At 42.4% G+C, this 144,179-nt stretch overlaps 4 protein-coding genes and 1 long non-coding RNA gene across 5 annotated transcripts; 1 reads left to right on the forward strand and 4 right to left on the reverse strand.

The window, feature by feature from the left end:
- Positions 1-23,911: 23,911 nt before the first annotated feature.
- On the reverse strand, positions 23,912-26,558 carry LOC120062816 (stromal cell-derived factor 2-like protein 1). The gene is made up of 3 exons (XM_039012890.1): positions 26,300-26,558; positions 24,793-24,989; positions 23,912-24,630 (listed from the first exon to the last, which is right to left on the reverse strand). The coding sequence occupies exons 1-3, from the start codon at positions 26,475-26,477 to the stop codon at positions 24,346-24,348; spliced, it is 660 nt and encodes a 219-aa protein (XP_038868818.1). The 5' UTR covers positions 26,478-26,558; the 3' UTR covers positions 23,912-24,345.
- Positions 26,559-38,716: 12,158 nt separating this feature from the next.
- Positions 38,717-45,322, reverse strand: LOC120063434 (ubiquitin-conjugating enzyme E2 L3-like). Its single transcript, XM_039013804.1, has 4 exons — positions 45,224-45,322; positions 43,555-43,650; positions 43,168-43,354; positions 38,717-40,706 (listed from the first exon to the last, which is right to left on the reverse strand). Exons 1-4 carry the CDS (start codon positions 45,248-45,250, stop codon positions 40,552-40,554), a joined length of 465 nt encoding a protein of 154 aa, XP_038869732.1. The 5' UTR covers positions 45,251-45,322; the 3' UTR covers positions 38,717-40,551.
- A 7,685-nt stretch (positions 45,323-53,007) lies between these two features.
- On the reverse strand, positions 53,008-81,354 carry LOC120062817 (neurofilament medium polypeptide-like). The gene is made up of 3 exons (XM_039012891.1): positions 81,295-81,354; positions 65,683-65,968; positions 53,008-53,995 (listed from the first exon to the last, which is right to left on the reverse strand). Exons 2-3 carry the CDS (start codon positions 65,954-65,956, stop codon positions 53,346-53,348), a joined length of 924 nt encoding a protein of 307 aa, XP_038868819.1. The 5' UTR covers positions 65,957-65,968; positions 81,295-81,354; the 3' UTR covers positions 53,008-53,345.
- A 2,080-nt stretch (positions 81,355-83,434) lies between these two features.
- LOC120062969 lies at positions 83,435-84,781 on the forward strand. The gene is made up of 3 exons (XR_005478445.1): positions 83,435-83,791; positions 84,070-84,161; positions 84,731-84,781. It is a non-coding gene; the product is annotated as an uncharacterized LOC120062969 (long non-coding RNA).
- An 11,643-nt stretch (positions 84,782-96,424) lies between these two features.
- Positions 96,425-112,837, reverse strand: LOC120062818 (DNA topoisomerase 1-like). The gene is made up of 3 exons (XM_039012892.1): positions 112,782-112,837; positions 102,651-102,936; positions 96,425-97,126 (listed from the first exon to the last, which is right to left on the reverse strand). The coding sequence occupies exons 2-3, from the start codon at positions 102,922-102,924 to the stop codon at positions 96,588-96,590; spliced, it is 813 nt and encodes a 270-aa protein (XP_038868820.1). The 5' UTR covers positions 102,925-102,936; positions 112,782-112,837; the 3' UTR covers positions 96,425-96,587.
- Between the last annotated feature and the right edge of the window lie 31,342 nt (positions 112,838-144,179).

Raw genomic sequence — 144,179 nt, forward strand, 5'->3', positions numbered from 1 at the left:
CGGAATGTGGTCTCTGCACTCTATATGTTTTCTCCACCCTCCGTTTCCTACTAATCTATATCGCGTATAGGCCTACCTTTTACGAGACTATAGAGAAACATCGTTTTTATTTAGGTAATTTCTGTTTCTTTCGCATGTATTTAGACATTATGGTTTAATGTACGATTTACTACATGTCTCTGAATGGTATTACATTGAAATAGAATCGCATGTATGTCGAGACCCATTGTTATATAATTAAGTGGACAATATATATTCATAAAAAAATGGGACTTAACTAACTCGCAACACACGTTATTGCAATTGAAGATAAATAGTTTGACTGAAGTGGAATGTTTGAATAGGTACTGCTTATCTCACTGTGTTTCCTTGTAGCATGTTGTAATTATGCTGCTCCATATCAATCTCTCTATATACATTTATTTTCACTATTTCGTTTTAGTTGCTTACTGTTTACATAGTTGTGTTTTGCTACTAGGTAGGCAAGTAATATCCCACCGGTTTGTGATGTAATTGTTGGGTCTGTTTATCGAATTAAACAAAGACCTTTAGGCCAATATAGGTTGGGCGACATATAGCCTTACCAGGTCTGAAAGAAAGTGTACATTAACACTGCTACAGTAGACTTCTAGTGTAAGCCTAAGAAACACTGTCAAAAATAGACTACGGTGCGTACGCCTAGCCACTATTCGTCCACTATTCGGGGAATTACTAAAAGAAACGGAATGGATTTAAATGTTGTTGTCCGGAGCCCTTTTACTGCTGTACTACTGTGAAATCAGATGAGCAGTGCAATATTAAAAGGGCATTGGCTGACCCCACCCCTAGCTTCCCAGCTCCTCTTGGATATGAGGAAGTTATCTCCACAATGGTATTCCTCAAAATCTTCTGTAGGCTTATCACATTGAAGAATTAGCCTAGCTATTGATTGATTTATTTTATTCAGTAAATTGTCTTTGAAGATGCACGTTTTTTTTGTACGTTATTATAAAGCCTATACAAAATTAATAAATGTTTACATTTAGGAATGTCACAGTGGAAAAGCTACTCGTAGTCATGTTTGTGATTAATTAACTATTTGTTTAGCTATTTGTTTTTGTGTTTAGGTTGAAACATGTAGGCCTAAACGCCTACAATGGTGTGCTATATCACAATTAGCTGTTTGAATTTATTTAGCCTCTGACGCCTATACACCGATGGAGATCACGATAAAAAGCAGTGGTTTGTTTAGAAACTCAAATTGTATTTTCACAACATTATTATTATTTTTTTATCCTAAAAAGGATGGTCTCACATAGGCCTGTAGTGATTGCAATATGGCCTCGTTTTTTTTTCATTTCATGCGAAACAGCTTTCCAACCTCGATATACGAATATAAGCTTCTTTACAGTTATTTTGGCTTTTACAGTCGTGCGTGTGCGTGTGTTCGTCATCCCCTGAGCGCGCAGAGGTCAGCTGCTTTGATGACGTTGCACTACTGTTCCATCGGCTGAAGCAGTGCAATAGTATTGTCATGGCATCCGGCCTCCGCCACTGCTTCCCATGCAATCGGATGCTATGGACTAAGGGGTATATATATATATATAAGCACGAGTGTGATTCCTCCCTCCCTGGCCTAGGCTAATGTTGCAGGCCTTCTGGCCCCTGCTCTGCGTCCGTGTATCGAAACCCATTCCACAAGCCAACCGTATGACATATATGTTTAAAGTTAAATGAATAATGTATAGGAAGTCATAAGGCTACACTCCATAATGGCATAGATCAAATAGGAGAAGGCTCATGCGATGCACTTTCATTCAACCAAACTTGCTTGTTATTTTTTACCCTGGTAGAAAGGGCCTCTATTGACCACGCCTCCGAAAAAAGAACATTTTGTTCACCAGTCAGAACTTCAGAGGTCGTCTTCGTTTGCATTGGAAACCACGTGTTCAGATTAAGTAACATCGGAACAATGCTTTGAAGTCAGTTTCCCAACTTTTCACACGTTTTGTGAAACGGTATAATGTACACATTGGTTTACTGCTACCCAACCCTTTGCGCCACGGTGTCACATTCTCGTCTAGCTGTAATTAATACGTTGTTGAAAATTGTATTTAGGTTTAGTTTAAATTAATTGTCAATTGTGAATGTTTATTATACAAAACATTATGCCAGAGTAGCAGGGCTGTCGCGTGTAGGCAGGCCTATATTGATCAAAAACATTGTGGTTAGGCTAAATTCATTTCATTTAGGCTAAATTCATCTCATTTAGGCTCAATTCATATCATTTAGGCTAAATTCATATCATTTAAATTTGTAGTGGGGTCACACTCTGTGCAAACTTATAAATGACAAGATAGCGTGTAGTAGGGCCCACGTCTTTATGTAGCCTATTCCTCAAATCATAATAACAAGTTAGAAGTCTATTTTATTAAATAGTGTTTTTTTAAAGGATGTTTGTATATTCAAAAAAATTCAACAATTTTTTTTGTTTGTATTTGTAATATTTTATCACTTTGCGGTGTAACTAAAATAAGAGTGCATAAAACCAAAATATGTGCAATTTAGCATTGTTAAAAACAAAGTGATTGTCGTTCTCACTAACAAACCTTGAAATCCCCTCTCAATTACAAGGATTAACCAGATTTGTAAAAGTGTTGATTATTACAAAAGATTATTCTCGCCCATTTCTACCATAGACCAATCTTCTAGAAATAAATACACGCCATAGCATAGATGTATTTGTTTGGGGAGGTAAGCATGTGATATGTTGGGTTATAATCCAATTATAACTGCGAGGATTTTTTTTGTGAACATGTCTTCTTCATTTGAAAGCATAATTTCACTCCTCGGCAGATTCTTTACTGAAAGACGTTACGGTGTGGGTGGGAACGGGGGTAAATGTCCTATTTGTGGCAGGTCTGGAGGGGGGCTCTTTTTAAGGAATGCAGAGGGGGGAGGGAGGTCAGGTCCCATTCTAAAGCCGGGAGATGGAAGGGGTGACGCTTTGAGATAAATGGCATCCTTGCTTATTGCATGGGCGCGTGTGTTCTATAGCTTAAATGTGCTATGCCTGCAAAGTCCTTTTTTTTATAGAGAGATTAAAATATTGTACAGCACATGTTCCCTCCCCGTGTCTGTTTAGTGTGCTACCTCGCTTATATGGCTTTTGTTTACAACATGGCGGATCGAGTAAAGACATGAAATGCCTAATAGGTTACGGTGTTTCAACTGTGGGTGAGTGGGCGAGAACCAAGAAGGCCCATTGGGATCCATTGCGACAATTGGACTGGCTACTTCATGTTGTTCCGAATTTGGGTGCAAAACAAGCACCTATTTAGCCCCGTACGTTAGTGTCAATCTACCTCTCGTCTGGCGCATTTCCAGACGTTATTTACCTCAGTGTTTTACCCAGAAGGCTTAGACTTTTCTGTTTCTATCTACGCAGGCCAGAACCCATGTCTCACTGGGCCATGGCTCCAGCGGACCTGCTCTCACTTGAGGCCAAAGCCAGGTCACTTTTCAGCCCGCATTAACATAACAATGGCTAAGTGTGAACTTTAACACCTTCTCACAAAGCAACTGTTTTGATTATGCAGAGGTTGCTTTTTCTGCTCTTCACAAGTCCTCACTGTCAGCCCTAGCTATGGAAACACAATGTCCCTAGTATAACATACTAGTATAACATATGGGTGTATAAACTATTGTAACTGGTGTTCATAGTAGAAAAACAGCTGAATTATGCGTGTTGATCAGTGCTTCTCCAAAATAACCCATCCAATTCAGCCTTTATTTAAAATTTAAAAAATCGTATTTACAATGACGCCTACCCCCGGCAAAAACCTGGATGACGCTGGGCCAATTGTGCGCCACCCTATGAGGCCGTGCCGGATGTGATATAGCCCTGGATTCGCACTGAGATGCAGTGCCTTAGACCACTGCGCCACTCGGGGAGCCTAAATGCATGCAGGCATTTTAGGAGACCGTCATATAGGTTACCGGTCAAACGTGAATGGATTGGATGAAATCGAGATTGTGTGAGGTGTATGGAGTGGATAAACATTTCTACAAGGCAGCCCTTTGGGGTGGGGGGTGGGGGAGACCATCATGTGTAAGCTTGTCAAATGCCTCTGCTGGCAGGCAAATACCAGAATGCATAGCTTAGTAGCTGGTTTGCATGGAGGACGAAGCAAAACGTATAGAGCTGTGGCCTCCTCTAGTAATAATTGCATATAGCCTAGGCTACGAGTGGCAAACTATATGTTATCGTGTAGTTATTCTTGTGATTGATAATTTTATCTTTAAGATTCTGCCTTATTGGCAATAGAACGAGGCTACATCTTGTTCTTGGATTTATAGGGCTATATTCCAAATGTTTTGTAATGACTTTTGGTCGTTTGAATGTGCAATTGTTTAATTTATTTTAATGTTTATAAATTATCATTATAATATGGAAAATAACAGTCGTAGTGCTACCATAGGCCTACGAAATATATTGCCAATAACACCATTCGATTGGGTTTTTCCAAACACGTTTTGAGTCGGCCTGTACAAGTTGTTTTAACAGTAGATTATTTGATCATACAACATACATAGTAACTGAGAGAGGGGATGTTTTGGGAACATTGCAAGCAGAGGCCCCTCAGAATTTCCAAGAAAAAAAAAACGGCGGAATTTCTAACATCTGTCTCCAAAGTTTCTGCATTAATGGGGGTCAGAGTTCACCGTTTCAGCCACTGAAAATAATAGTTGCTCCTTGGAAGCTGGTACTGCTTAAAATTACCCAAACGTTTCCTCATACTTGATAAATGGAAACAACGTGAGGCCTATAGATTTTAGCTCAGATGTCCCATTGAATATTAGGCAAGCTTACTTGATGGGTTTCAATGTAGCTTGGTAATTTCGTTAGGCTATCATATGGTTCAATGTGTAGGCTACATTTCACAACGAATCGAACCATATTGTAGCGTTCATTTTTTTTTGGGGGGGGGGGGGGGGGTTGTAGGCCATCCTTGTGGGGTCTATTCATAGTCTATCGAAAATATAAAGATGTTTTATTTTTTAAATAAGTTGTTACACTTGTTTGACGTAATAGCCTGCGCTCCAACATGGCAGTGCATCTCTCAGTGTAGATCTCTTAGTTAAAAGGCCAAAGCTGAAACAGCTCAATGTATGACTCATCTGCAGACAGTTCATATTCTAGACAGGGTTAAGCCTAATTGGTAGAGTGGTTATATCCAAGAACGAAATTCCAATTAATATTTTCACATCCTTTGCGTGCAGACATAATTCGACTATAGAGTCCAATCTACAGTATGTTTAGGCACCCCCCCCATCCGCTTTCACGTGCTCTCTTCTCTCTCCCCCATAACATGTGCACGAGCGTTCTTGTACGAGGAGGCCACGTAGGACTGGGAAATTGTAGGTGAAGGTTCAAATGAAAATACAGAAATGATTTTCACAGTGGATTCGATGTCTCCAAGGCTTGTAGCGAGAAATGGGCTACTGGGCAAGACTTTCAACATAGTGGGGGACGGAAGATGGGTTTGTGTTTTGGGCGAGAGTATTTTTTCCCCTTCATTCAGATCATTTGCAGGAGAGAACAGATCTAGGGGCACTAAAGATCTGCGTAACGTAATGATTGGCAATCGGTTCAGTGATTGATTTCGGCAATTAGTTATTGTCTTACAGATTGAAGACACCCGTGTACGTGTTCAGCGAGCGGTGGTTTGGTCTTCTCTCTAAATCTGGAAGGTGCTGGAAGGGAGAATGGGAAGAGTGCATGAGTTGGTAGAGTATTGTAATTGTCGTGTTGCTCAAGTGCGTTGTGCGTAAAGGAGAGAGGAGACAGAGAGCGATGCGTGAGGATCCAAAATCAGAGATACTATATGATAAGAAATGAACCCAACAAATGACTAAATTGGAAATTCTCAGTAAGGCACGTACTATATCAGTGCACGCCGCCAGGACTGCTGAGCAGAGTTTGGAATTCACACGACGTCAGTACTCGCCACGTGACGAGACAGCCGCTGGGAGACGTGCAGTCAAAATGGGACGTTCTTTACTTGGAAGTCTGCAGGTAGGCTATGTCCTCTCCACCTCGTTCTGTTTTATATGCAGTGTTGTCTGTCCCTCTTTCTCCATCTCCATCCTCGGTTGTCGTTGTTAATAAGATAAATGTGTACCACGATGTCTATACGTTGGGTTGCCTAGCAGCCGAGACCCTATCAATATTGCCTCTGCTTTTCTGACTAATAACGGAGTAGTGCAATATTGCTTATAGGGTCTTGACTCCGAGGGATGTCCTCTAAATGCCCATTCACCCGTTGTTGTTTACATATTGTATATGGCTGCGTAGAAAAGGAAGAAGAAGAAGAAGAATCTGTATCATTATATTTCCAGTTGTCACCATTGAATAGTTACTGTTAGATATTAACTACATGTTTACTGTGGTATTCTGATGGCCATTTTTGATTTGTGACATCATAATGTGTGTGTTATGCGTGATAAGAGGACAGCTATTAAAACGTTCTTTTGAATAGGTTGAAATATTAGGTAAACCATCAAACAATTCTACACTGCAAGCCAACTTATCTGTGTATACAAGCCCCTTTACAGTCGTTACATATTTTTTTTAGGAATTAAGTCCCATTGCACTTGTTGATGTTACATAGTTATTGGATAGTGTTGTTGCTTTGTAACAAACATGGGTTGCTATATATGCTAAACATAATAGAACTGGTACAAGTGCTTCAAGTCATGTCAATTCAAAGTCTATTCCACGTTGGTTCGTTGTTTCAACCAGTGTGTGCCCAGTGGAAAGTCATTCTCAGGCATCTTATAATGAAACTAAATGATTTACACAACAAAAAAAAACTATTTCCATGAAGTATTTTGATGTATTACATGTTCATTCGTGTTTTTTTTGTCACAGTCTATTACACTGTGAGTTGATTTAGCCTAACTTTTTAGTTTTGAGGCTAACTAATATGTTCAGTGTTCTTATGAACCTACATGTAGTGATCGAGGAGTAGCCAGTCTATGGCTTGACACATGCCTGATATTGACATTAGACCAGTCAAATGGATGGAGGACTGAAGTTACCTCCGTAGTGACACGTTTCATGTTTTAATGTGACATGCACAAGTACAGTGAAATGCTTTTCTTACAAACTCAAAACCCAACAATGTAATAACCAATAACAACGTAATACTAGAAAAACACATGAGAAATAAGAAGAAACATGAAGAACACAATAAGTAAGTAAGTATACAATATACAGGGTCAGTTAATACCATACTATATACAGGGTCAGTTCAATACCATACTATATACATGGTCAGTTAATACCATACTATATACAGGGTCAGTTAATACTATACTATTTACAGGGTCAGTTAATACCAGACTATATACATGGTCAGTTAATACCATACTATATACAGGGTCAGTTAATACTATACTATATACAGGGTCAGTTCAATACTATATACAGGGTCAGCTAATACCATACTATTTACAGGGTCAGCTAATACCATACTATTTACAGGGTCAGTTAATAACAGACTATATACAGGGTCAGTTAATACCAGACTATATACAGGGTCAGTTAATACCAGACAATATACAGGGTCAGTTAATACTATACTATATACAGGGTCAGTTAATACTATACTATATACAGGGTCAGTTAATACCATATTATATACAGGGTCAGTTAATACCATACTATATACAGGGTCAGTTCAATACTATACTATATACAGGGTCAGTTCTAGTACCATACTATATACAGGGTCAGTTCAATACCATACTATATACAGGGTCAGTTCAATACTATACTATATACAGGGTCAATTCAATACCATACTATATACAGGGTCAGTTCAATACTATACTATATACAGGGTCAGTTCAATACCATACTATATACAGGGTCAGTTAATACCATACTATATACAGGGTCAGTTAATACCATACTATATACAGGGTCAGTTAATACTATACTATATACAGGGTCAGTTCAATACCATACTATATACAGGGTCAGTTCTAGTACCATATGTACAATGTGCGGGGATACTGGAGTGATGGAGGTAGATATGTATAGTGATGGAGGTAGATATGTATAGGGGGAAGGGGACTAGGCATCAGGATATAAGATAAACAGAGTAGCAGCAGATTGTATGTGGGTGTGTGTAGAGTCAGTATACATGTATGTGCATATTATGTGTGAGTGAGCAGATGATGGAGTGAGAGTGTAGGGCACTGTGAGTGTGTGTGAGAGTGTGTAGGGCACTGTGAGTGTGTGTGAGAGTGTGTAGGGCACTGTGAGTGAGTGTGTAGGGCACTGTGAGTGAGTGTGTAGGCCACTGTGAGTGAGTGTGTAGGGCACTGTGAGTGTGTGTAGGGTACTGTGAGTGTGTGTGTGGGAGTGTGTAGGGTACTGTGAGTGTGTGTGTGGGAGTGTGTAGGGCACTGTGAGTGTGTGTGAGAGCGTGAATATGCATAAAGACAGTGTAAACATAAAAATGATTATCTTCTATGATTGTATGGATATGCATTGACATACAATCACACAGACCAATATAGTCCTTCAGGTCAGTCTGTTACCTTTGTGAGTCGTGTTTGATGATAATTGACTGTCTGTATTCATTGTGTATCATCTCCTATCATAATGTGGCTTTGTAAACAACATGAAATAATAATAATCCAGGTAGAATGTATTTAGGACAGAACTGGTTTAAGTCTGAAACGTTGTATTAGTGTTGGAGGAGGTTAATATCAAATTCAATGTCCTCCACCAATCTATGAATTGGAAAATGTACACTGTTTTCACCCAGACATGATGTTGAATTTATTTCCAAAACACACTTAAAACATATCTTATCAGTTGCATTAATATATTTCTATCCATTTATATTCCAACACTGAAACTTACGGGTATGTAACGGTATGTGTTTGTTCTAACTTCTAGCAATAGGTTTAAAGCAGGGGTGGGTAAGTTTAAAGCAGGGGTGGGTAAGTTTAAAGCAGGGGTGGGTAAGTTTAAAGCAGGGGTGGGTAAGTTTAAAGCAGGGGTGGGTAAGTTTAAAGCAGGGGTGGGTAAGTTTAAAGCAGGGGTGGGTAAGTTTAAAGCAGGGGTGGGTAAGTTTAAAGCAGGGGTGGGTAAGTTTAAAGCAGGGGTGGGTAAGTTTAAAGCAGGGGTGGGTAAGTTTAAAGCAGGGGTGGGCAGTTCCAGTCCTCGGAGGCCCGATTGGTGTCCCAGTTTTGCTCCAGCCCCAGCTAACACACCTGACTCCAATAATCACCTAATCAGGATCTTCAGTTAAGAATGACATTTGATTCGTCTAGCAGTAGGTCAAGTTAAGTGTGTGTGTGTGTGGGATGGTGGTTGACAACAGGTATTTTAACCTGTATAGTGTCTGCATGTCCCCTCAGGGCTTGGGGGGGGGGGGGGGGGGGGGGGGGCTGTAGGCCGCTCTCTGAAGCATCAACAGAGCCGGGGGATGGACAGACAGACAGATATACAGGAAGCTCTGCTCTGTGCCTGACACTCTTTCCCTGTTGCACTACTGTGGGAGCTGTAGCTAGCAGTGCAACAATGAAAGGGCATCGGTCAGCTGGGCCACTTCAACTTTATAGGAAGTATACAACTTTAACCCTATGAAGTACACAACTCAGGAAGAAACTTCTACCATAAGAAGTGCATATCTTAAACCCTAAAGAAGTGCACAACTTCAAGCTGAAGTGCATTAGCGCGTATCCTGTAGGAAGGGGATGGGAAAACAAGTGGCCTAGAAAACACTCCCTATAATGATACCCCAGATATTTGTAATAATTGTATATGAATGTGTGTGTAAATGTGATATGTCACTGGTATGTATTTATTAATAAATGTCAATGAGTAAAATGTTGTCTTGTTTTAGGTGTTTTCTTTGAATTTTGAAACAAATGTTTGAATAAAATTTGCTGAGTTTGTGTGTCTGTCAAGAAAGATAGCATTGCATGAATCATTATTTGAATACAAAAGTATTCCTATTAAAATCTAGCAAACCAAACACCCTTCTAGACAAAATTAGTGTCCCTGTTTGCCCCTATTTATGATTAAAACAAGTCAGAAAATACATGCATTTGTGAGTACATTATTATCATTCTAAAGAAACATGGTGGTGGTGTTTGGTTAGATTGGCATTTTATTGTTGTTGGGACATCACCAACAAGTCAATTTCTTTTTCATGTTAAAATACTCTGATGAAGCTTCAAGCATTGTTGGAAGCATCTAGATTAAACCTACCACGTGCTGGAGTTGTTCTTCCTTATATCATGTTTCCCGACCAAAACCTATTCTCAATTTATACTGTATTACACCCTGGCATTTAAGTCAATACTATAAAATAGTTTAAAGATAAACTATAGTGTTACCTCTTATACCGTTAAAGAGAAGTCTATACTTGTATTTGTTCCAACACTGAAGCTAAGGATACTGTATAGGGAAAGCGTGCCATAAGATAATAACTAGTAACCCTGCCTACATAGAAAAACACTTCTAAAGTAGCCCTCCTAGTAAGTGTTTCCATTAAAACGCAGCACAGGTTAATATAAAAAACAACACTTCCACTCATCGACTTTCTACTCAAAAGGTGGTGGTGGTAGGGTAGGCATGGTAGGCTAGTCCTTGGGTGGTCACACTTGCGCCCTTTACATTTCCTTTCCCCAGTCTCACGCTGCCGCGGCGCTGGGTAATGTGCGTTCCAATCAGACCCTGCCTGCCTGCCCTTAGCTCTTTTATACAAGAGCCCCTCCCCCTTCTTTCCTCTCCTCCCCCAAGTCACTACTCTGGCAGCTGTAGGGCTTCTGAACTGAAGGTGCGGCGGCGACAGTGGTGGCCCCTTTCCACACACACACACACACACACACACACACACACACACTCAAGCGGACAGCCATTATTGCAAGCATATGAGGCCGAAAGGAGAGTCAATGTTACCTTTTCTTGACCTATAAAGAATGGTCAGTTGATCAAATCAAATATTGGTGCAGACTTTACCGTGAAATGCTTACTTACAAGCTCTTTCCCAACAACGCAGAGTTAAAAAGTAAGAAAAGATGAGAAGAAAAGATGGAAATAGTAACACAATACAATAACAATAATGAGGCTATATACAAGGAGTACTGGTACCGAATCAATGTGCAGGGGTACGGGGTAGTTGCGGTAAATGAGGTACCTTGTACTCCTACACTTCGCCGTTGAAGAGTTGAAATGTAGTGTTCCCGCCACCTAATTCTGGGAAGAGAGAGCGCAACAAAACTGGTTAAGACTATCGTTCTCAGAAACTTTTTTTTACAGGTAGTAAAATTAGTCCTATGTGTGAATTAGACGCAGCCTCCATACGTGATGGAGGTATAGTGAACTCAATGGCCTCTCATATCAGCATAAAGACCATAGGCTACCGGTAATTGACATTTAGGAGGAGCGCTCACACTCCATGAAATGACATGCACGTACAGTAAGTAGTACATGATGCTTGATTCAGGCCGGTCTACAGTGTCAGAAGCCCCGAATCTACAATATAAATATACATGTATACATAGCCCATACATTTCGGGGGGGAAACTGGTTGAATCAACGTTGTTTCCACATAATTTCAACAAAAAAATGTAATGTGATGACATTGAATCCACGTGGAAAACTGATTGGATTTGAAAAAAAGTAATCTACACGAGGGAATTTTAGACTTTTTTTTCACCCAATTTGTAACCTAAATCCAATGACATGGTAAAATGTTTTGTTGATTTCACGTTGAATTCAGTAGTTGACAACTCAACAAATTGTAAATCTAAAAAATAGACGTTGAACTGACTGACGTCTGTGCCCAGTGGCTTGCCTACACGTTATATGTCTCCTGCTTCATGCTATAGCCTTTGGATCGACACTGGAGCCTACCGCATTGAGCAAGTTACAAAAACATGAATTATCTTTCACAATGTTTCCAATGACACTAATCACGTTTATGAAGTCGAATTAAAACGCATTTTCATATGCAAAATGCAATTTGCCTACGTTTTCAGGTAAAGGGTAACTATATGAGCTTTGGACATAGATCATTAAAATAATTAGGCTACAGTAAGCCTACAGCCACACATTTTCTAACATTGAAATAAGGGTTTTTATTGCAACAACAACAAAAAATGCTAATATTTGTTACAGATGTATGTCTGTCCACACATATCTAGTTCTTCACTGTGATGCCAGAAGGCTAGGAGATTATATTAGAAGTCAACCTACACACGAGATTTGCCTATTGAGCCGTTCGAGACCATTTTAAAAGTGCAATTAACATAATCCAATAGCCTTTCCTGGTGAGGTCCCGTGGTATCGTCCAAAACAATAAACAGTTGCCAACGTTTTAGGTGCTGTATGAATTATTCATATTGCCTGAGGTCGACGAGGTGTTCACGGTTCAGAGAGGCTTGTGTGTGTAGCCTTTAGCCCCGACAGGCAGTGACACTAGTAATGCAGACCATAGCCGATCGAATGATGGAACGGAACATCCTCACTGGTCCATGATGTGGCGACCACGAGTATTTTCCCTGGGGTTTGTCGCCACCTGGCGTTCTGAAAGCGCACACATTTGGAGAGACGCACGGTGAGCAAATCAATGTTATTTTTTGACTCAAATAGTAGTTTTACAGCCCCATCCAGAACGCACAGATAAAAAAAAAAAAAAAAAAAAACTATTTAAATGTATTTTATCATGTAGGATAAGACATCTTTCAAATTAGATGTTGGATGATTGGAGCATTGCAGTTTTGGATGATTGGAGCATTGCAGTTTTGGATGATTGGAGGATTGGAAATGCAGATGGTTGTCTTTCTCTTAAACTTCTCAATTCAGCTGCATGTGTGACATACAGAAAGTCATGCGGTTTAGGGAAATGTAGAATCTTTTTCGTTTCGAAAATAATAACTTGTCTGATGTACCCTCTTTTAAGACACTTACTATACAGGATTTCTAGGCATGTAAATTCGTTTGCAGTCAAAATGTTAAATTATTCAACAAAAAAGACTAACAAAAAAATATTTGATTTAATTTAGTCGTGCTATTACGCCTATATTTGAAGCTATAAAGCTATAAAACGCACGAGAGAATTATGAACAAAAAACAGTTTATTCTGAATCTTCTTAAAAACACTGATGCGTTTAAATGGGAATGTTTGTAATATCCTAATAACAATTGTTGTAAACGAAACCCATTCACTTTCATTTTCAAAACACTTTGGCTCATTGTCAATTAATGTCTTTGTCCAGTTTTCCAGTCTGCTGAACGGATTAATGTATAATTGCTTTAATAAAATTCATTTAAGTTTCACATTTCTGAGGGTTAGAATTATGTAATACAATAGGCTAATAGCTAATTTCTCTTAAACATTAAAACCTATTTGAGTGAGATCATGCAACTTCAAAATGTAGAATCTTAAAAAAAAAAATCTTTAAGACTAGGCTATACCGATGTGGTCTATTCAAGGAGCCTAGGAGGCGGGGTCTACTGTGGAGCCTAGGAGGTGGGGTCTACTGTTTAGCCTAGGAGGCGGGGTCTACTGTGGAGCCTAGGAGGTGGGGTCTACTGTATAGCCTAGAAGGCGGGGTCTACTGTGTTGCCTAGGAGGCGGGGTCTACTGTGTAGCCTAGGAGGCGGGGTCTACTGTGTTGCCTAGGAGGCGGGGTCTACTGTGTAGCCTAGGAGGCGGGGTCTACTGTGTAGCCTAGGAGGCGGGGTCTACTGTGTTGCCTAGGAGGCGGGGTCTACTGTGTAGCCTAGGAGGCGGGGTCTACTGTGTAGCCTAGGAGGCGGGGTCTACTGTGGAGCCTAGGAGGCGGGGTCTACTGTGGAGCCTAAGAGGCGGGGTCTACTGTGGAGCCTAGGAGGCGGGGTCTACCGTGGAACCTAGGAGGCGGGGTCTACCGTGGAGCCTAGGAGGCGGGGTCTACTGTGTAGCCTAAGAGGCGGGGTCTACCGTGGAGCCTAGGAGGTGGTGTCTACCGTGGAGCCTAGGAGGCGGAGTCTACTGTGGAGCCTAGGAGGCGGGGTCTACTGTGTAGCATAGGAGGCGGGGTCTACTGTGGAGCCTAGGAGGTGGGGTCTACCGTGGATCCTAGGAGGCGGAGTCTACTGTGGAGCCTAGGAGGCGGGGTCTACCGTGGAGCCTAGGAGGCGGAGTCTACCGTGGAGCCTAGGAGGCGGAGTCTACTGTGGAGCCTAGGAGGCGGAGTCTACTGTGGAGCCTAGGAGGTGGTGTCTACTGTGGAGCCTAGGAGGCGGAGTCTACTGTGGAGCCTAGGAGGCGGGGTCTACTGTGTAGCATAGGCGGCGGGGTCTACTGTGGAGCCTAGGAGGTGGGGTCTACCGTGGAGCCTAGGAGGCGGAGTCTACTGTGGAGCCTAGGAGGCGGGGTCTACCGTGGAGCCTAGGAGGCGGAGTCTACCGTGGAGCCTAGGAGGCGGAGTCTACTGTGGAGCCTAGGAGGCGGAGTCTACCGTGGAGCCTAGGAGGCGGTGTCTACCGTGGAGCCTAGGAGGCGGAGTCTACTGTGGAGCCTAGGAGGCGGAGTCTACTGTGGAGCCTAGGAGGCGGTGTCTACCGTGGAGCCTAGGAGGCGGAGTCTACTGTGGAGCCTAGGAGGCGGAGTCTACTGTGGAGCCTAGGAGGCGGGGTCTACTGTGTCCAGAGAGAGGAAGCATGGTGATGCCTTTACAGAGGACAGGGGTTGTGGTGGTGGTACTCTTGATGCTGCAGTAGTTTATGTGTCGGGGGGCTAGGGTCAGTTTGTTATATCTGGAGTACTTCTCCTGTCTTATCCGGTGTCCTGTGTGAATTTAAGTATGCTCTCTCTAATTCTCTCTTTCTCTCTTTCTTTCTCTCTCTCGGAGGACCTGAGCCCTAGGACCATGCCTCAGGACTACCTGGCATGATGACTCCTTGCTGTCCCCAGTCCACCTGGCCGTGCTGCTGCTCCAGTTTCAACTGTTCTGCCTGCGGCTATGGAACCCTAACCTGTTCACCGGACGTGCTACCTGTCCCAGACCTGCTGTTTTCAACTCTCTAGAGACTGCAGGAGCGGTAGAGATACTCTTAATGATCGGCTATGAAAAGCCAACTGACATTTACTCCTGAGGTGCTGACTTGCTGCACCCTCGACAACTACTGTGATTATTATTATTTGGCCATGCTGGTCATTTATGAACATTTGAACATCTTGGCCATGTTCTGTTATAATCTCCACCCGGCACAGCCAGAAGAGGACTGGCCACCCCTCATAGCCTGGTTCCTCTCTAGGTTTCTTCCTAGGTTTTGGCCTTTCTAGGGAGTTTTTCCTAGCCACCGTGCTTCTACACCTGCATTGCTTGCTGTTTGGGGTTTTAGGCTGGGTTTCTGTACAGCACTTTGAGATATCAGCTGATGTAAGAAGGGCTATATAAATAGATTTGATTTGATTTCCTCCTACAATCGCTGACAAAAGTTATAAAACCCCCATCCACCACCATCTATCTATAACCTGTCCTATCACAGAGGGACTTTTTCTGACTTACCCAAGTACTCCACCCAAATGTATTACATAATAAATCATGTATTTATGTTTTCATCTACGAGTGTTTTAGGTGTTTGCACTCTCTACCCCATTCATTAAAAATACATGTAATCATCTGTGCATTAAAATCCAAATCAAATCATATCAAATTTAATTTGTCACATGCGCCGAATACCGTGAAAAGCTTACTTACAAGCTCTTAACCAACAATGCAGTTCAAGAAACAGAGTTAATAAAATATTTACTAAATAAACTAAAGTTAAACATTTAATAAAAAGTAACACAATAAAATAACAATAACGAGGCTCTATACATGGGGGTACCAGTACAGAGTCAATGTGCGGGGGTACAGGTTAGTAGAGGTAATTTGTACATGTAGATAGGGGTAAAGTGACTATGCATAGATAATAAACAGAGAGTAGCAGCAGTGTAAAAACAAAGGGGGTGGAGGGGGGGTCAATGTAAATAGTGTGGGTGGCCATTTTATTAATTGTTCAGCATTCTTATGGCTTGGGGTCTAGAAGCTGTAAAGGAACCTTTTGGATCTAGACATGGCGCTCCGGTACCGCTTGCTGTGTGATAGCAGAGAGAACAGTCTATGACTTGGGTGACTGGAGTCTTTGACAAGTTTTTGGGCCTTCCTCTGACGCCGCCCGGTATATATGTCCTGGATGACAGGAACCTTGGCTCCAGTGATGTACTGGGCCGTACGCACTACCCTCTGTAGCGCCTTACGGTCGGATGACGAGCGGTTGCCACACCAGGCGGTGACGCAAACGGTCAGGATGCTCTCGATGGTGCAGCTGTAGAACTTTTTGAGGATCTGAGGACCCATGCCAAATCTTTTCAGTCTCCTGAGGGGGAATAGGCTTTGTCGTGCCCTCTTCACAATTGTCTTGGTGTGTTTGGACCTTGATAGTTTGTTGGTGATTTGGACACCAAGGAACTTGAAACTCTCGACGCGCTCCACTACAGCCCCGTCAATGTTAATGGTGGCCTGTTCGGCCCTTCCTTTTCCTGTGTTCCAGGATCAGCTCCTTTGTATTGCTCACATTGAGGGATAGGTTGTTATCCTGGCACCACACTGCCAGGTCTCTGACCTCCTCCCTATAGGCTGTCTCATCGCTGTCAGTGATCAGGCCTACCACTGTTGTGCCGTCAGCAAACTTTATGATGGTGTTGGAGTCGTGATTGTCCACACAGTTGTGGGTGAACAGGGAGTACAGGAGGGGACTAATGGCCCTCAGTGTTGAGGATCAGCGTGGCAGATGTGTTATTGCCTACCCTTATCACCTGGGGGTGGCCCGTCAGGAAGTCCAGGATCCAGTTGCAGAGGGAGGTGTTGAGTCCCAGGGTCCATGAATATCTCTGTGTTTATGTGTTTATCATATCTCCACCTCCACCTACATTGTGCTCTCTCTTTTTGGGTGTTCTCCAGGTCTATGCTCCTTTTCTCTCCTGGTTCTCCGATCCGTTTGGAGGGTCAACCCATGTTGCGACGCTGTCATATCACATATTACGAAGATCCCGGAGGGCATTTTTGTTGGACTGAGCAGCAAGGGAGAGCTAGGGCTTGGCGACAGCGTAGAGATCATCTCCACCCTTGTCTGCAGCCGCATAAACCTAGAAAAGTCCCTTAGAGGCTGTGTAAACATTGGTGACATCAGCGTGGAGCGGTTGTTGAACAGCGCAGTAGAGCTGAGAAGACAGTCAGTGAGATTACCAGACAGCGGCATCAATGCCATGCCGTTCCCAGCAATCGCGTTACCTACTATGGAACCTCCCAAGCAGACATGACACTTCAAGTTATTGCAGATACCCTGAGGGAAGCGCCAGATAACCCTCAGTCCGTAGTCCCAGAGGGTGGTGACATCCCCCTCAACGTCAGCAGTCAGCTCCACCAACCTGTCCAACTTCTGCTCCACTTTCCCATCTCCACCGACCAGCCCATCACCTGGGCGCTGAGAAGATGCCCCATTGGAGGAGCTCTTCACCTTCGGACCGAACAAAAGGCATAAATGTCACCGAGCTCTCAGCTCAGTGCTTCACGGATGGAGGGTTGCAATTGATCCACCGTGGAAACGGAATGTTTGGATTGGGATTGGTGGTTTCCAAGGTGATGGCAGTTGATGAGGGGGTGTATGCCTGCACTGGGAGGGAGTTGGACACCTGATCCGGCGGGGAGCTGGACGAGCATCATGGAGAAGACACACCACAATCCCCTACTCCTGCAGTCACACCCCAACCGTGTGTTTATGTGACACGACTACTACCAGCGTTGGAACCGATCATCGGCTACAGCCTGATTGGAGGTCCAGCGTTGGAACCGATCATCTGCTACAGCCTGATTGGAGGTCCAGCGTTGGAACCGATCATCTGCTACAGCCTGATTGGAGGTCCAGCGTTGGAACCGATCATCTGCTACAGCCTGATTGGAGGTCCAGCGTTGGAACCGATCATCTGCTACAGCCTGATTGGAGGTCCAGCGTTGGAACCGATCATCTGCTACAGCCTGATTGGAGGTTCAGCGTTGGAACCGATCATCTGCTACAGCCTGATTGGAGGTCCAGCGTTGGAACCGATCATCGGCTACAGCCTGATTGGAGGTCCAGCGTTGGAACCGATCATCGGCTACAGCCTGATTGGAGGTCCAGCGTTGGAACCGATCATCGGCTACAGCCTGATTGGAGGTCCAGCGTTGGAACCGATCATCGGCTACAGCCTGATTGGAGGTCCAGCGTTGGAACCGATCATCAGCTACAGCCTGATTGGAGGTCCAGCGTTGGAACCGATCATCGGCTACAGCCTGATTGGAGGTCCAGCGTTGGAACCGATCATCTGCTACAGCCTGATTGGAGGTCCAGCGTTGGAACCGATCATCTGCTACAGCCTGATTGGAGGTCCAGCGTTGGAACCGATCATCTGCTACAGCCTGATTGGAGGTCCAGCGTTGGAACCGATCATCGGCTACAGCCTGATTGGAGGTCCAGCGTTGGAACCGATCATCGGCTACAGCCTGATTGGAGGTCCAGCGTTGGAACCGATCATCTGCTACAGCCTGATTGGAGGTCCAGCGTTGGAACCGATCATCGGCTACAGCCTGATTGGAGGTCCAGCGTTGGAACCGATCATCTGCTACAGCCTGATTGGAGGGCTGCTCCTCTACTCTACTCTCTCTCTACTTCAGGAAGAGGTTTTCCCAGCCCTCATCCCAACCTCCGGGGAATCCCATTTACACCACTCTTCCGCCAGACGCTGCTGATACCTATGATAATGTTACAGCTGACCCAGACACAACAGTTACCAGAGAGAACCCCAGAGGAAGCTAGTAGCGCCACATATCAGTCTCTCAGTGCAGCAACCAGGAGCGAAGATTTTGTATTAATCTTTAGCTCTGCAGCCATCCGCCCACCACTCCCTCCACACTGATCCAGGATCAGCCCTGTGTATTGAGCCAGCAGAGACAACTCATATAGATAGATAGAGGACTCCATTGAGGGCTTCCACCATTTTAAATTAGTCAACTGGGTGGGGATTCTTATGAGATGGGAGCAATTAGCCAATGATCTGAGCATTGTCTCATCAAATCGGGTTGCCTGCCAATGGTTAGTAATTGGCTTTATGCTATATCACTACCATCTAGTGGCCACAATAAATGAATGACACACAAGATTTGGTTCAGGACTCCAACACTGTTGGAGGCGGTAAAACACCAATACTAGCTTTACACTTTTTCAAACACAAAATAAGAAGAAAGTTGACTCCTTTAAAACTTAGATAGCCTCAATGGTGCTGCAGAGTTATGGCGCCAGCGAGAGCATAGCAGCTTTGGTTGAGCTGTGTACCAAGAGAGAGCAGAAGGTTTTCGCCACGACTGTGTGTCGGCCACGACTGTGTGTCGGCCACTGCTCATTCTCTCAAAATGTTGGCGCCCAGAGAACACATGTTTCTGAAGTGAGCAGGACGATTATGAGATGGAGTTACGCTGGGGCCACAAGCAAAGTCAGGAGAAGAGGAATGTTGGGTAAGGGACACAGAAAGGTGGATTTCTGAGGAGAAATGGAGGGGAAAGAGGAAGAGGAGGTTGAAGTGAATGAGAAAGGCAGAAATTGGATTTGAATTGGTGGAAGAGGGCGATAAAAATGGAGATGGGGTGTTGGAGGAGATTGGTGTCAAGTGCAAACAGAGTGAGACCTGGAGGAGATTGGTGTCAAGTGCAAACAGAGTGAGACCTGGAGAAGATTGGTGTCAAGTGCAAACAGTGAGACCTGGAGGAGATTGGTGTCAAGTGCAAACAGTGAGACCTGGAGGAGATTGGTGTCAAGTGTAAACAGAGTGAGACCTGGAGGAGATTGGTGTCAAGTGTAAACAGAGTGAGGCCTGGAGGAGATTGGTGTCAAGTGCAAACAGAGTGAGACCTGGAGGAGATTGGTGTCAAGTGCAAACAGAGTGAGACCTGGAGAAGATTGGTGTCAAGTGCAAACAGTGAGACCTGGAGGAGATTGGTGTCAAGTGTAAACAGAGTGAGGCCTGGAGGAGATTGGTGTCAAGTGCAAACAGAGTGAGACCTGGAGAAGATTGGTGTCAAGTGCAAACAGTGAGACCTGGAGGAGATTGGTGTCAAGTGCAAACAGAGTGAGACCTGGAGGAGATTGGTGTCAAGTGTAAACAGAGTGAGACCTGGAGAAGATTGGTGTCAAGTGCAAACAGTGAGACCTGGAGGAGATTGGTGTCAAGTGTAAACAGAGTGAGACCTGGAGGAGATTGGTGTCAAGTGTAAACAGAGTGAGGCCTGGAGGAGATTGGTGTCAAGTGTAAACAGAGTGAGACCTGGAGGAGATTGGTGTCAAGTGTAAACAGAGTGAGACCTGGAGAAGATTGGTGTCAAGTGCAAACAGTGAGGCCTGGAGGAGATTGGTGTCAAGTGTAAACAGAGTGAGACCTGGAGGAGATTGGTGTCAAGTGTAAACAGAGTGAGACCTGGAGGAGATTGGTGTCAAGTGCAAACAGAGTGAGACCTGGAGAAGATTGGTGTCAAGTGCAAACAGTGAGACCTGGAGGAGATTGGTGTCAAGTGTAAACAGAGTGAGACCTGGAGGAGATTGGTGTCAAGTGTAAACAGAGTGAGACCTGGAGAAGATTGGTGTCAAGTGCAAACAGTGAGACCTGGAGGAGATTGGTGTCAAGTGTAAACAGAGTGAGACCTGGAGGAGATTGGTGTCAAGTGTAAACAGAGTGAGGCCTGGAGGAGATTGGTGTCAAGTGTAAACAGAGTGAGACCTGGAGGAGATTGGTGTCAAGTGTAAACAGAGTGAGACCTGGAGAAGATTGGTGTCAAGTGCAAACAGAGTGACACCTGGAGGAGATTGGTGTCAAGTGCAAACAGTGAGACCTGGAGGAGATTGGTGTCAAGTGTAAACAGAGTGAGACCTGGAGGAGATTGGTGTCAAGTGTAAACAGAGTGAGACCTGGAGGAGATTGGTGTCAAGTGCAAACAGAGTGAGACCTGGAGAAGATTGGTGTCAAGTGCAAACAGTGAGACCTGGAGGAGATTGGTGTCAAGTGTAAACAGAGTGAGACCTGGAGGAGATTGGTGTCAAGTGTAAACAGAGTGAGACCTGGAGAAGATTGGTGTCAAGTGCAAACAGTGAGACCTGGAGGAGATTGGTGTCAAGTGTAAACAGAGTGAGACCTGGAGGAGATTGGTGTCAAGTGTAAACAGAGTGAGGCCTGGAGGAGATTGGTGTCAAGTGCAAACAGAGTGAGACCTGGAGGAGATTGGTGTCAAGTGTAAACAGAGTGAGACCTGGAGAAGATTGGTGTCAAGTGCAAACAGTGAGACCTGGAGGAGATTGGTGTCAAGTGTAAACAGAGTGAGACCTGGAGGAGATTGGTGTCAAGTGTAAACAGAGTGAGGCCTGGAGGAGATTGGTGTCAAGTGCAAACAGAGTGAGACCTGGAGAAGATTGGTGTCAAGTGCAAACAGTGAGACCTGGAGGAGATTGGTGTCAAGTGTAAACAGAGTGAGACCTGGAGAAGATTGGTGTCAAGTGCAAACAGTGAGACCTGGAGGAGATTGGTGTCAAGTGCAAACAGAGTGAGACCTGGAGGAGATTGGTGTCAAGTGTAAACAGAGTGAGACCTGGAGAAGATTGGTGTCAAGTGCAAACAGTGAGACCTGGAGGAGATTGGTGTCAAGTGTAAACAGAGAGGCCTGGAGGAGATTGGTGTCAAGTGCAAACAGAGTGAGACCTGGAGGAGATTGGTGTCAAGTGTAAACAGTGAGACCTGGAGGAGATTGGTGTCAAGTGTAAACAGAGTGACACCCGGAGGAGATTGGTGTCAAGTGCAAACAGTGAGACCTGGAGGAGATTGGTGTCAAGTGCAAACAGAGTGAGACCTGGAGAAGATTGGTGTCAAGTGCAAACAGAGTGAGACCTGGAGAAGATTGGTGTCAAGTGCAAACAGAGTGAGACCTGGAGAAGATTGGTGTCAAGTGCAAACAGAGTGAGACCTGGAGGAGATTGGTGTCAAGTGCAAACAGTGAGACCTGGAGGAGATTGGTGTCAAGTGCAAACAGAGTGAGACCTGGAGGAGATTGGTGTCAAGTGCAAACAGTGAGACCTGGAGGAGATTGGTGTCAAGTGCAAACAGTGAGACCTGGAGGAGATTGGTGTCAAGTGCAAACAGTGAGACCTGGAGGAGATTGGTGTCAAGTGCAAACAGTGAGACCTGGAGGAGATTGGTGTCAAGTGCAAACAGAGTGAGACCTGGAGAAGATTGGTGTCAAGTGCAAACATGGTGCACTAACAGCATGGTGCGCTAACAGATAGGGTCAAAGTAGTGGAATGGGGTAGTGGGTTTTTATTGATTGTAGGGTTAGTTGGGTGTTTTTTAAATATTTCTTTATAGCCTCTGACCTGTTATTAAACGTGATACATAACCTGAATAGAGTATATGTCTTGTCTGTATCATTTCTTCTGAGTCCTAATGTAACCTGTTTATAAAAGCAGCTCCACTGACCACGTCATGCAGAATCAACAGCCGATCAGCTGATCACCGCACTCGGTCTTTGGAAAATAGTTTCTGTGAATTGGAGAAGACATCTGTTTCTCGAGTCCGTCTAATTTCTGGTTTTCAAGACAGTTATTGATTTACTAATGACTTGCAGCAGGTACACATTGAAATATTGCTTTCAAGTAACCCACCACTAGACAATACTGGACATTTCATTGTTTATGTATTTATCATTGAAGGAGCAACAGACAGCTACATATAACCCACACTAAAGTGCCTTTTCATACCTTAAGAGTTGAACCTGTATATTTACAGTATAAAATATCCACTTGGATGACACAACTGCAAATGGACGAGTACATTTTTTTTTTATCATCTTATACGATCTTCCCTTATACAAATAAAACATATCCCTTCCTGACATTAACATAAAAAGTCTAAACACAAGAAAACACTCCCAAAAAGCACAAAAGAGCAATAAGGCGAGTCATGTCTAAGGGGAAAAGGCCTTACAGCACACTATGTGGTGTCTATATGTGAGCTCTTCATAGCCAAGGCATTGACCAATAGATACTCTCTTTACTAACTAGTGAGGTGGACCTTGGTTGCAAGTGATCAAGGGAATGTTTGTGTTTTTATTAGCATCAGGATCTGTGCAGTCAGTCACTGAGGAGTACACAGGTGAATGACCATCTACCTGTATTACATCAATATTTCCCTCTGAAACTAATCATAGCCAAATTCTTCACTTTCCATCTTGTTCAAAGTTGTCAAATTCAAAACATCCAACTGATTCTCATTCATCTCCCTCATCGGTCTAATGCTCCTAATGTGAGCCAGTAGTCAGTAGTCATCCCCATTGGTCCTGGTTGGGTAATGAGAATGTGTCAGTGTCCCCCTGCAGCGGACCGTGTCCTCCTGCAGCGGAATGTGTCTGAAATGGCCCCCTAGTCCCTATTTAGTGCCCTACTTTTGATCAGAGCCATGTGGGTAAACACTGAGTGTACAAAGCATTAGGAACACCTGCTCTTTCCACGACTGACCAGGTGAAACCTATGATCCCTTATTGATGTCACCTGTTAAATCCACTTTATTTATTTAACTAGGCAAGTCAGTTAAGAACAAATTCTTATTTACAATGACGGCCAAACCCTAACGACGCTGGGCCAATTGTGCGCCTCCCTACGACACTCCCAATCATGGCCGGTTGTGATACAGCCTGGAATCAAACCAGGGTCTGTAGTGACACCTCTAGCACTACGATACAGTGCCTTAGACCGCTGCGCCAATCAGTGTAGATGAAGGGGAGGAGACAGGTTAAAAAATGATTTTTAAGCCTTGAGATATGGATTGTTTAAGTGTGTGTACAAGTCTTCTTTTTTTTTTACAATAACAACCATACATTAACAAAGTAAACACATTTCAACAAACATCAATGACATCACACCTGCTCAGACCCACATGTTTTCACCGCAACCATATACATCACGTATATCTCACAACCACACCCCCTAAGTGTGCCATTCAGAGAGTGAATGAACAAGACAAAATATTTCAGTGGCTTTGAACAGGGTATGATAGTAGGTGGGGGGGGGGGGGGGGGGGGGGTGCAAGACAATATTAGGAAGGTGTTCTTAATGTTTGGTACACTCAGTGTAGATTATGCAATAGGGTTCATTTCAGATGTAACCTAGGTGTGTATTATGTGATGTCTGATGACGTCATCAGAGCTCGTCGTGGTGCAGTGTTGATGACGTCATCAGAACTCTTCATGATTGTGTCTCAGCGGCTCCTGGCTGGGCTGAATGAAGACACCCTCCATAGCCTTCCAGTAGTTGTTCTGGTTGGCAGTGCCCATGCCGTGCACCTCCCTCTGCCCGCGGATGGGGTGGCCGTACTGCTCGCCCGTCACGGTCAGGAAGGCGTCTGTGCCAACGTGTTTGAAGCGCACCGCCTCGTCCCGCTCCCAGATGGAGCCGTCACACTGCACCCTCCACACGTCCAGGTCATCCCCCTCGCCATTCTCACCGAACGCACTCACCTCCTAAAGGTTGATGGACAGCATTGAGGGTTAGTGGTGTGTGTGTATTTGTGTTTGTTACCTGGTTGCGGGACAGTGACTAGCTAAAATAGCGTGTGTGTTGTATTACCTGACTATTGACAGCAGCCACCTAGGGTGTGTGTGTGTGCCCACTGCCTCTCTTACCTGGTTGTTGGACAGCGGCGAGCTGAAGTGGTGTGTGTGGAGGTTGCGTCCCGTGGTCATGTGCGTGATGCGGATGGCCTGCCCACACTGGATGGGCACGCCGCGTTGGCAGGTCCCGTTGGGCTTCCCCCGAATCCTCCAGTAACTGTTGGCATCATCTGCACTCTCGACGCCCGTCACAGACTGCTGCCCACTGCCTACAGTTTACAAGAAGTCAACAGCTTTACCTCAACCGCCATCTTGTCTTCATTCCCCTCTTCCTAGCCAGAGAGGTGGTGGGTATAATTTGTGGAACGTTCCAACAGAAATCTGTTACAAAAACTTTGTAAAGTACAAGGTTGCCAACAAACAACGCATACAAAAGTAGCATGATCAATTCACCTAGCTGACGAAAAGGCATCAACTCACCACGTAGCTTATTCATAATGTTTGTCCATAGGCGACCAGAGTGAGGACAGACATTTTTCGGGAATAAACGTTGGGAGTGAATAACGTAATGAAATAGCCCACTCCCTACCCGGTATCTTATTCTGCCGCTATACAACTTTGTATACGTTGTTTGTTGGCAACCTTGTTATTGACAACGTTTCCCCCCCCCCCCCCCAACAGATTTCTGTTGGAAAGTTCCACAAATTATACCCCCAGAGAGGTATCAGTTCATATAGAAGACTACAGGGTCGTGTTGTGTGTCTTGTATTGTATACAGCTTCCATATAGTCTGTTCAGGGAACAGTCAAGTAGAGCTTCAAAGCCTAAAAGGTGTAGCCTCAAGAAGACAAAAAAGTAACACTTGGTTTGAATAATAATTGAAGGTCAGTTTTAATTCCACTCAATGACAAGAAATGGCTGGCTACACCTGTAATAGAGTACAGTGTTACAGTTAAATCCCTCCTCCTTTGGGTTCTGTTGCGTATTAGACTACAGTACACCCGTGTCCGGTGCAACTGACACCCCTCTGGGGATGGCAATGGGCAAGATTTGCATGAACAGCGAAGCTTACATTTAGCTGTAAGCTATACTAGGCTAGACCTATGTCTCGATCAGTGGTTTTAAAAAAAGAGAAGAAGAAATGTATCCAATAGCCACACTTGAATGTAACCACCTGCTTATTGTGTTGCTATAAAAAATGTTTCACTATGGATTGATGGGATCCATTGTTGCGACAGTGTTCCCACTCGATTGTGTTCCACTTGATTGATACACCGTAGCGAGCTCGATTCTCGACTAATCTAGGTCGACTGCACATAAATAGCAGCCATATAGACTAACAGAGAGTGTATGGTTTTTATATACTCATTTAAACGCTTTATACATTTAGCTTAAATCTCTCCTTTTGACTTGTAGCTATGATACGTGCACCAACCGGTTTATTGCTTGCTATAGGTTAGGTTAGGCTTGCTGTATGTGTTCATTGATTGAAACACACCAATGTTATGATTGAACGACATTGATTATTGGTCAATAGCCTAACTGAACTTTGGGATGAAGGTTTATGATGATGGCTTACCTGAGCCGTATTTGACATCATGGGAGTGCAGCCGAACGTTGTGTCTCGTGTTCAGCAATTTCACAAGTGAACCGCAAGTGACATAGTTGAACTCGGACTCCCGACCCTGGCATTTGGACCACAAAAGAACGACCAAAAATGATTTAATGAAGCCGCGGAGAGCGTGAATTAATCCCATGTTTGTGTCTAACCAAGAGCGAGAGGATGTAAAGCTCGAGGACAGGCACTTTCAAACATTAATGCTGATGTAAACCAATAAGAGCTTGACAAGTCCCTGAACACGGAAGTAAAGGATAACACACGCTGTACTGTGATTGGTTGAAGCACTTGTGACGTCATGCATATTGATAATATATTTGTATGGCGGAAATTAAAATATTGCCAGAAAACTACTGAGGATACAAGATTGATACATTGTTGTAACACACTATTGCCTTTTGTCAGAGGAAAACAACACACGATTGTCATGTTGTTAAAGACTCTAGCGCTCAAGACATAGATGGTTCTCTCTGCTACCGAACGGCAAGCGGTACCGGTGCACCAGGTTTGGAACCAACAGGACCCTGAACAGCTTCTTACCCCCAAGCCATGGGACTGCTAAACAAGGCTGCTTTCACTGACTATGTGCACACACACTAGACTGCTACCTATATGTACTGTACATAGTTACCTCAATTACCTCGTACCCCTGCACATTAACTAGGTACTGGTACTCCCTGTATATAGTGTTAGGGTTGCGAATGTTCAACTGAGATAGGAACAGTAGCACACCTGAACTTGGTTAAAATAATTGTTTAATTCAAAAGTTAATAAATGGCAAATACATTTTTCGTATATACGGGTTCAATGTTTCATCACGCAGGATAAGACAGAGAACTGATTTGTTCCTGACAAAGATAGTATATTATACTCGTGACAGAGATTAGTTCCCACTTCCGAGCCGGCCTGTCAGAGTAGAGACTGGGTGTGGTTTAGACTCACCCAGCCTATCGTTGGTGTTGGCACATAAGCTGGTCCCAGCCCCTTTGCGCTCTCTGGTGTCCTGTCGCTGTTGCTGTGTAGATTACGCTCCTTCACCCCAGAGACTGGGGTCAGACAGTTTTATAACATTGTCTGAGATATTCGCACCTGTATACAATGTCCACTGTTCTCGCTCAAGGCTAACTACAGCTTCCCAGCACTCTTATCTGGCACTAACTGTTACTTCCAGCACACACACACAGACATCCAGGCGCCCAGACCAACAGTTAGCTAATATTCAATCACGTTTGTTATAGTATTCAATCACATATAATACAGTTGCTAATATTCAATCACGTTTGTTATAGTATTCAATCACATATAATACAGTTGCTAATATTCAATCACGTGTGTTATAGTATTGGGTTATAGTGCATAACTCAGAACCTCACATATGTTCTTTGTGTGTATAGTTTATCTGTTATTGTCCATTGTACACCACAGTCAGCAGTCTCCTGATTCACCCCCCTCCTGTGCCTCTCTATTAGCACAGTCTCGGTCACACAGTACAGTAAAGCGCCCTTTTTAACACACACACATTTCAGACTGCTATTCATGGTTAGGCCCTGAGCACTGGTAAGAGTGAGAACAATGGAAAATGCAGGTTCACATGAGTCAGTAATTCAAACTTTAATGCATAAGAAGCCCTACTAGCTTATAGTTAGTTAAGCATGTCAAAAAACCTTATGTGCACACACACTAGACTGCTACCTATATGTACTGTACATAGTTACCTCAATTACCTCGTACCCCTGCACATTAACTAGGTACTGGTACTCCCTGTATATAGCCATGTTATTACCTCGTACCCCTACACATCGAATCGTTACTGGTACTCCCTGTATATAGCCATGTTATTACCTCGTACCCCTGCACATCGAATCGTTACTGGTACTCCCTGTATATAGCCATGTTATTGTTATTTGTTATTCAGTGTTTGTTTATTCCTCATGTCACTATTTATATTTTTTATCTTTAAGTCTGCATTGTTGGAAACTGACCAGGACGTAAGCATTTAGTCTACGCCTGTTGTTTACCAAGCATGTGACAAATCAAATGTTTTTTTAATGTTTTATTTAGTAGGTAATCAAAGACCACTTGATATTACTTGGGTTTACATGTTTTTTAAATTAATTTTAGTATTTTTATGTGGCCATTGTACACATTGGCCAACCACCATATCATTCAATGACTTCTCTTTCCTCCATATGCACTATATAAAGCTGGACATGTAAAAACGAATTATATTTTCCTTTCACCTGCCCTGTGCTTTCAGGTCAATGATATTAAGGAGAGGAGGTGACAAGAAAAGAAGGTAAGGAGAGAAACCCTACTTCAGACAATTGTGATCTCCAATTGATCAACATATGGCCCTTATACAGTATATACACACACATAGTCCTTTCTGTAAACCTATGAATTAAAAAACACTATTTGGAGTCAGGTTCTTTAAGATAAAATTTATTACATGTCCCAGAATCTGTCCTTCAGTAGAATGACTTCATGGGACATTTCATTCCGGGCCGACCTATCGTGTCCCAGAGAAAGGGGTGACGATCCTTCCCAGTTTCTGGGAGAGGTATATCTCCCTCCTGGTCTGTCTGTTGAGGCTGGACAGGGCGGCCTGGAGGATCCCCCTCAGAGTCGTAGTGGTAGAGTCCGAACTCCGGGAGCCGCTGCTCACCGGAGGGAGACGGCCTGTGTACCTGTGATGAGGGGTCTGGCCAAGCTTCTGTGAAAAGAGGAGAAATCCGTTATCTATTATGTTATCTAACTACACAGTGCAGTTTAAATCAGGAGTCACCAACCGTCCTCCTGAAGAGCTACTGTATGTGCCAGCTTCTGCTCCAGCCCTATACAAGCACCTGATTCAGCCAATCCCGGTTCGAAGGAGCAGATGATTAGTTAGAATCAGGTGTGTTAGATTAGGGCTGGAATGCACCGCATGCACGCACACACGCACACCTGATTGGGATTGACATTAAGGTCTGAAAAGAACATTCTTTTAAAAATATTTTTTGAACGATCATTTGCAAGAAAATGTAAATGAGCTATTAACACGCTGAGATGCCACATACAGTATTGTCTGCCTGTCAGGGGAAGAAGCAGAAAAAGCTGGAATTATTTGTATTTTGGTTGTTATCAGTTTCTAAATATCTCAGAGAAGGCTCAACTTGCCTAACTGCCATAAATGCCGTTTTATTTCACCTAATTTTGACTTTCTGCAAGCACAGGAAACTCAGCACATCGGCGTTTACACTATGATATGCCTATTAGATGTTCAATATTTCTTTAGATTAAAAAAAAAAAAAAAGGAATAGTTTCACCAAATTAAAACGAGAGTTCCGTTTCATTAACAAGGTTCACCTAAAAATTAGGGACATGTTGTGTTTTTAAAATTAACATTAAACACAAATCACATGCAATAAATGATATTTTTCACAAATTACTTTGTCAAAGCAACAAAAAAGTTAGGGCTTTACAATGAGAGTCAAAACTTCAATAAACTTTAGGGTTAAGTGGGTTAAATAGTAAAAGTCACAGAGGATGGACATTTTAAAATGCTGAATTCGGGCTCTCTAGCAAGTCTTTATTCATATATGAAGAAAATCTGATTTATTGAATTTTCCATCTGGTCTATATTAAATGGTACTTAATTTAATATAGCAGGTGTTTAAAAATGCAATATTTGTGCAAAATTTCTAATAACACTATCAAAGGGACGCAAAGGCATTCAATTCGCGGATATGGAATGACCCATATACTCTTGAAGAATAGACCTTCTAAATGCCTCATGAGTTTAATTCAACTGTCCCCATCAGAACCCAACATATAAGCTTGTTTTACTCCAATGTTTGTAAACGATGTAAATCTAAACAAACACTATATAACCTCCAGAAGTTGTATAATGTTGATATCATGGATGGTCAGTCCTTGCATCCATAGCTCTGTCTATGAATTTGGAAGTGGTTACATTTCTCCAGGCCCGTCCCTCAGCCTTTTTTACCAAAACAGACACACGCAGGGGATATTGTTTCAATTAATGATTCTAGTTTAAATGTCAATCCCTACACACACACACACACACACACACACACACACACACACACACACACACACACACACACACACACACACACCACACACACGTGCGTACTTACCTTTTTGTTGAAAAGCTCAGGGTTAATGTATTCTGCCTTTGCATCGACATGGGTATCAAAGGTCATCTTATTCAGACAGTCCTGTTGCTCCGTCCTCAGAATGGTTGACGACTGCTCCTCGGGTATCTCTTTCATGTTTCCTGTGCACTGATTGGTCGAGGGGTCCAGGTCAAGTCCTTCGACCAAAGAGATCACAACATATTTAGGTGTGGGTGATGGAGAGGCGTCAACCGCCAAAGGGCCAGCAGCAGTTACATTCAATGGAGATACATTCATCTCCTTGTCTAACGTTGATGTCTTCTTCTGATCATGGAGGGCAGAGTTATCAGGTGTAGGGCTGATAAACAGCGGGGCCCCGTCTGCTTTTCTGGCCTGGAGAAGTTTCAGCAGGACTTTGGAAACTACCATCTCTAGCTCCTTGTAGGTCCCTCTTCTCTCAAGGAAAGCTTTGAATTCCTCATTCAGGTACTGAGCCATGGGGTCGCAGAGACTGACAATGGATGACAGGGCTTGGGAAGAGGAGCCTGAGGTTCTGCTGAACAGAACCGTGTCTTCATCTGACATCCATTCCTGGTCCTGGTCCAACAGTTTTAGATTTCTGAAGAGGTCACATTCTGATATGAGAGAATAACCTTGACTGTTGTCGGGGTCGGAGCTTCCCGGCTCATCCATCCTCTTCAGACTGTTGTCAGGGTCTGAGCTTCCCGGCTCATCCATCCTCTTCAGACTGTTGTCAGGGTCTGAGCTTCCCGGCTCATCCATCCTCATCAGACTGTTGTCAGGGTCTGAGCTTTCCGGCTCATCCATCCTCATCAGACTGTTGTCAGGGTCTGAGCTTCCCACCACATCCATCCTCATCCGACTGTTGTCAGGGTCGGAGCTTCCCGGCTCATCCATCCTCATCAGACTGTTGTCAGGGTCTGAGCTTCCCACCACATCCATCCTCTTCAGACTGTTGTCGGGGTCGAAGCTTCCCGCCGCATCCATCCTCATCAGACTGTTGTCAGGGTCTGAGCTTCCCGCTGCATCCATCCTCTTCAGACTGTTGTCAGGGTCTGAGCTTCCCGCTGCATCCATCCTCTTCAGACTGTTGTCAGGGTCTGAGCTTCCCGCTGCATCCATCCTCTTCAGACTGTTGTCAGGGTCTGAGCTTCCCGCTGCATCCATCCTCATCAGACTGTTGTCAGGGTCGGAGCTTCCCGCCTCATCCATCCTCATCAGACTGTTGTCAGGGTCTGAGCTTCCCACCACATCCATCCTCATCAGACTGTTGTCAGGGTCTGAGCTTCCCACCACATCCATCCTCATCAGACTGTTGTCAGGGTCTGAGCTTCCCACCACATCCATCCTCATCAGACTGTTGTCAGGGTCTGAGCTTCCCACCACATCCATCCTCATCAGACTGTTGTCAGGGTCTGAGCTTCCCGCTGCATCCATCCTCATCAGACTGTTGTCAGGGTCGGAGCTTCCCGCCTCATCCATCCTCATCAGACTGTTGTCAGGGTCTGAGCTTCCCACCACATCCATCTTCTTCAGAATAGATGTTCAGAATCCAGATGTTATAACGGCCTGTAACAGGCCTAATGTTCTTTCAATGTAGACTATGTAGGCCTAGTCATTTTTTGCAAACGAAAAAGGCTTGGCTTACTACTTGTCCAATCACTTGTCTCAGTGATTGCACAAATGCATAATGGGAACAATAGAATTAAAGAATTAGAATGTTGGCCAATTATGCATCATCCATTATGTCATTGAGAAGAAAATAAGTCATTCACAGAACATAGAAACAAATAAATATTATTAAGATTTCTGAATGTTTTATTTCTGTGATGTTCAGTCTTTGTTTAAATAGGTGTAGGCTTTGGCTATAGGGATGGACCAACAGCCATGTTGTAGCCCACCGCATTATAGCTTATACCTTGAATATAGCATCAATTACACATAATTATTTACTCAAATATTTTACATTTGACTAAAGAAATTCTAAGACACGTCACGTTCTAAGACACGTCACATAAAAGTACCATTTTGATCCAATAGAGGTCACGTGAATCCATAAAATTAGGTTACGGATTTCATTGCAGCCGTGAGTCAGTCGGACGAGCTGTGTACTTTTTCGATCGAATTCCATGATTTATTATTATTGTGTATGATGTGTATGCTAGAGGCAGATTGCAGTTTTTTTTTTAACTCATCGCGTTTCTAAAAATAGTGTGCTCCCTTGCAATAGTCTTTCCTATTTGATGCAATAAGTGACAATTGTAGGCCTGTTTCTTATATGTTCATCCATTTGTAGGTATGCTAGGGCCATTGCCTCTATAGGATTAGGCTGTGAAAGTGACCATAGTGACGTTTTTTTTCCCACACTCTGAGCGGAATGAGTTCAGTTGCCTTCCTGTGCGTTAGTTTGACAACTAGCTGTCCAATCGGCAGGCAATCGGTTAACATCGGGACATGCTTTTATGGATCAATAAGAAGATGCTCAATGGGGCTAAGCAAAATATTTGTTTTCTAATCTGGATATGCAAATGACCTGATTCGCTGACTGAAATCATATAGGTGTAATTACCACGAAGTAAGGCAATTGGGGACAACAAGAACAAGTAGGCGTGTTCTCGTGAGTGTTTTAAAGTAGTAATTATCTACAACGTTCACGAGATGATCACGTCTGGCGGCTACAATATTTCTATAAACTCTGTACGTAGAGTCCACTGTTGAGGTGTCGCAAAACCGGTGAATTGAATGTCAATACAATGTTGCGGCGCAGCTCAGTGTTGCTCGGGTGGGAACAAAATAGCTCTGTAGTTTGAATCGCTGTCTGTCTGTCTGCTGTGCTGTGTCCCTTTTTCCACCAGCGTCCAGCGATAATGCTTCAACCCAAAGTCAAGTCGGTGGTGACAAGAGATGATTTTGGGTACTGTCCGAAGAGGAATCAGGGGATAGTGGATTGTTTCCAAACCGGGGGCATTTCTAATGTGTCCCTTGTGGTTAACGCCTCCTTGGCGAAATAAGCGACAGAGCTGGCCAAAATTAGATGTAGTAAAGTAGGCTACGTGTTTTACTTTCATAGCTCATTTGTGACGCTTAATAGACTACAGATACATTACATTAAGGGTGTGTTCGTAAATTCAATCTGGAATGTCACAGTGCGCTATGGGCGTTCGTATATTCAGAGCGTTGTCAGATTGTCCATTCGTATATTCAGAGCGTTGTCAGATTGTCCATTCGTAAATTCAGAGCGTTGTCAGATTGTCCATTTGTATATTCAGAGCGTTGTCAGATTGTCCATTCGTATATTCAGAGCGTTGTCAGATTGTCCATTCGTATATTCAGAGCGTTGTCAGATTGTCCATTCGTATATTCAGAGCGTTGTCACAGATTGTCCATTCGTATATTCAGAGCGTTGTCACAGATTGTCCATTCGTAAATTCAGAGCGTTGTCAGATTGTCCATTCGTAAATTCAGAGCGTTGTCACAGATTGTCCATTCGTAAATTCAGAGCGTTGTCAGATTGTCCATTCGTAAATTCAGAGCGTTGTCAGATTGTCCATTCGTATATTCAGAGCGTTGTCAGATTGTCCATTCGTATATTCAGAGCGTTGTCACAGATTGTCCATTCGTAAATTCAGAGCGTTGTCAGATTGTCCATTCGTATATTCAGAGCGTTGTCACAGATTGTCCATTCGTATATTCAGAGCGTTGTCAGATTGTCCATTCGTATATTCAGAGCGTTGTCACAGATTGTCCATTCGTATATTCAGAGCGTTGTCACAGATTGTCCATTCGTATATTCAGAGCGTTGTCAGATTGTCCATTCGTAAATTCAGAGCGTTGTCAGATTGTCCATTCGTATATTCAGAGCGTTGTCAGATTGTCCATTCGTATATTCAGAGCGTTGTCAGATTGTCCATTCGTATATTCAGAGCGTTGTCACAGATTGTCCATTCGTATATTCAGAGCGTTGTCACAGATTGTCCATTCGTAAATTCAGAGCGTTGTCAGATTGTCCATTCGTAAATTCAGAGCGTTGTCACAGATTGTCCATTCGTAAATTCAGAGCGTTGTCAGATTGTCCATTCGTAAATTCAGAGCGTTGTCAGATTGTCCATTCGTATATTCAGAGCGTTGTCAGATTGTCCATTCGTATATTCAGAGCGTTGTCACAGATTGTCCATTCGTAAATTCAGAGCGTTGTCAGATTGTCCATTCGTATATTCAGAGCGTTGTCACAGATTGTCCATTCGTATATTCAGAGCGTTGTCAGATTGTCCATTCGTATATTCAGAGCGTTGTCACAGATTGTCCATTCGTATATTCAGAGCGTTGTCACAGATTGTCCATTCGTAAATTCAGAGCGTTGTCAGATTGTCCATTCGTAAATTCAGAGCGTTGTCACAGATTGTCCATTCGTAAATTCAGAGCGTTGTCAGATTGTCCATTCGTAAATTCAGAGCGTTGTCAGATTGTCCATTCATAAATTCAGAGCGTTGTCAGATTGTCCATTCATAAACTCAGAGCGTTGTCAGATTGTCCGTTAGTAAATTCAGAGAGTTTCGCTCTCTGAGCGTTCAGAGCGCACACTGGACGCTCTGGCCGAGTAGTTCGGTTGATCAGTGTTCTGACCTCACAACGGCAGTCAAGCACCCAAGCTAACTGGCTAATGTTGGCTAGCTTGCTACCTACTTCCAGATACAAATGAGAGAACACCTCACTCTGACCATTTTACTCGCCCTACCAGAGCTGGTTAGGCTGTTTTATAATCCAGAGTTTTGGTGACTGTTTACTGACACCTGCTACAGACAAGGGGAGTTGAGCGTTAGTATACTAAACTGGATACAATTTTTAAAACATTACAATATATTCACAACATATTTCACAACACATTAAGTGTGTGCCTTCAGGCCACTACTCTACTACCACATATCTACAATACAAAATCCATGTGTACGTGTGTGTATAGTGCATATGTTATCATGTGTGCGTATACATGTGTCTGTTCCTATGTTTGTGTTGCTTCACAGTCCCCGCTGTTCCATAAGGTGTATTTTTTGTCTTGTAGGGTATGCATGGGTGTCCGAGCTGTGTACCAGTAGTTCAAACAGACAGCTCTCGGTGCATTCAACATGTCAATACCTCTCACAAATAGTAGTGATGAAGTCAATCTCTCCTCCACTTTGGGCTGCCCTGTTCTGAGCCAACTGCAATTGTCCTAAGTCCCTCTTCCACCTCTCACAAATAGTAGTGATGAAGTCAATCTTTCCTCCACTTTGGGCTGCCCTGTTCTGAGCCAATTGCAATTTTCCTAAGTCCCTCTTTGTGGCACCTGACCACACAGCTGAACAGTAGTCCAGGTGTGACAAAACTAGAGCCTCTAGGACCTGCCTTGTTGATAGTGCTGGTAAGAAGGTAGAGCAGCGCTTTATTATGGACAGACTTCTCCCAATCTTAGCTACTGCTGTATCAACATGTTTTGAGAGGTCTTCAGTGAGAGTGAGATTTCTTCAGTGAGAGTGAGATGTTATCAGTGAGATTTCTTCAGTGAAAGTGAGATGTTATCAGTGAGAGGTCTTCAGTGAGATGTTATCAGTGAGATGTCTTCAGTGAGATGTTATCAGTGAGATGTTATCAATGAGAGGTTTTCAGTCCCTGTGTCCAAGACCACCAAGGTAACCTGTCTAAATGACTACCGCCCTGTAGCACTCACATCTGTAGCCATGAAGTGCTATGAAAGGCTGGTCATGCCTCACATCATCAACATCATCCCAGACCCTGGACCCACTCCAATTTGCATACCGCCCCAACAGATCCACAGATGATGCAATCTCTACTGCACTCCACACTGCTCTTTCCCACCTGGACAAAATGAATACCTATGTGAGAATGCTGTTCATTGACTACAGCTCAGCATTCAACACCATAGTGCCCTCCACACTCATCACTAAACTAAGGACCCTGGGATTGAACACCTCCCTCTGCAACTGGATCCTGGACTTCCTGACAGGCTGCCCCCAGTTGGTAAGGGTAGGTAACAACACAGAGAGACCTGGCAGTGTGGTGCCAGGACAACAACCTCTCCCTCAACATCAGTAAGAAAAAGGAGCTGATTGTGGACTACAGGAAACGGAGGGCCGAGCACGCCCCCATCTACATCGTCGGGGCTGTAGTGGAGCAGGTCGAGAGCTTTAAGTTCCTCGGTGTCCACATCACTAAGGAATTATCATGGTCCACACACACCAACACTGTCGTGAAGAGGGCACGACAACACCTGTTCCCCCTCAGGAGACTGAAAAGATTCGGCATGGGCTCCAGATCCTCAAAAAGTTATACAGCCCTAACCATTGAGAGCATCTTGACTGGCTGCATCACCTGTGTAGTATGGCAACTGCTTGTCATCCGACCGCAAGGCGCTACAGAGGGTTGTGGGTACGGCACAGTACATCACTGGGGCCGAGCTCACTGCCATCTATGACCTCTATACCAGGCCGTGTCAGAAGAAGGCCCTAAAAATGGGCAAATATTCCAGCCACCCAATTCATAGACTTGTTCTCTCTGCTACCGCACTGCAAGAGGTACCGATGCACCAAGTCTGGAACCAACAGGAACCTGAACAGCTTCTGCCCTCAAGCCATAAGACTGCTAAATATACTGAACAACAATAGAAACGCAACATGCAACAATTTCAATGATTTGACTGAGTTACTGTAATATAAAGAACTCAAGTCAATTGAAATAAATAAATTAAGCCCTAATCTACGGCTTTCACATGATTGGTCAGGGGCGCAGCCATGTGTGGACTTGGGAGGGCACGGGCCCACCCACTGAGTTTTTCCCCACAAAAGGGCTTTATTACAGACATATATACTCCTCAGTTCCATCAGCTGGTCTTCGGGTGGCTGGTCTCAGATGATACCGCAGGTGAAGAGGTCTCTGGGCTGGCGTGGTTAGATGTGGTCTGCGGTTGTGAGGCCGTTTGGACGTACTACTAAACTCTCTAAAACAACGTTGGGAGGCGGCTTATGGTACAGAAATGAACATGAAATTCTCTGGCAACAGCTCTGGTGGATATTTCTGCAGTCAGCATGCCAATTGCACACGCCCTCAAAACTTGAGACATCTGTGGCATTGTGTGTGAAAAAACTGCACATTTTAGTGTGGCCTTTTGTCCCCAGCACAAGGTTGACCTGTGTAATGGTCATGCTATTTAATAAACTTCTTGATATTCCACACTTGTCAGGTGGATGGATAATCTTGGCAAAGGAGAAATGCTCACTAACAGAGATGTTAAGAAATTTGTGCACAAAAGTTGACAGAAATAATCTATTTGTGCATATGGAAAATGTCTGGTATCTTTTATTTCAGCTCATGAAACATAGGACCAACACGGTACATGCTGCATTTATATTTTGGTTCAGTATAGATAGTTAAATAGTTAACCAATAGCTACCCTGACTATCTGTATTGACCCTTATTGCAATAATTTATGACTCCTCACATACGTTGCTATTACAGTTTATCTATATTGTTGCCTAGGCACTTTATCTGTACATATATGCACATATCTACCTCAATTACCTCGTACCCCTGCACATCAACACAGTAATGGTACCGTGTATATAGCCAAGTTATCGCTAATCATTGTGCATTTATTCCTTTTGAATTTTACACAATTAAATAAAATGTGACTCGAGTATGGTGCCCTCTAGTGGCAGGTTGTCGCTAGAAGCCAAATTAAAAAGTCTGAACACTATCCCATCCACAGTTTGCCTTGTCAGGCAAGCCACTGACTTTCATGTAGGCTACAACTTTCAGCTGTGTCCATTGTTTCCGGATTTGAAATACAGACCAGCCTATTATGGAAATGTCCGTTAATGTATAGTGGAATCCCTTTCTATGGTGTCACTCTGACCACAGACTTTGTCCCGCCTTCACAACTGCTGAATCCCTACACATTAACTTACCTATTGTTGAATCTTGCCTTTCCCCTTCACGTCTACAGTATATATCTTGCCCAGGGACTGCAGTTGAAAATTATTTAAAACACACACTTTATTAAACAAGAAATGTTGCACCGTCCCTCTAAAACTAACATTTTAAAAAGTGTTCCCATTCCCAACATATTTATTCACCCAGCCTCAGGGACAAGCTCACAGCAGTCATTCACCCAGCCACAGGGACAAGCTCACAGCAGTCATTCACCCAGCCACAGGGACAAGCTCACAGCAGCCAGACAATGGGACCAAATGGTTAGCCATCTTTATTATGAAACATTGGACTGAATCACACAGCTGTTACAACCTACTGGCAGACAGACCTCTCCCAGCTCAGTGTAAGGTACCTGTTACATAGGACCACTGTCACTGTGAGGTAAAATAAGTCTGTGTTAAACAATGGCACCCTATTCCCTATATAGTGCACTACTATAGACCAGAGCCCTATTCCCTATATAGTGCACTACTATAGACCAGAGCCCTATTCCCTATATAGTGTACTACTGTAGACCAGAACCCTATATAGTGCACTACTTTAGACCAGAGCCCTATATAGTGCACTACTTTAGACCAGAGCCCTATTTCCTATATAGCGCACTGTGTATGAACACAGCACATAAGTGCCCTACAATTTGGCCAGAACCCTATAAAGGGAATAGGGTGTCATTTTGGACTCAACTTCAGTCCCCTGGCGTTGCCCCAATCAGGTCTGACCCTTCACTAAGACCTTGGGGGGGGGGGCTGTTCTGTTCCAGTGGCTATATCGGCCACTCAGATATACATATATACGTGTGTTAGTCTCTCGTGATGACAAATAAGATTTGGTTCACGGTGACAAGATTATATTTATGTCGAGAGAAAGGCGGTGGGGTTCCGATTTTGAAATGTGTATGTTCCGTTTGACCATACGGGTGGGAGTGACGATGAGCTGACTGGAGAGTAGACTTACAGCCAACAGACTGGATAGTAGACGTACAGCTAAATGTGAGGAGTCAGAACTACTGTTTTCACTTCCCACTTTGTCTTGAGCAGACTGCAGTGGGTGGGGTATACAGCCGCCTTATAAAACACAGAGGGAGATAAATGCTTTTGGTTCAGAAGGAGGTCTCAGAATACAAATGGAGAAAATATGTCCAATGCAAAGAGGAGCATCCTCATAAAACAGAAAATAATGGAAACTGAAGTACATTATGAGTACTCTTCCGTTTTCCAATCCTAAAAAGTCATTTTGGACCAACGGGGAGAATAAAACAGAGACAATTATCAACCAGTCAATTACACTTGTAACTGATGACAATATTGGCTTATTAAATCGGTTGCCATTTTGTTTCAGTCTGCTCAGTGGACTGGCTCCAAACTGAGTGGATGGACAACGATGAGGGCTTGTTCCACAGAATACAGTGCAACTACAGAAGCAGAGAAGTCAAAAGGAAAACATTTCAGCACATACTTCCAGGGCCTAGCTAACATTTCATTTTGGGGTGTGACAGACCAGGGTGAGACTAGAGAACAGGAAACAGAAAATAAGAAAAGCAGAACCACAACTTTTCATTCTCTGTCAGAAAAAATCTCCTTCCACAAATTAGTGCTACCACAAGATGCATACGGTACTCAAGCTGTAATTTCTTGTTCTTCCTCTTTTTAAACAAACAGCAAAACTAAAAACACAGGATTTTTTTTTTTTTATCATTTCCTTCTACTCCCCCCCCCCCCTCCTTAGTTCACCATCTTTAACATGGAAGTACTCTAACCATTTATGTTTTCCTGTCTTTTTCATGTTAATTTAAGAAAATAGTAGAAAGTTAGTAACGGCCTCCAACTCTCACCAGGAGGAGAAACCTGTCTGATCCAGGGTCCTGCGTAAAGGGTAGGCTGGGGCGAGGCTGCAGCCAGGCGCCGGAGCGAGGCTGCTCCTGGGCTGCTAGGATGACATGTATGTGTGAGGAAAGAATGGAGGAGAGGATGTGTGGGGAGATGGGGAAGAGAGAGTGGGGGAAGGTACAGAGAGAAGGGAAAAGAAGACATACATTTGGTTGTGGGGGTGAGGAAGGGAGAGAGAAAGGGCTACACACTGGTCAGGTGATCAGTCCATTGGTCTCTTTTCTCCATGTTTCTTTGTAAACTCTTCTGCGTTCTTAAAGAATTTTTTCCGGTCCTTTGAGTATTCTTCTGCTAAGTCTGCCCTCAGGGGGTGCTCTGGCTGGGGGTCGTTCACCAACGCAATCAGGGACTGAATTACTGCAGAATAGACAGGGAAAACAAACGCATTACTACAAAATCAATTACTACACTGAGAACCTAAAATGACTAGTGCAAGTTTTTATTTTCCTGTCATCTGCTCCAGTGTCAGGGTATTACGGAGGAGGCAGGTTGCTCCAGTGTCAGGGTATTACGGAGGAGGCAGGTTGCTCCAGTGTCAGGGTATTACGGGGGAGGCAGGTTGCTCCAGTGTCAGGGTATTACGGAGGAGGCAGGTTGCTCCAGTGTCAGGGTATTACGGGAGAGGCAGGTTGCTCCAGTGTCAGGGTATTACGGAGGAGGCAGGTTGCTCCAGTGTCAGGGTATTACGGAGGAGGCAGGTTGCTCCAGTGTCAGGGTATTACGGAGGAGGCAGGTTGCTCCAGTGTCAGGGTATTACGGAGGAGGCAGGTTGCTCCAGTGTCAGGGTATTACGGAGGAGGCAGGTTGCTCCAGTGTCAGGGTATTACGGAGGAGGCAGGTTGCTCCAGTGTCAGGGTATTACGGAGGAGGCAGGTTGCTCCAGTGTCAGGGTATTACGGAGGAGGCAGGTTGCTCCAGTGTCAGGGTATTACGGAGGAGGCAGGTTGCTCCAGTGTCAGGGTATTACGGAGGAGGCAGGTTGCTCCAGTGTCAGGGTATTACGGAGGAGGCAGGTTGCTCCAGTGTCAGGGTATTACGGAGGAGGCAGGTTGCTCCAGTGTCAGGGTATTACGGAGGAGGCAGGTTGCTCCAGTGTCAGGGTATTACGGAGGAGGCAGGTTGCTCCAGTGTCAGGGTATTACGGAGGAGGCAGGTTGCTCCAGTGTCAGGGTATTACGGAGGAGGCAGGTTGCTCCAGTGTCAGGGTATTACGGAGGAGGCAGGTTGCTCCAGTGTCAGGGTATTACGGAGGAGGCAGGTTGCTCCAGTGTCAGGGTATTACGGAGGAGGCAGGTTGCTCCAGTGTCAGGGTATTACGGAGGAGGCAGGTTGCTCCAGTGTCAGGGTATTATGGAGGAGGCAGGTTGCTCCAGTGTCAGGGTATTACGGAGGAGGCAGGTTGCTCCAGTGTCAGGGTATTACGGAGGAGGCAGGTTGCTCCAGTGTCAGGGTATTACGGAGGAGGCAGGTTGCTCCAGTGTCAGGGTATTACGGAGGAGGCAGGTTGCTCCAGTGTCAGGGTATTACGGGGGTGGCAGGTAGCCTAGTGGTTAGAGGAGGGTGGCCTAGTGGTTAGAGGGGGTAGCCTAGTGGTTAGAGGGGGGCGGCATGTAGCCTAGTGGTTAGAGGGGGGCGGCATGTAGCCTAGTGTTTAGAGGGGGGCGGCATGTAGCCTACTGGTTAGAGGGGGGAGGCAGGTAGCCTAGTGGTTAGAGGGGGGAGGCAGGTAGCCTAGTGGATAGAGGGGGGCGGCATGTAGCCTAGTGGATAGAGGGGGGCGGCATGTAGCCTAGTGGATAGAGGGGGGCGGCATGTAGCCTAGTGGATAGAGGGGGGCGGCATGTAGCCTAGTGGTTAGAGGGGGGAGGCAGGTAGCCTAGTGGTTAGAGGGGGGAGGCAGGTAGCCTAGTGGTTAGAGGGGGGAGGCTAGTAGCCTAGTGGTTAGAGGGGGGAGGCTAGTAGCCTAGTGGATAGAGGGGGGCGGCATGTAGCCTAGTGGATAGAGGGGGGCGGCATGTAGCCTAGTGGATAGAGGGGGGCGGCATGTAGCCTATTGGTTAGAGGGGGGAGGCAGGTAGCCTAGTGGTTAGAGGGGGGAGGCATGTAGCCTAGTGGATAGAGGGGGGCGGCATGTAGCCTATTGGTTAGAGGGGGGAGGCAGGTAGCCTAGTGGTTAGAGGGGGGAGGCAGGTAGCCTAGTGGATAGAGGGGGGAGGCAGGTAGCCTAGTGGATAGAGGGGGGCGGCATGTAGCCTAGTGGTTAGAGGGGGGAGGCAGGTAGCCTAGTGGTTAGAGGGGGGAGGCTAGTAGCCTAGTGGTTAGAGGGGGGAGGCTAGTAGCCTAGTGGTTAGAGGGGGGCGGCATGTAGCCTATTGGTTAGAGGGGGGAGGCAGGTAGCCTAGTGGTTAGAGGGGGGAGGCAGGTAGCCTAGTGGTTAGAGGGGGGAGGCAGGTAGCCTAGTGGTTAGAGGGGGGCGGCATGTAGCCTAGTGGATAGAGGGGGGCGGCATGTAGCCTAGTGGTTAGAGGGGGGCGGCATGTAGCCTAGTGGTTAGAGGGGCAGGCATGTAGCCTAGTGGTTAGAGGGGGGCGGCATGTAGCCTAGTGGTTAGAGGGGCAGGCATGTAGCCTAGTGGTTAGAGGCATGTAGCCTAGTGGTTAGAGGGGTCCCGACTTGACACGTATGCGAAACTCAACTTTCAGGAAAATCCAGCACTGTTATGTGTGTAAAAGTCCAAGCTAATGTTTCAGCGCTCCCACCAGAGGGCTGACCGCACTCCCACCAGAGGGTGAGTATGGGGAGACTGAGGCTCACCCACCTTGGTCCGTTTTGGTGGCTGGCTTCCAGTTCTCTGCGCTGATGACAGGCAGACACACCTGTCCCTTCTCGTCGATGTTGGGGTGGTAGATCTTCGTCTTGAACGTGATCTTGGGGGGCTTGAAGGGGTACTCAGCGGGGAAGATTAATTCAATCCTGAAAGCTCCCTTGTCATAAGGAGCGTTGTCCTATTAGAGAAGTAATGTGTAGAAAATAAACCACAGTTAGTGCGACAATGACCATACCCAAGGAGCAACCCGTGTAACTCTGTAACGACATTCCATACATGTAATAGTTCTATAACTACAGCAGGGCTTCTGTGACCTTAATAGCCTTCATGAGAGAATTGTGAAACCATGACGATGATAAGGAATAAAAAAACACTTACAGGGACAATGAGACCTTGCCAGGTCAGTATGTTGGATTCATCCACTTGAATGTTTCGGAAGTTTTTCATTCCAGACTTGCGAATCTCTTCAAGTTCCTGAAAAGAGAGCGACATACAACATTATGACATGTTAAGCGACCCCTCCAATGAGGAAAAGGAACATGAGTGTAATGTACAATCCTACTCTTAGGAAGGGGTTAGGACAACTTCCAATGACTGTGGCTCCGCATTCACTACAATAAGTCAGATGTCATTCAAGTCATTATGCATAAACAGAGAGCCATCTGCCTGTGAGGCATCAATGTCCGTGAATGAAGCAAATATGGCATCGACATGTCTTGTTGATGTAAACAAACCTAAAAGCCAGAAAGCTTACTAATTCATGTTTTGTCAACACAATTCAGTTTGCGGAGTGTTTATTATTGGTTAGGTCTAGAAAACGTTTCGGTTTCGTTTACTGCTGCAAACCTTCATGATGACCTCATGAGATAACTGCACCATGAGTAAATGTTCTACAATGCCGTCGTGTTGATAAGAGCCATATCTGGCTGACTATCTAACGTTAGTAGTATAGGCCTATAGGCCTACATAAATGGCTAGCTATCCAACGTTAATGTTTGTGACAAACTATAACTATCAAATATAACACTTGACTAAATGTACTTCCACAACCATATGTGCAGTGATAGTTAATGCTATTAGTTAATGCTATTACTAGCTAACCACTTGCGGTTTCGTTTCTAAAACGAAAGCACATAGTTTATAAAGTCGTTAACTACTACATTAGCTGACTAGCGAGATAGCTAGCTAACGTTACAGCAGTTAACGTGACTATAGCTAAATCGCATTGATAAACAGGGCTAACTTGAAACGTTAAGTAAAACCGTTGTGCGACTTGCTAATCCTCTAAACATTGGGACAATGAGATTGGGCACCTGACTCACATTGTAAGTGAAACGCCCTTTCTTGGTTTAGCTAGGTAGCTAACGCTATTTGGGCGATATGGGGAGCTAGCTAGCTAAAGTAGCTAGCCATCAAACAAACCGCTCAGACAGTTGGCGTAGCTAGCTAGCTACAGTAGCCTAGTTCAATAATGAAAATTGTTCAGCAATCGCAAGGTTGTGACAATAAGAATTCGATGTGTCAATTTTTCCTTCCGTGCCGGAGATTGGTGTCAGTTCTAAGTATTTGCGAGCAACATTGCATACTGGTTTCCCTGTTGTGATCCTCAATTTGGCTTAAATTTGCCGGTGTTTCCAAACCAGGAGTGTATTAATTACGCTGATTCTGTGGCAAACCGTTCCGTCTGACGGTATGTTACAAAACGTTTTGCAACGAAAACGAGTTTATATTGGATAGACTGAGGTAGGTCCCTCTCCGTTTCGTTCACTCTGTTTTGTTCTCAAACGGTAAACTGTTTCCGATGTAAGAGGTAATGAATACACCCCATAGTTTGAGCTAGCTAACCTAACTAGCTAACGAAAGCTATCTAGTCAACGAAACAGTGACTTCTCGCTTTTAGCGGGACATTATTTCAACACACAACGTTACGGGACAAATACCCATCATGACCGCAGCTTTGGGCTGAATAATGACTAAGCCCTTAGATAGACCATTCGGCTTAAATGTTGATATATATATATGAAAATAGTGCGATCATGAGATTTACCTTGTGCAGTCTCCTGCTCGCCGCCATCTTGAATCTACTGTGGGTACCCAGAATACACTGCGGTGACAGGGCGGCTTGCTTTCGCAGTTCCAAAAAGCGACGCACTGGATGCATTATGCGGATACAAATTGTCCGACTTGCGCTTACATGAACTTTACAACAGCCATGTGATCAGAGGACATGGAGTTTCGACTGCAGTCGACATGCTCCTCACTCGTTGCAATTTGCAGTAATCGCCTACATTGTGGGAAGCATTTGTCAATCATTAGTGTTATTGTTTGACAAACGCGACCAAATACATGACTGAGACAGGAAGAAACTTTGCCGATATTCATGATTCAATTGGATATGCACAAATGAATGTGATATTTCAGGCTCTTGCTGCCCAATTGATAGCAATGTACACACCTATATTTAAGTGTTTGATTTGGGGACTGGAGACATGTTTATTTCGGCAATACAAAAAACAACGTTTCTAAACAATGGCAACACTGCCATGTTGCACCGAGCATTACTGCTGGAAAACCACATCAGTATCCGACTTTTTGCTGTAGCAGATGCACCTCCAGTTTGCAGTCGGTTTCTTCAGCCTTACCAAACAAGCCCACTCTTTTCACTCCGCTTTGATACAACGTGATTTTCAAAGCAGGTTGGGAGAGCATTTTCGCTAATCCCACCCCCTTTCCTAACTTTAGCCTCAGTCGCCTAACCTGCTACGTTAATTATTCTAAACTGCTGCGTAAATTCTCCTATTCTGCTACAAAATGCACTTCGGTAACGAAGTGGCGTAAAAATAGTGTTACCAGTTCCAAAAAGGCAATGGGCCGCCTTCCAAAGTGTGTTTCGTTATGGGGATAAAAATTGTCAGACTTGCGCCTACATGACGACTACCTGAACTTTACAAAAAACGTGATCATATGTCACTAAGTTTTGACTGCACTCAAAGAGAAGAGGTGAAGCGAGAGGAATAGCCTAAAATGCCCAGAATCTGTCTTTTCCAGAAGGTAGCGTATTTTGTTTTGCTCACAAAGCGAGGAATTTTTTGAAATGGAGGTCCACGAGAGTGTCGAATTTGGTATGGCTTGTTTTAATCGAATATAAATTTCGTTATGCTTGTTACGAGTGTAACCTAACGTAGCAGGCGTAAAATAAACGCCTGAAACTAGATTCCCTACATTTTTTAAATATATATATTTTTATTTCACATTTATTTAACCAGGTAGGCCAGTTGAGAACAAGTTCTCATTTACAACTGGGACCTGGCCAAGATAAAGCAAAGCAGTGTGACACAAACAACAACACAGAGTTACACATGGATTAAACAAACGTACAGTCAATAACACAATAGAAAAAAATCTATATACAGTGTGTGTGCAAATGAGGTAAGATTAGGGAGGTAAGGCAATAAATAGGCCGTAGTGGCGAAGTAATTACAATATAGCAATTAAACACTGGAGTGATAGATGTGCCTAAGATGACTCTACTGGTCTCGAAGAGAAGAAAAATAACAGGCCTCTTCTGCACTGTTCAACCAATCCAGTAAATGTAGAGGAGTTTAAGATTAGGGTTGAATGCGGGAACCCCGGTTACAGAGATTTACCGCCCAAAACCCCTCCCTTTTCCCGTGATAAATGTCTGTGAGAAACCAGTAAATTATAATAAATCATTTATATGAACAGCATTGCGTGAAATGGAACTGTTTAATTATATTTGATGTTTAAATCTGGCTTCTCTACGGCCTCTGCATGATGAATCATCAACGCCCAGGGTGGGGAGAGACAGCCCATCTCAGTATGGAGCGCAGTCAACAATTAATTAATTTACCCAATAGAGCATATAGCTCAAATCAAAATGTATTGGTCACATACACATGGTCAGCAGATGTTATTGCGAGTGTCGCTAAATGCTTATGCTTCTAGATCCGACAGTGCAGCAGTATCTAACAGTTAATATCTAACAATTCCACAACAAAAACCTAATATCTAACAAATTCCACAACAAAACCTAATACACACAATCTAGTAAAGGAATGGGATGAGAATATATAAGTATAAAATATATGGATGAGCAGTGACAGAGCGGCTAAGATGCAATAGATAGTAAAGAATAGATAGTAAAGGATACAGTATACATTATACACATGAGATGAGTAATGCGAGATATGTAAACATTCTTAAAGTGGCATTATTAAAGTGACTAGTGTTCCATTTATTAAGTGGCCAATGATATCAAGTGGAGAAGGTGGAACGTTTTAAGTTCCTCGGTGTACATATCACCGACAAAACTGAAATGGTCCACTCACACAGACAGTGTGGTGAAGAAGGCGCAACAGCGCCTCTTCAATCTCAGGAGGCTGAACAAATGTGGCTTGTCACCGAAAACCCTCACCTAACTTTTACAGGTGCACAATTGAGAGCATCCTGTCGGGCTGTATCACCGTCTGGTACGGCAACTACACCGCCCACAACCGCAGGGCTCTCCAGAGGGTGGTGCGGTCTGCACAACGCATCACCGGTGGCAAACTACCTGCCCTCCAGGACACCTACAACACCCGGTGTCACAGAAAGGCAAAAAAAGATCATCAAGGACAATAACCACCTGAGCCACTACTTGTTCACCCCGCTATTATCCAGAAGGCGAGGTCAGTATAGGTGCATCAAAGCTGGGACAGAGAGATTGAAAAACAGCTTCCATCTCAAGGACATCAGATTGTTGAACAGCCACCACTAGCACAGAGAGGCGGCTGCCTAACTCTCCACTGCTATCCGGTCGATGTGCTCCCATTGCTGTTTCCTGAAGTCCACGATCATTCCTGAAGTCTAGCTACATCTATGGGATTTTATGTTTTTCTGTCGTGCGTAATGTGCAGTAGCCTATATCTTATGTATTGGATAACAGCACAATCATTTGGTCTTTTCGGGGTTTGGGCTCATAAAATGTAATTAATATCCAATGTCCAATCAGGGTCAGGTAGCACCAGGCTTGCATTTTCGATCAAAGCTCTAATCAAATCCAGACATAGGCCTATTTATATACTGTAATGAAACAGGCAGGGAGCAGGTCTCGAACCCTCGACCTTCTAGCCTGAGGTCCGGCGCGCTATCGACTGTGCCGTAAAAGAATGCTCGTGCGGCAGAGTCGATATCCGAGTTTATAAACCCAGGGTCGTTACAATACTTTATAACGCTTTTGAATGACACTTCCGGTTTTGTCGGGAAATACCGGATTACTGGTATTTGACAGTTGTGGCTACTTTGCGTGATGTATTGTTGTCTCTACCTTCTTGCCCTTTGTGCTGTTGTCTGTGCCCAATAATGTTTGTACCATGTTGTGTTGCTACCATGCTGTTGTCATGTTGTGTTGCTACCATGCTGTGTTGTTATGTGTTGCTGTTTTGCTATGTTGTTGTCTCTCTTTGTGTAGTGTTGTCCCTCTTGTCGTGATGTGTGTTTTGTCCTATATTTATATATTTTTTTATATTTTTACTTTTAATCCCAGCCCCTGTACCGCAGGAAGCCTTTGGCTTTTAATGCTTTTAGAATGAAAAAGTGATTCATTCTAGGGATGGAACATTTGGAAAATACCGGGAAAATATTAAACCTTAGTTAAAATGGGAGTGTCGCCTTGTTAACGCAGAGAGGAAGAGGCGAAGCGAGGTTTCACTCTCGCCAAAATAAACCCAATGCGTTTCTATGGGTTTATTTTGGACCTAAACTTGTTGCCTGCCTTCCCACCTTTGGGACAATGACTCCCATTGTTAGGTTGGAAACATGAGCATCTCGTCATTATATACAGATCTCTGTATGTAATCCAGAAGCAGAAATTGCATGACAGGCTCGCTTTCCATTTCCCCTGACAACCAGAACATCCGATTTGGTAGAGACTGTTATGAGTGTACTGATAGGACACGTGACATCCCGGAAACTTTGAGAAAAAACACATTATGTGCTGTATAGGAGTTGTGCCTGCTGTTCACACGCGTATCGACCCTCTCATTGGCTAGAATGGTCCCAGCTGATCTCACCTCCTCCCGCTTGCCTTCCATCTTTGAGTATTTCCATTGTTAGAGAGGTCACATGTCTATCTTGTCAATGGGCTTGTTTGAGTGGTAAGGCCAAAGCAACAGACTGCAGACAAAAGTCGAGGAGTGAAGTCGGGAGGAGGTGCATCTGCTACAGACAAAAAGCGGACACGGATGTGGATTTCCAACAGCAAGGCTCAGTGCAACATGGCAGTGACTGACATTGTTTATGAAAGGATTTTATTTATTTATTTAATATCGAAATAAACATGTCTCCAACCCCATATCAGGCATTTACAAACTGAAATCATGTGTGTGTATATATCATGTGTGAGCCTCAAATATCACATTAACTTGTACGCCTCCCGGGTGGCGCAGTGGTCTAGGGCACTGCATCGCAGTGCTAGCTGCGCCACCAGAGACTCTGGGTTCGCGCCCAGGCTGGGCTGGGTTCGCGCCCAGGCTCTGTCGCAGCTGGCTGCAACCGGGAGGTCCGTGGGGCGACGCACAATTGGCATAGCGTCGTTTGGCCGGTAGGGATATCCTTGTCTCAGTATGTAAAATGTATGCACTCTACTGTAAGTCGCTCTGGATAAGAGCGTCTGCTAAATGACTAAAATGTAATGTAAATGTACATATCCACTGTACACATATGAATCGCGGCAAAGTTGCTTCCTGTCAAATTTTTTGTCACTTTAGCGTGGGTCAAACAATAACACCCTTATGATGGTTGACAATTGAGCATCCCACTATGCAGGTGATGGCTTCAGGATGAAGCTGGTGAAGAGCAACTGAAAAAACTTAGTTGAAACTTCATGACCTTTAATCAAAGGATTTTTGTAAAGTTCACGCAGTCGACATATAGATGCAAGTGAGATCATTTTAATGCCCCACAATGCAACACACTTTGAAAGGCTGTGACCAACGACTTGACAAATGTATCTACTTGAACGTACCCAATCTTTGCTGCAGTCATCTGCAGTTGCTTTTCACCAACCTCATTCATCATGCAGCCATCGATCTGCGTTGTGGGAGGCTCGATTGTCAACCAATCATTATGGTGTTTTTGTTTGAGTCATGCGAATGTGACCAAAGACCTAATTTAAACAAGAACTAACTTTACAGGATTCGTGTATAAGTGAGGGCATTTGATTAATCTGGCCCAGATGAAAGTTGATTGTATTTGTTTTGGAACCTGGTTGCCTCCCATGCGTGAGCCAGATTCCCTGTTCAAAGCCCATGGCGAAGTCGGCTCAAAACAAAAGCAACGTAATTAAGCACGTAGACTAATTAGTAGGATTCTGGGTTTTCACATGCAAAAGTGATTGCTTTTTATAAAAACGCGTTGTCTGCCTTCCCAAAGAAAACTAGTTTGAAAATTCTAAAAATGTATTTTTATGGAAAATAGATGTTTTCAGGACGATGCATCATGCTGCCTTGTTGACAACATGACCGAGCGGCGCAGATTACTGTTTGATTTGAGAAGGGCGTTCCTCCCTAACGGCTTTTGCCCGTTCGCGTCACGTGTCATAGACTGGTGCCTCGCAGCTCAGTATAATCTACTCCGCCTATTTACAGTGGACAAATGCATGAGGCTCTCTCTAACCAATTGATATTACAATAGTATAACCAACATAACCAAAAAGAAAAGTGTATAAACGATGCCAACACTGCTGTGTTGCACTGAGCTTTGCTGTTGGAAAACCACATCCATGTACAGCTTTCAGATGTACCTAATACTTTCAGATGCACCTGTCTGCCAGGGGCACACTCCAACACTCAGACATAATTTAAAAACAAAGCATTTGTGTTTAGTGAATCTGCCAGATCAGTTGGTAGGGATGACCAGGGATGTTCTTTTGATAAGTGCGTGAATTGGACCATTTCCTGTCCTGCTAAGCATTCAAAATGTGACGAGTACTTTTGGGTGTCATGGAAAATGTATGGAGTAAAAAGTACATTATTTTATTTAGGAATGTAATGAAGTAAAAGTCGTCAAAAATTTAAATAGTAAAGTAAAGATACCAAAAAAAACTACTCAAGTAGTACTTGAAAGTATTTTTACTTAAGTACTTTACACCACTGCATGTAGGTAGGGGTAAAAGTAACTAGGCAGTCAGGGTAGATAATAAACAGAGTAGCAGCAGTGTATGTGGAGAGTGTGAAAGTGTGAGTTGGAGTATCAGTGTAGTGAGTGTGTGGGTAGAGTCCAGTCAGCGTGTGGGTAGAGTCCAGTCAGTGTGTGGGTAGAGTCCAGTCAGTGTATGGGTAGAGTCCATTCAGTGTGTGGGTAGAGTCCAGTGAGTGTGTGGGTAGAGTCCAGTGAGTGTGTGGGTAGAGTCCAGTGAGTGTGTGGGTAGAGTCCAGTGACTGTGTGGGTAGAGTCCAGTGAGTGTGTGGGTAGAGTCCAGTCAGTGTGTGGGTAGAGTCCAGTCAGTGTGTGTGTGTAGAGTCCAGTCAGTGTGTGGGTAGAGTCCAGTGAGTGTGTGGGTAGAGTCCAGTGAGTGTCTGGGTAAAGTCCAGTGACTGTGTGGGTAGAGTCCAGTGAGTGTGTGGGTAGAGTCCAGTCAGTGTGTGGGTAGAGTCCAGTCAGTGTGTGGGTAGAGTCCAGTCAGTGTGTGGGTAGAGTCCAGTCAGTGTGTGGGTAGAGTCCAGTTAGTGTGTGGGTAGAGTCCAGTCAGTGTGTGGGTAGAGTCCAGTCAGCGTGTGGGTAGAGTCCAGTCAGCGTGTGGGTAGAGTCCAGTCAGCGTGTGGGTAGAGTCCAGTCAGCGTGTGGGTAGAGTCCAGTCAGCGTGTGGGTAGAGTCCAGTCAGTGTGTGGGTAGAGTCCAGTGAGTGTGTGGGTAAAGTCCAGTGACTGTGTGGGTAGAGTCCAGTTAGTGTGTGGGTAGAGTCCAGTCAGTGTGTGGGTAGAGTCCAGTCAGTGTGTGGGTAGAGTCCAGTCAGTGTGTGGGTAGAGTCCAGTCAGTGTGTGGGTAGAGTCCAGTCAGTGTGTGGGTAGAGTCCAGTCAGCGTGTGGGTATAGTCCAGTCAGCGTGTGGGTAGAGTCCAGTCAGCGTGTGGGTAGAGTCCAGTCAGCGTGTGGGTAGAGTCCAGTCAGCGTGTGGGTAGAGTCCAGTGAGCGTGTGGGTAGAGTCCAGTGAGTGTGTGGGTAGAGTCCAGTCAGCGTGTGGGTAGAGTCCAGTCAGCGTGTGGGTAGAGTCCAGTCAGTGTGTGGGTAGAGTCCAGTCAGTGTGTGGGTAGAGTCCAGTCAGTGTGTGGGTAGAGTCCAGTCAGTGTGTGGGTAGAGTCCAGTCAGTGTGTGGGTAGAGTCCAGTCAGTGTGTGGGTAGAGTCCAGTCAGCGTGTGGGTAGAGTCCAGTCAGTGTGTGGGTAGAGTCCAGTGAGTGTGTATACAGCACCGCAAGAATGTTAGTACAAAAATAAGGTGGCCAATGCAAATAGTCCGGGTAGCCATTTTATTAACTGTTCAGCAGTCTTATGGCTTGGGGCTGTTAAGGAGCCTTTTGGTCCTAGACTTGGCGCTCCGGTACTGCTTGCCATGCGGTAGCAGAGAAAACAGTCTATGACTTGGGTGGCTGGAGTCTTACACAATTGAGAAGTTTGAGAGCTGTGTGCTTTCTCTGCCCGACATATTATATGCTATATGTGTGCAGCGCGCATGTGATAAATAATCTAAGTAACGAATGAACAGCTTTGGGAATCCATCTGTTTAAAACATTTTTTTTTTTTTTTTTAACATAACCTAGATTAAAAATAGCATTATTACAATATATTTTTCACTGGCCCAAGCGGGCGACTGACAGGGTTGATCTACTGGCCTGGAGGGTTTCCAGCGGGCAGCCCTGTTTGTCGAGCTCTGCTGATACCATAGTATTTTCTGGCGTATTTTATGTTTCTGAAGAGCATGAGAAAAAATTTAAACATTACAATTCTTGAAAATATATTTTTCATTTAATTGTCAGGTTGTAAAATTCCAAATATTCTGAGAAAAGCTTAAGAAAATAGTTTACAATCCTCCTTAAATGTAAACTGGTATTTGACAAGTAAATGGACTAAAATAAAGTATACCATATGGGCCCATCCTCTTGATCTAGAACGGCTCAGTTTTTGGAGGTGCCTTTGGCAGTGCTCTTCTTTGCAGTGCTCTTCACCACTGGTGTCACCTTTGCAGTGGCAGTGCTCTCCTTTGCAGTGCTCTTTGCCACAGTACTCTTCACTGCAGTGCTCTCCTTTGCATTGTTCTTCGCCGCAGTACTCTTCACTGCAGTGCTCTCCTTTGCAGTGCTCTTCGCCGCAGTACTCTTCACTGCAGTGCTCTCCTTTGCAGTGCTCTTCACCACTGGTGTCACCTTTGCAGTGGTAGTGTTCTCCTTTGCAGTGTTCTTTGCCACGGTGCTCTCCTTTGCAGTGCTCTTCACCACTGGTGTCTCCTTTGCAGTGCTCTTCGCCGCAGTACTCTTCACTGCAGTGCTCTCCTTTGCAGTGCTCTTCGCCGCAGGACTCTTCACTGCAGTGCTCTCCTTTGCAGTGCTCTTTGCCACAGTGCTCTCCTTTGTAGTGCCCTTCGCCCCAATGCTCTCCTTTGTAGTGCTCTTCACCACTGGTGTCTCCGTTGCAGTACTCTTTGCCACAGTGCTCTTTGCCGCAGTGCTCTCCTTTGCAGTGCTTTTTGCCGCAGTGCTCTTTGCCGCAGTGCTCTCCTTTGCAGTGCTCTTCGCCGCACTGCTCACCTTTGTTGTGCCGTTTTCCGCTGGCAAGAGAGTTGTATATGAGCAGATTTATGAATATGTCAACAAACAAAATCTGATGTATGATTTTCTGTCAGTTTAGAAAAACTTACACCACTGATTCATGTCTACTTTACTTGACTGACTTCATCAGGAAAGAAACTGATGAGAGAAATCCCTGTGGAATGGTACTGCTTGACCTACAGAAGGCCTTTGATACAGCTAACCACTGTCTCCTAATCTCCAAACTGGAGGCACTAGGGTTAAGCAGTATCCCTTTAGGCTGGGTAAAGTTCTACTTGTCAGGTAGGGAGCCAGTGGTGGAGGAGATAATAAGCTATCTCTGTACAAACTGATCATTATTTTTGGGTCCAGACCTACACTACCGGTCAAAGTTTTAGAACATCTACTCATTCAAGGGTTTTTCTTAATTTTAAATATTTTCTACATTGTAGAATAATAGTGAAGACATCAACACTATGAAATAAGACATATGGATTCATGTAGTAACCAAAAAAAGTGTTGAAGAAAATCAAAATATATTTTATATTTGAGATGATTCAAATAGCTACCCTTTTCCGTGATGATAACTTTGCACACTCTTGGCATTATCTCAACCAGCTTCACCTGGAATGCTTTTCCAACAGTCTTGAAGGAGTTCCCACATATGCTGAGCACTTGTTAGCTGCTTTTCCTTAACTCTGTGGTCTGACTCATCCCAAACCATCTCAATTTGGTTGAGGTCGGGTGATTGTGGAGGCCAGGTCATCTGATGCAGCACTTCATCACTCTCCTTCTTGGTAAAATAGCCCTTATACAGCCTGGAGGTGTGTTGGGTCATTGTCCTGATGAAAAACAAATGATAGTCCCACTAAGCGCAAACCAGATGGGATGGAGTATCGCTGCAGAATGCTGTGGTAGCCATGCTGGTTAAGTGTCAGACAGTGTCAAAGACAGTGTCACCATCAAACCACCCCCACACCATAACACTTCCTCCTCCATGCTTTACAATGGGAAATACACATGCAGAGATCATCCGTTCACCCACACAAGTTAACTACACATGGTTGATGATATTACTAGGTTAACTAGCTTGTCCTGCGTTGCATATAATCAATGCGGTTTCTGTTAATTTATCATCGAATCACAGCCTACTTCGCCAAACGGGTGATGTTTTAACAAAAGCGCATTCGCGAAAAAAGCACAATCGTTCCACGAATGTACCTAACCATAAACATCAATGCCTTTCTTTGAATCAATACAGAAGTATATATTTTTTAAACCTGCATATTTAGTTAAAAGAAATTCATGTTAGCAGGCAATATTAACTATCGGAAATTACTTCACTTCTCGTGCGTTCATTGCATGCAGAGTCAAGGTATTTGCAACAGTTTGGGTCGCCTGGCTCGTTGCGAACTAATTTGCAAGGATTTTACATATTTATTTATTTCACCTTTATTTAACCAGGTAGGCTAGTTGAGAACAAGTTCTCATTTACAACTGCGACCTGACCAAGATAAAGCAAAGCAGTTCGACACATACAACAACACAGAGTTACACATTTTCAAGAAGGCACACCTGTTAATTGAAACGCATTCCAGGTGGCTACCTCATGAAGCTGGTTGAGAAAAGAGTGTGCAAAGCTGTCATCCAGGCAAAGGGTGGCTATTTGAAGAATTCCAAAAACAATAAAAAATATATTTAATATAACACTTTTTTTGTTTACTACATGATTCCATATGTGTTATTTCATAGTTTTGATGTCTTTAATATTATTCTACAATGTAGAAAATAGTAAAAATAAAGAAAAACCCTTGAATGAGTAGGTGTTCGAAAACTTTTGACTGGTAGTGTAAATTGTGTAGGTCCTCTGAAATCAGATTGGAGTTAGGGGTTGAGGTGCTGACTACCAAAACCTCTGTTAGCTATCTGAGGCTTAGGTGTCCCAGATTAGACTGGGTTTGGTTTACAGGAGTATTTATGGTTCTGCGCCCAGATATCTAACCGATTACTTTCCCCATGTTAGGGATGCACACAATCACAGCACCAGATCAGGTGTTGCTAATGTGTGCTTATGCAGGTTCAGGAGTAATGCTGGGAAAGGTATTTTCTTGTATACTGGAGCCTCAGAATGGAATGAGTTGCCTCTGCCCATAAAAATGACGATCTCTCTGGGCAGCTTTAAAATTAAAGCAAAAAACAGTTTGATGTCTTCTGGGCTCATTTGGATGTACCTTACGCTGTAACTGAAATTGAGATAGATGTTCTTCTTTGTTTTTATGTTTTATTATCTCTCTGTCATACTGTGTTCAACCGTGTTGGATCTTGCCTAGTCATTGTTTCAAGAGGACCACAATGGAAATAAGTCCCAGACTTTATTGTGTGTTATCCTTAATGATTTAGCTCATGTGCATATATGGCTTTTCAAGTTTTGTGTGCTTGTTTTTAAAAATGCTCAAATGAATAAACTAAACTATACTAAATTACTCCTTTGCAGTGGTCTTGTTCTAATTTTAATTTGAACCTGTAGCAAAAACAACAACATTTCCTGGCAGCCAATCAGTGCCTGTAGAGAATCTACACCCCGTGTAAGAAAATGTGATTAAAATGTGATTTAATTGTCATTTGTTTGTCAACTATCTACAAAAAAAATACTCTGTAATGTCAAAGTGAATTTTTTTTTTAGATTAAGGAGAAAGAAAACACTAATATACCTTGATTAGATGAGTATTCACCCTTCTGACTCAATACATGTTAGAATCTGTCACGTTCCTGACCTGTTTTCCTTTGTCTTGTATTTATTTAGTTGGTCAGGGCGTGAGTTGGGTGGGTTTGTCTATGTGTGATTTTCTATGTTGGGATTTTGTGTTCGGCCTGGTATGATTCTCAATCAGAGGCAGCTGTCAATCGTTGTCCCTGATTGAGAATCATACTAAGGCAGCCGGGGTTTCACGTGTGTTTTGTGGGTGTTTGTTTCCGTGTTAGTGTTTTCACCACACGGTACTGTATAGGTTTCTGCACTTCGTTTATTTGTTTTGTATTTCAGTGTTCAGTGTTCGTTATAATAAATCATCATGAGCACTAACCACTCCGCATATTGGTCCGATCCTTCTCGCCTCTCCTCGTCCGAGGAGGAAGAATATGACAGCCGTTACAGAATCACCTCTGGCAGCGACTACAGCGGTGAGTCTTCTTGGGTAAGTCTCATGAGCTTTGCACACTTGTATTGTGCAATGTTTGCCCATTATTATTTTCAAAATTCTTCAAGCTCTGCCAAGGGGTTGAGGATCATGGCTAGATAGCAATGTTCAAGTCTTGTCATAGATTTTCAAGCAGATTTAAGTCAACTTGGCCAATCAGGAACGTTCACTGTCTTCTTGGTAAGCAACTCCAGTGTAGATTTGACTTTGTGTTGTAAGTTATTGTCCTGCTGAAAGGTGAATTCATCAACCAGCGTCTGGTGGAAAGCAGACTGAAGCAGGTTTTACTATTTTTCCTGTGCTCCTTCCATATTTTAGTTATTTAATAGTAAAAAAATAAATATATTTTTTAATTTCACTTTGACATTTATGGAGTATTTTGTGTAGATCAATGACAGAACATTACAATTAAATCTATTTCAATCCCACTTTGTAACGCAACAAAATGTAAAGAAAAGTTCAAGGGGGTGTTGACCTTCTACAGGCACTGTATATTTAACAATTAGCGACATTACACTTAACTATACTGAACAAAAATATAAAGGTAGCAATTTCAAACATTTTTACTGAGTTACAGTTCATATAAGGAAATCAGTCAATTGAAATAAATTCATTAGACTCTAATCTATGGATTTCACATGACTGGGCAGGGACGCAGCCCTGGGTGGGCATAGACCCACCAACTTGGGTCTATCAGAATTAGTTAAAGATAGAAATACTCCTCAGTTTCATCAGCTGTCCGGGTGTCTGGTCTCAGACAATCCCGCAGGTGAAGAAGCCGGATGTGGAGGTCCTGGGCTGGCGTGGTTACATGTAGTCTGAGGTTGTGAGGCCTGTTGAACGTACTGCCAAATTGTCTAAAACGGCATTGGTGGAGGCTTATGGTAGAGAAATTAACATACAATTATTTTAGTGGCCCTTTATTGTCCCCAGCACAAGGTGCACCTGTGTAACGATCATGCTGTTTAATCAGCTTCTTGATATACCACACCTGTCAGGTGGATGGATTATCTTGGCAAAGGACAAATACTCACTAACAATGATGTAAACAAATTTGTCAACAACATTTGAGAGAAATAAGCTTTTTGTGCTTATGGAACATTTCTGGGATCTTTTATTTCGGCTCAAAAAACATGGGACCAACACTGTACATGTTGTGTTTATATTTTTGTTCAGTATATTTCTAAATATCAGGTTTCTCCTCAAAGTTATGATGGTAATTATTTACAATATGTTCACTTGACCGGTGTTCTCCTGTAGTCTGGTGCAAAATTATTGGCACCCTTGATAAAGATGATTAAAAAAATACTTATAAAATAAATAATAAAAATACTGAGTGCCAAAAAAATGGAAAATCATATTCTGTTATACTAATACAATTGCTCAGAGAAAGACATTTTGTTTAACAAGTAATAAAACATGTTCTTAAAAAATAGGGGGTTAATATTATTGGCACCCTGTTTTCAATACCTCACCTTGTGAGGATAACGGCACTGAGTATTTTTCAAAAATGTTTTATGAGATTCTAGAACACATTGGGAGGGATATTAGATCATTCCTTCATACAGAATCTTACCAGATGTTTTATGAGATTCTAGAACACATTGGGAGGGATATTAGACCATTCCTCCATACAGAATCTTACCAGATGTTTTATGAGATTCTAGAACACATTGGGAGGGATATTAGACCATTCCTTCATACAGAATCTTACCAGATGTTTTATGAGATTCTAGAACACATTGGGAGGGATATTAGATCATTCCTTCATACAGAATCTTACCAGATGTTTTATGAGATTCTAGAACACATTGGGAGGGATATTAGATCATTCCTCCATACAGAATCTTACCAGATGTTTTATGAGATTCTAGAACACATTGGGAGGGATATTAGACCATTCCTCCATACAGAATCTTACCAGATGTTTTATGAGATTCTAGAACACATTGGGAGGGATAGTAGACCATTCCTTCATACAGAATCTTACCAGATGTTTTATGAGATTCTAGAACACATTGAGAGGGATCTTAGACCATTCCTTCATACATAATCTTACCAGATGTTTTATGAGATTCTAGAACACATTAGGAGGGATCTTAGACCATTCCTTCATACAGAATCTTACCAGATGTTTTATGAGATTCTAGAACACATTGGGAGGGATATTAGACCATTCCTTCATACAGAATCTTACCAGATGTTTTATGAGATTCTAGAACACATTGGGAGGGATATTAGACCATTCCTTCATACAGAATCTTACCAGATGTTTTATGAGATTCTAGAACACATTGGGAGGGATATTAGACCATTCCTTCATACAGAATCTTACCAGATGTTTTATGAGATTCTAGAACACATTGGGAGGGATATTAGACCATTCCTTCATACAGAATCTTACCAGATGTTTTATGAGATTCTAGAACACATTGGGAGGGATATTAGACCATTCCTTCATACAGAATCTTACCAGATGTTTTATGAGATTCTAGAACACATTGGGAGGGATCTTAGATCATTCCTCCATACAGAATCTTACCAGATGTTTTATGAGATTCTAGAACACATTGGGAGGGATCGTAGACCATTCCTTCATACAGAATATTTTCAGATCCTTGATATAGTCTGCGTTTATGGACTGTCCCCTTAAAATTCAAACCAAAGATTTTCAATGATGTTCAAGTCTGGAGACTAACCATTCCTTTATGGATTTTAATGTGTGCTTGGGGTTATTGCCTTGCTAGAAGATCCACATGTGGCCAAAGTTTCAGCCTCCTGGTAGAGGCAACCAGGTTTTTGACAAAAAATGTCCTGGTACTGGGTAAAGTTCATGATGCTGTTGACCTTAATAAGGGGTCCCAGGACCAGTTGAAGCAAAATAGACCCATTACATCAAAGATCTCTGACTCTGTGGTCACTAGAGATCCCATGGCACTTATTGTAAGAGTAGGGGTGTTAACCCCGGTGTCCTGGCTAAATTCCCAATCTTGGCCCTCTTACCATCACGGTCACCTAATCATCCCCAGCTTCCAATTGGCTCATTCATCTCCCCTGTAACTATTCCCCAGGCTGTAAATGAGAATATGTTCTCAGTCAACCTACCTGGTAAAATAAGGGTTCAATTAAAATAGAAATGTGGCTTATCCAAAACTTAATTGTTTGATGTTTTTACAACTAAGAAATCATATAAAATAGTATTTGTCACTCCTGCTCCCTTCCTCCTGCGCTTGATGTCGCCGGTCCTGGCAACTATGTTACATACACCTGTTCCCCATCGTTACACCTGGCATCATTTTCTCCTTGATTACTCCCCATTTATTTAGCCCTCAGTTGTCATCAGTCATTAGGTGGTATTGTTTTCTCTCACATAACAACCGTGAAAGGCTTACTAATGAGCCCTTAATCAATAATGCAGAGTTTTTTAAAAAGTTAGAAAAATATGCTTAATAAACTAAAGGAAAAATAGTAACACAATAACAAAGCTATATACAGGGGGTACCGGTACAGAGTCAATGTGCGGGGGTACAGGTTAGTCAAGGTAATTAAGGTAATATGTACATGTAGGTAGAGTTATTAAAGTGACTATGCATAGATAATAAACAGAGAGTAGCAGCAGCGCGTGTGAATGAATGTGTGTGTGTGTTGCGTCAATATGCATGTGTGTGTGTGTGTGTTGGAGTGTCAGTGTAGTGTGTGTGGGTAGAGTCCAGTGAGTGTACATCAAGCCTGTGCAAGAGAGGCAGTGCAAAGCAATAAGAATAAGATAAGGTTGTCAATGCAAACAGTCCGTGTAGCCATGTGATTCATTGTTCAGCAGTCTTATGGCTTTGGGTTAGAAGCTGTTAAGGAGCCTTTTGGTCCCAGACTTGGTATGCTCAACAAGCAGTTGCCATACCAAGCAGTGATGCAGCCAGTCAAGATGCTCTCAATGGCGCAGCTGTATAACTTAAGGATCTGAGAGCCCATGCCAAATCTTTTCAGCCTCCTGATGGGGAATAGACGTTGTTGTGCCCTCCTCACAACTGTGTTGATGTGTTTGGAACGTGATAGGTCCTTAATGATGTGGACACCAAGAAACTTGACCCGCTCCACTACAGCCCTTGGAGGGCACTACAGCCCTTGGAGGGCACTATGGTAATGAACGCTGAGCTGTAGTCAATGAACAGCATCCTCAGGTAGTTGCTCCTTTTGTCCAGGTGGGAAAGGGCAGTGGAGTGCAATAGAGATTGCGTTATCTGTGGATCTGTTGGGGCGGTATGCAAATTGGAGTGGGTCCAAGGTTTCTGGGATGATGGGATGATGGTGTTGATGTGAGCCATGACCAGCCTTTCAAAGATTTTTCATGGCTACAGATGTGAGTGCTACAGGGCAGTAGTCATTTAGGCAGGTTACCTTGGCGTTCTTGGGCACAGGGGTTTTGGTAGTCTGCTTGAAACATGTAGTTATTACAGACTGGGTCAGGGATAGTTTGAAAATGTCAGTGAAGATACTTGCCAGCTGGTCAGAGCATGCTCTGAGTACGCATCCTGGTAATCCATCTGGCCACGCAGCCTTGTGAATGTTAAACTCTTTAAAGGTCTTACTCACATCGACTATGGAGAGCGTGAGCACACAGTCGTCGAGAACAGCTGGTGCTCTCGTGCATGGTTCAGTGTTGCTTGCCTCGAACATAGAAGGCATTTAGCTCGCCTGGTAGGCTTGCATCACTGGCCAGCTCGTGGCTGGGTTTCCCTTTGTAATCCGTTAAAGTTTGCAAGCCTTGCCACATCCAAGAGCTGGTTTATTTCCGCTTTGCCTGTTTGATGTATCATCGTAGGGTGAAGCGGAATTTGTTATAAGCGCCGGATTAGTGTCCCTTGAAAGCGGCAGCTCTAGCCTTTAGCTCAGTACGGATATTGGCTGTAATCCATGGCTTCTGGTTGGGATATGTACGTATGGTCACTGTAGGGACGACGTCGTCGATTCACTTATTAAGAAGCCGGTGACTGAGGTGGTATAGTCCTCAATGCCATCGGATGAATCTCAAAACATTTTCCAATCTGTGCTAGCGAAACAGTCCTGTAGCTTAGCATCCGCTTTATCGGACCACTTCTGTATTGAGCGAGAAACCGGTACTTCCTGTTGGAGTTTTTGCTTGTAAGCAGTAACCAGGAGGATAGAGTAATGGTCAGATTTGCCAAATGGAGGGCGAGGGAGAGCTTTGTGTGGAGTAAAGGTTATCTAGAGTTTTTTCTTTCTAGTTGTACATGTGACATGTTGGTAGAAAATAGGCAAAACAGATTTCAGTTGTCCTGCATTGAAGTCCCCGACCACTAGGCGTGCCGCCTCTGGATGATCATTTTCTTGTTTGCTTATGGCCTTATACAGCTCGTTGAGTGTGGTCCTAGTGCCAGCATCGGTTTGTGGTGGTAGATAGACAGGTACAAAGAATACATAGTATGGTCTAAAGCTTATCATGAGGTACTCTAACTCAGGCAAGCAAAACCTCCACCTCCGATCTTACTGGAGGCTGCTGTTTTGTCTTTCCGATCCACCGAAAAACCAGCTAACTGTATATTATCTATGTCCTTGATCAGCCACGACTCTGTGAAACATAGGACTTTACTCAATCGATATTATTCAATCACTTCAACAGAATCTGGATGAACCGTAAGCATGTAGATTTGAAAAAAACCCACTGAAATAAGCTGCAACGCCAAATACGTTAATTTCTAAGTTATATCAAGGGTTAATTGAATTTCTACATGATAACTCAGAACCTATAAGGAAGGAATAGGAAATCGATCTCAAAGAAGAAATTGATCAGAACTATTGGTCACAGATATGTGAAAATGTTAATATTTTCTCCATCAACCTTAGATATAAATGATTCAAATTCAAGGTAATTCATAGGACTTACTACATTCCTGCCAGAATATATGTAATGCACCCAGAAATGTCACATCTCTGTGTAACATGCACCCCTCCCCCCACACACACACAATAAAAGGAACCCTATTGCATATGCTGTGGTCCTGTGAACAAAATGACACCATTTTGGGGTAATGTCTGTGCCATCATACCATTGTGTTTTATATTCATCCATCTCCACAACTGTCTGTTTGGAAGTGTAAATGTTGGTGATCAATATCATGTCATTTGTAAGCTAGCTTTAATTGCGGCAACATTTTTTTTTATAGCTGTCAATTGGAAAGCATCATTACTCACCGTCAATAAGGAACTGGAGGGCTGATCTATGTAGTTACATTCCATTAGCTCTGAGTTTTATAAAATTAAGCAAAAAAAAAAGCGTTTGATAAAATCTGGTAAACCTTACATTGACCATCTTGAGGAGTGTGATATTTCCCAAAGGACATAATTGTGTTTGCATTTGAAAGATTAGAAACACCTGCTCTTTCCATGACAGACTGACCAGGTGAATCCAGGTAAAAGCTATAATCCCTTATTGATGTGACTTGTTCAGTCCACTTCAATCAGTGTAGATGAAGGGGAGGAGACAGGTTAAAGAAGGAGTTTTATGCCTTGAGACAATTGAGACATGGATTGTGTGTGTGTGTGCCATTCAGAGGGTGAATAGGCAAGACAAAACATTTAAGTGCCTTTGAACAGGGCATGGTAGTAAGTGCCAGGCGCACCGTTTTGTGTGTGTCAAAAACTGCAACGCTGCTGGGTTTTTCACGCTCAACAGCTTTCCGTGTGTATCAACATTGGTCCACCCCCCAAAGAACATCCAGCCAACTTTCCTATGCTTCCTGGCTGATGTTTTGGTCACTTTTGAATGCTGGCGGTGCTTTCACTCTAGTGGTAACATGAGACGGAGTCTACAACCCACACAAGTGGCTCAGGTAGTGCAGCTCATCCAGGATGGCACATCAATGCGAGCTGTGGCAAGAAGGTTTGCTGTGTCTGTCAGCGTAGTGTCCAGAGCATGGAGGCTACCAGGAGACAGGCCAGTACATCAGGAGACGTGGAGGAGGCCGTAGGATGGCAACAACCCAGCAGCAGGACCGCTACCTCCGCCTTTGTGCAAGGAGGAGCACTGCCAGAGCCCTGAAAAATGACCTCCGGCAGGCCACAAATGTGCATGTGTCTGCTCAAACGATCAGAAACAGACTCCATGAGGGTGGTATGAGGGCCCGACGTCCACAGGTGGGGGTTGTGCTTACAGCCCAACACCGTGCAGGACGTTTGGCATTTGCCAGAGAACACCAAGATTGGCAAATTCGCCACTGGCGCCCTGTGCTCTTCACAGATGAAAGCAGGTTCACACTGAGCACATGACCACATGTGACAGACGTGACAGAGTCTGGAGACGCCGTGGAGAACGTTCTGCTGCCTGCAACATCCTCCAGCATGACCGGTTTGGCGGTGGGTCAGTCATGGTGTGGGGTGGCATTTCTTTGTGGGGCCGCACAGCCCTCCATGTGCTCGCCAGAGGTAGCCTGACTACCATTAGGTACCGAGATGAGATCCTCAGACCCCTTGTGAGACCATATGCTGACACATGCACATTTGTGGCCTGCTGGAGGTCATTTTGCAGGCCTCTGGCAGTGCTCCTCCTTGCACAAAGGCGGAGGTAGCGGTCCTGCTGCTGGGTTGTTGCCCTCCTACGGCCTCCTCCACGTCTCCTGATGTACTGGCCTGTCTCCTGGAGGCGCCTCCATGCTCTGGACACTACGCTGACAGACACAGCAAACCTTCTTGCCACAGCTCGCATTGATGTGCCATCCTGGATGAGCTGCACTATCTGAGCGAGCCACTTGTGTGGGTTGTAGACTCCGTCTCATGCTACCACTAGAGTGAAAGCACCGCCAGCATTCAAAAGTGACCAAAACATCAGCCAGGAAGCATAGGAACTGAGAAGTGGTCTGTGGTCACCACCTGCAGAACCACTCCTTTATTGGGGGTTTCTTGCTAATTGCCTATAATTTCCACCTTTTGTCTATTCCATTTGCACAACAGCATGTGAAATTTATTGTCAATCAGTGTTGCTTCCTAAGTGGACAGTTTGATTTCACAGAAGTGTGATTGACTTGGAGTTACATTGTGTTGTTTAAGTGTTCCCTTTATTTTTTTGAGCAGTGTATATATATTTATTAAGAAAATGGTTAATTGACCACAAAATCAGTATTTTGAAATTGTCATCTCAGTCTCCAGACTTGAACCTCATTGAAAACATGTGGTTTGAACTGAAGAGGACACGTCCTTAAACGCAGATGAAGAACATCACAGATCTGGAAATATTATCTATGGAGGAACGGTCTAAGATCTCTCATGATGTGTTCTCCAATCTCATAAAACATTTTAGAAGTGCCGTTATTCTCGCAAGGTGAAGTATTGAAAGGTATTGAACAGGGTGCCAATAATTTAATGAACTGTACATACACACGTTAAAGATGCTGTGTGTTTCTGTCTATGATCCGGTCCCAGTATAATGTGGCAGTCATGTTCAGCTATCATTTTCATCATAGGTGTCTATGACCTGTAATTTGTAAATTCTGTATTACCTCTTTTGAGAATGTTTGCCTTTGTCTTTAACTCGTCAGCAAGTTTATTCTGGTGCATGTCCTTCAGGATATTAATTGTAACACCCAGAGCCCCATTCTCTCTGTATTTGTTCACCATCAGCTCCACGGTATTCTCCCTGCTTGTGTCGCGATCCAACTCGCTTCTACTGATGGGCTCATAGCCACGCCTCTGGTGCTTGATCAGGAGCCACTGGAATCTCTTCATCTCGCCACTCGTCACCTCATCCAGAGTGTTAACCAACACCTGCTCCATCGTTGATGATCACTGCCATGGACAAAAGAATCAGACACCTATATCATCAACTCCCTTTTCATCTGCTGTAAAATAATAATGATCACTGCTGTACTAACAGCCTGAGTAAGGGCTTGGTTGAAAGAGTGAAACTTTATCATGTACCATTGACACCATGTGAATTTGGGAGGTAGGTAGTCCAATGACTGTCAATGCATCTGTCTGTAATAGGGGAAACTCAGGTCTAGAAAGCGCAACAGAAGGTAGGCTACAATAAATCAGGTTTAATACAATACGAGTTGTAACAAGGGAACAACAAGCCACATCGGAACATTTAGCTGAAATGTGTGCCCTCTGCTGGCAGAAATCAACAACGCACTGAGGTGCGGAAGGCTACACAAAATATGCAGCAGTGGTACTCTGACGCGTTGCTCTATTGCGCTCTGGACACCGCATCTAAGCGATGGTTTTTGATGACAGCAGTGCAATGAGGAATACAAATTAAATCAAGCAATTAGTCCGACCGATAAGTTGTGAAGACGGCCATGTTGGCGTGGTAGTAGGATTGGCCTATGCTTCAGGAACAGCCCGGCATTACAACATCAACTTTTTCCTCTAAGTTAGCAGGCTATGTTAATTATAGTCCATAAAATATGAGTTAGACTAGATATCAGTCCTTATACCGTTATTTAAAGCTAGAATCCTAGGAAGGTGTATCATTTTGTTATCTGCATCTTACGGGACCATAGTTGTTGTGGATGTCTGGTGACAAACGTAAATGTGTATTTTAACCCAATAAATGGGTGAAATGAAGAAGTTTAAGCTGCCTATCAATCATTGTTATTGCAACCAGTGGACAGCCAGTGAACAATGTACTCTTGCCAACAGCTGCATAGTACGGATCCCAGCCTTTGGAATAAACGTTTGAGGGAGTTCCTCTCTTCTAAACTCCTCCGTGGTATTGTGAACAAGTTTGGACCGCAATCTTTTATATATTTATATATAATATTTAATGTTATTCGTGCTGATATATATATATATATACTTTTTATCCATATGCCTAACTGACACATGTTGAAACTTGCACACTTTTGATAAACTTAAAGGGGCAATCTGTAGTTTCTGCGTTCAATGGCGTATTATATGTATATATAAACCCATTGATTCTTGAAGAATATAAATTATAAATGTTTCATGAGCTTAGTTCAACTGTCGTAGCCCATCAGAACCCAAAATATAAGCTTGTTTTACTCCAATGTTTGTAAACATTGTACATGTAAACAACCACTGTATAGCCTCAAAAAACATCTTTAAAACTACAATTTTGATATTGTGGATGGTCAGTCCTTGCATCCAAGGATGCCTTGGCAAAGTGGGTGGGGTTATATCATTCCTGTTTGGCCCTGTCCGGGGGTATCATCGGATGGGGCCACAGTCTCCTGACCCCTCCTGTCTCAGCCTCTAGTATTTATGCTGCATTAGTTTATGTGTCGGGGGGCTAGGGTCAGTTTGTTATATCTGGAGAACTTCTGTCTTATCCGGTGTCCTGTGTGAATTTAAGTATGCTCTCTCTAATTCTCTCTTTCTCTCTTTCTTTCTCTCTCTCGGAGGACCTGAGCCATAGGACCATGCCTCAGGACTACCTGACATGATGACTCCTTGCTGTCCCCAGTCCACCTGGCCGTGCTGCTGCTCCAGTTTCAACTGTTCTGCCTGCGGCTATGGAACCCTGACCTGTTCACCGGACGTGCTACCTGTCCCAGACCTGCTGTTTTCTACTCTCTAGAGACCGCAGGAGCGGTAGAGATACTCGGCTATGAAAAGCCAACAGACATTTACTCCTGAGGTGCTGCACCCTCGACAACTACTGTGATTATTATTATTTGACCATGCTGGTCATTTATGAACATTTGAACATCTTGGCCATGTTCTGTTATAATCTCCACCCGGCACAGCCAGAAGAGGACTGGCCACCCCTCATAGCCTGGTTCCTCTCGGGGTTTCTTCCTAGGTTTTGGCCTTTCTAGGGAGTTTTTCCTAGCCACCGTGCTTCTACACCTGCTTTGCGGGGTTTTAGGCTGGGTTTCTGTACAGCACTTTGCGATATCAGCTGATGTACGAAGGGCTATATAAATACATTTGATTTGATTTGATCCATAGTTCTGTCTATGAATTTTAGTGTTTACATTTCTCCAGGCCCATCCTGTCACGCCCTGACCTAGAGATCCTTTTTATTCTCTATTTTGGTTAGGTCAGGGTGGGAAAATCTATGTGTTCTATTTCTTTGTTGGCCGGTTATGGTTCCCAATCAGAGGCAGCTGTCTATCGTTGTCTCTGATTGGGGATCATACTTAGGCAGCCTGTTTTCCACCTGAGTTTGTGGGTGTATAAAATTGGTGTATAAAATTGAGCACACAGACATGTAATCGCCATAGACAAACATTGGCAGTAGAATGGCCTTACTGAAGAGCTCAGTGACTTTCAACGTGGCACCGTTGTAGGATACCACCTTTCCAACAAGTCACAGTTCATCAAATTTCTGCCCTGCTAGAGCTGCCCGGTCAACTGTAAGTGGTGTTATTGTGAAGTGGACACAAGCTCACAGAACAGGTCCGCTGAGTGCTGAAGAGCGTAGCACGTAAAAATCATATGTCCTCGGTTGCACATTTTTGTCCAAAAATGATGCTGAAAAATAGAATCCTGACTAGAACCCCAAAAATGTATCATATTACTCCAGTGCTAGCCTCTCTACACTGGCTTCCTGTTAAGGCAAGGGCTGATTTCAAGGTTTTACTGTTAACCTACAAAGCATTACATGGGCTTGCTCCTACCTATCTCTCCGATTTGGTCCTGCCGTACATAACTAAACGTACGCTACGGTCACAAGACGCAGGCCTCCTTACTGTCCCTAGAATTTCTAAGCAAACAGCTGGAGGCAGGGCTTTCTCCTATAGAGCTCCATTTTTGTGGAATGGTCTGCCTAACCATGTGAGAGAAGCAGACTCGGTCTTGACCTTTAAGTCTTTACTGAAGACACATCTCTTCAGTAGGTCCTACGATTGAGTGTAGTCTGGCCCAGGGGTGCGAATGTGAACGGCAAGGCACTGGAGCGACGAACTGCTTTGCTGTCTCTGCCTGGCCGGCTCCCCTCTCTCCACAGGGATTCTCTGCCTCTGACGGGGGGGCTGAGTCACTGGCTTACTAGTGCTCATCAATGCCGTCCCTAGGAGGGTTGAGTCACAGACGTGATCTTCCTGCCCGGTTTTGCTCCCCCTTGGGCTCGTGCAGTGGAGGAGATCTTGGTGGGCTATACTCTGCCTTGTCTCAGGGTAGTAAGTTGGTGGTCTGTTGATACCTCTCCAGTGGTGTGGGTGCTGTGCTTTAGCAAAGTGGGTGGGGTTATATCCTGCCTGGTTGGCCCTGTCCGGCGGTATCGTCAGACGGGGCAACATTGTCCTCCGACCCACCCCTGTCTCAGTCTCCAGTATCTATGCTGCAATAGTTTATGTGCTGGGGGGCGGGGGTCAGTCTGTTATATCTGGTGTAATTCTCCTGTCTTATCTGGTGTCCTGTGTGAATGTAAATATGCTCCCTCTAATTCTGTCTCTCTCCCTCCACTCCCGGAGGACCTGAGCCCTAGGATCTTGCCTCAGGAATACCTGGCCTGATGACTAGAGCGTAATCCTTCATTGTCTCAAAATCATCCTGGCATCTTGGAAACTAAGCCGAGGTGGTTTTAAAACCACACCAGAGGTAGATAACCAGGAGATGAACCCAAAGTGGCATGGGAGGGGTGGAACCAGCCATGAATAAGCATGTTTAGTGTCAGCTACATTTACTCCTGAGGTACTGACCTGTTGCACCCTCTACAACCACTGTGATTATTATTTGACCCTGCTTGTCATCTATGAACGTTTGAACATCTTGGAAGAAAAATCTGGCCTTAAATGTCCATGTACTCTTATAATCTCCACCCAGCACAGCCAGAAGAGGACTGGCCACCCCTCAGAGCCTGGTTCCTCTCTAGGTTTCTTCCTAGCTTCCTGCCTTTCTAGCATTGCTTGCTGTTTGGAGTTTTATGGTGGGTTTCTGTTTAGCACCTTTGTGACATCTGAGATTTATAAATACATTTGATTGATTGGTTGATTAAGATATTGTTGAGGAATTGCACTTACAAACTATCTTATGAACTTCTTTTTTTTTTTCTTAAGACGCTTCTTAATTTTCTTGCTTAAGAAGTGTTTTGTGAATCTGGGCCAAGGTCTTGTCTCGGTGTCAGATACATTTCTACTCGGTCTCGACTAGGTCTCGGACCAGTGGAGTAAAAAAAATAAACTCTATATTATCAGCTTCCATTAAGTCAGCACATAAAACTGCTTCGTCCAGGCAAAATATATACACTCATTTGTTGAAACATAAATATCTTAACACCCTTATCTATTATAGACATGTTTGCACAATGGCGAACCTATAGGCCTCCAGTATGTGACAGGTTGGTGATTCTGTAAAGGACAGCAATCGCAACACCAGCCAGCGCACTCGTGTAGGAGAGTGCTGTGGTGGAAAGTAAATATTAGTTGAATACTATACTGTTTAATTAGACTTACTATGCTGTTTAACTTAGAGAATTTCCCATTGTTATATGTTAGTATTTTGCTGATATAGGCTTGTGTTGTGTGGGTACGACTGCAGTAAGTGACTTCCTGTTTTCACAATCTACAGGAACTTAGATGTGTGGAAATATGTAGGAAGGAACAGACACCGGTGGCAACGTCAGCTATGTTAATCTGCACAGACAAGCTAAATGTAGGAGAGTGCACTTTTTGTAAAAAAACACAAAGGGACAATTTATTTTCAGTGGGCTTTGCGTATACTCACTTCTTAATCCCTACTGATGCGTATCAAAGTAGTGTAGTGGAGGTATAGGACTTATCCCGAGTGGGGCAGCAGTCTAAGACACTGCATCTCAGTGCTAGAGGCGTCACTACAGACACTCTGGTTCGATTCCAGGCTGTATCACAACCGGCATTGATTGGGTGTACTATAGGGCGGCACACAATTGGCACAGCGTCGTCCGGGTTTGCCCGGTGTAGGCCGTCATTGTAAATAAGAATTTGTTTTTAACTGACTTGCCTAGTTAAATAAATGTTGTTTTTTTAATTAAAAAAAAATATATGATGTAGTACAATAGAGAAATCATGCACAAAGTAGCCTTTACAATCACAAGGCATGTGAAATATATTGACACACACAGCCTAGTTTCAGTGGAATATCATCTGCAGGCCGCAAGAGTGTGCAGTTCTCAACTGGTTTTGGCATGGAGCAGCTCACAGAAGAATGACATTGGTAGCCGGTATGGAAGGAAAGACCTTTCAACTGATGATATCTACCATTAAATGCTAACTAAGACAACAATGGGTATGCAAACCAGGTATTGAAAAAGTATAGTCCAAAGTGTTGGTTAGTAGGCTATTTGTGATGCGCAATTGTCATCATGCACTGTTTGCATCAGGGGCGTAGACATGGACGGGCCTGGGTGGACAGAGGCCCACCCACTGGGGAGCCAGAACCTGACAGACCCACCCAATCAGATTGAGGTGTGGACTTATACCAACATTTAAAAAATATATATACAGTATATTAAGAAAAGGTGTGATTTTGAGTGAAAATCAGAAGAATCTATAGGGAAACAGGATTTTCCCCACAGGGAGCCTTTCCTTCGCTGGGAGGGCCTTTTGGGAACTTTTTGACAAAATTAGAGTATACCCACATCTCCAGACACCACTGGATAGGGCTGATGGAAAGACAGCAGTCACACACAGCATGATGTTAAATCACCACTACACCACTGGATAGGGCCGATGGAAAGACAGCAGTCACACACAGCATGATGTTAAATCACCACTACACTACTGGATAGGGCCGATGGAAAGACAGCCATTACACACAGCATGATGTTAAAGGATAAGCAGTCCATAAACTCGGACATAATAAGCCAGTATGTCCCAATCATAAGAATACAAAAATACATCCATTAAGCATTTCACAATCAAAATGTACAACTATAACTTCCCATTTCATGTTTAGCACACAAAGTAACTCATTACCTAAAGTTTAAAGTGGAACTGTCAACGTGTTAACTACTTTGCAGATATGAAACAAACAGACTTTCATAATATCAGTCAAAAATATACAATTCCCAGTTTATTCTACAAAACCAACTTTATAAGAGGTTTTAGAAATGGGTTCTATTTGACTCAGCGTTCCATGACGTACACTAAGGCATTGTTGGCAGAATACATGGATGCAGTTCAATGCATGATTCATATAATTCACCAATAAATTTCTTGGTAGTCCACAAAATATTGCTATCAGGTTGTAAATCCCAGCTGGCCTGGTACATCGTTTGCTGCCTCCATTCTGGATGCACTGTTTCAGTTCCAATGACTCAATATTTTGGACAAAAACGGACAAATGTAAATAAGGGAATATCAATACAATCAAACTAGCAAAGACAATGATCACAAGTCAGTCATAAGGTGGCTAATAGAATAGCGTATCTATTTATGTAGCAAGCTAAAAACACTGAGCCTGACGTTCGCTAGCTAACTAGCTGCTAGGAGGATGCCAAGCCATTGGATGAGTGGGTGAGTTACTGACTTTTCCCCCTCATATCATTTTTCGGTGGCTACACACAGATAGAGAGGCAGGTGTCATGTGGTTAGCTAACAAGAACTTGTACGACTGTTATCCAATTAGCCAGAATTAATTTGCTAAGAGATATGCTATCTACTCCGATTTCAGAGTACTCTCATCTGAGTGTGCCAGAGCGCAGAATAAATGATGCATTTATGAAGGCGCAACTCCTCACTAAATAAGACCGGTGTCAGTAAACGTAGGCAAAAAAAGTAATAGTTAGTCAAGAACGCTCTAGATAACAAATTAGCAACAACATCCTCTTTAATAAGACCTGCTGCAGCCGCTGCAAACTAGCCTACAACAAAAGCTACCTAGCTAGCTAGACCCTTGGGAAAACTACTGCTCGCTATTGCGCAGTGACCTGTTGGCCTTCAAGAAGGCAGAAGTTTCCATATGTTTTTGTAAAAACGGGCCCACCCATTAAGTCAAAATGTGATTGGTTGATTCCACTGTCACTCCAAAATGTTGTCATAATACAGTTGAATGGCAGATGCCTTCATCTAGCTTCTGATGGCCTAGCCAATGGCTGACTTAGCTAGCTATATCTATCTCCCCAGAGACCAGCAAAGACAAATCCTGGTTGGATCTTTTTTGCTCTTCAGTGTTTACCCTTTACTTCCCAACCAAAACTGAAAAGATTAAATCAGAACATAATTATATAATAATTATTATTTTATAAATCCTTAGCCCTTCTCTGAAGGCGTAGAAGGCCCATTGTTCCCCACTGTGTTTGGGTTAGTAATAATTTGTAGAGTGGCTCTATTTTCCCCCAGAATGCATTTTTTCACTATTTTGAATGTCTAAAGAATCCATATGTCGTTCTGAAATATGAACACAGAAATACTGGACATTTTGAACTCTTATAGTGGTGATTTTACAAAATTATGGTCATGAATTGGACTCACATTTTTCTAGTCTTGGTCTTGACTCGGTCTCGGACCCCTTGTCCCCTCCCGCTCTTGACTCAGACTCGATTATCTCCGGTCTTGGTCTTGAATTGGTCTCACTTTAGGTGATCTCCAACACAACACTGTTAGTTAGTAAGGGTTTGAAGTAGATGCATCGGTCTTATTTTTATATGTTCAATGCCTCACTTGATTTCATCAACTATATTGATGAACCCTGTAGATGGGACAAAGTGCATGACAAGTTGGCCCAGAGGAAGCCAGCTATTCTCAACCCCTACATTGCCCCATTCTTCCAAGAGCTCACTGGGTTTGAACGAATACCTCTAGCGAGGTAAGTACACACACACATAAACACACAACACCAGCTTGATATGTCCCTTGTCCCCTGTCTGTTTACCCACAGAGTAGCAGCCCTGGTGCTGATATGTCCCTTGTCCCCTGTCTTTTTACCCACAGAGTAGCAGCCCTGGTGCTGATATGTCCCCTGTCTTTTTACCCACAGAGTAACAGCCCTGGTGCTGATATGTCCCTTGTCCCCTGTCTTTTTACCCACAGAGTAACAGCCCTGGTGCTGATATGTCCCTTGTCCCCTGTCTTTTTACCCACAGAGTAGCAGCCCTGGTGCTGATATGTCCCTTGTCCCCTGTCTTTTTACCCACAGAGTAACAGCCCTGGTGCTGATATGTCCCTTGTCCCCTGTCTTTTTACCCACAGAGTAACAGCCCTGGTGCTGATATGTCCCCTGTCTTTTTACCCACAGAGTAGCAGCCCTGGTGCTGATATGTCCCCTGTCTTTTTACCCACAGAGTAGCAGCCCTGGTGCTGATATGTCCCTTGTCCCCTGTCTTTTTACCCACAGAGTAACAGCCCTGGTGCTGATATGTCCCCTGTCTTTTTACCCACAGAGTAGCAGCCCTGGTGCTGATATGTCCCCTGTCTTTTTACCCACAGAGTAGCAGCCCTGGTGCTGATATGTCCCCTGTCTTTTTACCCACAGAGTAGCAGCCCTGGTGCTGATATGTCCCCTGTCTTTTTACCCACAGAGTAGCAGCCCTGGTGCTGATATGTCCCCTGTCTTTTTACCCACAGAGTAGCAGCCCTGGTGCTGATATGTCCCCTGTCTTTTTACCCACAGAGTAGCAGCCCTGGTGCTGATATGTCCCTTGTCCCCTGTCTTTTTACCCACAGAGTAGCAGCCCTGGTGCTGATATGTCCCCTGTCTTTTTACCCACAGAGTAGCAGCCCTGGTGCTGATATGTCCCTTGTCCCCTGTCTTTTTACCCACAGAGTAGCAGCCCTGGTGCTGATATGTCCCCTGTCTTTTTACCCACAGAGTAACAGCCCTGGTGCTGATATGTCCCTTGTCCCCTGTCTTTTTACCCACAGAGTAGCAGCCCTGGTGCTGATATGTCCCTTGTCCCCTGTCTTTTTACCCACAGAGTAGCAGCCCTGGTGCTGATATGTCCCTTGTCCCCTGTCTTTTTACCCACAGAGTAGCAGCCCTGGTGCTGATATGTCCCTTGTCCCCTGTCTTTTTACCCACAGAGTAGCAGCCCTGGTGCTGATATGTCCCTTGTCCCCTGTCTTTTTACCCACAGAGTAGCAGCCCTGGTGCTGATATGTCCCTTGTCCCCTGTCTTTTTACCCACAGAGTAGCAGCCCTGGTGCTGATATGTCCCTTGTCCCCTGTCTTTTTACCCACAGAGTAACAGCCCTGGTGCTGATATGTCCCTTGTCCCCTGTCTTTTTACCCACAGAGTAGCAGCCCTGGTGCTGATATGTCCCCTGTCTTTTTACCCACAGAGTAACAGCCCTGGTGCTGATATGTCCCCTGTCTTTTTACCCACAGAGTAACAGCCCTGGTGCTGATATGTCCCCTGTCTTTTTACCCACAGAGTAACAGCCCTGGTGCTGATATGTCCCTTGTCCCCTGTATTTTTACCCACAGAGTAGCAGCCCTGGTGCTGATATGTCCCTTGTCCCCTGTCTTTTTACCCACAGAGTAGCAGCCCTGGTGCTGATATGTCCCTTGTCCCCTGTCTTTTTACCCACAGAGTAACAGCCCTGGTCTCTGTCTCTCTATTCTTTCATTTGCATGTCCTAATTAAGGGCGAGATGTGCTGACTTCTCTCTCCTGGATGGTCTCCTGCCCAAACTGTCACGTTGTGTTTTTCACTGCCTCTGAACCCCTTTACCCCAATTAGAGTTGCCCCGGATCATAGATCTAGGATTGTACACAATCTCAATTTTAACTCCAACTCCCTCTCTCTCTTTGTATCTCTCCCCCACACAACACACACAGAAGCACACAATTTAGATTTTAGTGTTGTTATGATGCTCTTATTTGGTTACATAGAGTGCCAGTCAAAAGGTTTTTCTTTATCTTTACTATTTTCTACACAAATCGCAAATTTGGACTCATCAACCCAAAGGACAGATTTCCACCAGTCTAATGTCCATTGTTCATGTTTCAATGCCCAAGCAAGTCTCTTCTTTTTATTGGTGTCCTTTAGTAGTGGTTTATTTGCAGCAATTGGACCATGAAGGCCTGATTCACGCAATCTCCTCTGAACAGTTGATATTGAGATGTGTCTGTTACTTGAACTCTGAAGCTTTTATTTGGGAAGCAATCTGAGGCTGGTAACTCTAATGAACTTATCCTCTGCACCAGAGTCTGGTTCTTCTTTTACTGTGGTGGTCCTCATGAGAGCCAGTTTCATCATAGAGCTTGATGGTTTTTGCGACTAAACTTGAAGAAACTTTCAAAGTTCCAAGTGAAATGTTCAGTATTGACTAACCTTCATGTCTTAAGGTAATGATGGACTGTCATTTCTCTTTGCATATTTGAGCTGTTCTTGCCATAATATGGACTTGGTCTTTTACCAAATAGGGCTATCTTCTGTATACCACCACTCCAGAGTGGCTTTGCGGTCTGAGGCACTGCAACTCAGTGCGAGAGGCGTTACTACAGACCCTGGTTCGATCCCAGGCTGTATCACAACTGGCCGTGATCGGAAGTCCCATAGGGCGGCACACAATTGGCCCAACGTCGTCCGGGTTAGGAGAGGGTTTGGCCCGGGTAGGCTTTCATTGTAAATAATAATTTGTTCTTAACTGACTTGCCTAGTGAAATAAAAATAAATACTTGTCACAAGACAACTGATTGGCTCAAAACGCAGGAAAGAAATTCCACAAATGTACTTTTAAAAAGGCACACCTGTTAATTGAAATGCATTCCAGATGACTACCTCATGAAGCTGGTTGAGAGAATGCCAAGAGTGTGCAAAACTGTCATCAAGGCAAAGGGTGGCTACTTTGAAGAATCTCAAAAATAAAATATATTTTGATTTGTTTAAAACTTTTTTGGTTACTACATGATTCCATATGTGTTATATCATATTGTTGATGTCTTCACTATTATTTAAAATGTAGAAAATAGTAAAGAAAAACCCTGGAATTAGTAGGTGTGTCCAAACTTTTCACTGGTACAGTGTATATACAGTATATACAGTGCATTCGGAAAGTATTCAGACCCCTTCACTTTTTCCACATTATGTTACGTTACAGCCTTATTAGAAAATCAATTAAATTGTTTTCCCCTCATCAATCTACACACAATACCCCATAATGACAAAGCAAAAACAGGTTTTTAGACATTTTTGCAAATGTATAAAAAAAAAAATTCTGAAATATCATATGTACATAAGTAATCAGACCCTTTGTTTAAGCACCTTTGGCAGCGATTACAGGCTTGAGTATCCTTGGGTATGAAGCTACAAGCTTGGCACACCTGTATTTGGGGAGTTTCTCCCATTCTTCTCTGCAGATCCTCTCAAGCTCTGTCAGGTTGGATGGGGAGCGTCGCTGCACAGCTATTTTCAGGTCTCCCCAGAGATCTTCGATCAGGTTCCAAGTCCGGGCTCTGGGCCACTCAAGGACATTCAGAGACTTGTCCCGAAGCCACTCCTGCGTTGTCTTGGCTGTGTACTTAGGGTCGTTGTCCTGTTGTATTGAGAATTTTCCAGAACATGTGTGGCCATTATACATTTCAGGATTGTCCGCAAGATGAGTGCACTCTCAATGTGGGTTTGGGTCATTAGACACCATTAGACATGCACCTGTCTGGGGAGTGGACATGACTGGTGATTCCTGTAACAAGTGGTACGGCCTAATATGCACTGTTGCTATGGTTACACCTCTTGGGACTTTTCCAGAACATGGGTGTTCCTTTCAGAGGATGACATGTCTGTAAAATGTATCTATGGACTGTTGCCATGGTCCTACATGCACGCACCTGTCTTAGTCGAGAACAAGTCTGTATTTTTTAACTATTGGTGTGGCTCTACAGTTTCCCTAATATGAAACCAAACTAAAATGAGTGCAAGGCAATAAGATAATGGTGTCTGAATGCCAGAGGGGATGAGTCATTAAGAGGAGTTACTATGTGTGACTTTTAAGGAGGAAGAATGTATAAGAAGTATGTGCCAAGACAGGAAAGTGAGTTGTATTCATGATCCAGCTCGGCTTTTATTATGTCGTAATAAAAGTCTATTTGAACTCACAGGCTCCGGTATTTGTGAAATATTATTGACTGAATATTTCCACAACAGTTTGAAGGTGAACCTTTGCCCTAGTCTGAGGTCCTAAGCGCTCTGGAGCAGGTTTTCATCAAGGATCTTTCTGTATTTTGCTCTATTCATCGGTCCTTCGATCCTGACTAGTCCCCCAGTCCCTGCCACTGAAAAACATCCCCACAGCATGATGCTGCCACCTGGATTCCTCCAGATGTGATGCTTGGCATTCAGGCCAAAGAGTTCCATCTTGGTTTAATCAGACCAGAGAATCTTGTTTCTCATGGTCTGAGAGTCCTTTAGGTACTTTTTTGGCAAACTCCAAGCGGGCTGTCATGTGCCTTTTACTGAGGAGTGGCTTCCGTCTGGCAACTCTACCATAAAAGCCTGATTGGTGGAGTGCTGCCGAGATGGTTGTACCTCTTGAACGTTCTCCCATCTTCAGAGGAACTCTGGAGCTCTGTCAGAGTGACTATTGGGTTCTTGGTCATCTCCCTGACCAATGCCTTTCTCTCCCGATTGCTCAGTTTGGCCGGGCGGCCAGCTCTAAGAAGAGTCTTGGTGGTTCAAAGCTTCTTCCATTAAAGAATGATGGAGGCCACTGTGTTCTTGGGGACCTTCAATGCTGCAGAAATGTTTTCGTACCCTTCCCCAGATCTGTTCCTCGACACAATCCTGTGTGGGACCTTTATGGACAATTCCCTCGACCTCATGGCTTGGTTTTTCCTCTGACATGCACTGTCAACTGTGGGACCTTATATAGACAGGTGTATGCCTTTCCAAATCATGTCCAATCAATTGAATTTACCACAGATGGACTCCAATCAAGTTGTAGAAACATCTCAAGGATGATCAATGGAAACAGGATGCACCTGAGTTCAATTTCGAGTCTCATAGCAAAGGCTCTGAATAATTATGTAAATAAGGTATTTCTGTTTTATCATTTTTAATACATTTCCAAACATTTCTAAAAACCTGTTTTCACTTTATTATTGGGTTATTGTGTGTACATTGAATAAGGCTGTAATGTAACAAAATGTGGAAAGGTTGACCTCAGGTCTCCCCACGGGAAGACCGAGGTAGGGAGAGCAGGGGAATCTCTAACTTTGTACAGTACTAATGCAATTAGTAATGCAATTAGTTGTGCATTTTAGTTTGTGTTTCTTGTTTAAAGTGCAATCCTGTAATAATCAGGTTACCGTCTTTATAAGTGTGTTATTCTATTTGTGCCTTTGTGTGATATAGGATTTGTGCAATTTAGTTTTATTTGTGTGTTTTTTGTTAGCAATAGGGTAATAGAGTAATAATTCGATTATCTTTTTATCTGTATTTTTATACTACCATTTGTTTCTATTTGTCTTTGTTACTACTTTTTTAAATTTGAGTGTATTTTTGTATATATATTTATATAGTTTTAAATGTTATGATTATTTAATTGTGTTGTTCCATATGTCTGAATTAAAATGTTAGTTAGTGCAGAATGGTGCTTTTTTTTCTTTCTTGGGGGGGGGGGGGGACCATACAAGCTAGAACCGCCACTGGGACTTGGAAATATATAAATATAGATTAGCCAAATTGTTTAACCTGAGCATAACCCCCCAAACCAAGGACTAATTAGACTACTATGTTGTTTATCATTGTGTTGTCATGGAGGACTAATTGGGCTCGTTGCTTCGAGTTGAAATGGAAATGCTGCGCTCATGGAATGGCATGCTTTGAGCACAACAGAAAAGTGTTATTTTGAAAAAATGAAAGTGAAAAATGAATGCAATATGCTGCGTTTGCTGTAGGCCTATTGTTTCCGTTTTTGTTGGTGACAGTTTGAAATCTCGACAATTTGCAGCTCTTTAAGTCTATAAAAGGTGCGCGAGTTTGAGCATGTGTCCATTAGGCCTGTGTAACGGATGTGAAATGGCTAGCTAGTTAGCGGGTACGCGCTAGTAGCGTTTCAATCAGTTACGTCACTTGCTCTGAAACCTATTAGTAGTGTTGCCCCTTGCTCTGCAAGGGCCGTGGCTTTTGTGGAGCGATGGGTAACGACGCTTCGTGGGTGACTGTTGTTGATGTGTGCAGAGGGTCCCTGGTTCGCGCCTGTGTCGGGGCGAGGGGACGGTACTAAAGTTATACTGTTACACCTGGGGAGTTTTTATTTTTTAATCAGCACGAATTAGATTGAGCAATAAAAGCCCAAATCGTGGTCTTCTTAAATTTGACTATTTTTTGACAGTATGGCGCACAATACCACAGCGGAGTTTATAAGCGAGGAACTCATAGGACGGGGTCCGCATAACGCAGGTGCTGCAAGAACGCATGTTTCACTCTATCCACTGGGGCGTATTTATTACGCCGATTCTGTTGCAAAACGTTTTTTAAACCGAAGCAAACGGAACGAAACGGGGAGGGACCTACCTGAATTTGTCCAATAGAAACTCTCTCTTTGCTCTGTTTGCTTCCGTTTGGTTCAAAAACATTGCTTGATAGGCAGCTTAAACCACTTCAGTTCAACCACTATTTGGTTAAAATACACAAATACATTTGTGAACAGAAATCCACAACAACCACAATCCATAAGGTTCAAATAGTTAAATGAGATAGCTGCAGTGTGATTAACATCATTGCGCTACATAGGCCAGATATCAACAATAAATTCTAACTACACCATTGAAGTAATCATAAAGTTTTTCAAAAGAAGTCCTATCTGTAATCTGATTACAATATTGTTGCTGGGAACGTAATGGATTACAGTTACCGTCTTTTCGTAATCAGTTACATGTAAATCCTCAACCGTGATGATCCGCTGCCACTACTACAACAGGCTTGCACACAATCTACAGCCTACATACGTTAATATGTTTTACATTTTCCTCAACGTTAGCTGGCTATGTTCATTATAGCCCATAAAATACAAGTTAGATATTAGTCTTCATACCGTTTTTAAAGAGATTCTAAAAAGTGGAGAGACGGTCGTGTAGCCTGGTGCGCGTCAGCAAAGTGCAATGGTCCATGCCAACACAGTCTCACATTCAATTCGTGCATATATGTACATAATGCATTTCAGCACATGCATAACCCAAATGTAATACGTAAAAAAAATATGTTGCTTTGTTTTTACTCAATATATAGCCTAACTAATATTACACCACGAAATAAGATCGAGTTAGTGCTTTAATAAGTTTCTTACCTTCAAGAAATTACAACCAGGATGCTGTAGGCTCAACACGTGTTCTTTGCTTTGGTTTTCATATGTAATCTGTGTTATATAAAGGCATTGAAAGCAGCCACGCCTATTGTCATGAAATGAAATCAAACTTTATTTATATAGTACATTTCTTACAACAAATGCATTTCAAGGTACTTCACAAATATAATAATAAAAGGTGAGAAAGATAAAACACCAAACGGTTCACGAATACAAATTCAGAGATGATCGTCTTGGGAAGTTATGAATAAAAGGGAATCACATTCAGCATCAAATGCTTTGTAAGCACTGTAACCTCAAGCAGCAGGCGTAGAAAAGACCCTTGATCGGAGTTCCCGCTGGTTTGGAGATTACAGCCTAATACAGACTGTTCTACGAAATATATTCCCAAATAAATGTATTCTGAGATATTGTGTTCTCTCTTACGCTGTGTGAACTGACATGCATGATTGTTGAAGACACTCCGATGTTCAGAAGAAGGGAATTAAATGTCTATAATGCCCTCCACCGCGGCGCTCTACTCAAACAGCGGTGTGGCAAAGTAATTCAAAGCCTAAACTTTATTACTCAGGCTGTAATTTGCCAGTGATACTATAATATTGTTATTAAAACAAAAGCAGACAAACCCGTAGTATAATAGTTTATCAACTTATCTTGTCAGCTTGTTGTTGTGTGTTCTATGCAAGAAAAATGTAATTCTTGAGGGCATTCAAGTGGCAAGAGCCACAGGAGGGAAATATGTATTCTGATAAGCAGTCAATGCACAACAGTTCTAATGCAATCACGGGTAAACACTTTTTGAAAGTAGTTTTGTCACATGTCATTTATTTTGAAAGACCTTTCTTTAAAAAAGAGGGGGATCCAGTTTTACATTGCTATCATGTTTATTTATCTACTCCTTCAATTGAGCATGTGGCATCGTTTTACAAATGCAGAAAAGTGAGTTATAGATCTGTCATTCTCATTGAAAGCCTAAGAAGTGGTTGATCTGTTCTTTGTGCTCTATTTCTATGCTTCCTGTTCTTAAATTTTACTTTCGGTTTTATTCACCATCGCTCATTGTAATGGCTGGAATGGAATAAATGGAATGGTATCAAACATATAGAAACCACATGTTTGATTCCGTTCCATGAATTCCATTCCAGCCATTACAATGAGCCCGTCCTACTATAGCTCCTCCCACCAGCCTCCACTGACTTGTTTATATCCCTGCCAGATATTATGTATGCGTATTTCTCAGGTATTCTTGCCATTATGTTTATGTATATAATATTCCTTACTACTCTTTATGCATATTCTTTCCTGTATGTTTATGCCTATTTACAGTTATTTCCTATTGGACAATGTCATTACTATGTTATTGGTGTTTCATTGTATGTCTATTTCCTTTTGTCCTATAGAAACCACAACTAGGATTACAAACCACACATACTTATGCTACAATCTATTGTGCTTCTGGCTCAGTTTCAGTTTAAAGTGTTAATGCAGGGATACAGGAGTGATGGAGGTAGATGTGTATAGGGTTAAGGTGACTATATACAAAGTCAGTTCCAGTACCATATTTACAATGTGCAGGGATACTGGAGTGATGGAGGTAGATGTGTGTAGGGGTAAAGGTGACTTGGCCTCAGGATAGATGATAAACAGAGTAGCAGCAGCGTATTTGGTAATTGTATGTGAGTGCGTGTGTTTGTGTGTGTAGAGTCAGTATAAATGTGTGTGCATGTTATGTGTGTGTGAGCAAATTAAGTGCGTGTGTGTGTGTGTGTAGAGTCAGTATAAATGTGTGTGCATGTTACATGTGTGTGAGCAGATGAAGTGTGTGTGTGTGTGTGTGTGTGTTGGAGTGTCAATGTGTGTGAGTATGTAGAGTACTGTGAGTGTGCATAGTGACTAAATGCAAGAGTCAACTCAGATATTCTGTGTAGCCATGTTGTTAGCTATTTAGTTATTTATTTAGCTTATGGCTTGGGTAAAGAAGCCGTTCAGGAGCCTGTTGCTGTCAGACTTGTTGTTCTGGTCCCGCTTGCAGTGCGGAAGCAGAGAGAACAGTCTTTGGCTTGGGTGGCTGGAGTCTTTAACAATTGTCTGGTCCTTCCTTTCACACCGCCTGATATAGAGATCCTCGATGGCAGGGAGCCCGGCGCCAGTCTTGTACTGGGCTGTCCGCACCACCTTCTGTAGCGCCATGTGATTGAGGCCGGTGCTGTTGCCATGCCAAGCAGTGATGCAGCCAGTAAAGATGCTCTCAATGGTGCAGCTATAGAACTTTTTGAGGATCTGAGGGCCTGTCATGCCAAATAGTGTCCCCCTGCCAAAAAGGGCCCACCCCTGCGTCACAATGATATTCAATAGCTTCCGTTGCTGGGGCTTTTGCTAGAACTTGCAAAATCCTTACCTCAGAATCGCTCTCCAAGGACGGTGTTTTTGACGGTGATTACCTGCTCACTAGCTACCGCTTCAGGAGACCGAAAAGACTGTAAAGAAAACCTCTTTCTTTAACATATATTTGTCTTTATATAAGAAAATATTGTTAAATAGGAAGAAATTATTTTAAGCTGTTTTTAGATTGACATTGCTAGCTACTGTACGTATTTACCTCAGCCTGCCTAGACAGCTAGCTAAGTTAGCTAGCCAGACAGTTTTGCTTAGCTAACGTTATCTATCTAGCTAACTGTTATTGTAGCTTTCTGTTTGTATGTAGCTGGCATTTCAATGGCATCCCTCGAGGAGATTTTATTTTATCTTTCCAACCAGGTGAAGTACTCTGAAGGCACCACTGATCTCGACAAGGGGCGCAACATTCGTTGCGGGCAGAGAAATTCACAATTCGGGTTAAAGTTAAGCAGGTAACGTCTATTACATAACTGGAAGGATTTAGTTATGTACAACCATTTTTCAACAACCATTTTCCATCTAGCTAGTTGGTCATCTACATGTTGCTAGCTATACATTTAGTTATATGTCGGTCATATTGAGGTATCTAGCTATAAGTTAACCCTGATCAATCAAACGGATAGGTGTAAGCAATTATGGTAATTCCAACTGTCCCTAGGTGTCTTCGCTAAACAGAGAGATACAGACATACATCCAGAAAGACAGACAGAGACAGGATGAAAGTGAGAGGGAAAGAGAGGTAGGAAGAGAGAGAGACAGAAACAGAGAGAAAGACAGCAGTGCAAATGTACTTAGAGTTGAGTATTTCAACAACTCCTGTCTTCTAACTTGTTAGGTAATCAGATGTACCTACAGGGGAAGGATGACAATCCCATTTCAGAAGAAGCGTAGGTTGATTTTGGCAATCATGCGCTTCACTCCGAAATGCCCAGCATGCATCTCAGTCAGCACGGCCTCCTTCTCCTCAGTGAAAATCACCATCCTATGTGACTGTTCCCTTTACTCTGCTCCTGTTCTCCAGGACCTAGGGGTTCTGCCCAACACCTAGACATGGATCCACCTGATGTCCTCCATTACCTGTTCTCCAGGACCTAGGGGTTCTGCCCAACACCCAGACATGGATCCACCTGATGTCCTCCATTACCTGTTCTCCAGGACCTAGGGGTTCTGCCCAACACCCAGACATGGATCCACCTGATGTCCTCCATTACCAACCACCCTCCAACTGTTCATTACATCATCTACAGCTACTGTTATTGTCATGTTGTCATTATCTGCTAAGAAAGAGCAAGAAAACTATCATACTGGGCACATAATATGAGATACACAGATTAACTAAAAGCACTAGCACTGCAAACACTCAGAACAAAGAGAATAGCAGTGCCTGGACTTTGCAGTCTTCCTCTTCAAGTCCCCCTTCCGAGACTGGCTGCCTGTTGAGAACAAGTGACAGCCAGAACCTCCCACCCACACAGCAACCACCTCCTCTGTATTCCACACACCAGAAGTCAGTATTTTAGACTATGATTGCCATGTGAGTACACAACAAATCTGTGAAAATAAATGAATGACACAACTGTACCAAAAAACGACCAAAGTTTAAGTATTAAAATCTTAAATATTGCCAGGTTGGTTTTCACAGCTGTTTCACAAGGTGTTCATTGTTGTAAAGTGTAACGTATCCGTATCCTGATGGTATTTATGTGTTCATTGTATCGTAGGACCTACAATAGATACATATATTCAACCACAAGGGGGTGCTAATGAGCTATGAGCGAGAGAACATAGATGAATCATAATAGAGGACTACTAAAATTATATTATTTCAGTGTAGATAAGGGAAGGGCAGGTTAAAATAAAAACATGACAGCCAGACAAGCCAGTGTATGAATCAAACGGATTTGCATATGAATGGAGTGGAAATTAGCTGACTTTGCGATCTGTAAGGTAAATAACTTTAATATGTCAAGCAGATTACACGTTTTCTTTTCCATTTCCGAAACGTAGCCATGTTTAAGACATGGATTTTATGTTGTAATGTTTTAACAAGGTACCCAAAAGTAATTTGAATTAATGTTTTCATTTGATTAACTAAACAAAACTTGTTTAAACACCGAAATTGTCACGGAAATCAGCCTTGATTGCATAGCGATGATGAAAAGAACGTCATTTAGGCTGTAATGGTCTCCAAAATTCTAATCATTAGGTAATCACACCGTTGGTATAGCAACGGACACTAATAGTTTATCGACTCCCATTGTGACGTAGAGGGGGACACTATTTGGCATGACAGGCCGTGAAAAAGGCACTCCCCGATCTCTGTGATAATATCTGGAGGTAGACAATCAAACCACAAGGAGTATCTTATTTAAAAGAAGCAATTTGAGTGGTCCTGCCCAACTATGTTCCAATGAATACAGACAACACATCATATGAATACAGACAACACACCCTTTCATTTTTTTAAGTGCCATTATCTATCAAATGGGGCGATCATCATTTGCACTATCATTGGTTAGGAACTCTTTTTTAAGAGAGCCCTGGTGTTCTGTCAGGTAGGTGACCTTCAAGATTGCTTGCTGGTGAGCTTTTTTTCTGCTGCTTTCATTTAAAAAAAAAAAGAAGTATAATTTAAAAAAAAAAGTGACCTTTATTTAGCTAGGCAAGTCAGTTAAGAAGAAATTCTTATTTACAACGATAGCCTACACCGGCCAAAGCCATATGACACTGGGCCAATTGTGCGCCGCCCTATGGGACTCCCAATCACAGGCCAGTTGTGATACAGCTTGGATTTGAACCAGGGTGTCTGTAGTGACGCCTCAAGCACTGAGATGCAGTGCCTTAGACCGCTGTGCCACTTGACTCAGCCCTTTTTGAAAGAGGTTCTCTCTGCTGACACTGTTCCGGAACTCTCTGTCTGTACCGACTCTGACTGATGCAGCGCAACACGCCACTGAAATTAAAACTATCCTGCTTACAACCTCGCAAAAGCCAGACACAGCAGTGTGTCGTCATAGCTGGAAAATGCACTACTCACCCACTAGTGATGGGGAGATATTCCCCACCTCCTGTGCGATATACCTTCTGGCACTGAGAGTAATTTCTCCCGTAATTACATCTCTGGTGAGTGAGTGCTCATTCTAGCCATTGAATCCCGGAAATGTCTCAAAATTCTTGTAATCCCTTTATGACTTTCTTATCATCTTACCATGATATCACTTGCACGTTGAGTCCATCTTGCACTTCGGTTCTACATTTTAAAAAAGTCTGTCATTATAAATCTGCCTTTCAATAAACACTATCTTGTGTGTGATGACGCCATACATTATCTCTCACAAATAACTGTCACGAGCCTCAAGGTTAGCGACGGGATACATTTTCAGACAAGATGGGACACGATGCCTGTACCTGTCGGGGGTAGAGTTAATAGTGAAACACACAGCTTTACTTAGCCTGGTAAACCAGACTGACCACTCCGCTCACGGTTTATTGCGCATAATTTGTCAGTTTGGCTTCTGTGCTTGAAACCATGTGGAGACTAGTAGCGTTGCCAAAGGAAATTAGTTTACCACACTTGTGGCAATTTCCCTTGGGCATTCTAGCAAACTTGGGTGCATCTGGTGGGAGAAGACTTGTGTCGATTTTTTTCAATGTAGACAATGGTCTTTCCACCACTTCAGGCCGATCGCAGGATTCTCCCAGAGTAGCCATCGGATACCGGGTCCTCCTTTTTGAAAAACAAAAGAACATCAAAATACAGGGGCCGGGGCACTACAACGCCACCTTAAGTTATGCCCCTGCTTATATGCACCTGGTATTTGAAACTAAGAAAACTCAGGCCGTGATATACAAAGCTGTTTGCGCCTTTTTCTGGCATAGACAAGGTGCATTTTGCCAGAGGAACGTGTGGTATGCACTAAAGAGTAAATAAGCAGTTTGACGATGGAAAGCGCAGTTTGCCAGCTTCTCTCCTTTAGACATTTGTTTTAAGGGATTGCACAAAAATTGCACAAAAAAATTGATTGCACAAAAAATAGGTGTAGATATTATAAATGTTTTTTTTTTTTTTTACATATTCCGCTGAATTCACTAAACTGATAAATTGCCACGGCCAGTTTTGTAGGAATATATTTCCTGCCTCTAAAGAGCACAATCTTTACACTGATTGTGGAATTAGCTGCACACATACTCCCACCACTTGGCAGCGCCAACTGACCACCTGTTGGGGTTATCAACTACAAAGTAGTATCACATTATGTAAATCTGACTGCTGGACCCCACTAGCCTCCATTAAAGTGATAACATATGCTGAATAACCTGAATATGAATGTTTTTAACACATTTATAGGAGGGAAAGATTTTTTACATAGAGTGAACTATGCCTTTACCAAACACACCTCAATGCTATGCAATTCTTACCTGATGACTTGTAGAACCAACCGCTTGAGACCGAGGTTATTCTGGGGTACCTCTCTAACAGGCTTGATATCTAAAAGAGATTGAGGTTATTCTGGGGTACCTCTCTAACAGGCTTGATATCTAAAAGAGATTGAGGTTATTCTGGGGTACCTCTCCAACAGGCTTGATATCTAAAAGAGATTGAGGTTATTCTGGGGTACTTCTCTAACAGGCTTGATATCTAAAAGAGATTGAGGTTATTCTGGGGTACCTCTCTAACAGGCTTGATATCTAAAAGAGATTGAGGTTATTCTGGGGTACCTCTCTAACAGGCTTGATATCTAAAAGAGATTGAGGTTATTCTGGGGTACCTCTCCAACAGGCTTGATATCTAAAAGAGATTGAGGTTATTCTGGGGTACTTCTCTAACAGGCTTGATATCTAAAAGAGATTGAGGTTATTCTGGGGTACCTCTCTAACAGGCTTGATATCTAAAAGAGATTGAGGTTATTCTGGGGTACCTCTCTAACAGGCTTGATATCTAAAAGAGATTGAGGTTATTCTGGGGTACTTCTCTAACAGGCTTGATATCTAAAAGAGATTGAGGTTATTCTGGGGTACCTCTCTAACAGGCTTGATATCTAAAAGAGATTGAGGTTATTCTGGGGTACCTCTCTAACAGGCTTGATATCTAAAAGAGATTGAGGTTATTCTGGGGTACTTCTCTAACAGGCTTGATATCTAAAAGAGATTGAGGTTATTCTGGGGTACCTCTCTAACAGGCTTGATATCTAAAAGAGATTGAGGTTATTCTGGGGTACCTCTCTAACAGGCTTGATATCTAAAAGAGATTGAGGTTATTCTGGGGTACTTCTCTAACAGGCTTGATATCTAAAAGAGATTGAGGTTATTCTGGGGTACCTCTCTAACAGGCTTGATATCTAAAAGAGATTGAGGTTATTCTGGGGTACCTCTCTAACAGGCTTGATATCTAAAAGAGATTGAGGTTATTCTGGGGTACCTCTCTAACAGGCTTGATATCTAAAAGAGATTGAGGTTATTCTGGGGTACTTCTCTAACAGGCTTGATATCTAAAAGAGATTGAGGTTATTCTGGGGTACTTCTCTAACAGGCTTGATATCTAAAAGAGATTGAGGTTATTCTGGGGTACCTCTCTAACAGGCTTGATATCTAAAAGAGATTGAGGTTATTCTGGGGTACCTCTCTAACAGGCTTGATATCTAAAAGAGATTGAGGTTATTCTGGGGTACTTCTCTAACAGGCTTGATATCTAAAAGAGATTGAGGTTATTCTGGGGTACCTCTCTAACAGGCTTGATATCTAAAAGAGATTGAGGTTATTATGGGGTACCTCTCTAACAGGCTTGATATCTAAAAGAGATTGAGGTTATTCTGGGGTACTTCTCTAACAGGCTTGATATCTAAAAGAGATTGAGGTTATTCTGGGGTACCTCTCTAACAGGCTTGATATCTAAAAGAGATTGAGGTTATTCTGGGGTACCTCTCTAACAGGCTTGATATCTAAAAGAGATTGAGGTTATTCTGGGGTACCTCTCTAACAGGCTTGATATCTAAAAGAGATTGAGGTTATTCTGGGGTACTTCTCTAACAGGCTTGATATCTAAAAGAGATTGAGGTTATTCTGGGGTACTTCTCTAACAGGCTTGATATCTAAAAGAGATTGAGGTTATTCTGGGGTACCTCTCTAACAGGCTTGATATCTAAAAGAGATTGAGGTTATTCTGGGATACCTCTCTAACAGGCTTGATATCTAAAATAGATTGAGGTTATTCTGGGGTACCTCTCTAACAGGCTTGATATCTAAAAGCAAAGCATTTACAATCAAGCATGTTTTTCACAAGCTAGGTTCCTCAATTAAACTTAATTGAATTAAATTTGTTGTGGAGAACAATGAAACACGGTGCACTTACCTTACATCTGCAAGAGAACTGTCATCACAGACTGTGATTGATCTGTTGCCTAACCCTGCCTGCATTACAGCAAGCTCATCTAATGTTTTGGTGGTCTTCTCAGTCTTTCAAGCCAGAAAATGTACTGCGACCACTGTTGATTGTGTAGTTTTGGGAGAGGAAATGCATTGTTTGACTCTGGCAACTCCACCCGACTCCCGCCTGAAGATGGAAGGGAAAGACCTGGAGAAAAAAAATCTATAAATATTGCTACATGATCAACTGATTACATGAAATCAATCCCTAATGCAAAAAGGGTAAGACATCAAGTAAAACACTGGTCATTAGAAAACCCAACAGTAATTCTAGTTTGACTGTGTAGATGGATGCTGTGACTTCAGGGCTGTTCTGAATGCTAAGAGGCAAAACATTGGCATGTTGCTCTGCAAATGATCCGGAAGCAAATCAAATCATTTCAAAACATGCATGTAATTATGACATAACTACACTAGCTAAATGCCCTCGCATATAGATTTGTTTTACCTTGACCATCTCTCGATCGACACCGTGCTGGAGTGGTGGTGGTTGTGTGGTGGTACAGTGTTAAGGAACGTTTTGTTTACGTTTTGGGAGATGGCATTCAGCAGTGCCCTGGTCATGACCTCGATATAATTTCCAGGTCCAGCTTGCCTGTTGATAAAGTTAATTAGATAACTCATTTACTTCACTTATAATGCATTAATAGGCAGGCGCTATTTGACGTCCCTGCCACAAACAGTGCCCTTCCCTCATGGCGTTTTTCTACCATACATGAATAATAATTAACTTTACTGAACATATGTTTTAGTTTGGTTTGATAACATTTGCATACTAAACGTAACATTTTTGACTGTCAGTGTTAGCTATATCTATAGTTAACAAGATTCACAAGTCTTGAACCTAAAATGGCTAGCCAGCTTCATGGACTAACATAGAAAACCCTATGTGTGGGTTTCCCCCCCCAAAAAATGCTGTACGTGGACCATCCAGCCAGTATCTGCCACTTGAATTCCCGGGTAACTGGCTACTGTAGCTGAAGTTGCCAATTAAACACAGAAGACTTCAGAAAAGGCTAAATTAGTAACACTTAAATAGTTAATCACAAATTGTCTAACCAAAACATTATTGGTAGTATGGACGTTATGTATTAAAAAGATTAGTCTTCCAGTTCCTACCAAAATGAATTTAATATTTACTTTTACATTCAGTTCATTTTTTAAAGTCTTTTCAGTTATGTCACCCGTTTCTTTACATTCATAAGTCCTGTCATGTATACAGTACTATCATGATGTGGGAGACAGCTAGCCTCCTATGAACCCACATCATCTTATTAACTGCTTCAACTCCCTCATACAACAACACTTACTTGACCTTGGTGTCCTGCTGGATAAAATCCCCAGGTACCAATAAGTACCGGTGTAAAGGATATTCTGCTTGTTCCGCTCTGTTTCCACTGAACACACTGCCGAACAAACATGCCGATCATCGGCATTCAGTGTGTTCCTTCTGCTCATGGGCATGCAATCAGTAACTTGACTTAAATTATTTGTTTTATTTCCCACTTTACCTCTTGAACAAGTGGCATATATGCAGAAAGATCCGGATCACTGCAAGAGTCTCATCGCAAGTAAGGTTGTTCTTTAGGCTTAACAATCTCAACATCTTTATGAACCATACACCTTGCTGGTGAAAAGAAAGAGGTAAGCAGTAAACTGTGTATCGAAGCCTTTCCTGGTTGAGGGAACACAAAGCTGCGTGTGCAGCAGTTCAGTTGAATACAAGTAGACATCTTCACCTCTACTCTGAAATCTCATCGCTCTCTATGGTTTTTACATGTTAAACTAGTTGCTCAACAAGACACTGTGGCAGCTCCTCTCCAGATGAGGCCTGCTCACAGCGAGGAGGAGAGATCAGGCATCTGAATCGAGATCACCTTGAAGTTTGTGTGGCCTTTGATGGGTCAGATCCCCTAAAGCAGTCTGTAATTTTTATTTTATTTTATTTCACCTTTATTTAACCAGGTAGGCTAGTTGAGAACAAGTTCTCATTTACAACTGCGACCTGGCCAAGATAAAGCATAGCAGTGTGAACAGACAACAACACGGAGTTACACATGGAGTAAACAATAAACAAGTCAATAACACAGTAGGAAAAAAACAAAATGAGTCTATATACATTGTGTGCAAAAGGCATGAGGTAGGCAATAAATAGGCCATAGGAGCGAATAATTACAATTTAGCAGATTAACACTGGAGTGATAAATCATCAGATGATCATGAGCAAGTAGAGATACAGGTGTGCAAAAGAGCAGGAAAGTAAATAAATAAAAACAGTATGGGGATGAGGTAGGTAAATTGGGTGGGCTGTTTACAGATGGACTATGTACAGCTGCAGCGATCGGTTAGCTGCTCAGATAGCAGATGTTTAAAGTTGGTGAGGGAAATAAAAGTCTCCAACTTCAGCGATTTTTGCAATTCGTTCCAGTCACAGGCAGCAGAGAACTGGAAGGAAAGGCGGCCAAATGAGGTGTTGGCTTTTGGGATGATCAGTGAGATATACCTGCTGGAGCGCGTGCTACGGGTGGGTGTTGTTATCGTGACCAGTGAACTGAGATAAGGCGGAGCTTTACCTAGCATGGACTTATAGATGACCTGGAGCCAGTGGGTCTGGCGACGAATATGTAGCGAGGGCCAGCCGACTAGAGCATACAGGTCGCAGTGGTGGGTGGTATAAGGTGTTTTAAAACGGATGGCACTATGATAAACTGCATCTAGTTTGCTGAGTAGAGTATTGGAAGCTATTTTGTAGATGACATCGCCGAAGTCGAGGATCGGTAGGATAGTCAGTTTTACTAGGGTGAGTTTGGCGGCATGAGTGAAGGAGGCTTTGTTGCGAAATAGAAAGCCGATTCTTGATGTGATTTTGGATTGGAGATGTTTAATATGAGTCTGGAAGGAGAGTTTACAGTCTAGCCAGACACCTAGGTATTTATAGATGTCCACATATTCTAGGTCGGAACCGTCCAGGGTGGTGATGCTAGTCGGGCTGGCGGGTGCAGGCAGCGAACGGTTGAAAAGCATGCATTTGGTTTTACTAGCGTTTAAGAGCAGTTGGAGGCCACGGAAGGAGTGATGTATGGCATTGAAGCTCGTTTGGAGGTTAGATAGCACAGTGTCCAAGGAAGGGCCAGAGGTATACAGAATGGTGTCGTCTGCGTAGAGGTGGATCAGGGAATCGCCCGCAGCAAGAGCAACATCATTGATATATACAGAGAAAAGAGTCGGCCCGAGAATTGAACCCTGTGGTAATCAGACGGTCATCCACACCATATTGGACACTAGTGGAGCTCCCTCAACAAGATGGCTTTATGCATGTCGGTGAAAATAGTATTGTTTATGATGAAACAGTCAGGCTGAGGACCCAGTGAACTGCATTGTATCTGACTGGGTTTCCACAATACAATAATCCCTGTTAGAGGGAGGCATGTCAGCCTCTGTCTGAAAGGTGTATGCATTCGGAAAGAATTCAGGCCCCTTTACTTTTTCCACATGTTGTTACTTTACAGCCTTATTCTAAAATCTACACACAATACTCCACAATGACAAACGAAAACAGGTTTATAGATTTTTTAGCAAATTCATTAAAAATAAAAAACAGAAATACCTTATTTACATAAGCATTCAGACCATTTGCTATGAGACTCAACATTTTGCTCAGGTTTACCTTGTTTCCATTGATCATCCTTGAGATGTTTCTACACTTTTTTAGAATCCGCCTGTGGTCAATTCAATTGATTGGACATGATTTGAAAATGGCACAAACCTGTCTATATAAGGATCCACAGCTGACAGTGCATGTCAGAGCAAAAACCAATCCATGAGGTCGAAGGAATTGTCCGTAGAGCTCTGAGGCAGGATTGTGTCGAGGTACAGATGTGGGGAAGGGAACCAAAAAATGTCCGCAGCATTGAAGGTTCCCAAGAACACAGTGGACTCCATCATTTTTAAATGGAAGAAGTTTGGAACCACCAAGACTCTTCCTAGAGCTGGCTGCCCGGCCAAACTGACCAATCGGGGGAGAAGGGCCTTGGTCAGGGAGGTGATCAAGAACACGATGGTCTCTTTGACAGAGCTCCAGAGTTCCTCTGTGGAGATGGGAGAACCTTCCAGAAGGACAACCATCTCTGCAGCACTCCACCAATCAGGCCTTTATGGTAGAGTGGCCAGACCAAAGCCACTCCTCATTAAAAGGCACATGACACCCTGCTTGGAGTTTTCCAAAAGGACTCTCAGACCATGAGAAACAAGATTCTCTGGTCTGATGAAACCAACATTGAACTCTTTGGCCTGAATGCCAAGCGTCACGTCTGGAGGAAACCTGGCACCATCCCTACAGTGAAGCGTGGTGGCAGTATCATGCTGTGGGGATGTTTTTCAGCGGCAGGGACAGGTAGAATAGTCAGGATCGAGGGAAAGATGAACGGAGTAAAGTACACAGAGATCCTCCAGAGCTCTCAGGACCTCAGACTGGGGTGAAGGTTCCAACAGGACAATGACCCTAAGCACACAGCCAAGACAACGCAGGAGTGGCTTCGGGGACAAGTCTCTGAATGTCCTTGAGTGGCCCAGCCAGAGCCCGGACTTGAATCCGATCTAACATATCTGGAGAGACCTGTTATTATGGTCTATTGTGTGTAAATTGATGAGGGAAAAAAACTATTTAATACATTTTAGAATAAGGCTGTAATGTAACAAAATGTCAAGGGAAAAAGTCTGAATACTTTCCAAATGCACTGTAGCTGCCATATCTGTAGAATATCAAAAAGTGTCAGCATACTCCTTAGACAGCAGATCATTAATATCAGTATGCATGTCATACATACTGCAATAGGAACTAAATCCAAGAGAATAGAACAGTCTTATCCATTTGTTTATTGAAATCCATGTGTGTATTAAAAAACGATCTAAATTCTCCAAAGTTCTTTAGCCTGTCACTTTAATAATTCAATGTTTAATTAAATTAAATAAAAATAGGCATTCAACTTGTAGCCGTTACAATTTAGGCTATCATTTAGGGTGATGGTGTCTGGCAGAATCGTTTAGAACTCTGTGTTTTATAGCTGGTTATAGCCAAGACTTAATCAGCATTTAGTTTTGTCTCATTTATTGATATGGATATAGTCTCTTGAGGGATGGGGTTGTGCAAAGCAAATGGCTATAACAAGCCTCCATACAGAGTGGAGTTTGCAAATGCAACGGTCAAAAGGCCTAGTATAAGACCTACAGTCTGTGCTCCTAAATACTGGAACAAGTGTGATTCATTAGGTTACATGATCACCACAGTAGCCCCACTCAGATATAAAAATAAATTATGAAATTATATGGCCATTAAATAGCACAACAGCATGGCATATTTAGATAGTGGAATAGGCCTAGCCTAAATCATATTTACTTTCTGTTTTGCAGCTCAGACGGTTTTTCTAGACAAGGGTCTTCTGTGTCTTTATAGTGGTATTCTCACAAGTCATTTGCTGAATGCCTAAGCCTATACTAAGCCCAAGCTTAGTGGTATAACGTCGTTATCGAATGCCGTTTTAAAACAAGCTTTAGACTTTTATTTTGGAAACGAAACCCGGAAGCTGCAGAGCACCTCTAACGTCTGGGCTAGAGATGCTTGATTGACTAGCTACGTTCGGTCCATGTCCTTTGCAGATGACACATTCCTGACAAAAGCTTGTATGTATAAAACATATCTGTAACCGAGTAAAGGGAGATGTAAAGTAAGAATTGAACGTGTAAATATTAATTCAAAGTCGTAACATTTGTACGTTTACGTTTCATGTTTCACGCATGACTTTTCTTACGATCCTAACAATTTCCGTATGGATTTTCTTACGATCCTAACGATACCTACGTTCAACCTTTGGCAGCTATCTGGCTCCATACGGTACGACTTGCAGTGTGGTAGCAGAGAAAACAGTCAATGATTTGGGTAGCTGGAGCCTTTGACAATTTTGTTGTTTGAGAGCTGCGCGCTCTCTCTCTGCTCGACAGATTATAGTCTATGTGTGCAGCACATGTGAAAAATAATCGATGTATGAACAAACAGCTTCGGGAATCCTTCTGGTTTTTTAAATCAATTATATAACCTAGATCAAAAATAGCATTATTACAATATACTTTTCACTGGCCCAAGCGGGCGACTGACGGGGATGATCGACTGGTCTGGAGGGTTTCCAGCGGGCAGCCCTGTTTATCGAGCCTTGCTGACATCGGTTAGTATTTTTTTATTGCGTATTTTATGTTCTGAAGAGCATATGAGAAAATGTCTAACTACCAATTCTTGAAAATTATAATTTTTATTTCATTGTCATGGTTGTAAAATGCCAAAAATTCAGAGAAAAGCTTAAGAAAATACAGTATGTAAAAGAAAAGTGAAATCCTATGAAATATCATTGTTAATTGTAAACCGGTCTAAAAGAAAGTATGCCATATGGGCCCATTCTATTGATCTACAACAGCTTAGGTCTCTTCGCCTCACTGCTCCCCTTTGCAGGTCTCTTCAACGTAGCGGCAGTGGTCTTCTTTGCAGTGCTCTTTGCCGCAGTGCTCTCCTTTGCAGTGCTCTTCGCCACAGTGGCAGTGGTCTTCTTTGCAGTGCTCTTTGCCGCAGTGTTCTCCTTTGCAGTGCTCTTTGCCGCAGTGTTCTCCTTTGCAGTGCTCTTCACCGCAGTGCTCTTCACCGCAGTGCTCTTCGCCGCAGTGCCCTTTGCCGCTGGTATCTCCTTGGCAGGTCTCTTCAGCACAATGCCAGTGCTCTCCTTTGCAGTGCTCTTTGCCGCAGTGCTCTTTGCCGCAGTGCTCTCCTTTGCAGTGCTCTTTGCCGCAGTGCTCTCCTTTGCAGTGCTCTTTGCCGCAGTGCTCTCCTTTGCAGTGCTCTCCTTTGCAGTGCTCTTTGCCGCAGTGCTCTCCTTTGCAGTGCTCTCCTTTGCAGTGCTCTTCACAGCAATGCTCTTCACAGCAATGCTCTTCTTTGCAGTGCTCCTATCCGCTGTCGAGAGATGTACATGAGCAGATTTATGAATATGTCAACAAACAAAGTCTAATGTATGATTTTCTGTCAGTTTAGAAAAACTTACACCACTGATTAATGTCTACTTTACTTGACTGACTTCATCAGGAAAGAGATTGATGAGGGAAATCCCTGTGGAATGGTACTGCTTGACCTACAGAAGGCCTTTGATACAGCTAACCACTGTCTCCTAATCTCCAAACTGGAGGCACTAGGGTTAAGCAGTATCCCTCTAGGCTGGGTAAAGTTCTACTTGTCAGGTAGGGAGCAAGTGGTAGAGGTTAATTGTTCACTGTCTCAGGAAAGACCAATGAGTTGTGGCGTTCCGCAGGGGAGTGTGCTTGGGACTCTACTGTTTTTACTGTATATAAACAATATGAAAGATGCTTATTCGTTCCCTCTTTTCCTTTATGCGGATGACTCTACACTTCTGGTGTCTCATAAAAGTAAAACTATGTTGGAGAGCATACTTACCACAGAGCTTACTAACATTAGCAAATGGCTTGGAGATAATAAGCTATCTCTGCAATTATTTTTGGGTCCAGACTTAAATTGTGTAGGTCGTCTGAAAGCAGAATGCAGTTAGGGGGTGAGGTGCTGACTACTAAAACCTCTGTTAGCTACCTGGGATGTATCCTTGATGAAATCTTGGGAGGTGTGAGAATGTCCACTAAAGTGCTAGGGAAGGTTAATGACTGGACTATGTTTTTGGCTAGAAAGTCCAAGCTGCTTGATAAGGACTGCTAGCCACCGCCCTCATTCAATGCTATTTTGACTACGCTAGTACTTCCTGGTTTGGGGGCTTATTTAAGCTTCTGAAGGGGAAGCTCCAGATAGCCCAGAATAAGCTGATCAGGGTAGTATTGAAGGGGAGTCCACGTACCCACATAGAGCTGCTTTCAGAAACTCAACTGGCTGCCTGTTGAGGCTAGGGTGTTCCAGGTCTGGTTTACACGAGTATTTATGGTTCTGTGCCCAGATATCTAACCAATTACTTTCCCCATGTTAGGGATGCACACAATCACAGCACCAGATCAGGTGTAATGCTGGGAAAGGTACTGTCTTGTATACTGGAGCCTCAGAGTGGAATGAGTTGCCTCTGCCCATAAAAACAACGTCCTCTCTGGGCAGCTTTAAAAATAGAGTAAAAACACTGTTTGATGTCTTCTGTGTTTATTTGAATGTACCTTACGATGTAACTGCAATGATGAGAGAGATATTCTTCTTCTTTGTTTTTATGTTTTATTATCTCTCTGTCATACTGTGTTCAACCGTGTTGGATCTTGCCTAGTCATCTTGTTTCAAGAGGACCACAATGGAAATAAGTCCCAGACTTTATTGTGTGTTTTCCTCCATAATTTAACAATGGAAATAAGTCACAGACTGTATTGTGCGTTATCCTCGATCATGTGCATATATGGCTTTTCAAGTTTTATGTGTGATTGTTTTTTTTAATGGTCAAATGAATCAACTAAACTAAGTCACTCCTTTGCAGTGGTCTTGTTATCATTTAAAATTAAACCTGTAACAAAAACAACAATATTTCCTGGCAGCCATACAGTGCCTATAGAGAATCTACACCCCCGTGTAAGAAAATGGGATTAAAATGGATTTAATTGTCATATCTTGTCAACTATCTACAAAAAATACTCTGTAATGTCAAAGTGGAAAAAAATATAAAAATATAATTCTTTTTAGATTAAGGAGGAAGAAAACACTAATATACCTGGATTAGATAAGTATTCACCCTCCTGAGTCAATAAATGTTAGAATCACCTCTGGCAGCGACTACAGCGGTGAGTCTTCTTGGGTAAGTCTCATGTGCTTTGCACACTTGTATTGTGCAATATTTGGCCATTATTCTTTAAAAAAAGGTTAAGGGGTTGAGGATCATGGCTAGACCGAAATGTTCAAGTCTGGTCATAGATTTTCAAACAGATTGAAGTCAAAACTTGACCACTCAGGAACATTCACTGTCTTCTTGGTAAGCAACTCCAGTGCAGATTTGACTTCATGTTATAGGTTATTGTCCTGCTGGAAGGTGAATTCAGCATCTCCCAATGTCTGGTGTAAAGCAGACTGAAGCAGGTTTTACTCTAGGATTTTGCCTGTGCTTAGCTCCATCTAATTTCTTTTCATCCTGAAAAACTCCTCAGTCTTTGCCGATTTTAAGCATAACCATGCCATGATGCAGCCCCCACCACCATGCTTTAACAATATGGAGGCAGTTACTCAGTGATGTGTTGTGTTGGATTTGCCCCAAAAACATAAGGCTTTGCATTTAAGGCCAAAAAGTGTATTCCTTTGACATGGTTTTTTGCAGTATTACTTTAGAGCCTTCTTGACACATTTGGATGTTGAAATATTTTTATTCTATATATTTGTATTCTTCTTTTCACTCTGTCATTTAGGTCATTATTGTGGAGTCACTACAATATTGTTGATCCATCCTCAGTTGTCTCCCATCACATTGAACTCTAACTGTTTTAAAATCACCAATGGCCTCATGGTGACATCCATAAGCAGTTTACTTCCTGTTCTGCAGCCCAGTTCAGAAGGAGTACTGCATATTTAATGTGTCTGGGTGGTTTAATAAATCATCCACATCATAATTATGAACTTGACCATACTTAAAGATATATTCAATGTCAGATTTGTTATTGTCATCTACCAAATCACTGTTCTTCTTTATGAGGCTTTCAAATAGCTCCCTGGTCTTTGTAGTTTAATCTGTGCTTGAAATTCAATACTTAACTGAGGGAGCTTACAGATATTATATTTATGGAGGACAGAGGAAGGGGAAGTCATTAAAAAAGAATTCAACCCCTATTCACACAGCGATATATCATATAACATATGTGATTTGTTAAGCCAAATTTGACTGAGTTACAGTTCATAAGGAAATCAGTCAATTGAAATAAATAAATTTGGCCCTAATCTATGGAAGACGATCCGACAGCTGAAGAAGCCGGATGTGGAGGTCCTAGGCTTGAGTGGTTACACATGGTCTGAGGTTGTTAGGCCGGTTGAACGTACTGCCAAATTGTCTAAAACGGCATTGGTGGAGGCTTATGGTAGAGAAATTAACATTAAATTCTCTGGCAACAGCTCTGGTGACATTCCTGCAGTTAGCATGCCAATTGCACGCTACCTCAAAACTTGAGACATCTGTGACATTGTGTTGTGACATTTTAGAGTGACCTTTTACTGTCCTCAGCACAAGGTGCACCTGTGTAACAATCATGCTGTTTAATCTGCTTCTTGATATGCCACACCTGTCAGGTGGATGGATTATCTTGGCAATTATCTGATGTTGATCTTAGGCTTGTGTGCGGCTGCTCGGCAATGGAAACCCATTTCATGAAACAGTTATTGTGCTGACGATACTTCCAGAGGCAGTTTGGAACTCGGTAGAGTGTTGCAACTGAGAAAAGGTGATTTTTACGCAATACGCGCTTCAGCACTCGGCGGTCCCGTTCTGTGAGCTTGTTGTGTGGCCTTCCACTTCACGGCTGAGCCGTTGTTGCTCCTACACGTTTCCACTTAACAATAAAAACACTTACAGTTGACCGGGGAAGCTCTACCAGGGCAGTAATTTGTGGGAAAAGTGGCATCCTATGACGGTGACACGTTGAAAGTCACTGAGCTCTTCAGTAAGGCCATTCTACTCCCAATGTTTGTCTATGGAGATTGCATGGCTGTGTGATATATTTTATTCGCCTGTCAGCAACGGGTGTGGCTGAAATAGCCGATTCCACTAATTTGAAGGGGTGTCCAGATACTTTTGTATATATATACACACTACCTGTCAAAAGTTTTAGAACACCTACTCATTCAAGGGGTTTTCTTTATTTTTTACTATTTTCTACATTGTAGAATAATAGTGAAGATATCAAAACTATTAACTAACACATATGAAATGTAGTAACCAAAAAAGTGTTTAACAAATCTAAATATATTTTATATTTGAGATTCTTCAAATAGCCACCCTTTGCCTTGATGACAGCTTTGCACACGCTAGGCATTCTCTCAACCAGCTTCATGAGGTAGTCACCTGGAATGCATCTCAATTAATTAGGTGTGCCAAGGCACTCTTCATATAATTAATTAAAATGCCTTTATTAGTATGGCATGTTCAATAGAAACAAAGTTGTTTAAAAACCGACGCGTTTCGGCTGCATGGCCTTCGTCAGGGAGTACAGAAAAAGGAGAATACAATGTCCTCTTTTGAAAGGCTTTTCCAATTAGCCCTAATTAGAAAAGGGAGTGGTTACCAAATTGGACACACCTAGTAAGCAATAATATACACATGAAAAGGTGAAATACTGTAGCTATGTTATCATGAGCATACAACTCCAAGCTAGAAGCATCAGAACACCCAGAGAGGCAGTTCCAACCCTAACCATGACTGGGAGAAGTGTCCAGAACAAGAAAGCAATATATTCCACAGTACACTAGACCACAGCAAAACATGAACAACAGAATATATTGCTTTCTTGTTCTGCCTCCAGGCTGTGTAAGGACTATTTGAACACAAAGGAGAGTGATGGAGTGGTGCATCAGATAACCTGGCCTCAACAATCCCCCAACCTCAACCAAATTCAGATGGTTTGGGATGAGTCGGACCTCAGAGTGAAGGAAAAGCAGCCAACAAGTGCTCAGCATATGTGGGAACCCCTTCAAGACTGTTGGAAAAGCATTCCAGGTGAAGCTGGTTGAGAGAATGCCAAGAGTGTGCAAAGCTGTCATCAATGCAAAGGGTGGCTACTTTGAAGAATCTCAAATCTCAAATATATTTTGATTTGTTTAACACTTTTTTCGTTACCATATGATTCCATGAGTTGTTTCATAGTTCTGTCTTCATTACTATTCTACAATGTAGAAATTAGTAATAATAAAGAAAAACCCTTGAATGAGTAGGTGTTCTAAAACTTTTGACCGGTAGTGTGTGTGTGTGTGTGTGTTTTGATGTCTTCACTATCATTCTACAATGTAGAAAATAGTAAAAAAAACCTGGAATGAGTTGCTGTGTCCAAACTTTTGACTGGTACTATATATATATATATATATATATATATATATATATATATATATATTAAGAAAATGGTTAATTGACCACAAAACGAGTATTTTGAAATTGTCATCTCAGTCTCCAGACTTGAACCTCATTGAAAACATGTGGTTTGAACTGAAGAGGACACGTCCTTAAACGCAGATGAAGAACATCACAGATCTGGAAATATTATCTATGGAGGAACGGTCTAAGATCTCTCCCAATGTGTTCTCCAATCTCATAAAACACTTTAGAAAAAGGCTCTGTGCCATTACCCTTGCAAGGTGACGTATTGAACAGGGTGCCAATAATTTAATGAACTGTACATACACACGTTAAAGATGATGCATGTTTCTATCTATGATCCGGTCCCAGTATAATGTGGCAGTCATGTTCAGCTATCATTTTCATCATAGGTGTCTGACCTGTAATTTGTAAATTCTATTTTACCTCCTTTGAGAATGTTTGCCTTTGTCTTCAACTTGTCAGCAAGTTTATTCTGGTGCATGTCCTTCAGGATATTAATTGTAACACCCAGAGCCCCATTCTCTCTGTATTTGTTCACCATCAGCTCCACGGTATTCTCCCTGCTTGTGTCGCGATCCAACTCGCTTCTACTGATGGGCTCATAGCCACGCCTCTGGTGCTTGATCAGGAGCCACTGGAATCTCTTCATCTCGTCACTCGTCACCTCATCCAGAGTGTTAACCAACACCTGCTCCATCGTTGATGATCACTGCCATGGACAAAAGAATCAGACACCTATATCATCAACTCCCTTTTCATCTGCTGTAAAATAATAATGATCACTGCTGTACTAACAGCCTGAGTAAGGGCTTGGTTGAAAGAGTGAAACTTTATCATCTACAAACAACACCATGTGAATTTGGGAGGTAGGTACAGTAGGCCAATGACTGTCAATGCATCTGCCTGTAATAGGGGAAACTCAGGTCTAGAAAGCGCAACAGAAGGTATGCTACAATAAATCAGGTTTAATACAATACGAGTTGTAACAAGGGAACAACAAGCCACATCGGAACATTTAGCTGAAATGTATTTGTATTTATTATGGATCCATTAGTTCCTGCCAAGGCAGCAACTACTCTTCCTGGGGTTTATTATGGTTCCCCATTAGGTCCTGCCAAGGCAGCAGCTACTCTTCCTGGGGTTTATTATGGTTCCCCATTAGGTCCTGCCAAGGCAGCAACTACTCTTCCTGGGGTTTATTATGGTTCCCCATTAGGTCCTGCCAAGGCAGCAACTACTCTTCCTGGGGTTTATTATGGTTCCCCATTAGGTCCTGCCAAGGCAGCAACTACTCTTCCTGGGGTTTATTATGGTTCCCCATTAGGTCCTGCCAAGGCAACAACTACTCTTCCTGGGGTTTATTATGGTTCCCCATTAGGTCCTGCCAAGGCAGCAACTACTCTTCCTGGGGTCCAGCAAAATGAAGGCAATTCTACATTTTAAAAAACTTTACAATATATTCACAACAGATTTCAGATATTAAGTGTGTGCCCTCTGCTGGCGGAAATAAACAACGCACAGAGGTGCGGAAGGCTGCCCAAATTAGGCAGCAGGGGTACTCCGACGCGTTGCTGTATTGCGCTCTGGACACCGCATCTAAGATATGGTTTTCGATGACAGCAGTGCAATGAGGAATGAGGAACGCAATTAGTCCGACCGATAAATTGTAAAGACGGCCATGTTGGCGTGGTAGTAGGGTAAGCCTATGCTTCAGGAACAGCCCGGCATTACAACATCAACTTTTTCCTCTAAGTTAGCAGGCTATGTTAATTATAGTCCATAAAATATGAGTTAGACTAGATATTAGTCCTTATACCGTTATTTAAAGCTAGAATCCTAGGAAGATGTATCATTTTGTTATCTGCATCTTACGGGACCATAGTTGTTGTGGATGGCTGGTGACAAACGTAAATGTGTATTTTAACCCAATAAATGGGTGAAATGAAGAAGTGTAAGCTGCCTATCAATCATTGTCATTGCGCCCAGTGGACAGCAAGTGAACAATGTGCTCTTGCAACATCTGCAGAGTACGGATAAAAGCATATGGAACAAAAGTTTGAGGGAGTTCCTCTCTTCTAAACTCCTCCGTGGTATTGTGCGCCATCATGTCAACAACTACTTTAATTTAAGAAGACCACGAGTGGGGCTTTTATTGCTCAATCTAATTTGTGCTAATAAAAAATTTAATAAAAAATCCATAGGCCTGACACATGTTGAAACTTGCACACTTTTGATAAACTTAAAGGGATAATCTGTAGTTTCTGCCTTCAATTGTGTATTATATGTATATATAAACGCATTGATTCTTGAAGAATATTAATTATAAATGTTTCATGAGCTTAGTTCAACTGTCGTAGCCCATCAGAACCCAAAATATAAGCTTGTTTTACTCCAATGTTTGTAAACATTGTAAATGTAAACAACAGTTGTATAACCTCAAAAAACATGGTTAAAACTACAATTTTGATATGGTGGATGGTCAGTCCTTGCATCCATAGTTCTCTCACATCACTGTGGAGGAGTTTTGGCCCACTCTTGCATGCAGAACTGCTTTACTCAAGAGACATGTGTGGGTGTCGAAGCATTCACTGCTCATTTCAAGTTCTGCCACAACATCTCAATTGGAATTTGGTCTGTACTTTGATTAGGCCACTCCTTGCTTTTTAGCCATTTTCATGTAGACTTGATTAGCTGCTGCCAAGCCATTCTTCCTGGGTCCAAACACATTAACCTCTACAGTATCAAATTATCAGTTTCAGGCACCAACCTCATGCTGTGAAAGAATTGGAAAAAATTGTCTATCAACAATGACAATCCACCGGGATCTGACAACTTGGATGGAAAATTACTGAGGATAATAACCGGATGATATTGCCACTCCTTTTTGCCATATCTTTAAATGTAAGCCTACTAGAAAGTGTGTGCCCTCAGGCCTGGAGGGAAGCTAAAAGTAAGGGAAAAAAGCCTAAGAAGCACAGCGTTTACACAAATGACTGATGATTGGCTGAGAGAAATTGCTGATAAAAAGATTTTGGGTGCTGTTTTGCTACACGTCTGTGAGGCTTTTGACATTATCGATCATAGTCTGCTGATGGAAAAACACGTGTTATGGCTTTACACACCCTTCTATATTGTGGATAAAGAGTTACCTGTCTAACAGAACACATACAGTTGAAGTCGGATGTTTACATACACTTAGGTTGGAGTCATTAAAACGAGTTTTTCAACCACTCCACAAATTTCTTGTTAATTAACAAACTATAGTTTTGGCAAGTCGGTTAGGACATCTACTTTGTGCATGACATAAGAACATTTTTCCAACAATTGTTTACAGACAGATTATTTCACTTATAATCCACTGTATCACAATTTCAGTGACTCAGAAGTTTACATACACTAAGTTGACTGTGCCTTTAAACAGCTTGGAAAATTCTAGAAAATGATGTCATGGCTTTAGAAGCTTCTGATAAGCTATTTGACATCATTTGAGTCAATTGGAGGTGTACCTGTGGATGTATTTCAAGGCCTACCTTCAAACTCAGTGCCTCTTTGCTTGACATCATGGGAAAATCTAAAGAAATCAGACAAAAATTGTAGACTTCCACAAGTCTGGTTCATCCTTCCAAACGCCTGAATGTTCATGTTCATCACGTTCATCTGTACAGTCAATAGTACGCAAGTATAAACACCATGGGACCACTCAGCCGTCATACCGCTCAGGAAGGAGACACGTTCTGTCTCCTAGAGATTAACGTACATTGGTGCGAAAAGTGCAAATCAATCCCAGAACAACAGCAAAGGACCTTGTGAAGATGCTGGAGGAAACAGGTACAAAAGTATCTATATCCACAGTAAATCGAGTCCTATGTCAACATAACCTGAAAGGTCGCTCAGCATGGAAGAAGCCACTGCTCCAAAACTGCCATAAAAAAGCCAGACTACGGTTTGCAACTGCACATGGGGACAAAGATCATACTTTTTGGAGAAATGTCCTCTGGTCTGATGAAACAAAAATAGAACTGTTTGGCCATAATGACCATCATTATGTTTGGAAGAAAAAGGGGGAGGCTTGCAAGCCAAAGAACACCATCCCAACTGTGAAGCACAGGGGTAGCAGCATCATGTTGTGGGGGTGCTTCCCTGCAGGAGCACTTCACAAAATAGATGGCATCATGAGATTGGAAAATTATGTGGATATATTGAAGCAACATCTCAAGACATCAGTCAGGAAGTTAAAGCTTGGTCGCAAATGGGTCTTCCAAATGGACAATGACCCCAAGCATACTTCCAAAGTTGTGGCTTAAGGACAACAAAGTCAAAGTATTGGAGTGGCCATCACAAAGCCCTGACCTCAATCCTATAGAAAATTTGTGGGCAGAATTGAAAAAAGCGTGTGTGAGCAAGGAGGCCTACAAACTTGACTCAGTTACACCAGCTCTGTCAGGAGGAATGGGCCAAAATTCACCCAACTTATTGTGGGAAGCTTGTGGAAGGCTACCCAAAACGTTTGACCCAAGTTAAACAATTTAAAGGCAATGGTACCAAATATTAATTGAGTGTATGTAAACTTCTGACCCACTGGGAATGTGATGAAAGAAATAGAAGCTGAAATAAATAATTCTCTCTACTATTATTCTGACATTTTACATTCTTAAAATAAAGTGGTGATCCTAACTGACCTAAGACAGGGAATCTTTACTCTGATTAAATGTCAGGAATTGAAGTGAAAAACCGAGTTTAAATGTATTTGGCTAAGGTGTATGTAAACTTCCGACTTCAACTGTAGGGTGTTCTTTAATGGAAGCCTCTCCAACATAATCCAGGTAGAATCAGGAATTCCCCCAGTGCAGCTCTCTAGGCCACTTACTTCTTTTTCAATCTTTACTAATGAATTGCTACAAGCTTTGAGTAAAGCCAGTGTGTCTGTGTATACAGATGACTCAACACGATAGACTTCAGCTACAATAGTGAGTGAAATCACTGCAACACCTAACAAAGAGCTGCAGTTAGTTTTAGAATGGTTGGCAAGGAATAAGTTAGTCCTCAATATAAAAAAAACTAAAAGCATTGGACAAATCATTCACTAAACCCTAAACCTCAACTAAATATTGCAATAAATAATGTGGAAATTGAGCACGTTGAGGTGACTATACTGCTTGGAGTAACCCTGGATTGTAAACTGTCATGGTCAAAACATACTGATACAACAATAGCTAAGATGGGGAGAAGTCTGTCCATAATAAAGCGCTGCTCTGCCTTTTTAACAACACTATCAACAGGCCCTAGTTTTGTCGCACCTGGCAACTCTGTGGTCCAACTCATCCCAAACCATCTCAATTGGGATGAGGTCGGGTGATTGTTGAGGCCAGGTCATCTGATGCAGCACTCCATCACTCTCCTTCTTGGTCAAATAGCCCTTACACAGCCTGGAGGTGTGTTGGGTCATTGTTCTGTTGAAAAACAAATGATAGTCCCACTAAGCGCAAACCAGATGTGATGGCGTATCGCTGCAGAATGATGTGGTAGCCATGCTGGTTAAGCGTGCCTTGAATTCTAAATAAATCACCAGCAAAGCACCCCCACATCGTCGCCCCTCCTCCTCCATGCCTCAAGGTGGGAACCACACATGCGGAGATCATCCGTTCACATACTCTGCGCCTCATGAAGACACGGCAGTTGGAACCAGAAATCTCAAATTTGGACTCATCAGACCTAAGGGCAGATTTCCACCGGTCTAATGTCCATTGCTCGTGTTTCTTGGCCCGAGCAAATCTCTTCTTATTATTGGTGTCCTTTAGTATTTGTTTCTTTGCAGCAATTCGACCTTGAAGGCCTGATTCAGACAGTCTCTTCTGAACAGTTGATGTTGAGATGTGTCCGTTACTTGAACTCTGTGAAGCATTTATTTGGTCTGAGATTTCTGAGGCTGGTAACCTCTAATGAACTTATCCTCTTTAGCAGAGTTAACTCTGGGTCTTCCTTTCCTGTGGCGGTCCTCACGAGAGCCAGTTTAATCATAGTGCTTGCAACTGCACTTGAAGAAACTTTGAAAGTTCAAACATTTTCCAGATTGACTGACCTTCACGTCTTAAAGTAATGATGGACTGTTGTTTCTCTTTGCTTATTTGAGTTGTTCTTGACTTGGTCTTTTACCAAATAGGGCTATCTTCTGTATACCACCACTACCTTGTCACAACACAACTGATTGGCTCAAACACATTAAGATGGAATGAAATTCCACAAATTAACTTTTAACAAGGCACACCTGTTAATTGAAATGCATTCCAGGTGACTACCTCATGAAGCTGGGTGGCAGGTAGCCTAGCGATTAGAGTGTTGGACTAGTAACCCAAAGGTTGCAAGATCGAATCCCCGAGCTGACACATTTAAAATTTGTTGTTCTGCTCCTGAACAAGGCAGTTAACCCACTGTTCCTAGGCCGTCATTGAAAATAAGAAATTATTCTTAACTGACTTGCCTAGTTAAATAAATAGAAAAAGCTGGTTGAGAGAATGCCAAGTGTGTGCAAAGCTTTCGAGGCATAGGGTGGCTACTTCGAAGAATCTCCAATATATTTTGATTTGTTTAACACTTTTTTGGTTACTACATAATTCTATATGTGTTATTTCATAGTTTTGATGTCTTCACTATTATTCTACAATGTAAAGAAAAACCCTTGAATGAGTAGGTGTGTCCAAACTTGTGACTGGTACTGTATATATATATAAAGTATATACAGTGCATTCGGAAAGTATTCAGACACCTTCACTTTTCCACATTTTGTTACAATACATTATCATTCTAAAATTAACTAAAATGTTTTTTTCCCTCATCAATCTACACACAATACCCCATAATGACAAAGCAAAAACAGGTTTTTAGACATTTGTGCAAATGTATGAAATATCATATTTACATAAGTATTCAGACCCTTTACTCAGTACTTTGTTGAAGCACCTTTGGCATCGATTACAGGCTTGAGTCTTCTTGGGTATGATGCTACAAGCTTGGCACACCTGTATTTGGTGAGTTTCTCCCATTCTTCTCTGCAGATTCTCTCAAGCTCTGTCAGGTTGGATGGGGAGCATCGCTGCACAGCTATTTCAAGGTCTCTCCAGGGATGTTCGATCAGGTTCAAGTCCGGGCTCTAGCTGGGCCACTCAAGGACATTCAGAGACTTGTCACGAAACTACTCCTGCGTTGTCTTGGCTTTGTACTTGATCGTCAGGTCGTTGTCCGTTGTCTTCTTCACCGTAGTCTGAGATCCTGAGCACTGAAGCAGGTTTTCATCAAGGATCTCGCTGTACTTTGCTCTGTTCATCTTTCCCTCAATCCTGACTAGTCCCCCAGTCCCTGCCGCTGAAAAACATCCCCACAGCATGATGCTGCCACCACCATGCTTCACGTTAAGGATGGTATTGGCCAGGTGATGAGCGGTGCCTGGTGTCCTCCAGAAGTGACGCTTGGCATTCAGGCCAAAGAGTTCAATGTTGGTTTCATCAGACCAGAGAATCTTGTTTCTCATGGTCTGAGAGTACTTTAGTACAAACTCCAAGCAGGCTTTCATGTGCCTTTTACTGAAGACTGGCTTCCGTCTGGCCACTCTACCATAATCTTTTTAATGTTTTTATTTAACCTGGCAAATATGTTAACAAATTCTTATTTACAATGATGGCCTACCCCAGCCAAACCTTAACCCGTACGACGCTGGGCCAATTTTGCGCCGCCCTTTGGGACAAGGCCAGTTGTGATACAGCCTGGAATCAAACCAGGGTCTGTTGTGACGCCTCTAGCACTGAGATGCAGTGCCTTAGACCGCTGCGCCACTTGGGAGCCCATAAAAGCCTGATTGGTGGAGTGCTGCCGAGATGGTTGTACTTCTGGAAGGTTCTCCCATCTTCACAGAGGAACTCTGGAGCTCTGTCATTTTGGCCAGGTGGCCAGCTCAAGGAAGAGTCTTGGTGTTTCGAAACTTCTTCAATTTAAGAGTGATGGAGGCCACTGTGTTTTTGGGGACCTTCAATGCTGCAGAAATGTTTTCGTACCCTACCCCCTCGACACAATCCTGTCTCGGAGCTCCATGGACAATTCATCCAACCTCATGGCTTAGTTTTTGCTCTGACATCAATCAAATTGTCGAAACATCTCAAGGATGATCAATGGAAACATGATGCACCTGAGCTCAATTTCGAGGCTCATAGTGAAGGGTCTGAATACTTATGTAAATAAGGTATTTCTGTTTTCGCTTATTATTATTATGGGTTATTGTGTGTATATTGATGAGGGACATATTTCACTTAATCCATTTTAGAATAAGGCTGTAACAGTAACAAAATGTGGAAGAGGTCCATTTTGCCTTTGCAGCCTGCCCATCTAGTGGAAATCACTCAGTTCTGCCTCAAGGACAAGACTCATCCCAATAAACGTCAACCTGCTTAGAGTCATTAGAAGACAAAAATGAATATTACCAATTGAATGACCTCTATTGCAGGATAAATCAATGAGTTTATAGCTGGCCATAAATGGATGTTACATTTTACTTCATGAGTTGGTTATGCAAGCTTCTCCTAACCCATTGCTTTCTACTACAGATAATAATACGATTAGGCTATATCTTTACATTAAAAACATGAGTCTGTCAGATTTCCATTCATTCCAATGAATTTCAAATCAAATCAAATTGTATTTGTCACATAGACATGGTTATCAGATGTTAATGCGAGTGTAGCGAAATGCTTGCTTGAATTTAATACCCCTTGATCGTCAAGAATAGGACTTGGAAATATATAAATATAGATTAGCCAAATTGTTATAACTGAGCATAACCCCAAAACGAATGACTAATTAGACTACCATGTTGTTTATCATTGTGTTGTCATAGAGGACTAATTGGGCTCGTTGCTTCGAGTTGAAATGGAAATGCTGCGCTCATGGAATGGCATGCTTTGAGCACAACAGAAAAGTGTTATTTGCACGTGAAAAATGAATGCAATACGCTGCGTTTGCTGTAGGCCTATTGTTTCCGTTTTTGTTGGTGACAGTTTGAAATCTCGACAATTTGCAGCTCTTTAGTTAAGTCTATAAAAGTGCGCGAGTTTGAGCATGTGTCCATTAGGCCTGAGGATTCTTTATTTTTTAATCAGCACAAATTAGATTGAGCAATAAAAGCCCCGCTCGTGGTCTTCTTAAATTTGACAATTTTTTGACAGTATGGCGCACAATACCACAGCGGAGTTTATAAGCGAGGAACTCATAGGACGGGGTCCGCATAACGCAGGTGCTGCAAGAACGCATGTTTCACTCTATCCACTGGGGCGTATTCATTACGCCGATTCTGTTGCAAAACGTTTTTTAAACCGAAGCAAACGGGACGAAACGGGGAGGGACCTACCTGAATGTGTCCAATAGAAACTATCGCTTTGCTCTATTTGCTTCCGTTTGGTTTTTAAAAGAGTAACGGTTTCTGTAAAAAAAAAACATTGCTTGATAGGCAGTTTAAACTACTTAAATTCAACCATTATTGGTTTAAAATACGCATATACATTTGTGAACAGCAATCCACAACAACCACAATCCATAAGGTTCAAATAGTTAAATGAGATAGCTGCAGTGTGATTAACATCAATGCGCTATGTAGACCAGATATCAACAATAAATTCTAACCGTATCGCCCGTAGGCTACATAATTGCTGTCGTCCTTGTTGTAGTAGCGGCAGCGGATCATCACGGTTGAGGATTTACATGTAACTGATTACGAAAAGACGGTAACTGTAATCCATTACGTTCCCAGCAACAATATAGTAATCAGATTACAGATATAATTTATTTTGAAAAACTTTATGATTACTTCTAAGCTACATTTTTTTTTATTCAGGAAGGGTTTTTGTGAGAGAAAAAAGTATTCGACACCTTTCTGTTTTCATGACATTAAAATAAGCATTGAAAAAAGGTGCAAATGTACATTTGTTCCGACCACAAATCACAGACCACTATGATGACACACCAAATACGTTTGGTGGAACGCGGGAAAAGAACAGGAATAGGCGGGAAAAGAACAGGAATAGGCTTTTGTAGGCTACAATCCACAAGCTATGTCTTAGATTCGTGCGACTTTCGACATCCAAAGATGATCCAATTTGAATAAACGCTTGGAAGTAAGTACAACGTTAAATCCACAATGATTCAGTGATAATTCTTCGGATGTTCTGTGCAGTGCGTACCGCTTATAAAAAATGGAAGTGTGAAAGATATACAGGCTTGCACACAATCTACAGCCTACATACATTCATATTTTTTTTAACATTTTCCTCAACGTTAGCTGGATATGGTCATTATAGCCCATAAAATACAAGTTAGATATTAGTCTTCATACCGTTTTTAAAGAGATTCTAAAAAGTGGAGAGACGGTCGTGTAGCCTGGTGCGCGTCAGCAAAGTGCAAACCTTTATGTAAATACGTTAAAAAAAATGTAATCTTTGTTTTTACTCAATGTATAGCCTAACTAATAGTACACCACGAAATAAGATCGAGTTAGTGCTTTAGTAGGTTTCTTACCTTCAAGAAATTATAACCAGGATGCTGTAGGCTCAACACGTGTTCTTTGCTTTGGCTTTCATCCGTAATCTATGTTATATAAAGGCATTGAAAGCAGCCACGCCTATCATGTCTGGGCACATCATCATCTGAAATCAAACTTTATCTATATAGTACATTTTTTACTTCAATTGCATTTCAAGGTACTTCACAAATATAATAATAAAAGGTGAGAAAGATAAAACACAAAACGGTTCACGAATACAAATTCAGAGATGATCGTCTTGGGAAGTTATGAATCAAAGGGAATCACATTCAGCATCAAATGCTTTGTAAGCACTGTAACCTCAAGCAGCAGGCGTAGAAAAGACCCTTGATCGGAGTTCCCGCTGGTTTGGAGATTACAGCCTAATACAGACTGTTCTACGAAATATATTCCCAAATAAATGTATTCTGAGATATTGTGTTCTCTCTTACGCTGTGTGAACTGACATGCATGATTGTTGAAGACACTCCGATGTTCAGAAGAAGGGAATTAAACGTCTATAATGCCCTCCACCGCGGCGCTCTACTCAAACAGCGGTGTGGCAAAGTAATTCAAAGCCTAAACTTTATTACAGGCTGTAATTTGCCAGTGATACTATAATATTGTTATTCAAACAAAAGCAGACAAACCCGTAGTATAATAGTTTATCAACTTATCTTGTCAGCTTGTTGTTGTGTGTTCTATGCAAGAAAAATGTAATTCTTGAGGGCATTCAAGTGGCAAGAGCCACAGGAGGGAAATATGTATTCTGATAAGCAGTCAATGCACAACAGTTCTAATGCAATCACGGGTAAACACTTTTTGAAAGTAGTTTTGTCAAATGTAATTTATTTTGAAAGACCTTTCTTAAAAAAAGAGGGGGATCCAGTTTTACATTGCTACCATGTTTATTTATCTACTCCTTCAATTGAGCATGTGGCATCGTTTTTACAAATGCAGAAATGTGAGTTATAGGTCTGTCATTCTCATTGAAAGCCTAAGAAGTGGTTGATCTGTTCTTTGTGCTCTAGTTCTATGCTTCCAGTTCTTAAGTTTTGTTTTTGCTTCTTTTACTTTCGGTTTTATTCAACATCTTCAAACAGCTGAAAAAAACGGAAAACGAAAAAAACAGCTGAGACCTCACATATTCCCTGGGCCTCGCTGAGTCCACACATATTCCCTGGCCTCCCGCTCCGTCCCTCATATCCTCTGCTGTAAACTTCTGGTTTACAGAGAACTCTGGGCAGGCTGGTCATCAGCGATCGTACTGGAAACAGTAGAGAGTGGTTTTCAGTTTCACAGAAACCCAATCCCCACCACACTACCGGTCCTGGGTTCCCCACCACACTACCGGCCCTGGGTTCCCCACCACACTACCGGCCCTGGGTTCCCCACCACACTACCGGTCCTGGGTTCCCCACCACACTACCGGCCCTGGGTTCCCCACCACACTACCGGCCCTGGGTTCCCCACCACACTACCAGTCCTGGGTTCCCCACCACACTACCAGCCCTGGGTTCCCCACCACACTACCAGCCCTGGGTTCCCCACCACACTACCAGTCCTGGGTTCCCCACCACACTACCAGTCCTGGGTTCCCCACCACACTACCAGCCCTGGGTTCCCCACCACACTACCAGCCCTGGGTTCCCCATCACACTACCAGCCCTGGGTTCCCCATCACACTACCAGTCCTGGGTTCCCCACCACACTACCAGCCCTGGGTTCCCCACCACACTACCAGTCCTGGGTTGTAACTAAATAATAGTTAATCTGCTTAATATAAAATGTTAACTTCAGTGATTTTGAAAAGGGAACACTTAACTGTCTCTCATGTCATAACCTGTGTTAGTATCAATACATTGTTAGCCTACTATAGGGTATACGATACACTAGGTATTCATACCTTAGGGACTTTCTCCATCGCTGGAGCAGCAGCTGTCATCTCCCTCACAGTGCTCACTCCGTTCTGGGTAGAAACACAGAGAAAACACAGTTAGCATCTCTATTATAATAACCAGTATATTATTATAAGCTGTATCATGTTAGTCATTTAGCAGACACTCTTATCCAGATTGACTTACATGAGCAATTAGGGTAAAGTGCCTTGCTCAAGGGCACATCAACAGGTTTTTCACCTTGTCGGCTCAGGGATTCGAACCAGCAGCCTTTCGGTTACTGGCCCAACGCTCTATCCACTAGGCATAACTCTCTTTTCATCTGCTGTAAAATAATAATGATCACTGCTGTACTAACTCAGCCTGAGTAAGGGCTGGAGTAAAAGAGTGAAACTTTATCATGTACCATTGACACCATGTGAATTTGGGAGGTAGGTACAGTAGTCCAATGACTGTCAATGCATCTGCCTGTAATAGGGGAAACTCAGGTCTAGAAAGCGCAACAGAAGGTAGGCTACAATAAATCAGGTTTAATACAATACGAGTTGTAAGAAGGGAACAACAAGCCACATCGGAACATTTAGCTGAAATGTATGCCCTCTACTGACGGAAATCAACAACGCACTGAGGTGCGGAAGGCTACACAAAATATGCAGCAGTGGTACTCTGACGCGTTGCTCTATTGCGCACTGGACACCGCATCTAACTAATGGTTACATTAGTGCGTCGGGGAATACAAATTAAATGAACTAAATCAGTTCTAACCGAGAAGTCTGAAAGACCTGGTGAGCAGCGGGCTAGACTATTCATTAGAACGTCATGCATAGCCATAACTAATGTTCCTTTTCTCAAAGTTAGCAGGCTATGTTGTTAAAAGAAGAGTTAGACTAGATACTAGTCCTTATACAGTTTTTTAAAAAGAGATTACAAAAGTTGGAGAGACAGTCATGTAGCCGAGAGTGTGTGAGAAACGGCAAGGCTTGTCATTAGGCCTACATTACGCGCAATAAGTCATGCACATACTGTATGTAATAAGTTATTTCCTTTTTATAAAATATGTATTTTTAATCTAAGTTTGTACGCTATATAACTTATAGACTATTCTATAACGAAATACGATCGAGTTAGACTTTATATATGTCATTTTATACGTTTCTTACCTTAAAGAAATTACAAACAGATGGCAAACAAAGGCAGAGTTGAACATTAGTTTAGGCTATATATAGTCAAAAGATCCCTTCATTTTCATTTAGGATCTTTTGACTATATAGCTAAAACTAATTTTCAACTCTGGCTTGACAGGACCACACACTATATCCTACTAGCGCTATTACTAAAGCCTTTCAGTGATAGCTGACACGACCCTGTTAATATTCTCCTTTCTTTTATCTCTCTCAACAGTAGGACATAATATGCTTTCTCTTCATAGCAGTCTGGGTTTATTTTCATCAATCAGAGAACACAACAAGTATTTATCCAATAATAATTTAATGCATTTTTTTTCTTCATTTCAATTATTTAGCCGATAACAGCAATTTACAGTTAGTTAATTCAACTGAGGTAACAATCATCATACTTGCTTTCACTGAAATACTTGAAAAAGCGTGTGTTCACTGTTCATTCAGTGTATAGCGCCTAGATTTACATGCTAAAATCTCCACTGTATATAGGTGTTCAGTTCATAGCAGCCACACCTATAGCCATATTATATAATGTCTTGGCCCATCATACAGAGAAGTTATGCCTTAAAGATACATTTTATGAAGCAGTAATTCCATAAACAACAATCTCTGCAAGCCACCGCAGACTTTAACCAGGGCAATATAGGGGCATAGTGTCAATCATACGAGTGCTTTTTATGCACGTACACACGAAATTCATAAATTCATTAAAAAAAAGAATGAAAACGCTTTATATGTTTCAAGCTTTAAGGCCTTAATAGAAACAATAACGACTCCCATACCCCACCTCTGTTTTGGTAAAAGGTTGAGTGATGGGGCTGGAGAAATGTAACCACTCACAAATTCATAGACAGAGCTATGACCATGCATGATATAAAAATGATGTTTTTAACCTTGTTAAGAGGCTATACAGTGTTTGTTTACATTTACATTGTTTACAAACATTGGAGTAAAACAAGCTTATATTTTGGGTTGTGATGGGGTACGACAGTTGAACTAACCTCATGAGGCATTTCACATATTTTTTTCACACACAAAACAACAAACAACTTAACATTCACATACATCCACTTCAACAAACATCAACGACGTCACACTTGCTCAGACCCACATGTTCCCACCATATCCACACCTAAACCTTGCTTCTAGTGCCCGTAAAACTCTACCCCATATGTCTTAGAATTGTGCCATGTAGTCTGTCCTAGCCAGACCCCCTTTCGACATTTAAATAATAAATACGTTAACGTTAGAGTATAGTCAGACTTCCAGTATTTAAGTAATAGTGTTTTGTCATACTCCAGTATTGTCAGATTGGCAGTCTAAGGCCTAGTTTTCTGTGACATTTTAGTGGCAGAACGCATGAAAAGGAAGTCCCCACCCACACACCCACACACTCATGAAGAAGTTTTACGGCTTCTTCTTCCTTCCTTCTTCTTCTTTGTTTACTCCCACATGGAGCACAAAGAAGACTGAACATTTAGAGAAAATTTGATGTTTTACTCTAGAAAAGAAGAAGAAGAAATGAATTGGGACTGGAATGTATTAAAATAATAATTTAAGGTTAAAGATGTTAAATGTCAAAAGGCGACTGAAGTAATGTAGTAAAATGGTTACGGATGAGTTGTTTGTTTGTTTTAAGGTACAGTATATCAGGACTATGTTTATTAGGCTTGGAGGATGAGGCCTTAGGGCCTGTAGGAGGTTGGCATGGAGGATGAGGCCTTAGGGCCTGTAGGAGGTTGGCTTGGAGGATGAGGCCTTAGGAGGTTGGCTTGGAGGATGAGGCCTTAGTGCCTATAGGAGGTTGGCTTGGAGGATGAGGCCTTAGGGCCTGTAGGAGGTTGGCATGGAGGATGAGGCCTTAGTGCCTGTAGGAGGTTGGCTTGGAGGATGAGGCCTTAGGGCCTGTAGGAGGTTGGCATGGAGGATGAGGCCTTAGTGCCTGTAGGAGGTTGGCATGGAGGATGAGGCCTTAGGGCCTGTAGGAGGTTGGCATGGAGGATGAGGCTTGTAGGAGGTTGGCTTGGAGGATGAGGCCTTAGGAGGTTGGCTTGGAGGATGAGGCCTTAGTGCCTATAGGAGGTTGGCTTGGAGGATGAGGCCTTAGGGCCTGTAGGAGGTTGGCTTGGAGGATGAGGCCTTAGGGCCTGTAGGAGGTTGGCATGGAGGATGAGGCCTTAGTGCCTGTAGGAGGTTGGCATGGAGGATGAGGCCTTAGGGCCTGTAGGAGGTTGGCTTGGAGGATGAGGCCTTAGGGCCTGTAGGAGGTTGGCTTGGAGGATGAGGCCTTAGGGCCTGTAGGAGGTTGGCATGGAGGATGAGGCCTTAGGGCCTGTAGGAGGTTGGCTTGGAGGATGAGGCCTTAGGGCCTGTAGGAGGTTGGCTTGGAGGATGAGGCCTTAGGGCCTGTAGGAGGTGGCTTGGAGGATGAGGCCTTAGGGCCTGTAGGAGGTGGCTTGGAGGATGAGGCCTTAGGGCCTGTAGGAGGTTGGCTTGGAGGATGAGGCCTTAGGGCCTATAGGAGGTTGGCTTGGAGGATGAGGCCTTAGGGCCTGTAGGAGGTGGCTTGGAGGATGAGGCCTTAGGGCCTGTAGGAGGTTGGCATGGAGGATGAGGCCTTAGGGCCTGTAGGAGGTTGGCTTGGAGGATGAGGCCTTAGGGCCTGTAGGAGGTTGGCTTGGAGGATGAGGCCTTAGGGCCTGTAGGAGGTTGGCTTGGAGGATGAGGCCTTAGGGCCTATAGGAGGTTGGCTTGGAGGATGAGGCCTTAGGGCCTGTAGGAGGTTGGCTTGGAGGATGAGGCCTTGGGGCCTGTAGGAGGTTGGCTTGGAGGATGAGGCCTTAGGGCCTGTAGGAGGTTGGCTTGGAGGATGAGGCCTTGGGGCCTGTAGGAGGTTGGCTTGGAGGATGAGGCCTTAGGGCCTGTAGGAGGTTGGCTTGGAGGATGAGGCCTTAGTGCCTATAGGAGGTTGGCATGGAGGATGAGGCCTTAGGGCCTGTAGGAGGTTGGCTTGGAGGATGAGGCCTTAGGGCCTGTAAGAGGTTGGCTTGGAGGATGAGGCCTTAGGGCCTGTAGGAGGTTGGCTTGGAGGATGAGGCCTTAGGGCCTGTAGGAGGTTGGCTTGGAGGATGAGGCCTTGGGGCCTGTAGGAGGTTGGCTTGGAGGATGAGGCCTTAGTGCCTATAGGAGGTTGGCTTGGAGGATGAGGCCTTAGGGCCTGTAGGAGGTTGGCTTGGAGGATGAGGCCTTGGGGCCTGTAGGAGGTTGGCTTGGAGGATGAGGCCTTAGGGCCTGTAGGAGGTTGGCTTGGAGGATGAGGCCTTGGGGCCTGTAGGAGGTTGGCATGGAGGATGAGGCCTTAGGGCCTGTAGGAAGTTGGCTTGGAGGATGAGGCTTGTAGGAGGTTGATAGTGAAATGTTATAATGTTGAAATAACAGGACGATGATGGGATGTTGAATGTTTCAGATGTAATTGGAGTAATAAATTAGGTTAGATTACAATTTAGTGCAATTAGAATAGTAAAGGGAATAAGTGTTAATGTTTAAAACTATTGTATGTAGCTAAAAGCATATTAAGGGTGCTAGGATGACCTACTGTTGCCTGCTCTGACCACCTGGGGGGCGGCCCGTCAGGAAGTCCAGGATCCAGTTGCAGAGGAAGATGTTTAGTCCCAGAGTCCTTAGCTTAGTGATGAGCTTCTTGGGCACTATGGTGTTGAATGCTGAGATGTAGTCGATGAACAGCATTCTCACATAGGTGTTTCTTTTGTCCAGGTAAGAAAAGGCGGTGTGGAGTGCGATTGAGATTGCGTCATCTGTGGATCTGTTGGGGCGGTATGCGAATTTCCAAACGCCTGAAGGTACCACGTTCATCTGTACAAACAATAGTACCCAAGTATAAACACCATGGGACCACGCAGCCGTCATACCGCTCAGGAAGGAGACACGTTCTGTGTCCTAGAGATGAACGTACAGAAATTTCCTCTGGTCTGATGAAACAAAAATAGAACTGTTTGGCCGTAATGACCATCGTTATGTTTGGAGGAAAATAGGGGAGGCTTGCATGCCGAAGAACACCATCACAACCGTGAAGCACGGGGGTGGCAGCATCATGTTGTGGGGGTGCTTTGCTGCAGGAGAGACTGGTGCACGTCACAAAATAGATGGCATCATGAGAAAGGAAAATTATGTGGATATATTGAAGCAACATCTCAAGACTTTGAGATTGTAAGGTATTCTTTGATGCTATTTGTTAGTTCAACATTCTTAATTGTTTATCCTAGGACCTACAATAGGTACATAGAGTTGAAGTCGGAAGTTTACATACACCTTAGCCAAATACATTTAAACTCAGTTTTTCACAATTCCTGACATTTAATATATATAAATTCTCTCTCTTAGGTCAGTTAGGATCTTAACTTTATTTTAAGAATGTGAAATGTCAGAATAATAGTAGAGAGAATGATTTATTTCAGCTTTTATTTCTTTCATCACATTTCATCAGACCAGAGGACATTTCTCCAAAAAGTACAATATTTTTCCCCATGTGCAGTTGCAAACCATTGTCTGGCTTTTTTATGGCGGTTTTGGAGCAGTTGCTTCTTCCTTGCTGAGCGGCTTTTCAAGTTGTGTCGATATAGGACTTGTTTAACTGTGGATATAGATACTTTTGTACCTGTTTCCTCCAGCATCTTCACAAGGTCCTTTGCTGTTGTTCTGGGATTGATTTGCACTCTTCACACAAGTACGTTCATCTCTAGGTGACAGAACACGTCTCGTTCCTGAGCGGTATGACTGCTGCTTGGTCCCATGGTGTTTATACTTGCGTACTATTGTTTGTACAGATGAACGTGGTACCTTCAGGCATTTGGAAATTGCTCCCAAGGGTGAACCAGACTTGTGGAGGTCTACCATTGTTTTTCTGAGGTCTTGGCTGATTTCGTTTGATTTTCCCATGATGTCAAGCGAAGAGGCACTGTGTTTGAAGGTTGGCCTTGAAATGCATCCACAGGTACACCACCAATTGACTCAAATTATGTAAGTTAGCCTATCAGAAGCTTCTAAAGCCATGACATCATTTTCTGGAATTTTCCAAGCAGGTTTAAAGGCACAGTCAACTTAATGTATGTAAACTTAGGACCCACTGGAATTGTGATACAGTGAATTATAAGTGAAATAATCTGTCTGTAAACAATTGTTGGAAAAATTACTTGTGTCATGCACAAAGTAGATGTCCTAACCGACTTGCCAAAACGATAGTTTGTTAACAAGAAATTTGTGGAGTGGTTGAAAAACAAGTTTTAATGACTCCAACTTAAGTGTATGTAAACTTCCGACTTAAACTGTTTATTCAACCACATGTGGGTGCTAATGAGCTATGGGAGATTGAAAAAAATGAATCATAATAGAGGACAACTGAAATTATATTATTTCAGTGTAGATAAGGGAATGGCAGCTTAAAATAAAAACATGCCAGCCATTCAATCCAGCGTATGAATCAAACGTATTTGCACATGAATGGAGAGGAAATTAGCAGACTTTCTGATCTGTAAGGTAAATAACTATGAAGCAAGCTTTTTCTTTTCTATTTCCGAAACATGGCAACGTTTAAGACATGGATTTCATGTTGTTGAAATGTTAACAAGGTTCCCAAAGGTACTTCGAAGTAATGTTTTCATCTTATTGGCTAAGCAAAAATTGTCGCGGAAATCATTACTTTGCATAGCGGGGATGAAAAGAACGTCATTTAGGCTGTAATGTTCTCCAAAATGTGATGCATTAGGTCATCACACCGTTGGTATAGCAACGGACGTGAATAGTTCAGGGGGGACACTATTTGGAATGACAGGCCCATGCCAAATCTTTTCAGCCTCCTGAGGGTGAAGAGGAGCTGTCACACGTTCTTCACAACTGTGGACCATTTTAAGTCCTTTGTGACTTGGGCAGAGGAACTTGAAGCTCTCGACCTACTCCCTTGTCGATGTGAATGGGGGCGTGCTCTCCCCCCCCCCCCCCCCCCCCCCGTTTCCTGTGGTCTACGATCAGTTCATCATCGACTGTGATCAGGCCTACCACCGTCATGTCGTCATGTTTCAACATGATAAGGAACGGCCCCATTTCGCAAGAATCTGCAAACAATTTCTGGAAGCTGAAAATGTCTCAGTTCTTTTGTAACTCTCTGACACCTGAAGCTGCATGGCAAATGGTCCAGAAACTACAATGCCCAAGGACTAGTCAGTTATTCCCCCTCTGAGGGGGCAAAATATACTGTCTCTCTCTGTTACAGTATCCAGAGGACTGACTATTGTGACAGAATACTACTGTAGTATGCATGTTTGGTTTGTATCTGGAACGTGTCCTCTGAGGATAACTCTGATGCTGTCTATATGGATGTATGATCTCTGTGCTAACTTGTCCTCTGAGGATAACTCTGATGCTGTCTATATGGATGGATGATCTCTGTGCTAACTTGTCCTCTGAGGATACCTCTGATGCTGTCTATATGGATGTATGATCTCTGTGGTAACTTGTCCTCTGAGGATAACTCTGATGCTATCTATATGGATGTATGATCTCTGTGGTAACTTGTATCTGGACAGGGTGAACTCTGAACTACTCTATGCAAAGGGATTTGATTGTCTTCTCAGGGATTCTGTCATATTTACGTTGGTCTCATTCCCCACACAAGCCTTTAAATGCTGTGACACCCTGTGGAGATTGGGCCTTGTTGGTCAGGTTACTCTGTAAACTTGGTATTGTTTGATTGGTAAATGGTGGTTAGTTTTGGGCTGAAAGGTTACAACTTCAGATGTTCTAAATGGAATTAAATGCCTTTTATTCTCTCTCTCTTATCCTGTATCCAGTCCATGGAGGAAGGTTGTATGATCAATTCTAATTTCCTAGGCTTCTGGTCCTCTGGCCTAATGGGCATCTCTTTGTTCCTGCTTTGTAAGTTAACCTTAGGACCTACACTACCGGTCAAAAGTTTTAGAACACCTGCTCATTCAAGGGTTTTTCTTTATTTTTTTACAATTTTCTACATTGTAGAACAACAGTGAAGACATCAACACTATGAAATAACACATATGGAATCATGTAGTAACCAAAATAGTGCTAAAGAAATCAAAGTATATTTTACATTTGAGATTCTTCAAATAGCCACCCTTTGCTTTGATGACAGCTTTGCACACTCTTGGCATTTAGTATAGTAGAATCTTCTGTCTTTAAAATCCTAAACAATGCCATAAATTCACAGTAAAAAAAATAGTCACCTTGAAAGCATGATGTAAGGTGCAAACCTGGTATTCAAACTGATTGTAGACTACTAAAACCAACGACTAACTGCTGCACCACGGAGTTTTGATGTAAACTGGGATTTTTTAAAAACTTGACAAATAAACACTGCTATTTTAGACCTAAACCATTTAATCGGGCCTCCAGCCTCTTTTCACCTTGTTTATCACGATTTACTTGAACTTTCACATGTGGACAGGCGTAAGGTCGAAGGGCAGGCATTACATTGCAAAAGTGGGCATGTACGTGTGCTGGCTTATAGCTCTGGCTCTGTCAACAACACACACACACATTAACGGTAGAACAATGGGCTACACAGAAGTGTCTGACAGTGAGAGCAGCTTTGTGACTGACTACATCCCAGAGGGAGATTCCCTACCCTTGGAAGATCTGGAGAGAGAATTCCAACAGATGAAACCATATACAGTGCCTTCGGAAAGTATTCAGACCCCTCAAAGTAATTGTCCGTAGAGCTCCGAGACAGGATTGTGTCGAGGCACAGATCTGGGGAAGGGTACCAAAACATTTCTGCAGCATTGAAGGAAGAACTTTGGAACCAACAAGACTCTTACTAGAGCTGGCCACCCAGGCGAACTGAGAAATCAGGGGAGAAGGTTCTTTGTCAGGGAGGTGACCAAGAACCTGATGGTCACTGACAGAGTTCTAGAGTTCCTCTGTGGAGATGGGAGAACCTTCCAGAAGGACAACCATCTCCACAGCACTCCACCAGTTGTGCCTTTATGGTAGAGTGGCCAGCCACTCCTCAGTAAAAGGCACATGACAGCCCGCTTGGAGTTTGTCAAAAGGCACCTTAAGACTCTCAGACCGTGAGAAACAAGATTCTCTGGTCTGATAATACCAAGATAGGAACTCTTTGGCCTGAATGCCAAGTGTCATGTCTGTCGGAAACCTGGCACCATCCCTACGGTGAAGCATGGTGGTGGCAGCACCATGCTGTGGGGATGTTTTTCAGTGGCAGGGACTGGGAGACTAGTCAGGAAGCAAAGATGAACAAAGCAAAGTAGAGAGAGATCCTTGATGAAAACCTGCTGGGGGCAAAGGTTCACCTTCTAACAGGACAACGACCCTAAGCACACAGCCAAGACAACGCAGGAGTGGCTTCGGGACAAGAATCTGAATGTTCTTGAATGTCCCAACCAGAGCCTGGACTTGAACCCCATCGAACATCTCTGGAGAGACCTGAAAATCCTAGGTGTGGCTGTGGCCCTGGTCCATCAACGCTCCCCATCGAACCTGACAGAGCTTGAGATGCTCTGCATAGAAGATTGGGAGAAACTCCCCAAATACAGGTGTGCCAAGCTTGTAGCGTCATACCCAAGAAGAATCTATGCTGTGAGCGCTGCCAAAGGTGCCTCGACAAAGTACTGAGTAAAGGGTCTGAATACTTATGTAAATGTGATAAGTATTATTATTCTAAAAAACATTTTTTCTTTGTCATTATGGGGTTTTGTGTCTAGATTTATGAGGATACTTATTTTATTTTTTTTAAATACGTTTTAGAATAAGGCTGTAATGTAACAAAATGTGGAAAAAGTCAAGTGGTCTGAATACTTTCCGAAGGCCCTGTATATTCAAGCCACTGGCTTCTAGGGACGAAGAAGATGTTCGGAAAACGACTGAATCAGTTTGACATCCGATTTCTCTTGTGGTCTACAAATATATAAAACAGTTCCACATCATATATAAACAATAAAACTACTGTAGAAAAGGCCATGACAACAGACTGTGATTAGGGGTCCATTTGATGTTGAATGAATGACAATCCCACTAGTAGGTCTAAATTGGTAACGTTATATTTACCTGTTGGTCAGGATAAATCGACGGTACAGAATCTTCTGTCAGCTATTTTATGCATGTTGCACTCCACTATTCCTGTTCCGGTCAAATTAGCATGGCACATGGCACACTACTTTTGAAAAGGTCCGACTTTTACAGCAAATTCCAACATCTTCGCAGGCATTCTGGACTTGTTGGGAAGATTAAATAAAAGTTGGCTTCTGTGTCTTGTATCTAGAGATGAGGCACCTAGGTGGCATTTTCCGGTTTGGCTGTACTGTGACTTTCTCCTAAACAATGCAACTGGATGACCAATAACAGAAGGCAACTTTGCGTCCAAGTAACCTAACCTACAGGAGGGGTGGGGTTACGGCCGATGACACAATGCCTTCCAACTGTGGAACCTCAGTCTGGGGGAGGTAATTTAAGAACGCACAGGAAGTAAACAAATGTTTTCTTTACAGTTTAGTGTGGAAAAGTAAAATAAAATAGCAGGAGTCTGTGTTTAAACTGGAACAACCCTTTTAATAACGGGTGCAATGAATCTAAATAAAGTAATGGATTTAATTAGGAAAATGTTATTTATTTTTGTGTAGCATGAGATTAGTGGAGTCTGCCACTAGCACAGTCAGTGTAGTCAGCTCAGCTATCCCCATTGAGACCGTGTCTGTGCCTCGACCTAGGTTGGGCAAAACTAAACATGGCGGTGTTCGCCTTAGCAATCTCACTAGGATAAAGACCTCCTCCATTCCTGCTATTATTGAAAGAGATTGTGATACCTCACATCTCAAAATAGAGCTACTTAATGTTAGATCCCTCACTTCAAAGGCAGTTATAGTCAATTAACTAATCACTGATCATTATCTTGATGTGATTGGCCTGACTGAAACATGGCTTAAGCCTGATGAATTTACTGTGTTAAATGAGGCCTCACCTCCTGGTTACACTAGTGACCATATCCTCCGTGCATCCCGCAAAGGCGGAGGTGTTGCTAACATTTACGATAGCAAATTTCAATTTACAAATAAAAAAAAATATGCCGTTTTCATCTTTTGAGCTTCTAGTCATGAAATCTATGCAGCCTACTCAATCACTTTTTATAGCTACTGTTTACAGGCCTCCTGGGCCATATACAGCGTTCCTCACTGAGTTCCCTGAATTCCTGTCGGACCTTGTAGTCATAGCAGATCATATTCTAATTTTTGGTGATTTTAATATTCACATGGTAAAGTCCACAGACCCACTCCAAAAGGATTTCGGAGCCATCACCGACTCAGTGGGTTTTGTCCAACATGTCTCTGGACCTACTCACTGGCCGGTTCCCCTCTCTCCACTGGGATTCTCTGCCTCTAACCCTATTACAGGGGCTGAGTCACTGGCTTACTGGTGCTCTTCCATGCCGTTCCTAGGAGGGGTGCGTCACTTGAGTGGGTTTAGTCACTGACGTGATCTTCCTGTCTGGGTTGGCGCCCCCCTTGGGTTGTGCCGTGGCGGAGATCTTTGTGGGCTATACTCAACTACTGTGATTATTGTTATTTGACCATGCTGGTCATTTATGAACATTTGAACATCTTGGCCATGTTCTGTTATAATCTCCACCCGGCACAGCCAGAAGAGGACTGGCCACTCTTCATAGCCTGGTTCCTCTCTAGGTTTCTTCCTAGGTTTTGGCCTTTCTAGGGAGTTTTTCCTAGCCACCGTGCTTCTACACCTGCATTGCTTGCTGTTTGGGGTTTTAGGCTGGGTTTCTGTACAGCACTTTGAGATATCAGCTGATGTAAGAAGGGCTATATAAATTTGATTTGATTTGATTAACCAAGCAATCAATGTACATGCAAAAACAAAGATATGAAAAACATTCCTAAAAAATCAACTTGCAGTAGAGCATGCTGGGAAATATGATTGTGATAGGCATGTTTTACTCTCCACAGAGTAAAACTGACTCTCACCTCTGGTTATTAACACAAACATTTTAACAATTAGTGAATCAACAATAGAACATTTTACACTGAAAAATCAACACTAGGTAACACTGGCCAAATTGCTATGTAGTTTCTAACCCTTTTTTACCACGCTTGTATAGAATGACATTTGCTTACAAATTATTTCTGAAGCATAGGCATTGTCAAGGGTTTATGAAGACTTTTTAAGTTGTAGTTGGTTCTAAGTGGGACCCCAAAGGTAGATCCCATCCCACCCACACATTTCAAAATTAAATCAAATGCTAACTTCACACTTTCACAAAACAAACACAATAATATGAATGCGAATACTTTCATTATTTCATCCTTCCTTCGAAACTATATAATTTAGTTTTATAAAGTACATTTATAGCTATTTACAATGTGTTGGTATGACAGGGGTTTCCCAGGGGTTGGGGTTTTCCTCCCCTTGCTGCTATAAAATATCTTCACATGTTGTACACATTCATTCTTTCTTGTCTTCTTGGTAGAACACTAAGCCACAGTGACCAATAGTCATCCAGACCTCAGGATTCTATTCTTCAGCTTTTTAGAATGAGACGTGTTTTTTCTCCAAACTGATCATTCCAACTGATGGTAAGACCAATATGATACCATGTGGTGTAGTAGGGTGTGCCATTATAATATATTATGATATACTGCAGTAGCCTACAATATTTCATATCATAATACAATTGCCATATAACATAATATATTATTTGTGTACAGTATGTATCCGTAAACCATAGAATAAACAAAAGATATGAAGGTTTAGCTTCCTTGAAGTGAACAGTGACCATTTAGACTGTGTTTCTGTTTCTGTTTGCTCAATAACATTCACAAAGATCTTAGTAATGCTTATGAATGCGTTTGGTATGCTCTACGTATGTACCCTTATTTAAGTATTACTCATTTTGCCTCATGTTCCCCAGCTCTCATGATTCATGGCAGACGGCGGTGCCTGTGTCTCTGAGAACACCATGTTGATCCCTGTGCCTGAGAACACCATGTTAATCCCTGTGTCTCTGAGAACACCATGTTAATCCCTGTGCCTGAGAACACCATGTTAATCCCTGTGCCTGAGAACACCATGTGGATCCCTGTGCCTGAGAACACCATGTGGATCCCTGTGCCTGAGAACACCATGTGAATCCCTGTGCCTGAGAACACCATGTGAATCCCTGTGCCTGAGAACACCATGTGAATCCCTGTGCTTGAGAACACCATGTGGATCCCTGTGCCTGAGAACACCATGTGGATCCCTGTGCCTGAGAACACCATGTGGATCCCTGTGCCTGAGAACACCATGTGGATCCCTGTGCCTGAGAACACCATGTGGATCCCTGTGCCTGAGAACACCATGTGAATCCCTGTGCCTGAGAACACCATGTTAATCCCTGTGCCTGAGAACACCATGTGAATCCCTGTGCCTGAGAACACCATGTGAATCCCTGTGCCTGAGAACACCATGTTAATCCCTGTGCCTGAGAACACCATGTTAATCCCTGTGTCTCTGAGAACACCATGTTAATCCCTGTGTCTCTGAGAACACCATGTTAATCCCTGTGTCTCTGAGAACACCATGTTAATCACTGTGTTAATCCCTGTGCCTGAGAACACCATGTTAATCCCCGTGCCTGAGAACACCATGTGGATCCCTGTGCCTGAGAACACCATGTTAATCCCTGTGCCTGAGAACACCATGTGAATCCCTGTGCCTGAGAACACCATGTGAATCCCTGTGTCTCTGAGAACACCATGTTAATCCCTGTGTCTCTGAGAACACCATGTTAATCCCAGGGACATCCTCCAACACAACATTCAACAGAGAAGCCCTATCTGTGACCACTGTTTTGCAAGGTAATGTTTATGCTGAACAAGAGCAAGGTCATGTTTATGCTGAACAAGAGCAAGGTAATGTTTATGCTAAACAAGAGCAAGGTAATGTTTATGCTGAACAAGAGCAAGGTAATGTTTATGCTGAACAAGAGCAAGGTAATGTTTATGCTGAACAAGAGCAAGGTAATGTTTATGCTAAACAAGAGCAAGGTAATGTTTATGCTAAACAAGAGCAAGGTAATGTTTATGCTGAACAAGAGCAAGGTAATGTTTATGCTGAACAAGAGCAAGGTAATGTTTATGCTGAACAAGAGCAAGGTCATGTTTATGCTGAACAAGAGCAAGGTAATGTTTATGCTAAACAAGAGCAAGGTAATGTTTATGCTGAACAAGAGCAAGGTAATGTTTATGCTGAACAAGAGCAAGGTAATGTTTATGCTGAACAAGAGCAAGGTAATGTTTATGCTGAACAAGAGCAAGGTAATGTTTATGCTGAACAAGAGCAAGGTAATGTTTATGCTGAACAAGAGCAAGGTAATGTTTATGCTAAACAAGAGCAAGGTAATGTTTATGCTAAACAAGAGCAAGGTAATGTTTATGCTGAACAAGAGCAAGGTAATGTTTATGCTAAACAAGAGCAAGGTAATGTTTATGCTAAACAAGAGCAAGGTAATGTTTATGCTAAACAAGAGCAAGGTAATGTTTATGCTGAACAAGAGCAAGGTAATGTTTATGCTAAACAAGAGCAAGGTAATGTTTATGCTAAACAAGAGCAAGGTAATATTTATGCTAAACAAGAGCAAGGTAATGTTTATGCTAAACAAGAGCAAGGTAATGTTTATGCTGAACAAGAGCAAGGTAATGTTTATGCTAATCAAGAACAGGGTAATATTTATGCTAATCAAGAGCAAGGTAATGTTTATGATAATCAATAGCAAGGTAATGTTTATGATAATCAATAGCAAGGTAATGTTTATGATAATCAAGAGCAAGTTCATGTTTATGCTAATCAATAGCAAGGTAATGTTTATGATAATCAAGAGCAAGGTAATATTGATTAGAAGGTCTTTATTTCAGAACCATTGTATAGCATTCATACAGCTCCATTCAGCACATAGTAATTAATGCCTAATTTTGCTCACTCCTACTATAGAGTACCACACTCAGATATACATAACAGCAGCGCCATCTATTGGCTTGGCGACGTAACAACCACGTGGAGATAGTGTGAGTTCTATCCTACATGTACATTCATTGACTTGATTAACTTGGCATATTAACTTTATGATGTGTTGGTTTTAAATAGTTCACATGTTATTATTGGGTAACTACCGTTGTACCATGACATTTCTATGTAATTACTGTAAAAAATAAATGGATACCCTTTTTCCTCAACAGGGTGAGTTTAAGGAAGAGGAACAGCACCAAGAGCAGTCTGCCTGAATCCAGACTCTGAAACCGACTGAGTGGGTCTAGAAGAACTGACCCAAACATGATATGTAAACCATGTTGTATACTTCCTCTTCTTCTTCCTCTTCTTCTTCCTTTTCTTCTTCCTCTTCTTCTTATTCTTCTTCTTCTTCTGAGAGACTGTGTGACCTATCTGGCCTGGGGCAAGTTTTAGGTTCTCTATGGGCTCTAAATTAAAATGTTTTATAAGTTGGGTGCACTGTTGCTGGTGCTCCCAACTTAAAAAAGTGAGGAGGACAAAATAAAATCTAGGAGCACGAGAAAATATAATTTTTCTTTCAATTCTATTGAGATATAGCCTATAATGGGGCTGTATGTTGTGTCCTAGGGACTAATAGGTACCCATGTACATTTATTTCACCTTTATTTAACTAGGCAAGTCAGTTAAGAACAAATTCTTATTTTCAATGACGGCCTAGGAACAGTGGGTTAACTGCCTTGTTCAGGGGGCAGAACGACAGATTTGTACCTTGTCAGCTCGGGGATGCGAACATGCAACCTTGCGGTTGCTAGTCCAACACTCTAACCACTAGGCCCAAACATACATTTGTTTTTTATAAAAAGCTAAAATGTTGATGGAATGTTAGATTTCTACATAGTTAGGGCCCTATAAAATCTGTTTCCTTTTTTTGCCTAATTCCTAAATGTATTTTCTTTGTTGTTGCCAAATTCTGTTTTCTCAGTTTTGTTTTTACAGGTTTCTGATTATTCCCAGTTTTTTTTTTGGGGGGGGGGGGGGGGGGTTCTAAGTCCACAACAATAATTAAACCACATCAAGGGACAACTTTTGAGTTTTGGGGAAAATCTTAAGAGAAAACATGTTTTTGTGTAGTTTCATTCAAGTGTGCACCATGCACATATAGCAGTAGTATGTTGTTTGGTTACCTGTGTTTCTGGAGCCCACGTGTGTAGAGATTGCTAAACAAATGCCCAATGGATTGATGCAAATAATACTGATATATGTCTTCCAGGTAGGCATAGGCTACATTGTAGTTAACATTTAATTGAGAAGGTTTTTGGAAAAGTCTACCAGAAGGCGGTTATCATTAGCATCGTCGCTCACGTCTACACAAAGTAGAACCGCACAGCACACACACACAAAGACAGGAGCATTTCCACGTCCTGTGCATTCATCTTCAGAAAGTTGCTTTGTAGTTAACGTTCTTGTTCACTTGTGACTTAATGAAGCTGAGGGGGACATGCCAGCTAAGCAGGCAGGTCAACAATGCCATGGGGGTCAGCTGACAGCTTGACAGATTGGTCCACTCAAGTGGATGAGCTGTGGGGCTGAGGTGACAGTGATGGGAATCTGTGTGACATAATAACTGAACTGGCTGTGTTAATTTGCTCTGTGGATGAAGGCTGACCAGCTCTATGGACATGGTTGGAGGAGTGTGACCTGGTGAAGATGAGGGGGACACGCCAACTAAGAAAACAGGTCAACACGGCCTTGGGGCCAGTGGACAGCTTGACAGATTGGTCCACTCAAAGTGTGTGAGCGACGGGGTTGAGGTGACTGAGATGAGTATAGTGCTGGATGTCACACCCATTGTTACCTGGCAGTCAGGATGCCGGCCCAGTGGAGGAATGGGGCCACTTCTTCTTCTTCTGAGAGACTGTGTGACATAATAACTGGCTTGGGGTGTGTTAAGGTGCACTGTGGGTGAAGGCTAAACAGCTTTATGGACATGGTTCGAGGTGTACGGCCAGGTGAAGCTAAGGGGTACATACCAACTAAGAATACAAGTCAACACAGCTATGCGGGCCTGTGCACAGCAATTGGATAGGCCGGGGTAACTGCTGAGTAGGTCGCTTTGGTAGGGCGTTTGGTAAGCCCTTTGGTAGGCCATTTGGTGGGTCTTTTGGTAGGCCATTTGGTAGGCCTTTTGATAGGCCGTTTCATAGAACGCTTGGTAGTATGTTTGCTAGGCCTTTGGTAGGCTGATTGGTAGACTTTTGGTAGGCAGTTTGGTTGCCCGTTGGTAGGCCATTTAGTAGAGGGGGAATGATGCCTCCGCTTCTTCTTCATCTTCATCTTCTTATGTTTCTTCTTCTTCTTGCCAGCAAAGTGGAGGAGTGGGGCCACTGCTCCTTCTTCGTCTTCTGCTTCTTCTGTTTCTTCTACTTTTATAATTTTTAATCTTCTTCTTCTACAAAATGGAAGGCCGTTTGGTAGGCTGATTGGTAGGATTTTGGTAGACAGTTTGGTAGGCCTTTGGTAGACTGGTAAACCGCTTGTTAACCTACTTAGTAGGCCCTTTGGTAAGCCGTTTGGTAGAACTTTGGTAGTTTGTTTGATAGGTGGTTTGGTAGGCCTTTGGTAGACCTTTTGGTAGGCATTTGGTAGGCTGTTTGGAAGGCCGTTTCAAAGCCCGCTTGGTAGTGCGTTTGGTAGGCTGATTGGTAGGCTTTTGGTAGACAGTATGGTAGACCTTTGTTAGACCGTTTGGTAGAGCAGGAATGATGCCACCTCGTCTTCTTCTTGTTCTTCTTCTGTTACTTCTTTTTTTATATTTCAGTGGAGGAAGGGGGCCACATCTTCTGAACAGCTCTATGGAAATGTTTGGAGGTGTGTGGCATGGTAAAACTAAGGGGGACATGCCAGCTAAGAATACAGGTCAACACAGCTATGCGGGCCAGTGCACAGCCATCGGATAGGCCGGGGTAACTGCTGAATAGATCGCTTTGGTAGGACTTTTGTAGACCGTTTGGTAGAGCATTTGGTAAGCCCTTTGGTAAGCCGATTGGTAGACCGTTTGGTTGGTCTTTTGGTAGTCCGTTTGGTAGGCCTTTTGGTAGGATGTTGGATGGGCCGTTTGGAAGGCTTTTTGGTAGGCCGTATCATAGGCCGCTTGTCAGTAAGTTTGGTCGGCCGTTTGGAAGACTCTTTGGTAAGCCGTTTAATAGGCCGCTTGGTAGTATGTTTGGTAGGCTTTGGTAGACTGTTTGGTAGGCTTTGGTAGACAGTTTGGTTGGCCTTTGGTAGGCAGATTAGTAGAAGGGGAATGATGCCACCCCTTCTTCATCTTCTTATGTTTCTTCTTCTTCTTCTTCTTTGTCTTCTTCTGTTTATTCGTCTTTTATTATTATTTTTCTTCGTCTTCTTCTTCTTGCCAGCCAAGTGGATGAGTGGAGCCACTGCTCCTTCTTCGTCTTCTTCTTCTTCTTCAATGATTTTTCATCTTCTTAATCTTCTTCTTCTACCAAACGGAAGACCATTTTATAAGCCTTTTGGTAGGCCTTTGGTAGGCCATTTGGAACGCTGATTGGTAGACTTTTGTTAGACATTTTGGAAGGCCTTTGGTAGTCCGTTTAGTAGAGGGGGAATGATACCACCCCTTCTTCTTCTTCGTCTTCTTCTTCATCTTCTTATGTTTCTTCTTCTTCGTCTTCCTCTGTTTATTCTTCTTCTATAACTTTTCTTATTTTTCTCCTTATATTCTTCTTCCCCTTCCCCTTCTTCTTCTTCTTCTTCTTCTTCTGTTCCTTCTTCTTTTATATTTTTCTTCTTGCCAGCCAAGTATAGGAGTGAAGCCACTGTTCCTTCTTCTTCTACTTCTTCTTTTTCTTCTTCTTTGTCTTCTTCTGTTTATTCTTAATTTATAATTGTTCTTATTATTCTTCTTATTTTTCTTCTTATTATTATTTTTCTTCTACCAAATGGAAGGCCGTATTCGTCTTCTTCTTGTTCTTGTTCTTCTGTTCCTTCTTTTTTAATTTTCTTCTTCTCCTTCTTCTACCAAACTTAATGCCATTTTGTAGGCCGTTCATAGGCCTCTTGGTAGTACGTTTGGTAGACATTTGGTGGGGGTGATTGGTAGGCTTTTGGTAGACGGTTTGGTAGGCCTATGGTAGGCCGATAAGTAGAGGGGGAATCATGCCACCCCTTCATCTTCTTATGTTTCTTCTTTTTCATTTTCTTATGTTTCTTCTTCTTTTACCTCTTCTTCTTCTTCTACTTTGTCTTTTTCTGTTGATTCTTCTTTTATAATTGCTCTTATTATTCTCTTTTTCGTCTTCTTCTTCTTCTTGCCAGCCAAGTATAGGAGTGAAGACACTGTTCCTTCTTCTTCTTCCTCTTCCTCTTCTTCTTCTACCTCTTTTTCTTCTTTGTCTTCTTCTGTTTATTCTTCTTTTATAATTGTTCTTATTCTTCTTATTTTTCTTCTTCTTCTTCTTCTGTTCCTTCTTTTTTAATTTTCTTCTTCTCCTTCTTCTACCAAACTTAATGCCATTTTGTAGGCCGTTCATAGGCCTCTTGGTAGTACGTTTGGTAGACATTTGGATGGCTGATTGGTAGGCCTTTGGTAGGCCGAAAAGTAGAGGGGGAATGATGCCACCCCTTCTTCATCTTCTTATGTTTCTTCTTCTTCATCTTCTTCTGTTTATTCTTCTTCTATAATTTTTCTTCTTATTCTTCTTCCTCTTCTTCTTCTTCTTCTTGCCAGCCAAGTATAGGAGTGAAGCCACTGTTCCTTCTTCTTCTTCTTCTTCTTCTTCTTGCCAGCCAAATATACTAGTGGGGCCACTGTTGCTTCTTCTTCTTTAATAATTTGTCTTCTTCTGTTTATTCTTCTTTTATGATTGTTCTTATTATTATTCTTATTTTTCTTCTTCTTCTTTTTCTTCTACCAAATGGAAGGCCATGTTCTTCATTTTCTTCTTCTTCATTTTCTTCTTCTTCTTCTTCTTCTTCTTCTGTTCCTTCTTCTTTTATAATTTTCTTCTTCTCCTTCTTCTACCAAACTTAATGCCATTTTGTAGGCCGTTCATAGGCCTCTTGGTAGTACGTTTGGTAGACATTTGGTAAGCTTTTGGTAGATGGTTTGGTAGGCCTTTGGTAGGTCGATAAGTAGAGGGGGAATGATGCCACCCCTTCATCATCTTCTTATGTTTCCTCTTCGTCTTCTTCTTCTGTTTCTTCTTCTTCGTCTTCTTCTTCCTCTTCTTCTTCTTCTGTTTCTTCTTCTTGCCAGCCAAGTATAGGAGTGAAGCCACTGTTCCTTCTTCTTCTTTCTCTTCTTCTTCTTCTTCTTCTTCTTCTTCTTCTTCTTCTTTGTCTTCTGTTTATAATTGCTCTTATTATTATTCTTCTTTTTCTTCTTCTTCTTTTTCTTATACCAAATGGAAGGCCGTATTCTTCTTCTTCTTCTTGCCAGCCAAGTATAGGAGTGAAGCCACTGTTCCTTCTTCTTCTACTTCTTCTTTTTCTTCTTCTTTGTCTTCTTCTGTTTATTCTTAATTTATAATTGTTCTTATTATTCTTCTTATTTTTCTTCTTCTTATTATTTTTCTTCTACCAAATGGAAGGCCGTATTCGTCTTCTTCTTGTTCTTGTTCTTCTGTTCCTTCTTTTTAAATTTTCTTCTTCTCCTTCTTCTACCAAACTTAATGCCATTTTGTAGGCCGTTCATAGGCCTCTTGGTAGTACGTTTGGTAGACATTTGGTGGGGGTGATTGGTAGGCTTTTGGTAGACGGTTTGGTAGGCCTATGGTAGGCCGATAAGTAGAGGGGGAATCATGCCACCCCTTCATCTTCTTATGTTTCTTCTTTTTCATTTTCTTATGTTTCTTCTTCTTCTACTTTGTCTTTTTCTGTTGATTCTTCTTTTATAATTGCTCTTATTATTCTCTTTTTCGTCTTCTTCTTCTTCTTGCCAGCCAAGTATAGGAGTGAAGACACTGTTCCTTCTTCTTCTTCCTCTTCCTCTTCTACCTCTTTTTCTTCTTTGTCTTCTTCTGTTTATTCTTCTTTTATAATTGTTCTTATTCTTCTTATTTTTCTTCTTCTTCTTCTTCTGTTCCTTCTTTTTTAATTTTCTTCTTCTCCTTCTTCTACCAAACTTAATGCCATTTTGTAGGCCGTTCATAGGCCTCTTGGTAGTACGTTTGGTAGACATTTGGTAAGCTTTTGGTAGATGGTTTGGTAGGCCTTTGGTAGGTCGATAAGTAGAGGGGGAATGATGCCACCCCTTCATCATCTTCTTATGTTTCCTCTTCGTCTTCTTCTTCTGTTTCTTCTTCTTCGTCTTCTTCTTCCTCTTCTTCTTCTTCTGTTTCTTCTTCTTGCCAGCCAAGTATAGGAGTGAAGCCACTGTTCCTTCTTCTTCTTCTTTCTCTTCTTCTTCTTCTTCTTCTTCTTCTTCTTCTTTGTCTTCTGTTTATAATTGCTCTTATTATTATTCTTCTTTTTCTTCTTCTTCTTTTTCTTATACCAAATGGAAGGCCGTATTCTTCTTCTTCTTCTTGCCAGCCAAGTATAGGAGTGAAGACACTGTTCCTTCTTCTTCTTCCTCTTCCTCTTCTTCTTCTACCTCTTTTTCTTCTTTGTCTTCTTCTGTTTATTCTTCTTTTATAATTGTTCTTATTCTTCTTATTTTTCTTCTTCTTCTTCTTCTGTTCCTTCTTTTTTAATTTTCTTCTTCTCCTTCTTCTACCAAACTTAATGCCATTTTGTAGGCCGTTCATAGGCCTCTTGGTAGTACGTTTGGTAGACATTTGGATGGCTGATTGGTAGGCCTTTGGTAGGCCGAAAAGTAGAGGGGGAATGATGCCACCCCTTCTTCATCTTCTTATGTTTCTTCTTCTTCATCTTCTTCTGTTTATTCTTCTTCTATAATTTTTCTTCTTCCTCTTCTTCTTCTTCTTCTTGCCAGCCAAGTATAGGAGTGAAGCCACTGTTCCTTCTTCTTCTTCTTCTTCTTCTTCTTGCCAGCCAAATATACTAGTGGGGCCACTGTTGCTTCTTCTTCTTTAATAATTTGTCTTCTTCTGTTTATTCTTCTTTTATGATTGTTCTTATTATTATTCTTATTTTTCTTCTTCTTCTTTTTCTTCTACCAAATGGAAGGCCATGTTCTTCATTTTCTTCTTCTTCATTTTCTTCTTCTTCTTCTTTTTCTTCTTCTTCTTCTTCTTCTTCTGTTCCTTCTTCTTTTATAATTTTCTTCTTCTCCTTCTTCTACCAAACTTAATGCCATTTTGTAGGCCGTTCATAGGCCTCTTGGTAGTACGTTTGGTAGACATTTGGTAAGCTTTTGGTAGATGGTTTGGTAGGCCTTTGGTAGGTCGATAAGTAGAGGGGGAATGATGCCACCCCTTCATCATCTTCTTATGTTTCCTCTTCGTCTTCTTCTTCTGTTTCTTCTTCTTCGTCTTCTTCTTCCTCTTCTTCTTCTTCTGTTTCTTCTTCTTGCCAGCCAAGTATAGGAGTGAAGCCACTGTTCCTTCTTCTTCTTCTTTCTCTTCTTCTTCTTCTTCTTCTTCTTCTTTGTCTTCTGTTTATAATTGCTCTTATTATTATTCTTCTTTTTCTTCTTCTTCTTTTTCTTATACCAAATGGAAGGCCGTATTCTTCTTCTTCTTCTTGCCAGCCAAGTATAGGAGTGAAGACACTGTTCCTTCTTCTTCTTCCTCTTCCTCTTCTTCTTCTACCTCTTTTTCTTCTTTGTCTTCTTCTGTTTATTCTTCTTTTATAATTGTTCTTATTCTTCTTATTTTTCTTCTTCTTCTTCTTCTGTTCCTTCTTTTTTAATTTTCTTCTTCTCCTTCTTCTACCAAACTTAATGCCATTTTGTAGGCCGTTCATAGGCCTCTTGGTAGTACGTTTGGTAGACATTTGGATGGCTGATTGGTAGGCCTTTGGTAGGCCGAAAAGTAGAGGGGGAATGATGCCACCCCTTCTTCATCTTCTTATGTTTCTTCTTCTTCATCTTCTTCTGTTTATTCTTCTTCTATAATTTTTCTTCTTATTCTTCTTCCTCTTCTTCTTCTTCTTCTTGCCAGCCAAGTATAGGAGTGAAGCCACTGTTCCTTCTTCTTCTTCTTCTTCTTCTTCTTGCCAGCCAAATATACTAGTGGGGCCACTGTTGCTTCTTCTTCTTTAATAATTTGTCTTCTTCTGTTTATTCTTCTTTTATGATTGTTCTTATTATTATTCTTATTTTTCTTCTTCTTCTTTTTCTTCTACCAAATGGAAGGCCATGTTCTTCATTTTCTTCTTCTTCATTTTCTTCTTCTTCTTCTTTTTCTTCTTCTTCTTCTTCTTCTTCTTCTGTTCCTTCTTCTTTTATAATTTTCTTCTTCTCCTTCTTCTACCAAACTTAATGCCATTTTGTAGGCCGTTCATAGGCCTCTTGGTAGTACGTTTGGTAGACATTTGGTAAGCTTTTGGTAGATGGTTTGGTAGGCCTTTGGTAGGTCGATAAGTAGAGGGGGAATGATGCCACCCCTTCATCATCTTCTTATGTTTCCTCTTCGTCTTCTTCTTCTGTTTCTTCTTCTTCGTCTTCTTCTTCCTCTTCTTCTTCTTCTGTTTCTTCTTCTTGCCAGCCAAGTATAGGAGTGAAGCCACTGTTCCTTCTTCTTCTTTCTCTTCTTCTTCTTCTTCTTCTTCTTCTTTGTCTTCTGTTTATAATTGCTCTTATTATTATTCTTCTTTTTCTTCTTCTTCTTTTTCTTATACCAAATGGAAGGCCGTATTCTTCTTCTTCTTCTTGCCAGCCAAGTATAGGAGTGAAGCCACTGTTCCTTCTTCTTCTACTTCTTCTTTTTCTTCTTCTTTGTCTTCTTCTGTTTATTCTTAATTTATAATTGTTCTTATTATTCTTCTTATTTTTCTTCTTCTTATTATTTTTCTTCTACCAAATGGAAGGCCGTATTCGTCTTCTTCTTGTTCTTGTTCTTCTGTTCCTTCTTTTTAAATTTTCTTCTTCTCCTTCTTCTACCAAACTTAATGCCATTTTGTAGGCCGTTCATAGGCCTCTTGGTAGTACGTTTGGTAGACATTTGGTGGGGGTGATTGGTAGGCTTTTGGTAGACGGTTTGGTAGGCCTATGGTAGGCCGATAAGTAGAGGGGGAATCATGCCACCCCTTCATCTTCTTATGTTTCTTCTTTTTCATTTTCTTATGTTTCTTCTTCTTTTACCTCTTCTTCTTCTTCTACTTTGTCTTTTTCTGTTGATTCTTCTTTTATAATTGCTCTTATTATTCTCTTTTTCGTCTTCTTCTTCTTCTTGCCAGCCAAGTATAGGAGTGAAGACACTGTTCCTTCTTCTTCTTCCTCTTCCTCTTCTTCTTCTACCTCTTTTTCTTCTTTGTCTTCTTCTGTTTATTCTTCTTTTATAATTGTTCTTATTCTTCTTATTTTTCTTCTTCTTCTTCTTCTGTTCCTTCTTTTTTAATTTTCTTCTTCTCCTTCTTCTACCAAACTTAATGCCATTTTGTAGGCCGTTCATAGGCCTCTTGGTAGTACGTTTGGTAGACATTTGGATGGCTGATTGGTAGGCCTTTGGTAGGCCGAAAAGTAGAGGGGGAATGATGCCACCCCTTCTTCATCTTCTTATGTTTCTTCTTCTTCATCTTCTTCTGTTTATTCTTCTTCTATAATTTTTCTTCTTATTCTTCTTCCTCTTCTTCTTCTTCTTCTTGCCAGCCAAGTATAGGAGTGAAGCCACTGTTCCTTCTTCTTCTTCTTCTTCTTCTTCTTGCCAGCCAAATATACTAGTGGGGCCACTGTTGCTTCTTCTTCTTTAATAATTTGTCTTCTTCTGTTTATTCTTCTTTTATGATTGTTCTTATTATTATTCTTATTTTTCTTCTTCTTCTTTTCTTCTATCAAATGGAAGGCCATGTTCTTCATTTTCTTCTTCTTCATTTTCTTCTTCTTCTTCTTTTTCTTCTTCTTCTTCTTCTTCTTCTGTTCCTTCTTCTTTTATAATTTTCTTCTTCTCCTTCTTCTACCAAACTTAATGCCATTTTGTAGCCGTTCTAGGCCTCTTGGTAGTACGTTTGGTAGACTTTGGTAAGCTTTTGGTAGATGGTTTGGTAGGCCTTTGTAGGTCGATAGTAGAGGGGGAATGATGCCACCCCTTCTCATCTTCTTATGTTTCCTCTTCGTCTTCTCTTCTGTTTCTTCTTCTTCGTCTTCTTCTTCCTCTTCTTCTTCTTCTGTTTTCTCTTCTTGCCAGCCAGTATAGGAGTGAAGCCACTGTTCCTTCTTCTTCTTCTTCTCTTCTTCTTCTTTTCTTCTTCTTCTTCTTCTTTGTCTTCTGTTTATAATTGCTCTATATTATTCTTCTTTTTTCTTCTTCTTCTTTTTCTTATACCAAATGAAGGCCGTTATCTTCTTCTTCTTCTTGCCAGCCAGTATAGGAGTGAAGACACTGTTCCTTCTTCTTCTTCCTCTTCCTCTTCTTCTTCTACCTCTTTTTCTTCTTTGTCTTCTTCTGTTTATTCTTCTTTATAATTGTTCTTTATTCTTTTATTTTTCTTCTTCTTCTTCTTCTGTTCCTTCTTTTAATTTTCTTCTTCTCCTTCTTCTACCAAACTTAATGCCATTTTGTAGGCCGTTCATAGCCTCTTGGTAGTACGTTTGGTAGACATTTGGATGGCTGATTGGTAGGCCTTTGGTAGGCCGAAAAGTAGAGGGGGAATGATGCCACCCCTTCTTCATCTTCTTATGTTTCTTCTTCTTCATCTTCTTCTGTTTATTCTTCTTCTATATTTTTCTTCTTCCTCTCTTCTTCTTCTTCTTGCCAGCCAAGTATAGGAGTGAAGCCACTGTTCCTTCTTCTTCTTCTTCTTCTTCTTCTTGCCAGCCAAATATACTAGTGGGCCACTGTTGCTTCTCTTCTTTAATAATTGTCTTCTTCGTTTATTCTTCTTTTATATTGTTCTTATTATTATTCTTATTTTTCTTCTTCTTCTTTTTCTTCTACCAATGGAAGGCCATGTTCTCATTTTCTTCTTCTTCATTTTCTTCTTCTTCTTCTTTTTCTTCTTCTCTTCTTCTTCTGTTCCTTCTCTTTTATAATTTTCTTCTTCTCCTTCTTCTACCAAACTTAATGCCATTTTGTAGGCCGTTCATAGGCCTCTTGGTAGTACGTTTGGTAGACTTTTGTAAGCTTTTGGTAGATGTTTGGTAGGCCTTTGGTAGGTCGATAAGTAGAGGGGAATGATGCCACCCCTTCATCATCTTCTATGTTTCCTCTTCGTCTCTTCTTCTTTTTTCTTCTTCTTCGTCTTCTTCTTCCTCTTCTCTTCTTCTGTTTCTTTCTCTTGCCAGCCAAGTATAGGAGTGAAGCCACTGTTCCTTCTTCTTCTTTCTCTTCTTCTTCTTCTTCTTTTCTTCTTTGTCTTCTGTTTATAATGCTCTTATTATTATTCTTCTTTTTCTTCTTCTTCTTTTTCTTATACCAAATGGAAGGCCGTATTCTTCTCTTCTCTTGCCAGCCAAGTATAGGAGTGAAGACACTGTTCCTTCTTCTTCTTCCTCTTCCTCTTCTCTTCTACCTCTTTTTCTCTTTGTCTTCTTCTGTTTATTCTTCTTTTATAATTGTTCTTATTCTTCTTATTTTTCTTCTTCTTCTTCTTCTGTTCCTTCTTTTTTAATTTTCTTCTTCCCTTCTTCTACCAAACTTAATGCCATTTTGTAGGCCGTTCATAGGCCTCTTGGTAGTACGTTTGGTAGACATTTGGATGGCTGATTGGTAGGCCTTTGGTAGGCCAAAAGTAGAGGGGAATGATGCCACCCCTTCTTCATCTTCTTATGTTTCTTCTTCTTCATCTTCTTCTGTTTATTCTTCTTCTATATTTTTTTCTTCTTATTCTTCTTCCCTTCTTCTTCTTCTTCTTGCCAGCCAAGTAAGGATTGAAGCCACTGTTCCTTCTTCTTCTTCTTCTTCTTCTTCTTGCCAGCCAAATATACAGTGGGCCACTGTTGCTTCTTCTTCTTTAATAATTTGTCTTCTTCTGTTTATTCTTCTTTTATGATTGTTCTTATTATTATTCTTATTTTTCTTCTTCTTCTTTTTCTCTACCAAATGGAAGGCCATGTTCTTCATTTTCTTCTTCTTCATTTTCTTCTTTTCTTCTTTTTCTTCTTCTTCTTCTTCTTCTTCTTCTGTTCCTTCTTCTTTATAATTTTCTTCTTCTCCTTCTTCTACCAAACTTAATGCCATTTTGTAGGCCGTTCATAGGCCTCTTGGTAGTACGTTTGGTAGACATTTGGTAAGCTTTTGGTAGATGGTTTGGTAGCCTTTGGTAGGTCGTAAGTAGAGGGGAATGATGCCACCCCTTCATCATCTTCTTATGTTTCCTCTTCGTCTTCTTCTTCTGTTTCTTCTTCTTCTCGTTCTTCTTCCTCTTCTTCTTCTTCTGTTTTCTTCTTCTTGCCAGCCAAGTATAGGAGTGAAGCCACTGTTCCTTCTTCTTCTTTCTCTTCTTCTTCTTCTTCTTCTTCTTCTTTGTCTTCTGTTTATAATTGCTCTTATTATTATTCTTCTTTTTCTTCTTCTTCTTTTTCTTATACCAAATGGAAGGCCGTATTCTTCTTCTTCTTCTTGCCAGCCAAGTAAGGAGTGAAGCCACTGTTCCTTCTTCTTCTACTTCTTTTTTTCTTCTTCTTGTCTTCTTCGTTTATTTTATTTATAATTGTTCTTATTATTCTTCTTATTTTCTTCTTATTATTTTTTTCTTCTACCAAATGGAGGCCGTATTCGTCTTCTTCTTGTTCTTGTTCTTCTGTTCCTTCTTTTAATTTTCTTCTTCTCCTTCTTCTACCAAACTTAATGCCATTTTGTAGGCCGTTCATAGGCCTCTTGGTAGTACGTTTGGTAGACATTTGGTGGGGATTGGTAGCTTTTGGTAGACGGTTTGGTAGGCCTATGGTAGGCCGATAAGTAGAGGGGGAACATGCCACCCCTTCATCTTCTTATGTTTCTTCTTTTTCATTTTCTTATGTTTCTCTTCTTTTACCTCTTCTTCTTCTTCTACTTGTCTTTTTCTGTTGATTCTTCTTTTATAATTGCTCTTATTATTCTCTTTTTCGTCTTCTTCTTCTTCTTGCCAGCCAAGTATAGGAGTGAAGACACTGTTCCTTCTCTTCTTCCTCTTCCTCTTCTTCTTCTACCTCTTTTTTCTTCTGTCTTCTTCTTTTTTATTCTTCTTTTATAATTGTTCTTATTCTTCTTATTTTTCTTCTTCTTCTTCTTCTGTTCCTTCTTTTTTAATTTTCTTCTTCTCCTTCTTCTACCAACTTAATGCCATTTTGTAGGCCGTTCATAGGCCTCTTGGTAGTACGTTTGTTAGACATTTGGATGGCTGATTGGTAGGCCTTTGGTAGGCCGAAAAGTAGAGGGGGAATGATGCCACCCCTTCTTCATCTTCTTATGTTTCTTCTTCTTCATCTTCTTCTGTTTATTCTTCTTCTATAATTTTTCTTCTTATTCTTCTTCCTCTTCTTCTTCTCTCTTGCCAGCCAAGTATAGGAGTGAAGCCACTGTTCCTTCTTCTTCTTCTTCTTCTTCTTCTTGCCAGCCAAATATACTAGTGGGGCCACTGTTGCTTCTTCTTCTTTAATAATTTGTCTTCTTCTGTTTATTCTTCTTTTATGATTGTTCTTATTATTATTCTTATTTTTCTTCTTCTTCTTTTTCTTCTACAAATGGAAGGCCATGTTCTTCATTTTCTTCTTCTTCATTTTTCTTCTTCTTCTTTTTTTCTTCTTCTTCTTCTCTCTTCTGTTCCTTCTTCTTTTAATATTTTCTTCTTCTCCTTCTTCTACCAAACTTAATGCCATTTGTAGGCCGTTCATAGGCCTCTTGGTAGTACGTTTGGTAGACATTTGGTAAGCTTTTGGTAGATGGTTTGGTAGGCCTGTTGTAGGTCGATAATAGAGGGGGAATGATGCCACCCCTTCATCATCTTCTTATGTTTCCTCTCGTCTCTCTTCTGTTTTCTTCTTCTTCGTCTTCTTCTTCTTCTTCTCTTCTTCTCTTCTGTTTCTTCTTCTTGCCACCAATATAGGAGTGAAGCCACTGTTCCTTCTTCTTCTTTCTCTTCTTCTTCTCTTCTTCTTCTTCTTCTTTGTCTTCTTTTTATAATTGCTCTTATTATTATTCTTCTTTTTTCTTCTTCTTCTTTTTCTTATACCAAATGGAAGGCCGTATTCTTC

Source organism: Salvelinus namaycush, chromosome 18 (assembly GCF_016432855.1).
Source record: "Salvelinus namaycush isolate Seneca chromosome 18, SaNama_1.0, whole genome shotgun sequence".
Lineage (NCBI taxonomy): Eukaryota > Metazoa > Chordata > Actinopteri > Salmoniformes > Salmonidae > Salvelinus > Salvelinus namaycush.

Excerpts from the sequence above, each read along its gene's own strand:
- LOC120062816 (XM_039012890.1), bottom strand. The coding sequence starts at position 26,477 with ATGGGATTAATTCACGCTCTCCGCGGCTTCATTAAATCATTTTTGGTC. Across the intron at positions 24,990-26,299 it reads TGATGTCAAATACGGCTCAG|GCAGTGGGCAGCAGTCTGTG; the intron begins GTAAGCCATCAT and ends TGTAAACTGTAG. Across the intron at positions 24,631-24,792 it reads CGCCGCTGTCCAACAACCAG|GAGGTGAGTGCGTTCGGTGA; the intron begins GTAAGAGAGGCA and ends ATCAACCTTTAG.
- LOC120063434 (XM_039013804.1), bottom strand. The coding sequence starts at position 45,250 with ATGGCGGCGAGCAGGAGACTGCACAAG. Across the intron at positions 43,355-43,554 it reads GGCAAGGTCTCATTGTCCCT|GACAACGCTCCTTATGACAA; the intron begins GTAAGTGTTTTT and ends CTTCTCTAATAG. Across the intron at positions 40,707-43,167 it reads AGCCACCAAAACGGACCAAG|TAATTCAGTCCCTGATTGCG; the intron begins GTGGGTGAGCCT and ends TCTATTCTGCAG.
- LOC120062817 (XM_039012891.1), bottom strand. The coding sequence starts at position 65,956 with ATGGAGCAGGTGTTGGTTAACACTCTGGATGAGGTGACGAGTGGCGAG. Across the intron at positions 53,996-65,682 it reads GGCAAACATTCTCAAAAGAG|CGGAAAACGGCACAACAAAG; the intron begins GTAATACAGAAT and ends CTCTCTTGCCAG.
- LOC120062818 (XM_039012892.1), bottom strand. The coding sequence starts at position 102,924 with ATGGAGCAGGTGTTGGTTAACACTCTGGATGAGGTGACGAGTGACGAG. Across the intron at positions 97,127-102,650 it reads GGCAAACATTCTCAAAGGAG|CGGATAGGAGCACTGCAAAG; the intron begins GTAAAATAGAAT and ends ATCTCTCGACAG.